This window comes from Pipra filicauda, unplaced genomic scaffold, assembly GCF_003945595.2.
Source record: "Pipra filicauda isolate LSUMZ 115617 unplaced genomic scaffold, ASM394559v2 scaffold58_size5111680_pilon, whole genome shotgun sequence".
NCBI classification, from domain to species: domain Eukaryota; kingdom Metazoa; phylum Chordata; class Aves; order Passeriformes; family Pipridae; genus Pipra; species Pipra filicauda.
The window spans coordinates 710,348-851,292 of NW_024104742.1; the positions used below are offsets into that span (position 1 = coordinate 710,348).

Genomic DNA, 140,945 nt, shown 5'->3' on the forward strand with positions numbered 1-140,945 from the left:
GGCCCTTGATTTTCTGAACCCTTCTAGAGATTTTCAGCATGAATGTCTGTGTGGCAAATGTAGAAATTAGGGCAGTTATGAGGCCACATATCCCAAATCGGACAGCTAGAGGCTGGATGGGGAAAGGCCACTGTAACGCTCCCTGCCCAGGAGCACAGAGTACAGGGTGCAAGGGCCAGGCACCCGCACCCCACATGCTCCTTGTGGGAGCCAGGCCCCGAGCCAGCCCCTCTCTCTGCTGTGTGAGGAGCTCCTTGCCCGATGCCCACCAGCATCAGCTTCACCTGGGCATCCTCAACCCCACCCCGCGGGGAGACCAGGGGAGTTTGCAAGGGGAGCCCGGAGCTCTTCTGTCTATGTGGCAAGGCTGGATGAGCCAAAGCTGCTTGTGCATGGGAGACGGGCCAGTCTTGTACAGGAGGAGGGATGCCTGTAGGGAGAAGGGATGCTTGCTTGAAGGAAAGTTGTACACAGGGGAAGAATAAGGGATGGTTGCGGGGCAGGAGGGATGCGTGCACGGGAGGTGGGATGCACGTAGGGCAGGAGGAGGGATGCACGCAGGACACGAGGGACGCAGGCAGAGGCAGGCAGGGGAAGGCAGGGCAGAGCAGCCCGGCGGCGGCGGGGACGGGGGCACGCCCTGGCTGGGTCCGCAGCTCCTCCCTCACCCTGAGTGACTCCGCGCTCGCCCATTCGCAGCGCGGGGACAACGTGATGTGCAGGCGGGCGGTCCAATCCGGCCGGGGCGGCGGGGTTGGGGCGCGCCGAGCGCGGGCAGCAGGGCTGGACTGGCACGGCGGGACGGCTCGGAACGGCACGGAGCGAGCGGTGAGTGCACTCGGGGCTCTTCCAGCGCGGCCACAACTTGGGGAAAGTTTGCCACCGCTCTCCCCGCCGCCTGGACGTGCCGCCCGCCCGAGCGGAGCATCCCGGCGGCGGCGGCGGCGGCGGGAGCGGGAGCGGAGGAGGCGCCGACCGGCCCGGGGGCTCCGCGGGGCCCGACCCGGCCCTCGCTGCCGCCCGGCCCCGGTCCCGACCAGCCGTGTCCCCGGCGGGGTCCCAGGGCGGCGGGGCGGGCGCGGAGCCCGGGAGTGTCGGTGCCCGCCGGGACGCGGAGGACGCGTCCGCCGGGCGCGCTCCTGCCGCCGCTTCCAGCCTCCCCGCGGCGGTGAAAAGGCACTTGTCTGATTCATCCCCCTGGAAAAGTTCACCCCGGGGCTGAGCCGGGGCGGGCCCAGCGCGGGGGATGCTCTGCCCGGGGCCGGGCCGTGGCTCCGCGCTGGGATGGAGCCCTGGCTCCTGCAAACTTGGGGCTTTGTGCGAGTTGGGGGAAGCAGAGCCCGGCCGAGGGGCGGGGAGGTGCCGCTTCCCGCTGCGGGTTCCCGCAGGGCTGCACTGGAAAGGGGTTCGGTTTGCGCTTAACTTTTATCTTTTGTTCAGGGTAGTATTCTCGAAGCAGAAAAAGTGAGGAAATGGGGGCGACTTCTCGTCTAATAGAAGCGGGGTGTAATAAATTGACCTCATGGGACAGCTGTATGAGTTTATTTTTATGCATCTCTAATTTGGACTGGGAGAGGAAGTGTCACCCTGCTCCCCCTAACAATGGCTTCTTGTTGGGAGCCTGAGGAGGGGAAGGGAAAGGGAAGAGCAGGGAATTTTTCAGGAGGTAAAGCTTCAGACTTCGTTTTCTTGGGAAAGGCTGGGGCACCCTGACGCTGGCTATAAGTATTCTGATGGATAGTATCAAATCCCAGCGCTCACCGAGGTAACAGACTCTGCAGTCATGACTATGCTACAGTTTTAAGTTTTTATCTAAGTAGGTCTGAGACATGTGCGTGGGAACTGACTTCCTTGGGACAGCCTGCATGTGTCTGCTCTGTAGGAGCATCTGTACCTTCAAGCAGGGCATCCCTTGTACTCATAGATTTCTTTTCAGGAGAGCTGCTGGTATAGCTCCGAGCAAATGCCATCAAATCAGCCTCTGAGGTTGTTATTGCTGTTACACAATTCCAGTGGAATGTGAGAGCTGGGCTTCCTGTTTTTGGTCAATCTGTAGAAGAGACTATAAAAGATAATAGATATGTCAGATAAATTGCTTTTACATGAAAACTGGTAGAGCCATTGTTCCACCAGTAACACTTGTGACTTCTCCAGTGAGCCTGGTAACCTGAGAAACTCCTTAATGCTGGGAGACTTGCTCAGAGTGACTTTAAAGACAACAGCTGGAACCTGGATATAAAGAGGGAATAGTTACGAAGATCAACATGTGTTAGTGCTGTGCATAATGATGTATAGAAATTCAATCTGTTTTGAAAAGAAGTCTTGTGCAAAGAGGAGCTGCTGGTAGTTTGTAAGTGGAGAACAGTGATTCAGGGGGATTAGTGGACACAGGGCAAGTCCCCTGAGTGCAATATTCTGCAGCTGATTTTTGCCCTGGGGGTGTTTGATGGCCTTATGTGTGGGGTGTGCGCACGTAGAGACTTTAAAATTCCAAATCTGCTGTTTTGCATCTCAGTAACTTAAAAAAAAAAAGCCATAAAATAATTTACTAAGAGAAATATTTTCGAAACACTACTGTTATCACAGCCTGTTAATCTTGCCAAAGGTTTAACAATTTGAGGATGTAGCTTGGTTGTAACCAAGCTCCTTTGAAGGAATTTTCTGCTTGTGAAAGATGAATTACTCATTCTTTGTCTGAGTTAAGAGATTGTAATGTGATTATTAAACTCAGTTACTCAGTGCTAGATATAAAGAATTATGTTCAACTGGGGTCTTTGTTCGCTTATCAAAGTTAATCTGATTAAGTTTCCCCTCCTATAAAATAGGCAAACATCTCCCCAGATTAAAGAATGCCCAAAACTCCAGAAACCTATTTACTAGTTTTTGTTAGATTAGCTTCACAGTGGACAGGGCTCTGGGGACTGATGACTTCATTAGGTATTTGGCTGATGGATGCTTGAAATTGCGATAAATGCAGAGGAGCCCCTTCCCCTGGGGCTCCCTTACTGACTTCTCTGTTCCGGGTTTCAATTGTTGTGAGATTAAGGTGGTGAGTGAAGGAGTTGCAGCCTTGTTAAATGGGTTTGCTGCTGAATCCACTCATGCGGGATCTTCTAGTAACTCTTTCCTGTGTTTACTTGGCTTTCTAGTGCAGCAACTTAACTGGCTTAGGAGAAGCAGAAAGACAACAGTTTTGACTTGAAGGAAGCAAAGGAAAATGCTGCTCAGTGATCGATCGGAAAGGATGTTAGGCACCCTGATTCAGTAGTTGTGCTTAAGCAGCTGCTGGTGATTTAAGTGATCTGTGTGCCTTGTGAATAGCTTTATAGGTAAACTGCATGCCTTTCGTGCAGTAAAACTGCAAATGCTCCACTTGGAGCATCAGTACAGGAGTTGAATTTTTGACAGTGTGTATAGTGTAGTGTATCAGGAGCCGAAAAATGCTTTTCTTTTAAGTGATTGGCAGTGAGTTTAGGGAGGGTGTGCCCACCACAGATATTGTAATCGATTTCCTTATCCAAGTAGGTGGTGTGATCAGTAGCTCATTCAGCACCTGAGGTTGTCTTGATGGTGATACTTAAGGTGGTGTTAATTTGTTTGGTGACGTGTCCCAACACACAGATAGTGTTCTTGGTAATCTATTTTACATAGTATTAAATAATAGGTGGTGAAACACAAAGGGACTGTGTTTTCAACAGAGTCAAAGGCCAAGTAAGTTCTGCTTTATATAAAAAATTTCTGTGTGGTATTTTTCTTCTTTGTATTTGGGTTTGTTTGTTTGTTTTTAAGTTACAATGTTTTGCATCTTTTCATGTCATTAAGTGCTGAGAGGCGTGGACTAGAATTCTCTGGGGACGCTTGTCCCTCTTTAGATACAGGCCTGTTAGCTTCATTTTTCTCGCACGTGAACTGCCTGTGGCAGAGGAGATGATGGAAAAGCAGCATCAACCCCGCTTGCATTATTCCAGCACAGGTTTTGTACAGATCCATCGGTGCCCTACAAAGCACAGTCCCAGCTCTCTAATGGTGTTCACAAGGGCAGCTCTTGACCTGCCACGCTGGGAGGCAGGTTAACCCTGTGCTGGGACGCTGGGATGTTTCTGATTGTGAAGAGAGTGGAAAGCAAATGTGAGGATGGAAGGAGGGAGATGCCACTGCTACAGTGTTGCTTTGCAGTTTGCCGAGGGTTGGACAGGTGAAATTCTGTGCGGCTACAACTTGGTTTTTATCTGTGCCACGTAGTAGCAATTTGCAGCAAAAGAAACATGATATAAAGGGTGGGTTTGTTCAGGCTTTGACTATTACCTTTGCTCCATGTATATTAAAGCAGTAATTCAGCATAAAAAAGCAAATTCTCGTCTCTTGGGGCCAGCTGTTTAAACATGACTGACAAGCTATCGAGCTGCATGGTGCAATAACAGATATTAATTTTTAACTTATTAGTTATTACTGAGAAGTTCTTTGGGAATAGCCACAACATGATGTGTTAATATGTATTAACTAGTTGCTGACCTTTGCATACTCAGTACTTTTTGAAATAAGTACTAGTGTGCATTAATTAATCTGTGTATCTTTTTGGACGTGTAGCTCATGGAGTAATTAAAATTGCTAATTACATCAAAAAAGCCACACATGAATTCAGAAACTCCTACCAACAGATGTGTGAAAAGTAGAATTAAATACTGAATTAAAAAAGTTTACCAAACAACCTTAATGACTATGCAGAGCATAACATTTCTGCATATCTTTTTCTTTTCAAACACATTGCAAAACCGAGACCAGCTCTTTCAACGAGGGTGATGCAAGGTTGAATTAAATTAGTATTTGTTGGGTTACTGCAATGAATATCACAACATCACCTATCCCTGGTCCCCAGACCCCTTGATAGGCATCTGTTGACATCTTTGCACATACATTCCTGTTGGCATTTTGGGAATTGGTTTATTGCACAAGCAGCAGTGGTTGTGTTTGTGGCAGAGCTCTGCCTGGAGCACTGCTGGTAGGGGAGGGCATAAAAAGGACCATTTCCCCTCTGATCGTCCCAGGGAGTTGCTCAGGCTCTAATGAAGAATCATCTATTCCTGCTTGCACCATTAAAGCCCTTTCCAGCTTGGAGGTGTACCTGCTACTCTTCTTGCTGGTAGATGAGTAGGTGGGAAGCGTGAGAGGTGAAGGCCATTGGGTGGTGGTCCAGCACCTGGGCTCTGGGTGCTGTGGCTGGGAGAAATGATGCTAACTGTCCATCATGGAGGTCCTGTGAGCTGCAGCAGCTGACAGTGACTGGGCAGCTGTAATCACTTTCAGCCATGTGACTGCTGGTCATGAATGAACTACTGTTGTGTCCCCTGCTCCATACACAGGGGTTTGGGTGTACTATCTCTCTTGGATTTACTGAATGGCAGGAAACTAAAAATAGGTATCTCCAACGTGGTCTGTGCTGAGAGTGGGTATGGGGTGAGTGGTGCTTAGACACAGCAGTATTTAGTACAGCTTCAGTCTTAGCAGCTGCCTGCTTTGTGCTCTTCAGTGCTGAAGCTGTAGGTGCTAGGTTGGTCTTGCCTGTCCATCCTTGCTAGTGTCTCCTGCCCTGGATGTTCTTCCTGCCTCTAGGTCAGGTTTCTCTGAAGTGGAGACTTGGATAACACCTCTCTGTCACATGCTGTAAGATTCAATTGGAGCACTGCAGCACAGTCTGTGAGAAGTCTCCTGGTTTGTGCAGATATTTCTCAAGTGAAGGGATGGGTTAGATGTAGATTTCCTCAGTTTTACCTGGGTGGTTTTGCCCACACTGTGCCATCAGCATGGATAAAGGGAATTCCAGCTGTCAGAAATCCTTCTGCCTTGTCTTTTTGTGCTGCAGTCCCCAGGCCCACCCCATCTCCTTTGGCACATGGCACCAGTACCCTGGGTGGGTGTGCTGCAGCACTGGGGATGTGCTGCATGGGGAGGGTGATGGAGGTCCACCCTTTTCACTGATGATCAAGGAGATGATTTGATTACAGCCAAAAGATGGGACTCGTGTGTTGGTGGCTGAAGAGCCCAACATGGGCAGCAGGTGCTGTGTTTGAGATTTTGGATATTTGGTTCCTGTGTGATTTGCCAGCCATGGCAAGAGCAACTGGTCTCCTCGTACAAGCTGAGCAAGAAAATGGGGTGAATCAATGGAGCTGGAACACAGAAGTCTCCACCTAATAGGGGTGGAGAGCGGGGTGGGAAGAGAGGACATGCCCATCTGCACTCTACTAGTACCACACTGTTTGATTTGGAGGTGGTGCCACTGGAGGTAATAGAGCTCTTCCCTGTGGTGGGCATGTGTGATGTCAGTGCTGCTGACCAACAGCTGCCCTGACAGCAGGACTGCCTATTTGCCCTGGTCCACCCTCTCCCAGCAGCTCTGTTCCCATCAGGGGTGTGGACCTCCCTGGACAGGGTGCTCAGCTGTGGTGGCCAGCAAGGCAAGACCACTCAGTCACTGTGGCATCTGCTGGTCTCTTGGGAGTCTATAACCTGTTGACTTTTTTCGGTAATAGATTAAAAATGCCAAGAATGATAAGCAAGTCCTGTCTGGCCTGCTTGGAGGAATTATGTCACGTGTGCTCCTCTAACAGCTAGGGTTTCACATCTGGGTTTTGTGGGTTAATGCCTGGGCTATTCAAAGCTTGTTTTGTCACTGGGTTGTGAATGGCATGATGATGAAGAGGCAGCTTCCCAGTCTGAAGGAGAGTTGTTATCAGCAGAGATGGAGCTATTGACAGTTATTCTTTCCCTTTTGTTTGTTTTGCCGGTTGATTCCTCTTAGTTTATCTCCACCTTTCAGCATCTGTGAGCCACGTGGCTGACCACTGCCCATGGAAATGGAGCATCCTTGGCAGGTGGGCTTGCCTTAGGTCCCCTTCCTTGTGTCCCCCTGTGCTGGCTGGTCCATACTGACACCCTGTGTTGTGGTGCAATGTGCACATTCCTGGGGGTGAATTGGCTCTTCCTGCAACATCCAGACATCACAGTCCCAAGGGCTGTGGTGGCCTGTGTACTACTAACATTTGGGAGTCAGTATGGAAGAAATAAAATAATTATTGATTTGACATGCTTCTGAGGATGTGGGGAGCTGGACAACTGTCTGAAATGGGAAGCTCTGGTTGGGACTGCTGCCGATTGCTCATGTCAATCCATATGGGCCATATGCTTCTAACCAGTCTCCTTGTCTCATTTCCTTCTCTGAAATGCTTACAGCTGTTTTTCCTGCCTCTTCAGTAGGTTTTTTGTTCCTGTAAAAAGAGTGACGGCTCACAGATGCTGCTGGAAGTCCCCACTGCATAGCTGGGAAGAGAGACTATTACTGTGATCTTCAAGGGAAGATAAAGTGTAGTGTCTCTGCAGGAGGCCCAATTACTGCTGTTTTGAAGTAAGCTTTTTTGTTTTTTCTTTTTAAAGCTGAAAATAGATTTCACTGTCTCATTCACTGTTTCCTCATCACATACTGCCCTTATTGATGGAAGTGAGAGAACAGGGAGTTGATGAGGTCACTTATAGGTAGAACAAGGAAGGATGAAGTGATATTGGCAGTGATCATGTGTGTTGAGGTGTTCAATAGTCAGTCTTGCTGCTATGCATCTAAAACCTGGGTCAAACTTTGGTGTTGCTTAGATGTTGGCTTTTTCTCTGAAGAAGTCTGTGGCTGAAATGATAGCAGTGCTTGAGGTTCATCGTTGCTGGTCCTCCAGTTATGTACCATCTCTTGTGTTCTCCCCTTTTTGCATTCTGCCAAGAGAAGTAATTGCAGACCTCTGTAGTTGGGTTAATGATCCAGCCCTGGTCAGGTGAAGAAGGAGCTCTATAGATGCTGATGCCTATGCAAGTGTTTCACGGTTTATGGATGGATGGGAAAGGGCCATCTGAAGACAATGAGAGAAGCTCTCTGTACTCACTTTTAGACAAATGACCTGTGTACTGCAAGGAAGGTAGGGTTAATGTGGCAAAGTAAATGGCTGTGTTGACTTGGCTTGAATGCCAAGTCAGGACAGTGCCTGTAGCAAATGAAACCTAGTTGTGTGTTTAGGTCTGAAGTCTATGTGATCTTGGGTTTGTTTAGATGCTGAGAGTACAAAAAAATCTCTGCTTTTAATGAGTTGGTTTCCTGCTGGCCATAAACCTAAACCTAAATAAACAAAACTTCTCTTATTTTCCAATCCTCTGATTTGACTTTTTTGCAGTCCCAACTGCACAAAACAACAAGGTGTCCCAACAGTTGTTTTATTGGTATTGGAGATAGGAAACCTGGTATAGGATCCCTGTGGTATGTCCATGGCTGGTGACTGTTTTCTTGCCTCATCTTCCCAAGGCTCTCATTGTTGTGCAAGGAGCCATGGATTGGCTTTTCCTTCTGCACAAAATATACCGGGGCTGTACTCTCCTCAGCCTATGTTGTAAATTATACTTTATAATCTACTGTAGGAAATGGAAAAGAAAGTAAATCTGATTTGTGTTCGTTTAGAACCCTGTTCTTTAGACCAAAATACACAGGATAAGTCTGGCCCTTCCCTCTATTCACTTTTCATAGCCTCCTTTGTTTTTAATTTATATATCTTCTTATTCTAAATTCCTCCCATCCCCAAAATAGAACAGACATCAGCCTGCAAGCAAAGATTGCCAGGCATTGGTCTTGTGGATTATAGTGGCTTTTTGGCCTGGTTGGAGACTGAGCCCCACCCTACGTAGGCTTGGATTAAAAATAGTCTTCCTTTTCATCAAGTTGAAAACTCTGCACAACACATCTATGTCTTGGTTTCTGGGGTATTGGCAACCATGGAAGCCCTTCAGCTATAAAATACCTCGGAAAATCTGTTTGCTGCTAATTCTTCCAAAAGTACAAAGGTGACTGGTGTTGGGAAGGTGTAGAGCCAGGTGTCTGACTGCCAGCCACATTGTTATCGTAGATGTTATTGTAGTTTTAGCCATGCTTCTTGAAGGACCTGAAAAAGTTGAAAACTGTAGACCACAGCCTATACATTAGGCTGCCACTTGTCTCTAATTAAGCACTGGGGGGAAGTCCAATGGCCAGGAGACTGCTCCTGCCCCACAACCTCTAGCTCAGTCCTGTCTGTTCAGACCTGAGCTGCACACTCCTTCCTCCTCTTATAAAACAGAAAAAACCATCAAGGGCAAGAGGTTGGCTGGTATCTGGTGTGGTGATCTCATTCCCCCACTGCCTATTGGAAAAGCTAAGCCTCAAACCCAAGCTTCTCAGGCAAGTCTGAGTGGTTGGCTGTGGGATAGCAGAGGGAAGATCCAAGTGTCTCCTTGCCCTGGGCATCTGTTCTCTACCTCATGAGCCTCAACTGTTGACTTCTTGTGTGTTTTAATTTGTTTTCCACTGTCTTTGGCCACGCTTGGTGAGGCAGTGAGTTGTTTTACAGGGTGGTAGCAAATGCCAGCCTCTTGCAGGCTCCTGCGTGCTCCGTGGGGGAAGGCAGGATGTGGCTGATCTGGGATGTGGAAGCAGGCGGTGCTGCCTAGCAATTCCTCCAGCTTAACCATAAGCCTTTATGGTTGTTTAGGGCAGGGGTGGGAGTAAATGAGCAGGGGAGTGTGATGGGAGGAGGGCAGGGAGACTCTGCCCATTGCCTGTTCATGGCTGTTTATGACTAGTGTGCTCTGTGGGCCTGGTTTACGTGACCTTGTCGATCAAAGGTCTCTCTGTAATGAGAGAAAATGCCTTTTTCTTTTCAGTTTTTGTAGACTCTGCCTTAGCCTGTTCTGTTTCTTGTTCTTTTATTCTAGACTAGATAGACTGTAAAAAAACCTTAAAAATGTGAAATATTGTGTCTCATAAAACCTTTGTAAACAGTCACGAAACTGGCTGTAGAAGGACACTAGAAGGATTTTATTTCTCCCAAAGCCTAGGGACGAGCTTTCAGCCTTTGTCTAACTCGATTGCATGTTTTTACTGTAATTGAGAGTCAAGGGGCTATTTGTTCATATGTCAGATTCTTAAAGTACAAAAACTGACTCCTGCAGTTATGTCTTTACTACAGACTTTTTTTTTTTCTAGAGGAAACTGAATTTTGTTTGAAAAAAATGTTTGAAAAAATTGTATCAATACAGAAACTTATACAAGGCAAAGTGAACTGCTGCCCACTGCAGGGTCAGGTCAAGACAATGAAAAACACCAACTTGGGAAAAAAACATAAAGAAGAAAAAACTCATGATCTGGTAGATGAGACAGGCTGAGTAACATCAGAAATACTGCTGGCTTGTATCAGTGTTTCCTATGTCAGCTGCTGAATGGGACTGTGGTTTGGGGAGATGCTGTGTGTTTTGGGGGGTGTCAGTGACTGCTGGAGTGGTCTCACCTCTGGCAGTAGGCAATCCTGCCCCTCTCCTGTGTCCTATTAGTGCAGCTTCTGCCAGAGTTTTGTGTGCTAGAACTGCTTCTGCTGCCTCGGTTCCAGATGAAATGGAGACTGTCTTGTTAGGGGGGGAAAAAAAAAAAGAATTGATTGCAGCATTCTAGGGACATCCCCTTGGATTGCTACTGAAATTGTTGTGTTTCTTGTGGTGGAGGAAAAGGAAGCTTAAGAAGAACCACCTCTGTTCTCCCATGTTTTTTTTCTCTTTCTTTCCTGAAGATCAACGTATGAAAAATATTTTGTCACTAGAAGGACATACAGGCACATTGAGTGCGTGTGATTCTGCACTCAGTTTATATCTGTGTGGCTTACTTTTTGCCAATATGTTAAGGATTAAATTAGGGCTCTCCAGAGCTGAATGCACAAGAAGTTTGAAATGCAAGTTGAAGACCTTGGATAACAGACACTTGTACCCTGTCTGGATTGGATGGAAGGTGATGTGCAGTGGGTTGTTACTGAAACAAGTTTGCACAGTCACCTGTGTACCATTTCCATGTTCTTCCCTGTCTGTTGTGTTATCTGAAAGTTATAGCTGAAGTCCTTCTTTTCTATATGCTCATTCCCTCAAAGAATCTTTGCAACTTGGCATCCCAGGAGCTGACTGGGTGAGTGAGATGGGATCCTGTTCTGCATGCTGGGAGTACCACATAACACTCTGCATTGTCAGTGCCAGAAATAGTGGTTGTGAGTGATGCAGTTCGTGTCAAGATGGAGTGGAGAGATGAGTAGTTTTGCTTTATGGGAGCATCCCACCTATGGTGGACCTATTAGCTTCCAACAGAAACTGGAGACTGGAGCACTTTGGGTTACCATGTTCATAGCAATGCATGTGTCTCTTCCTAAATTTGATCAGATTTGAGGTTTTTTTAATATTTGTATTGGTCTTTGCCTGAGTGATGTTGCTGGTGCATGTGGTACTGTCCCTGGTGGCAGAAGTCTATGTACCAGGACTTCTGCTCCATGGACTGTGCTCAAAATAACAGGGAAGGGGATTGCTGATCTGCCTCTTCCGCCGTCTCTCCAGAGCTACAAGGTAGAAGAGTGTCTTGCTCTCCTTTCACAAACAGAAGGACTGAACTTGCCGCCTTTGACTCTGCCCTGCTGGGAAGGATGGAAATGGTGAATGAGGTCCCATGTGTTTTCACAGTCTCTGTCCCTGTTTTCAGGGCAGAGCTCGGCACAGCCCCTCTCAGCAGAGGAACTGCTGGGCAAGCACCAAAGTTTTCAGAGTGCCCAGGACAGCGCTAACCAAGTGGAAACTTGAGTTCAAGCTACCAATCCCATTCATATTTTGTGAGGCAGTGCTTCAGCTGGGTCACCTACTAAATGGTGTCTGAAAGATTATAAATTCTGGGTCCTTGTTTATGCTGCCATTGCAATCTCGTGCTTCTTCCTGCTAATCAGCCAGGAAGGGTCTGTGGAGCGTTGTTTGGGTTTGGAGCAGGGCTGTGGTTTTGAGATTCCAGGATGCTGAGTCTTGTCCCAGGGACAGGCTTGGATGCTCTCCTGCCTTGGAGCCTGTGCAGCAGGACATTAATGAGCCGGCTGATACTCCAGCCCATCCCTGTTTTCCTTGGGTTAAAACAATATTTACCTTCTGCTCTAACTGTCAAGCAACTGCAGTGCTGCGGTGGTGTATATACACACATATATATTCTCCTATAAATCCTTTAGTTAAACATTTCCTTGACCCAGCATAGAATAAGGTGCTTGTCTCCAGCTGGTCACAGAAACAAAGGAAGTGAGTTCCAAAACAATATTGCAATTAAGCTGTTTCTTCCTGAATTTTGCACAAAATGTTTGGCCTCTGAGAATGCATTGTGAGGGCTTTATTTTAGGGAATACATAGGGTGTTGTAGGTACATATAAAAGTTTATGATTGCTATTCTGCAGGCATTCAGGGAGAAGGTTAGCCCCTGCTTTTAAGAACTGTTTCTGAGATAGCAACATTCTGAAGGTCAGTAGAGAACAAATGGAAATACATTTACAAAAGCATTCATTTTTCTCAGTGCTCCTGGAAGTAATAAGCAAGTTTCTGAATCCTCACTTAGGTAGAATTCACCTTTCTATTAGGAGAGAAGGGAAACTGGGCCTTCTGAAAACTGAAAACATTTTGAATAAGCAGCCTTAATATCTGACCTAAACTTTAGCCTGTTCCTTTCTGCACTGTTTGGCCAAGGTTGAGGCTAAGCTTTCCTTGGGGATATGGATGGGAGGTTCCAGTGCAATCATACCCCTGCCCTTCTGTTGCCCACTCCTCTGTAATGTTCTTGTTGATCTAATTTCCAGCTGGGCTCTTGCCACTGTTTTATATAAACCAAATGCTCAAGCAAAAGCAGCATAGTGAGACTTCTTGTTGAAAAGCTGAAAAACTTACACTGCTTCTGCCCAGCTAAGAAGCTCCTGGAAGTTACTGAAGCTGCGCTGGATGAATGGTTGTGGCAGTGCCCATCCTACTTTATTGATATCCATCACTAATGACAGCAACTTTTGTGTTTCCCTCGCTTCCTCCCCATTCTCTAAGTAGTATGTACCCTTTTTCTGCATTACATAGGGTTATTTTTGTTGGTCCCTTTGCTCCCTGTGTTCTGAAGGCCTATATAAAAAAGATTTGGGAAGCCATGAAATGGAGTAAGATTCTGCCCTGTATGAATGGCCTTGGAACCCCATGTTGTGCAAGAGCCTTTACAACCAGTACCAGTCAATGATTCACTTTAGCAATTAAGGCTTTGTGTGTTGGGTTGATATCAACTTGGCACATAGCTTTCTTTAGTGCATTGCCCTTTCACATGTAACTCTCACAGCTCATATTCTTGCTCAGCATTTGGACCTCTTTGGTGTAATAACATGGCCTTGCTTGGTCTTGGCTTTATGTAGGATTTGTAAATTTGTTTGTTTGTTTGCTTTTTTAAATTGTTAGGATGAGGGTTTTTCTTAATTCATAAAGCATTAAACTCAACAACAATAACATACTAGAGAATATAAGAAATCTGCCATCAAAGCAAAGACTGGCTTCACAGCATAGAGATCAGTCTGCTACTAGTAGCTGTTTTTTATGGTCTGGAAAATGTGAGACAGCTTACTAATTAACAGTGTAATGAGTTGTGTTTGGTGAAGATTGCACTCTAGGGACCTGAAGGCTATAGGTGACAACTTACAGTGTATATGTGAGTGGCTCTACCTCACCTTTCTACACGTTTGAAGAGTGCAGTAGTTGTGAGAGTCCCTGAAGTTGGCCTGTCCAGCAGGTCCATCCTAAAGGAGATTTTTGGTTGGGCTCTGAGACAAAAAGAGCAGTTGGAGGGAAGCCAACAAATGCACGAGCTAAATACCAGAGAAAGCTTCAAGGTCCCTTGAGATGAGATTCTGGACTAATTCAACACAGCTGAACTCGTAGGTCCCCTTGCACAACATGAAGGGCCACGTGCCTCTGGCAGGATGTCCAGACAAGATACCAGTCCCTCCTTGGAGATCCTCCCAGGCTGGGCTGGGAGTGTGGGCTGATGCCCAGGCTGGTCAGTGACTGCACCAGCAATGAAACCTTTCTGGTGGTGGGAGGTCACCTGCAGGTGGGTTGTGTGGGACTGAAGAGCCACCCAGTGGCAGTGTCCCACAGCCTCCCACTAGCCAGGAGTGGGTGCAGCAGATTGGTCTGGACAGTGGCCAGCAGTTGGCCAAATGTCTATTTGGTGGTCAGAGCAGGCTGTGACTGCAGTGGTATAACCTCTTATTGTGTATTGGTGGAGGATATTAAGTGGTTCCTGACCTCTGGTTCTGCATAATTGCCAGTCTTGCTACAGCCCATGGATTTATTTTTCAAACCACATCCTTTTTACTGTTGTAATCTTATTTTGAAGATTACACCAATTTTATTAGTAATTTAATAGGGTGCTTCTGTAGGCAAGTCATTGGTGATGTTTGGCATTAGAGAGAGCTCTTGAAGTTGAGTTTTTGAGTCAATGTGAGGTGCAGTGCTTGGCTTTGGCAACAGTATTTAAGTTTTAATATTTAGAAAGTGAGTCTTCTCAGGGGAAAAGTCTGGCTTAAGTAGCTGCAAACTTTGCAAAGCTGTTGCTGCTGCTCAGGCTGTAGAGAATTTATCACTGGCAGAAAATTAAAAGGCTTGTGAGAGACTTGCATGAAAATACAAACCTCTTCTGAACAAATCTGTACTCTGTCATTTACATTGTGCTACAATTTGCAGTTAAGATTGTACTAAGGTCTTTTGACATGCAGGAAAAAAAAAGGTTTTAAGAAGCATCAAAACCCAAAGAACTGTTCTCTATTCTGAGCTCCTCCAGTGTCTTATCCTTTGGCTCAGAGGAGATGTAGCAGAAAGGATGGGAAAGTGCCTCAGAACTGGTGGTGGCCTGCTCAAGCCTGAGACCTGCCTGCAGGACTGGCCAGAGCAAATCCCAAAGGCACTGCACACCCCTGCAATGTGCTGGCTTCTGCCCAGGGAAGTGTAGCACATCTGGCAACTGCTTTTCCAGTCAAAGAGCAGAAAGGGTTCCCACGTCATCTTTAGTTTCTCTCTCCCTTTACTAAAAAACCCCACCCAACACTAGACTCTCCAGGGCCCATGGTCTCAAGGGAATAACTTGTTCATTTTTTTTCCATGTATCCCTTCTCCACACCCACCTTTTTTGTCTTTTGAATTTAATAAAGTGGGTGACTCAGTACTAAATATAAAGCCTGCTTCCGGCATCATCTGCCTGTGGCTCATTTCCTGGAGCTGACATCAGTTGAAGCCTCCGATTTCCTTATGAAATAGCAAGACATGAAATATCCTTTGCACAGTGTTCTGGGCATATTTGTGGACTTCTCTGGTGACTGCATGGCTCCCTAATCTAAGCTGTGAATAACTAGCTGGTTAATTGTTAAGCTGAACGCTGGTGGAGCACAGGGTATAAATTGGGTAAGCCCTCAGATCTGTTTTGCACTGGAAAATCATACTGTAGTTTGCAGGCGTTTTTTAAATAAAGACTAACTTTCAGTCCCTCCTGCATATGCAAGGTTTTTATTAAATAAGCATGAGCCTGACTAATGTCTTGCTTTCTTCCAGATGACAGGCTCGCTGACAGAGCAGCTCAGGAAGCTTTTAGGGGGGAAATCTAGCAAAGATGGATCTGTTTTTTCTTTAAAAAGACTGATAAATTGAGGAGTTAAGGTCAAATGCTTGCTCCTCAGTTGTCACATCTTTGCACAGCTGTTTACATTGATGGAATGTATGCTGCCATTGGTTGCAACTGAGGGTGAAAGCAAGAAGTGCATAAACCCTCAATTTGTATCGAAAAGCACAGGGGAGAGTGCTTCTATCTGTCTGTGCATAATGTCATTAAAATCCTTATCTTTTAAAGAGAATGTGGACAGAACTGGAGGAGGGGAGCATCTGGTGCATAGTAAATGTCATTGATCCCAGTTCAAAATGGGATGGTGGCTGGGCACTCAGATTTGCTCTCTAAAGCCCTGGCTTGTAAAGCATGGTGGGTTTTTTCTAGTGAAGTAGACTATTTAGGTTAGCTGATTTCTATTTCAGCTCTTCATTCTTTAGTGCTTCTCCCCACTCTCTTTTTTTTTTCTTTTTTTTTTTTAAGGAGAGGGAATGCTCCTGAAAACGTTCAATGTGCAGCACCAGAGCAGGCAGAGGCAGGAAGCTGAGCCACCTTTGCTGCTCTTGGAGGCCCACTGAGGTCTGCTGATACTCTGTTAGCTCTGGGATCTCCTGAGGCTGCTGTGGCCCAGCCCCCTGGCCATAGAGATTGCTCTACCATTGAGATGCTGGAGGGGACCAACATGTCTTACACCCCCTTGGCTGGTTGACAGTAGAGCCGGCTGTACCCCAGCAAACAGCTATTTTAGGCAGAAGCTAGAAGTGCCCACAGGTAAAACCCATCCAAAAAATCACTAGGACTGATGTAGCATGCTCATCACCATGGGTTCATCAGCTATCTTGAACAGCTTCCAATATTAGCATGACATCTCTTGGCATTGCTAACTAGGTGTGGAAACTACTACTTCTGGAGTGGGCAGGAAAACCTGGTGTCCAGAAGCAGGTGGTTGTCCTCACCTGGGCAGTGGGACTCACTGCAGAGAGCAGTGGGCCTGCACAGCATAATGTAGCCAAAGGCCATCACATTGGATGAGCTCCCTCCCTCCCCCAGAACTTTGCCAGAGGGTCAGTTCTTGAGGGCTAGTGGTAAAAGGAGAGGGACAAGGTGATTCCTGGATTTACCCTCTCTTCTCTCTTGTCACCTGGAAGGCAGCAGCTGCTGCTCCCACAGCCATCATTGAGTAACTTCTGGAGGGCAAATATGTGTTAGTGGCCTCCCAGTGAAACTTGGCAGCTGGAACTGGGGAGGAGATGTGTCCCCTTGCGCAATGATGTGCTGAAGGAATCCTGTCGGTGCTGGAAGTTCTCCTTGTGCGTAAACCTACATGGCAATGTTCCTTCCATGCAGGGGAGCGGACATGTCACCTGAGCACCTCAGGCACCTTCTTCTTCCCTAAAAGGCTTCCTTGAAGAGGAAGGAAGAGGAAAATACAGTGGTATACTGGCTCTACCAAAAAAATTCCTATTTTGGAATACTGTGGGGAGTGGTGTGTGTGACCAGGCATGTTTGAGGAAGTGGGCTGGGAGTGCCCGGGGAACTGTGCGTTCGCTGCCTGCCATCGCCACACCCCGGCGTGGTGAGTCTCGGGGCATGACGCACAGATGAGTGGTGCTGGCACTGCCGAGGTGCTATTTTGGGTTTGAGCGTAATTGTAGGTTGGACCAACAGGACTGGATTTGGAGTATTCAGAGAGCTCTTAAAGCTCTGGAAAAACTGGCTATCGCTGATCCTTTGCAAATGTGGAAGATGGGTATTTCACGTGCACTGTGCGTGTGCATCGAACTTCTGGCGGTGGAGCCACTGAGGACCTGTGCTACCTGATGACAGTGGGTAGGAATGTCCTTTCCCTCTGAGAGGGAACAGTTATACCTGTTAGCCCTGTAGGCTGCTCTTTACGCTTATATGAGAAAAGAAAAGTGAGTAAGTGGAGTTCTGAAGACCCATGGGCTGGTGGCTTTCAGGCGTCTGCCTCTGCAGCGCGAATCCGTCACCTGCACATCTGCAGGTGCTGCTTTTCTATCCCAGCAACACAGATGCCAGAAGCAAGGAGAGGAAGCTTTTCTTTTCCCTCCCAAAAGCAGACATTGCTTGTGCAATGGCTCTGCCACTGATAAGAAGTCACAACCTAGCTTGGGAGCTGGGCTTTGGCATGCTCTCCCCAGGACCTGTCAAACCTCAAAGCCTCAGCACTTTCTAACCCTTACAGGATGAATTTACACTGTGCAATATGCTCACATGTAGAGTGGAAAGTGGAGGCACTAAACTTCATGAAATAAGTTTTTGTTGCATGTTTGCCCAGAGATTTCACAGGCTGGATTCAGTCACTGGTTTGGATCAGAGCAGCCGGTTGGGCTCCTTGCATCCAGGAGCTGATGTGATGCTGAAGCTGGTTGCTGATGCAAGTCAGAGCAGAGTCAAAGTCATTCTTCCCTAAACCCCATCTGATGTGCAGTCAGCCTGGCCTTCGTGGACTGCAGTAGTGTTTTTCAAGCCAACTTCTTTCCTTTTAAGTTGCAGCTGCAGTTCTGGGCATAAAAACTTCTATTTTGGTTTCCATGATGTTTGCCATCCTGAGGAAGCTGTCAGGCTGTGGGTTTGGGGTTAGGTTTTCTGTTTTGAGTTATTTCGGGGTGTGTTTTATACCTCTCTTGAAACTTTACAACTGGAAGCTAAATTTTCAGGTGATACCAAAGAAGTGGGACTGGGCGGTGACTCGCTTTCCTGGCTGAGGTAATTTAAAAAGAAACAACAAAAAAACCCCAGTGACACTATTGGCCAAGTATTTTTACCTTTTAGAACAGTCACGAGTTCTTCACATTCTTCACTAATTCAAATATTTTGTTTATTAGCAAATGACATCCTTTCCTTTTAGCTGAAACATTATGGACTTTAACAGGATCAGAAATTTCTGAAATATGTGATTACAGTTTGGAAAACTCACTTAACCTTTTTGATGACTGATTCTGTTCCTGTGCATTGCATTAGCAATGACACAGTACACAATGTTTCTGTTGCTTGTGTCTTCCTTGTTGGCAGCAGACGTCTGTCCATTTTCCATCTAGAGCAGACAGGGATTTATTGATGAGGTAATGCAATATTTTGTAGTATGGGCCAGCTCCAAACTCTGTATTTAACCACTTATTCAAACCAGCGTTGGGTTTTGTTTTGTTTGTTTGTTTTTGGTTTGGTTTGTGTTTGTTTTTTTTTTTAAGAAACTGTGGGGTGAAATAGCAGGCAGCATCCTCCTTTAGTACAGACTGAGGCCAAATAGGTCTGGATTCTCTCAGTGTTCTGTGAGCTTCTGGTTTTTTCAAAGACATCCATAAAATAAGTACATAAAGCAAAATACAGGTTCTGCATTGCTCTTGGGCTGGACATGCTGAGAAATAGCAAAGCAAAATGCATTTATTTTAAATAGTAAAGAGCAAAGAGAGGCACTTTTTTTTCCTTTTTAATTAAAAAAAAATAGTTTGCTTACCTAAAAGCTTTGTCTCTTACTGCCTTCTGTTTCCAAGTGCCGAGCAATAAAAGAACGAGCTGGTTGTTGGGGGAGAATCCCCGCTCCGTGCCCCGTGCTCATGGGATAATCGGGCCGTTCTAGCGCATCTCTGCGCGACATGACCGCATCCCTCCGCGGCTCTCGGGAAGCGACCTCCCATCGCTGGGCGGGGATGGTGGGAGGAATGTTGGCTGCCCAGCTCCGGGCTGGGGGCGTGGGAGACGCTTCAGCGCTCGGGCCGGGCAAGGGAGCGATTCGCCTTCCCTGATAGAGGAGGAGAGGTAAGGAATGGATGGGTGTCCCGGGCCGGGCTGGCGTTTAGGTGCTGCCTGGCTGTGCCGATGCAACGGCTGTCCTGCAACGACTTGATTTGCTTTTCTCAGCAAAACGTCTAGTGATTCCTCCTGCTGTAATATACAGAGGAAAATAGCTGTGGGCAGAACGAATTTCAGGTTTTAATGTGCTTAAATCTGGAATTTATCTGTGCACCTGACTGAGCGGGGTGTGCAAACAGCAGCAGCGAGGGTTTAATGTTCCAATCGAGGGCTGAGGGTGTGCCTTCCCAGAAATCTGTCTGGGACACAATCCTACTCCCTCTCAGTCTGTAGCAGGCTTTTACAAAGCAGAACTGCTTAAACTTGTATGTTAGAAGTGTTAGATATTTAAACATCTGCTTTGCAGAAAGTGTGAGGAGCTCTGAGTACTTTTGGGAAATGGCTATAGGCTGCTGGCTGTGACAGCTACTGAACTTTTTGGGGATATTTCATCTGGAGAAGCTGGGCTTTGCTATTCCAGTTGGAATGGCAGGAGGCATTATAGTCTGGCAGGATTTAGTTTCCAAACTGAGGAGTTTACCTTGCTTGCTGTGTTTTCTGGTCACAGCCAGCTATACTTGTTGCTGGAAGCCAGTGTAGACCCTCTCCAAATGCTTTATAGCAGTTGCTACTGGCTTAAAACACTTACATACCAGTACTTTTAAGTATTGAACTGAAATACTGAATTTTTTGTGCTGAAAAACTTAAGCTTAACATGTCTGCAAACCTGTAAAACACATCTAGTAAACCTTCTTCATGTCCTGATTTTGTTTATACTGAATGTGTTTCTCTGAGGTTTTGCTTAGTTATGTTTTATTAAACTGATACTACACTTGATCTTAGCCAAAAGGCCGAGAAGTGATATTTCACTCTTACTCTCATTTATTCTGCAAAGCATCTGTCTCTAAAGAATGATTTCCACAGCTGGAGGACTCTCACACCCTCCTGAAATTCAAAGTAGTGATGAGATTGCATGCTGTTTACAGTGCATAGTCTCTTTAACCACAATATCTGTCCTAGGGGTACGGGGCACTGGCTGAGCTGTGAAACTGAGGGAGGAGGAGGAGGCTAAGCAGCTTGAAGGGTCCTAAGGAGAAGTTAGTGCTCGGCTCTAGTAGTGCTGGATGCATCTTAGAAATCCTGCATAACCTTGAAACCTGCTAATTAGAGTGCATTTTGCAGAGGTTATTAATGCTTGTTCAAAATCCAAGAGTCACAAAGTAGAGCTTGCCTGATCCTGGACTAATGACTGCTCCCTATCGCTCCTCCCCATATTAAGTTAAATTATAGTGGAGTGTGGGGAACACCCTGCAGTAAGAGTAAATGTGATTTCCCTGTCATGGCAGCTTCCTGGGAGGCAAGGACAGCAGTTTTCCTTCTCTTCTAGCCATTGCACATTAATTTTTGAGATTAATGTTTTTGCTTTTATTAAGAGTAGATAGGATCTGTACTGTCTTCTCTGGAGTAAATAAGTGGTGAATTTATAGGGTTTTTTCTTACTTCTTAAAGCTGCTAGGAGAGCTATGCAGAGACACTAATTTATTGCAATCTAGTGTTGCTTTCTTCTTCTGAAACAAGTTATTTTGACTTCTTTCCCTTTTCCCCAAGTGCTTTCTAAACAAGATTACAGACAGCAGGGGAAGGATGGAAAAGAGTGGGTTTTTTATCAGTAGCTCTTTCTAGTAAGAGATAAGTTATTGAAATTCCTGGGGTTTAAGACACTTTTAAAACATAATTACAATGCTTAGGGTACGGTTTGTAGTTTCTAATCTTTTGTTTCTTTTTAAGAAAACATTTATTGACACATTTCTAAATGTTTATCATCTGGGCTGTAGTCTCTGCTGGGATTTCAACCCTGACTGTGCCATTGGCAGCTCTGTTTACCTTCAAACTGATAAAACAGTCTGCAAAACTGCTTGACCACAGCTGTACCTTCTGAAAGGTTGCACCAAACCCACCCTCACAAAATTAATTGCTGAAACTCCCTATTGTCCCGCTTGCCAGGGATCAGCACTATCATGCCGGGTGTTTGGCTTGCAGGAGCTTGTTTGCTGGCGTTGAATAAGCAGTGACTGTACTGTGATTTAATTTAGGGATCTGGTTGATTCCCCTACCTGGGCAGGAGGGAGGTTTGAGACTGAGTAATGCTTCTTGCTTTATCATGGCACACTGAATATCAGTCGCTTTACCCGCCAAGCAAAGGTGCCACCTGAGAGCAGAGCCTGGAGGTACTGGGTGGATGGAGGTGGGTCTGGGCTGTGTGGACTTTGAGGGGCTTTATCCACCTGCTGCGGACCAGGGCAAAGGCTGAGATCTGCAGCTCAGCCTTGTAAGGAACTGGGCTCCTTTGGGGCTCAGTATTGGGAAATCAAGAGACACATGCTTAAAGCACATTGAGGGTAACCTGCAGGTCTCAGCAAGCAGACCCAGTCACTTCTGGAGTAGAAAATTCACACTGATTCAGCCTTGTGATCCTCATCCCTCCTCACTTATGCTGGCAGGGAACCCACTGTCTTCCCCCCATTGCTCTGAGAGTCCCCTCATAAAATGAGGGATGCTGAGTTTTGCAATGGGTGGTGAGAGATGGGTCCTTTCTTGAAGATGTGTATGGTTAAGATACGCAGAAGGAAGTGTTTAATGCTGCTCATTATTTAGGGAACTATGCAAGAATAAGAATTGCTATCAGCATAAGAGTTTCCTGAGGTGCTAGCATGACTTTTCTGTGCCTGAGCCAGGAATTTAAATGAAGTCTTCTGAGTTTCAGTCCATTAGCTGACACCTGACCCTGACCCCTCTCTCTTTTACCTTCTTGCACTTAAGTTTAAACTATCCCTGAATGTTATTTGCTTTTGCAAGTTCCAGGCGTATGAGTGTACAGCTCTTCCTTTCTTGAGAAGTCTTGAAAGAATCGCCTGTTCCACATTGTACTAGCTAGGTAATGAGAATATTGCTATTCTGTTTCTACTGATATGAACAAACTATTGAAATTCAAAACTTAGTTAAACCAATCTGGTGCGTTATGATCTCAAATATTCTCTAATCCTGGAGTAGTTGCTTTGCTAAAACCACAAGTGTGCCAAAATGTAACATTTAGGAGGAGTATTTGTCAAAGAGGCTTTTAAGGACTGATTCATTGGTGCCTTGAGCAGTATTTTATCTGTTTCCACTGTGCCTTGCAGATTACAAGTACTCTCTAGATATATGTAATAGATTTGGAGCAACAAGGCAGTCTGTATGCTGTAGCTGCAAGTCTGCAGCATGATGGGTGTGTGTGAGTGTAGTTGGTCTCCTCTGTAAAAGTCAGCTCTGCCCCTGCTTTGACCCTCCACCCAATCCACTTGGCCTTGGACTTCCATGTCAGAAGCCTTCAAAGAGTGTAAGGTCTTCAGAAATCTTTCGGTGCTTCTCCCTTACATTTGAGTCCCAAACCAGTTTTATGTTTCTCTTGGTTCAGCCTCTTTCTAGTAGATGCTAGGACGTGAGAGTGACCAAGCATCCGTCTAGTCTACTCCAGGATAGCATCTCACTCCTCAGTGTGCATCAGAGACAGCTCTGGCTCATAGGGTGGGGATGTGTTGGAGGAGATTTCACTGAGGACTGGAGAAGCTTTTGTTCCTTCCATGGGCAACTGGAGTGCAAGCATTTGTGTTCCTCTGACTTGTGCTTCCCTTATAGTCTTTGGGCAGTTTGGTATCATGAGGCTGAGCATCCTCAGCTGCTTGCTCTCTGTTTCCTCTGTCTGTGACACAGAGAGGTTTGTGTACTTGAATCCCTACAAATTTCTGTTTCGTATCCCCAACTTTCAATATTCTGGATGCTGTTCTGGTCTTTTATCAAGAGGCTGATTCCTTTTTGATGCTGTGAGTGGATTTGATGCTGATTTTGGGTTTTCTCTGGATACTGGCTGCAACTTGGTTCTGGGTCAGGGTGCTGAACGTGCTGACCATTATCCAGGCCTGGTTGCACCCCAAAAAGCTTCTTTGACTGGGAAGTCAAAGGCATGTAAATTGGCTGATGGATCAGCAGTTGTTTTTACTAAGGATTTAAGATGGTTGAAGATGGGGAATCTGGTTCTGTCTTGAAGAGAAAACACTTCAACCAGCATGCAAAAGGGGAAGGATCAGGTTGTCCAGGCTGTCAATGAATGTTGGGGCAGCAATTAAAATCTAAGCAGAAGCCATAGGAATACTGGTTGGCTGCAGTTGTTGCCATACTGTTGGAGTAGCCCTGCCTCTGTACAGCCCAGATCCGTGCTGGGCATCTACTCAAGTGATGCTTAGAAAAATATCTGACATCGTTCTACACAGGTCTAGTGAGGAGACATTGACCTTCTAACCTGCACCTTCGAAGGAAGGTACCTGTTCAGAGATGGATACAATGGAGACGCCTCCAAATCCTGAGAGAAACTCTGTCAAGCTAAGTGCATGTGTCTCTGCTTCTGATGGATTTGGCAGATTTGTTCCCTGTAGCAGCAGTGAGTTGTGCAACAACTGGGGCAAAGCCTCACAGTCCACTCCCAGGCGAATGTAAACCTATCAGGGAGCCTGCCTCTCCCAGCATGACAGTTTTAGGAGTTTGAAAGAACACAGAGCAAAACCCTGCTTAACGGGATTTTTGTTGATTTAGAGGTGCCTCAAAAACAGCAGCTGGAGGTAATCTCTGTACGGGATTGGGCTGAAATGAGCTGTAAGGTGCCTGTGCAGTGGGAATCCCTATCTGCAGTCATGTGTCCTTTCCCTGTGATGCAACTGGTGGGCTACACAGCCAGCATGGGTCAGTCAAAGGGTGTATTGTGTGTAAAGTCAGAAGCTTGAGGGAGCTAGAGAACTAGGAGGTGCAAGGTAGTAAATTCAAATAGCCAGGAGAGGTTAAAGACATTCAGGATTAGAATAGAATTTGTGGATAGTTCGTCTTGACCTGCTGAGGTCAGTTTTTTGGTGCTTTGCATGGCTGAGAAAAGCTGGATTAAGAACGAAATAAAGCTGGGTTTTTTCAAGTGTTAGAGTGCAGTGGTGTTTGATAGTTAAAGCATTGCAGACCTTGAGAGCAGAGCTGTAGATTCATTACTGTTGAGCCTGATGTGCTTGAGGCTGGGAAAACTTCATTGAAGGGAAAAACAACAGGAGATGCAACAACTCAGCCAAATCTGGCACCACAAAGAAATACTTGCTCAAAGCTTTATGTGCCCCTTTCTTCCCGAGGCAGGGGAAACAGCTGAGTCCATAAGAACACCGCAGTGTTTGTGTTCATGCCAAGAGTGACACCAAGGTGATTTCTGGGGGACAGTATGGTGCAGTCTCTGTGGATGGGGTAGCATCTTCTAAATCAGTGCTCTTGTCAAGTTGACGCCTATCACCATGTGGAAACACAAAGTGTGGTTGAAGTCTGGTTTCAGTTATTGCCTCTGACCAGTGGCAATAATGAAACATAATTGCCTATTAGAAGTTTATGTGCTTCCAGCAGCCTGGTGTTTTCTAATAACCACACAAAGGGTGTGGGTGCTGTCATGTAGGAATTTGATGAGCCAAACACTGGAATGAGCATTTGATGAGCTCACAAACTGGTTATGAGCAGGAGAGGATGGATTACATGATAGGTTTTCATTTACAGGCCATCAATCCCTAAACTTCCCTGTCTCCTCCCAAAGCATTGGAAACTGTTTATCTCAGAGGATTCATCAGACCAGGTCTGTGCACCACAAGCTTTCATGTCCTCCTGTTGCTTTCAGGTTTTGAGATATTGTCTATAAAACCCCAAAGGCTTTGCTTGGACTGGACCAGAAAAAGGAGCTGGCAGAGCTGATGGGGTGAGGGTGTGTGTCTGTGCCCTCTCCTGCCTGTAAACATTTCCAAAGGCAGCATGAGCCTATACCTGTGCCTGTGGAGGAGGGTTCCTGCAGTGTCAGGAGATCACCGCAGCATCCTCTGCAGCTTCCCAGTCACCTGGCAAGGGATGCAAAGAAAACTTAGGCTTGCAGCCCTTGCCCAGTGACTGGCTTCCCTCACTGTTTGCCCTGAGGGTGGCTGCTCTGGACTGGCCCAGCAGCTCTGGAGCTTGCAGAGCCGTGCTGGGATGGTCCCAATGCTGTGACCTTGTGGAGGGAGTCTGTGGCATTGGGGGAGAGGCCCTTGCAGCAGAGAGGGCTAGGAAGGACTTTGTGGTGATTTACACATCTTTCAAAATGGACTGGGGAGGGTGAAGAGGAGACTGCAGATGGCCACCCCATTCTCTGATGCGGCTCTTGGTGGGGACCAGCCCTACCTGCAAAACAGGGAGGAAAAGGAGGATGGGGTGAGCCACAGGAAGCCTGGGGACTGAATCCTGTATCAGCTGAATCACCAGGATTCCCTCCCAATTGGCTGGGCAGCTGCATCAGTGCCCAAGCCCAGGGGCTCTGGCCCTTGCCGTGGGTTGTGGGGGGAACCTGAGTGCCTGACTGTCCTATTTGTTATTCCTAAAGCAAGACTGATATGTGCTGGGTTAGTGGTCGCAGATATGTGGGGTTTGGGTATTTTTAATTAGCTAATGCTGACTGACATGCCTTCTGACGTTGGAACCTTTGTCATGAAAAGGCAAGGAAACCACAGGTTCCTGAAATGGGGAATACATGTGGGGTGAGTCACTGCCCCAGACTTGGTCTAGCTCACTCAGGGTTTTTTTTTAATCAGATGGAAAAAGGACATATTAATACCTTTTTGTTGACACTTTAATGTGTCTCTGCATTTGCCTGTTTGAGTAAACAAGTTGATGTTGTTAATCAGTCATTTGTAGAGATGTTAATGCAGGGCAGGCCTGGGAGGGATGGAGCACTCAGTTTTCAGACTAACGCAGAGCTGCTAAGAGAGCAAATTCTTCCGTTTGGATCAGCAGCAAATTCCAGCTCTGTTTCTGTTGGAAGTGTTCAAGTGCCTGTCAGGAAATATTTGGTTGTCATGTGCTTTCTAATTTGAACTAATCCTCCAACTTTCAAAATGTACAAATATCTGAATGTCCCCCTTCCATCGGTTATCACTGATCCCCTGTGTAGGATGCAGTTCCCAGGCAAAAGTCTTGGGGACTTTTTTTTCCTGTGCTTGAGTGTTTTTAAGTTGCTGTCTGAGCAGTTAATCCACCCAAATATCCTGGTTAGCTTCTGGCACTTGTGCTGGAAGTGCTGAGGCCGCAGTGGAGGCATCCCTCCAGCAACAGCCCCTGCGATGCCGAGTCCCCAGGTGGTTTACAGCTGTCAAAACATGGGCTGGGACAGCTTTCCTTGACCTGCCCGTGTTGCAGCTCTGTCTGGAGAGCAAATAAACTAACCCCAATTTGGTGACTGCAGTGTGTTTAGAAGCTGTAAAATTTGTTTGCACAGAAACTTTATACAGCCCCTCTCGGGGAAGGGAGTTGATATTCCAAAACCTGAGACGTACTTTAAACAGCTCTGATCTGTATCACACGCAAAGTCCGCACTGTCTGCCAGCCACGCTCCTCTGGGTAGGTGCTTTTGTGCATCTGTGTGTTACAGAGCTGCCCTTGCTTTTCTTCTGTGGTGAGGGATGAAGGCAGAAGCAAAAGGGATCTGGATCAAGACTCTGTTCGTGTGTATTGACCCATGGACCACCAGCCACCAGACTAAAACGAGTGTGAGATCACTAGCTCACTTGTCTCCTCTTTTCTCCTTGTTCTCTCGTCCTCCCTCTAAAAGTCTCTGGCTGTCGTTGCAAGCCCTGGCAGAGGCTTTGCTCACAGCAGGAGTGTGACGTGGTGAGGCGTGAGCAGTGTGGTGTGTCCCACAGGGCTTCGAGTGAGGCAGCTGATGTGTGATCCCTATGCCACTGAGATAAAAGGGCTTTTTATGTTCCAGAAGACAAAGCCTCTTGTTTAAAAATGCAACTGAATGAAAAACATGATTCTGAATGCCCCAGGCTCAGCTATTAAAAACAAACAAACATAACCCCCCACACCACCAAAAAAAAAAAAAAAGAAAAGCTCCCCTGACCCCCAGTCCATTGTGCCAATGATGGTGTAATGACTCCATTGCAGAAAAGCTCTGTACAATTGCTTTGGGAGCTTGTAACTTTGTGGCCCACTAACTTTTTCATAGACTATTTTGTTATAACATTCTTTCCCCTTTCCAGGCAGCACTAACAAGGCCAGGTATCTGCTTTTTCTCTGTTGGTTCAAATTCCCCCTCCATCTTCTCAAGCAGAGAAACAGAAGGAAGAAGAATATGAAAACTGAGAGAACCTCTTTTATGGATTAACTGAGCTCAACAACCTAGGGACTGGAAAGGAAAAGAATTTTAAATGGAGACGTACACAAACAACTGCAGGGCATATCCAGAGTGCGATATTTCCCTGATAAAGTCAAACAGAGCAGCTTTTTTAAAAGCTCTCAACTTATGGTGGTGTTTCCTGCTTCTTTTGGTGTTAAAGATGTTAGAGATAGTCAGCAGCAAATTAAATTCCAATTAAGTGGTTAAATAATGATGCTTCGGGAAATCCCTTTTTAAGCGAAATGCTCATGGTTTGAAAATTAATTGGTGCATATTAGGATTAGGAAGAAGGCAGAATTTGTGGAGGAGAGTTGGCTGAATTTTCAGTCTGTAGCTCAACCTCTCCTACCTGGCAGCTCATGCCTCTGTAGCCAAAACCGGCTCCATTCTTGGTAGAGTTCCCCAAGTGTTTCTGCCAGTTGTGAAATCCACCTTCTGTATCGTGCAACAAGCCTACTCAGAGCTGATTTTCTTGCTGAGCAACTCCTTTATCCCCTGGAAATAGCAGCCAGGTTCTAGTGGCACTGAGGCTCAGGCTGCTGGGGCACTCGTGGGAGTGCTGCAGGGAAGGGGCTGCTCCAGGAATGGGAATAGGTCCCAGACTGGACATTGATGCAAGGACCTGCATGGTAGCTTTGCCTTGGTCAAGTAGCCTAACTTGTACTCTGTGAAATAGTATAAAAACTTACTGTGGTGCTTTTTTTCTGAACTCTGTCATTCTGATGCAGCTTTGCTGTGGTTCCTCCCCTGCCCTATTCTTTCATCTTGAGCCCAGTGATGAAGTTGGTTGTCTTGCTGTTGGTGCCTTTTACTACTGTTCAACATCTTGTTTTATTTGCTGGCAGCTCTGCAGATGCTAGGAGGCAGGATCTGCTGTGCTTTCCTTCATGTCTTTGTCCAGTGATGCAACTTCTTGTTGACTTTCTCTGCTGCTAGCACCTGTCTGAGCTGCTTTCCCAGACTGCCACACCTGCCCATTGCTCTCATCTCTAACAACTTCATTCTTTCCAGACTGAGTGAAGTGTTACAGAAAATGAATATTTACAGCTACAGGCAAACTTGTGTTCTTAAGCTAACCAGTGCTTGTGAAGGCAGCTGGGAGCCTCAGACAAAAAAGGGTTGCTAATCAGAGTATAGGCATTTGTGAAACTGAGCCTCTTGGTGCTTGAGCCTCGAGTCAGAGCCAGCCCGTTCAGGATCCTGCCTTCTGACAGTCTGTAAAATGTAATCCACCCCTCATCCTTTTGCTTACAAAGGAGGAGACAGCTGTGTCTGTTCCCATAGGCAGAGGAGGAACCTTTTATTTCACAACCTCAGGGATTGTAGCTAACAAGTAGGAGTTGGAAATCTTGGGACGCAAATCTCATTTGAAGTTGCATCTGAGCCTGCCGAAATCCCCATTTGTACAGACCCTGAGCTAGAACTAGCAGAGGTGCTAGAAAGTGCTTATCAGTGCCTGTCTTTTTGCTCACACACAGGGATTGCCCCTGTGTGCATTGATGCATCTATCACTGCTCTCTCACAGTTATATCAGCCAGAGCACCAACAGGGCATCTTATGTTCTGTCATGAATGTTGTGGGAAGGGGACATGGGCAGGTGACTGGTTTTCTCCCATCCCTATGGTGATACCTCCTGTCCAGGCTGGCTGGGTGGCACCTATTCAGTGCTTGGAAAGAAGGATGATAGCAGATGGGTGGAGGAACTCTATGCTTCATCCTCCCTGTTTCTTAAACACCAAGCAGATCTGATCAAAGCGGAGTTTCTGCGTACTTGGGGTTTCAGCGTGACTGATGCCTGCTGTTCTGTGCTTGCTCACAGTGCTCCTTGCTCAGGAGGTTGAGGGGATCAGTGGCTGTGCAAAACAGCTTGTTCTTTATGTGGTTTTTTTGGAGACTGACTCTGGGGAAACAGGCAGGTGTTTATTCAAACAGCTTTCTTGTAGAAAAGCAAACTCTTTCATTTTTGCAAACAGTATCAGGTATACTGCTTTGTGCCAAAATACCCTTTGCAGGTACTGCTCAGAATCTTTTTTATTTGGGTTTGATAGCTGTATGCTCTCAGGGGACAGACAGGCAAGCAGGGCATTCAGTATCTCTTGCATTAATATTTTAACTCTGGATTCTGATTTTGTGCAAAGTTGTGGAGAATCCCTGGAGATATGAGCTTTTCTGACCTACAGAATACACTGGCAGCAGGTACCTTAATGTGTGCAGAACAGCATAGCTGTAAAATAATACACAGAGCTAAATATTAACAAGGCTAATGGGATTTTTGACTTGTTAAGGAGTGTATTTCCCACCTCTGAGTTTCACACATCTGTTTTCTTAGTGGAAAGATAAATGTGGTTTCGAGAACTATAGTGACATTGGTACAGATTGTTGCTGTGCTGCTGTTTGAAACTGCATGTTACTGAATGCAGGCTGTTTTCACACACTGTTCTTTTTCTCTTTAGGTACTCCCTAAATTAATGAGATGGCCAACACCATGCAAATCTCCAAAGATGAGCTGGAGGAACTCAAGGAGGCTTTTGCCAAAGTTGGTAAGTCGCAGTGAGGAGGGCACCTTGCTCCTGACTGCTGTACATTTGAAGTGGATTTTTCCCACCCCTGTGAGCAGCAGTGGCAGCAGGATGTGGGCATTCTGCTGCTCTCCTGATCGTCTCAGTGCCAAGGAGTCCCTTGGCAGCCTTGTTGCTTCTGGCTTGTCACTTCTAGCCAAGGAGCACAAAAGCTGGGCCACAGGCAGTCTGACTGTCAGTGAGCACTGGCAGACAGCCTTGTGCTGTTGCTCTGGGGTGGGCTTTGTTGCTTCCTGATGGCAGAAAAAATATCCAAACAGGCATTGCATTGCTTTGGCCCAGACAGTATTTCAGGGCTTGCACAGTGCTTGGTTCTGGTGATGCTGGTTTCGGCAGATTGGCTGAGCCTTGCAGATGGTAAATGTAGGTGCTACATTTCGAGTTGGTGCAGGTGCATTTGAGGTGTTTGTAGGCAAAAGCCAGTTCGTGTCTGTTTACCTGGCCAGCATGGAGCAACTTGTGGTGATCGTAAATGCTTTGTGGCTGAGCACACCTGCATTGCCCTCTGGTGGCTCCGTCTCCGCTCTGGTGCTCACCTCCTTCACCCCTCTGTGCTCCAGGGGCTGCACAACCCCAGCTGCTCCACCTGCCTCGAGCTTTCCCCTTGCACTGGCATCGCAGAAGCCTCTGACAGGCTGCTTCAGGAAGCTGAAACAGGCAAAAAACATGACATCACGGAAAAAAAATCGTTTTCTGTTGGTTTATTTTCCTGATATGGCTTACTGGAAGATCAGAGAGATGGTAGGGAGGGGTGGGATGGGAGCTGGAGCACAGCCATGGGGACTGAGGTCAGCGTGTGCAGCTGGGGAACCACACCCGGGACTGGCACTGGCCGGGAGCGAGTTGATCAAGTGGTCAGAGACAGTGTTTTGTTTTCCTGACTGGACATGGGCATCTCTTGAGCACTGGTTATAAATACAAAATCATAGTTGCCTCTTATCTGTATCAGATGTTAACCACCCTCTAGAGCATGGTGGCTGTGAAAACTCTCACTTGCTCAAAATTTGCAATCTGCAGAGAGAAACGTGAATTTCAAAGGCAACTGATTCTCATGGAGCAGTATTCCCTGTTGGAACTTGAAACAAGTTGAATTTCAGGGAGTTCCCTCTCTGTCTTGCTCTTCCCGAGATTTTCCCAGCAGGTGGAATTGAGCTGCCACAGAGCAAAACAAGTGACCATAGTGTTTCTCTCTGCCTAATGTGTCTCTGAGCGCAGACCTCAATAAGGCTGGGTTGTAGGCAGCGTGTTCTGTCGTTGGATACATTTAAAATTATTAACCTCTCTGGAATGTGGTGGCTTTTTTTCATTAGTGTGAGGGAAATTATCGAGATTAGGTTGGCTGGCTGCCTTTGCACTGGAAACATGGAGAAACCCAATTCAAATGCTGGTTTGTTTTAGCAAACCAGCTCACCCTGCTCAGGTGGTGCATCCCTGTTTAGTTTTAAATTATAAAGGCAGTGTCAAAATTTAGATATTAATGAGAAATGTGATAATTAACCTGGACATACCCACAAGTGAGATGAGATCTACTAGTTCTTTTCATCTGCCTTCTATTTTGTGTGCTTTAGGCATGGTACAGCCCACAAACGTGTGGGACATACCTGTCAGGAGTGTCTTTAATGCTCTCACTCCCTTTATTCTTGCCTAAAGGAGCCATATTTGCTCTGGAATATAGAACTGGTTGCTATGACTTTCACTGTGAACTTCTAATGCCATCTCTAGTGAATGCGAAAAAAAGTTTGACTAAGACTGCTCTGTAAAACGAAGTCTGTTTTACATCTCCCAGCTACCTGGAAGACTTGGAATGCAGCTGAGAAGCATGGTTATAGCAAAACTCAGCTGGTTGGCTTCTAGGGTGTTGTAAAGGAGATGTGGGGAGGAGGGAACGTTCCACAGGGTGATTTCTCCTCACCAAGATGTGCCCTGCTCTGATACAGGGTTTCCTGGGGACCTGCTTAAACTCTAACATGGGGCAAATTACTGCTCTGGATGCGTAGGTTGATGGGACTCAAAAGGTGTGCGTTTGACCAGATTTTCTGTGTGCAGCTGAACTGGATCGGGGCATCTGGTGGTGCTGGAAAGCAGTGAGGTGTGTTGCTGTGTACTCTGTCACAGCTTGCCTTCCATGCCACTTGAAGGTATTCCCTCGCTCTCATGCAGCTGGTGTGCTGTTCTCTGACAGCCAGCAACAAGTATGAGTCCCATAGACACCTAGTGGTTACTAGAACAGTCCACAGACAAGAAAACACTGTTCAAGGTTATCACTAAAGTCAGCTACAGTGCAGACAAGCAGCTTCCAGCATCCTACAGCCTGGGATTTGTACTGGAAGTGATCCAAGGGGTAAACAGCAATGAGGAAAAAAAGCATTGTAATGTCTGAGAACAGTAATTAAGTGGGTCATTGGAACTGTCTAGGCTTTGAGTGACCCACAGCTTAGTGGGAGAAGCACAGGTTGCTCCAGATCTCAGCAGAGCTCTGAATTTGTTCTGCAAAACAGGGGTGTGTGTGTGAGTGTGTGTGTGTGTGTGTGTACTTGGTCAAAGAGTGGCATTTCAGAGGGGAGGCAGGGCAGAACAAAATCTGCAAACTTGTTCTATTTATTTGTCTTCCTTCTCCCTGCTTGTAAGATAAGCAGAGATAAGCATCTTTTCTGGAAACATGAAGTACTCAAAAATCATAACCCGGCCGAACACTTTGTTCAGTGCTGCAAGGTGGTAAAACAATGCTCCGAAATGTTCGCTCGAGGCAAATAAGGATCTGTGATCCTGCTAGTGTGTCCTGCTGAGCATTTATCCTTAAAAGGAAACTGTGTGGGTTACTTTCCCCTCTTGCATCCTGTTATTTAAGCTATTTTAAGTACTTGTCCTCGGGAGGAAGCTGAGCCAGAGCTTGAAGCAGCTTTTGGGATTCATTGCGGCTTTGCTGCGCCACCTGTGTCTGGGCAGAGCTGGTGTCGTGCGCCGCTGCCGTGACCTTTCCCAGGTTTAGCACGCTGGCCGTGCATGCATCTTTCAGTAGAAATAGGAAACTTCAGATGTGCTGTAGTTTCCTTTCCATCGGGCAGACTATAATGAATCCAGGCTGTAGCTTGTCTGTTAAAACAATTTCGCTTTCTTCCATTAGTAATTCTGGGCCAGCCGCCGGAGGATTTCATTTGGGATAGCTTCTATTTTGACAGCCTCTTCAGCTGTTGAATAGCACCTTGGATTTTGTTAGAGAAGGATTTTAGACCACCTTCTGTCTGAAGTCTGGGCCTGTTGCAGGACATCCAGCAAGGCACCATATGGTGGGCCTGCAGTGATGCTGGAAATAATTTTGGAACTTGCTGGTATTGCCGAGGTGAATTTTTTTTTTTTTCCTTTTTAAATTTTTTTTAAACTCTGCTTCTTTGTACATTTGATCGTGATTGCAGAAGGGAGACAGCAGGAATGGAAACAGCTGCCCTGTGGGATAGGGGTTTCAGGCCTATTTGTCACATCAGGCTTTTTGACATGTTAAGAACGGATCCATTTTCCACCACATAATCCATCACTAGTTAAGATTACTTGACTCTGCTACCAAGCCAAAACCACAAGCTAGCACATCTACCAGGCTTTAACTCTCAAATCTGCCCTTCTGTGGCCAAGAAGCTAAAACTTGAAATGAGAGCATCTTTACTGCAAAACTAGTACCTTGGTGTGGGGTCTTACAGTTCAACCAACAGACCTGACTTGCTTGTAAATCCCACTCCCAAGTATCCAGGACATAAGTGCCCTTTTAATCTATAAAGTAAATCAGTGATTAATTTTTTTCCAAGGATACAGTGGAAGAGTAACTCTTACAGGTGGGTGTTTTGGATATTGTTAAGATGGAAGAACTTAAGTCCTGAGTCCTGAGAACCAAAGGTTTTGAGTGACTCAAGTGGACTTCACACTTACATGCTGTTTGTCTGAGCCCAGTGCAGGTGTTGAGAGCCACTGCTGTGCAGTTCCTTCTGATGGGCACCATCTTTCCTGGTGCCATGCTCCTGACTTGTGGGAGCTCACATGTGAGTATGTGTTTCAGGTGGCTCTTCGTGTGGCAGAGCTGCTATTTTTTTTAATTTTTTTTTTCAGTGAGCAAAGGTGAATCTTCTTTGAAGTAGGCACACCTAGAGGACTGGGAAGATGTTGGTTGCAGGGGTGAATGAAACCCTCAAAATGGGCAGATGTTGATCCAGACTGGAGTAAATTCCTGATATCTGCCCTGCAGCCAGGTTTGATGCTTTCAGGCTGAAATTGAGGTCTGCTGAGCAAGTGTGGATGGACCAGATAGCCTGGGCTAACCCCTCAGTTACATTTCAGTCAGTGTTTTTAAGTTATGATTTCCTTTCTTCAAGTAAACCAGTACAAATGCCAGGCTGGGGATTAGCTCCTATAACTACATTGTACTCTTAAAATGGAGATTAGGAAATCCCTTCTTGACTGATTTTCCTCACTGGCTGTGAGGTAGGGAAAAGATGCATATTGCAGAGGTAGATTCAGTAATAAAAGTACTGTAATAGAAGAAGCTGTGATTTATCTAGAGGGGAAATAGTTTGCTCATGACATCGGAGGCTGGACTGTTAATAAAGCTTGCCTTTGTAAGCTTATATTATTTTGGAATAAAATTCTGAAATTGAGGGCCAGACAGCAGCCTGCTGGTATCATTAATCATTGCCCCAAACGACTTTATTTCACCAGCATTATTGTGAACACTGACATTTCATAAAGTAGTTTAATGTATTTATTAATCCACTGGGATTGATGCTCTTCTTTATTTTGAGATGTAGGAGGGGAGTACAGGTTTGCTCTAGTTGCTTTGGATGTGTGCCACTAAGCATCTGAATTTCACTTTCTTGCTAACTGATAAAAACAATTTTAAAATCTCATATTCCCCTATGGATCTGGAAAACGTGGAAGGTTGAAGTGCTGGTGTAGACATGCTGCTTGGTGGAACATTGCTGTGAAACAAAACCTAAAACCCACACTGACACCTCACTAGAAATAAATTGACCTTTACAATTTGGTAAAAACAAAAACAAACCACAAAACTGGACTTTAGAGCTATCCTGATTGTTTTCTTTTACTTTTGAAAGTATCTTCCTTTAAGCATAAATACTGACCTTAGTGGCTGTGGTGTGAGATTTCTTCTTGAACAAAGCCAAATGCTGAGGCTGGTGCAGCTCTTAACATCCTGCAACCTGCAGGGTGGGAGGATGTTTGGGCAACAGAAGCTGTTGCTTGAGTGGAATTTAATTCTGTGGCCTTAAGAAGAGCCTGCTGATGGATCCCTCTGGGTCTATGGGGCTGATGGGATTCATCCCATGGTGCTCAAAGAACTGTCTAATGTAATCATGAGACCTCTCTCAATGGTTTTTCAGTGGTCTTGGGAATCTGGAGAGGTCTCAGTTGACTGGAAGCTGGCAAGTATTGTCCCAGTTTTCAAGAAGGATGACCCTGTTAACTATAGGCCTGTCAGACTCACTTCACTGCCTCATAAAATTATGGAGAAGACTCCTCTGGATCTATTGAAAAACACCTGAACAACATTGCAGTCACTGCTCACAGCCAGCATGCTTCCACGAGCAGCTGAGGTCACTTGATTTGTTCAGCCTAGGGAAGAGGATACCGAGGGGTGATCAGGTACTGGAACAGGTTTCCCAGGGAAGTGATCATGGCATCAAGACTGCCGTAGTTCAAGTGTTTGAACAACCCTCTCAGGCACATGGTGGGATTCTTGGGGTTGTCCTGTGCAGAGCCAGAGTTGGACTCAATGATCCTTATGGGTCCTCCAACTGAGGATATTCTATGATTCTGTGAAATAGCATGAAAACTCTCTTGTGTGGGATATGGGCAGAACGGTGGCTGGGGGCAGCCAAGCAGGGCAGGATGCCTTCCAGCACGGTGGTTTTGGCAGTTGGTGGTGATGAGCTGCACTCAGCAGTGCACCATCACAGCCCCAGGAGCTCTGGAGGTGGGGGTGGGGGGAGAAGGTAACACAGCTGCTTAAATGGAGAAAAAGCTCTCATTTAGCCTTAAAGGGCTCAGCTGGTGTCTTCAATACAGGCACTGTGTTGACTTTGCAGAGCCTGTGGTTCAATGATGGTCATAGGAGACTGCCAGTCTTCACGTCCTCAGCCCATCCAGGTATTCCCCAGCAGCAGTAATCCAGGGTTAATATCTCCCCACAGGCCCAGGCCTGGGGAGGAGATAGCAACTGGGGCACTAAATCAGCTTCCCTGGGCTATCTGTAGCACCTGCCTACAGCCACGTTTTTAGCATTGCTAGTCAGCCAGTAACAGCTCAACTTGTCCTGAATTCCTGTCTCTCCAAAGATGGGGCCGGAGGGTCATGCTTATGTCTTGAGATGTGAACCTGGGCTGTCCAACAGCTTCGAATGCTGTATCTGATTGTGGACCTGACTCCTGAAGCCTCAGTACCAGCTGTACTGTGAGCCACACTGTCTGCTCATCCTGTTTAGCCTGAGGAAGGAGGCACCCAACTGCTGCCTGTCCATAGTGGCAGGAAAATCTCACTTGCCTGAAGAAAGGCTGGGGCTGCTGTGTGTTGTTGGTAGATGTGATGATGTCCCCAAAGGGGTTGGGATCTGTTAATGTGAAAAGCTCCAGTTTCACAATAGATTTTTGTTTTCTTCCTCAACCTAGTAGGTGACAATGTCTCACAAAGCATGGAATGCTCTGACTTGGTGATTGACTGTCAAAGCAAATGTCTTTGCAGACCATTCTTGGGCAGCAATAAAATATGTGGTTGCAATTTGCTGTCAGCGTTGAATGGAGAACATCAACATGATAAAAATGCAAATGTAGAGCTGACTTAGTGTTTTCTGTTCAGAAAATAAGTGCTGTGTTTCATTACCATCTATTTTTAACATGCAAAGGCAGGGGCAGTTAGATGCAGAAAGAGATGTTCTGGAGATGGTTTATGAAAATGCAGATGTTCTGTGATGAAACTTTTACACCAGACCTGGGCACATGTGCCAGGAGTCATTCTGGTCAGCCCTGCTTTGAAACTGCTGTTCCCCAGAGCCAGAGAGATCTCATGGCTTGGGCTGGGACCCCCTGATGATGAGCCGTGTGGATTTACTGTGTGCCTTTGGTTCCTGGTGTATTTGTGGTGGTGTCCATTGAATAGTGTACTCCTTGGTATTTGTGGTGTGGGTATCATGCTACCTGTCTATGCCCTGCGTGGATCTTGCTTTCCCAGTGTGCAGGTTGCTCTCCATTAAGCCCTTGGACATGGGGGCTTTGTTTCTGCCCCACCTTCTGGGGTTGGTCCCATCAGGTCACTGGCACGTTTCTAAAACCTTCTCCTGCCTCTTCTCTTCCTCAGACCTCAACAGCAACGGGTTCATCTGTGACTATGAGTTGCATGAACTCTTCAAGGAAGCCAACCTTCCTTTGCCTGGATACAAAGTGAGAGAGATCATCCAGAAGCTCATGATTGACGGCGACAAGAATAAAGACGGCAAGATTAGTTTTGAAGAATTTGTCTATGTAAGTGGTATTCCTGAATTTCCGGCAGCCTGGGGGGGACCTGTTTTAGACAAAGCTAAAGAAGACAGTAGAAGAGGCTGAACCTGACTTCTCAGACACTTATCCTAATCCTAGTTTTCTTTTGACAAACTGATCAATTTTGAGGGTTATCCATGTTAAAATCAGTTCTTTGTGCAGATCTCTGCACATGACCAGTTTTTTATACTATCGCTTCCAGCCTTCAGATGTGGACAGAGGGGAAATATGTTGTCTTTTAAACAAAAACAAACAAAAAGAATCCACATGGTTTTCCTATATGAAAGCTTCATTGGAGGCTAAAAGACTGTTTCCACATGAGGTGACAACTGGAAAAAAGACTTCCAATTCTCCAAGCTTATAGTATTGACTGGAAACTTCAGTTTTTCCAGGCACACAGATGAATGCTGTTTTTCCCAGTGTATCAGTATAATTTCCTTTATTTGACGGAACTACAAGTATTTGCTAAAGACTCGAGAGGGCATTTCAAGACACTTCTGGGGATTAGTCCTAGATGCTGATCCAGGAGAATTCAAATTTGTTGATTCAAAAGAGAAGAATGAGAGTTAGGAGACAGAAAAAGCTGGAGGATGGGCATATCCTTCAATCTTTTATTGCAGAAATCAGAATTTTTTAGTTTATTTTTAAAAAAGCACAACACTTCTGAGATACTGGTTCAATGTACATCTTTCAACCTTTTCATACTCTGATGGCTGAAAGCTGAAAAAAAATAAAAGTATGTGCAGTACATTGAGGGAGCTGTTTTCATGTCAATTAGTTTTCTTGATATTTCTTAATTTATCTTCACCTTCTGTTCCTTAATTGTTTTCAGACCCTCTGAACTTTTGAGTTCGGAGTCAGTTGGAGTAAGTTGGAGTTTGTTTGCAGTTTGTGAACACTTGCATGTTGGGTGCATGTTTCAGCTGTTGGTTTGAGCTGGTCCATAATTCTAACTTTGCACTGGGAAGGAAGAAATAAATCTCTTCTGTCACATTTGAATGGTACCAATGATCGAGTAAACACAAAATGTCTTACGGGCAACTTAAGGTGTACATTAGTGGCAATGTTAGTTGTGGGATTTTGACAAAATGAACTGTTGCTGTTTTCTAACTCTGAGCATTTTTGCTGGAGTTTATGTTGCAAAGGATGATGTGAACTGACTCAAGGTTGGGGCCAAGTGACTTAGTGGTACCTCAGCATTAAAGCACCTGTTTTCAAGAAGATATGAAATGCCAGTGATTAACCCAGGAAATTTTAAAATAAATAAATCTGAGTTAAAATTCTTGTGGTTAAAGCCAACAAACAGAAATCCCCCAGATTTTGGGCTCTTGAATCTTTGGTCAGCTTTACCTGATCAACTTCTGTGTGCCATTAGCAGATGGTGTAACTGTACTATATCATCATCTTGACTTGCCACCTTCCCTATGTTTAAGGGTCAGGGAAGGTAAGGAATGACAGCCACGAGGCTGGCCCTGTGGTGGCACCTACAGCCTGGTGTCCCCTCCTCTCTTTTTAATAGAAACACTTTGTTGTTCTGCTTTACAGTGCTGTTTCACTGCCTTTTTCTGGGCAGTGTTAAGAGAACGTTTATACATTTCATTTGTGTTTTCCACATGGTTGAAACTAATTGAGTTCAGTTTTGAGGGAGTTACAGTAGGCTTTCCAGCCATTGAATGTGTTTTTTACTAATAATTGCTCAGTTCTGTAGGACCTTGGGGCTTCTAATAGTAACACACAACCTGCACAAATGGCATGTGTAATCTTTCTGTCCTAAAGCATCTGAGGGTGTTTTGTCAGTTAGCCCAAGCCTGTTGAGGAAGAAGGGGGAATCCTTACTTGGAGCACTCATTGTTACACATCATTGCAGTTGACTATTACATGCTTAAAGAGAATTGTTTCTTGGGTTGTGGAGAAAGTATTTTGTGTGAACTCAAGTCACAGTCCCACGAGCATCTGGCTTTTGCAGAAAGGTTAAAATTGCACCACAGCTTTCTCAAATTTGGTCCTGTGGGAACTGCTGCATGCGTACCTTCTGTCAGACTGCAAAGGTTTCACATTTTATTTTTACAGTCTCTTGAAATCTACTTGTAAAGGTAAATATATGCAAAGTACTTCATGCCTAATGCTTCTGTTTCAATAGGCACTGGCAATGTGTGTTTGAGAGAGTGGGATGACTTTCTGTCCACTATCCATGTTAAATTTAATACCACTACACCCTTGCGGGGCCCTTCACATTTGCTGATTTTACTGTGAAGTTTGCTTTAAAGATGAGGGGAAATAGCTTCTTCTGTGGTCTTTTTGTTTTATGAAGAGGAGCTTTTCTTGTCTAACAGAGCGCTTTAAATTGTAGATTTTCCAAGAGGTGAAAAGCAGCGATATTGCTAAAACGTTCAGAAAAGCAATTAACAGGAAGGAAGGAATCTGTGCGATCGGGGGCACCTCAGAGCTCTCCAGCGAGGGGACACAACACTCCTACTCAGGTACTGCTCTGCCTTCCCGCTCTTCTCTTGGGTGAGTGGAGGCCCCATGCCAAAACCAGGCCATTTCTGCTGCTGTGCCCCGTGCTCTGCTCTTATTCTCTGAGAGCTGAGTGATCTTGCGTCAAGGTGAGAGCAGGATAGAATTTATATACTGCAAATTTAGCAGTATATAAATTAAATATGTGCTTATTTGTTTTGTTAACTGTGCTGGCTGACGAAGTCCTTGTGTCACACTTGAGTAAAATAGAGTTGTTGAGTAACATGTAAGTAACAGGAATATTCTGGTAATTGGAAGTGAGAGTCATCTTTCTTTAAACTTTTTGTGTGACTAATAAAATAGTGTGGTAATGATAGTGGGGCTGTTATTTCCCTGGGCTATTGTATGCTGATTCTTTTTGGAAAATCTTTGCTGTGTTATGAAAAGGCTTGTATTAAATTTACGATTGGTTATCTTAGAGGAAGAGAAATACGCCTTTGTAAACTGGATAAACAAAGCCTTGGAAAGTGATCCTGACTGTAGGCACGTTATTCCAATGAACCCAAATACAGATGACCTGTTCAAAGCTGTGGGAGATGGGATTGTGCTATGGTAAGTCATGATGGCTCCTGAATTTAAAAAAAAAAAAAATTAAAAAAAATTGAAAATCATCAAACCAACTTCCCAGAACCATAGCTGGGGAATTTTCATCCTGTTCCAGGCTGATTTTGTGACTAGTGTGTGTGCATAACACTTTGCACATATAAAAAGAGGCTCAGTCTCTTTCATTGCTATTGTGTGATGCTCCAGCTTTGGTGCCAGCAGCTGGTATTTTCTTCTAGTGTTTTTGTTTTGGCTTGAGTCTGAGTTTGCTGAAGGGGAAGAAGGGGCTTTGTGGGAGCAGAAGTCATCCTGTTACAAACTCAGCTTGGTGCTGTGTAGCTTGGGGGAGGGCATATATGATAAATAGCCCGTTCCCTTGGATGTTTAGACAGACAGTACCCTCTGTGGGAATGTTAGTGACCTTATGAATTAACCCAAAAATGGATTTCCTGGGAATCCTTGTGTTGGTTTTAAGGTGACTTATTTTGTTGTGTGCTGAAAACAGAAGGCATCCAGGGCTGCTAATACCAGCCACCTTCTATGTATAGTGTTTTTGCTGATTATGTTGGTTAGATTCATTTTTTTTTTTATTGTAAGTGTATTTATATAATGGAGATGTGGATCAGCCTGGAATTTCAGTAACTCTGTATCAATACACAAAATAATTTTAAGTGAGCTACTCATTGCCTTTAATTTCTTTTTTCCTTTAGCTTGTGATATATATTTTTCTTTTATTTATTTCCCAAGTTTCAAGTGGTTCAGGTCTTCAGGCAAAGGCTGAACTGAGTAAGAAATAGTTCATAATATAAAGTAAAAACTTTCCATATTTTCTGTTGATTAAAAATTCCTTGCGCTCACATGCTCCCCACTGAGCATCCCAACTGTTTGTGGTTTTTTGGGGCAGGTTTTCCTGCCAGCAGTAGTACACCTTTACAATGGGAGGAAGCATGTTGTCTTACTAGAATGTGCAGTGAATGTCAGCAGAGCAATGAGTCTTCACTAGTTCAGTGACTGCACTGTGAATAATTCATGTGCTCTTTTTGCTCCAGCAGCTGAGATCAGTAGTGGCCAGGAATATGTTTAAGGTTTCAGGCTTAGCTATTAGTTACAAATACATTCTCGATAATGTCAATATTAACTTCTGATTTACACAACCTTGATTTTATGGAAAAAAAATACACAAAACCAAACAGGCAAAAGGAAATGTGCTGTTGTGAGTCTTGTCACAGTGCATTGAGTTTTGTTCAGGTTAAATATTAAAAGTTGTTTAAGTGTAATTGTTTTTCCTCCTAACAGCAAAATGATCAATCTTTCTGTTCCGGATACGATTGATGAAAGAGCAATTAACAAGAAGAAACTCACACCATTCATAATTCAGGTATGATGCATTTCTATATTTTTTGCTGAAGTTCATATCCAGGTAGACTTAATGAATGCAGCATGGTGGCTCAAGGCATTGCTGTGGAACGCTGGAAGGGAGCAAGTTTTATAGCTTATGTTTAATTACTAAATGCAGTTTTGTACTGTGCATAATCCACAGTTCTGTGGGCACATGCAAAAGACAAAATGCTTAGTGACAAAATGGGTAATGTGGCTGAAATGCTGTGCACACCTGATATTGCTGTGGTGATTATATACAGCGCTGTCTTTTTGAAGCAATATGGTTATTGGTGTTGGGTGTCTGTGAATCATTTCATAGTAGGACAGGTTCTTTCTGGGAAGATGCCTCTGTGTGTGTGTGTGTGTGTGTGCAGGCGTATAAATTAGCACTTCTCTAGCCTTATTCTTGTTGATGCCATTAGATGCAACTAACTCAGATACTGAAACTAGATACCAGAGGCTGAAATTAAACCCTGGTGCCTAGTTCAGTTCTTATTGATTCAACCTGCTGCCACCATAGCTCCCTTTAAACTTCAGCCGCAGAGTGACTGGGAGCGTTTCCTCTGAGCTGCTGATTTTGGAGCAAGAACAGGGGGGAAATCTCCACTCTGCTGGTGCTGGATGAAAGGGAAATCAGCATCTCCTTGGACTGTGTCTCACTGGGCTGTACTGTTTGCAGGAGAACCTGAACTTGGCCTTGAATTCTGCATCCGCCATCGGCTGTCATGTTGTCAATATTGGTGCAGAGGACTTGAGGGAAGGGAAACCCCACCTGGTCCTTGGGCTTCTCTGGCAGATCATTAAGATTGGCTTGTTCGCTGACATCGAGCTCAGCAGAAATGAAGGTAAATTAAACTTTAAGTGATTTCTTCCAAAGCATGAACACCATGTTGCTAGGGCTGTCAACTCCAGCCCTGTGGTTGCCTCTTCCCCCCCTCTTCTCCGCTGGAAGGGGGTTCATCAGGGCATGTGCCAAGCTGACTGCTCTCCAGCCTGTTGTGGCTGTGAGCAGGTTCATGCAAGTGGGTTGTGCCGTCCTGGTAATGTGTGTCAGCCTTGGAGAACTGGCTGGACACCAGTCTGTAAGTCAAGATGCAGCTTGGCTTGAGCCTTGTGGTGAATGAGCACATTGCTTGGTGATGCCCCAGGCTGCTTCAGCCATGGGTATCTAATGGAGTTGGGAGGCAGCAAAAACTGATGCATCCTTTTAGCATTATAGACAACGGTGCATCTTCCTCTTAAAAAAAAAAGAGAGGGCTTCAGCTCTTCAGTAATGATTTGGTTCTCCTAAAATTCTCCTTGCTACCGTCAGTGGTGCAGCTGAGCTGTTACTTCATTCTTGTCAGTGGGAAAATGGTGCTTTTTCCCTTTGCTCACTTGGTCCTGCTGACAGACCTCAAAATTTAAAGTTTTCAAATCATTCAAAGAGCTTTGATATTCCTGCATGTGCTATCAGTGCACCCAGATGGAGGGAGGGGCTTCAGTGTCTTTTATTTAAACTTCCCCATCGTGAACTGGTGCCATTGTTTGGCTTAGATTGAAAATTCATGATGAGGGAAGCACCGGGTGCTTATCTTGGCTTTTCTGGCTTTTTTTAACAGTGCTTATGAAACTACTTGGAAGCATTTTTCATTGAGATAGAAGTACATTTACATTTAGCTTACTGTCGTCAGCTTAAAAGACTGCACATAAAATCCAGAGAATTTTGTTATACAAGAAAATGGAAAATACTTTTTACACACAGTTTTCTAGATCATTCACACTCCTCTCTGTGTAACAACCATCTCAGGAAAACTCCACTAATACCCAGAACATTTGGATGTAATCAGTAGTTGGTATTGTATCCCTCTGAAATACTGCTGCAGCTCTAATTCTGGCACGCAGGTTTGACTCTTGCCCTCACAAGCATTTTTCTTCCAGCACTGGCTGCCTTACTTCGTGATGGTGAAAATCTGGAGGATCTTATGAAACTATCCCCAGAAGAGCTGCTCCTAAGATGGGCCAACTACCACCTGGAAAACGCAGGCTGGCACAAAATCAATAACTTCAGCTCAGACATCAAGGTACCAAGAGTTCTCCTGACCTGCACATACCTGAGAAAAGACTGGGAGCCAGACAGGGCTGTTTTTTGCATGTGTAAATGAGGCCCTTCATCCTCAGACAGGACCTTTCTTAACCCTAGTACACTGGGTGGTCTTAACAGGGGGGTTATGGATGGTATATTTAAGGTATCTCAGTGCTGTTCTCTCTTGCCATGAGGATGAGCCCAGTGTTGAACTGTTTCCTCCAGTGCTGGTGGGGTTCTGCTACAAAGCTCTTGCATTTTTTTTAATCAAATACAAGACTGGTATTACTCATATTTTTTCTTATAGTTATTTTTCAGATGTGAGGGGGTGGCTCTCAGCACTAGTGAGAAATGGAGGGTGGTGACTCCTGGTCAGTGTGGGTTTTTTTGGACACTGGTTTCAGCAGGTTTCGGGTGCTTCTTCATGTGGCTAGCAGTTTTGAGGAGGAGAAAGGGGACTGGGGAAAAAAAAAAGATAATTGATGTGCATGGGGAGCAATGTGCACACATATGGTCATTTATTTCCAGCTTCAAAATTATTTCCAGCTTCAAAATTACTTCCAGTTTTGCTGATAGCTGTTGGCATCTCTGGCTGCCAGGATATGCTGAGGTCCTCCTTATTGCTGTGGACTAAAAGGAAATGTAGTTGATAAATAAGTACTGTAGTTATTTGCTCCTCCTGATTTCTGACCATCCCTGCCCTCTCTCCCTTGAGCTATCATAGCTAATGGGCAGGAGAAAAACATTCAGATATTTTTTATAATCAGCTTTTTGCCTGGAATTCGTTTTCACTGAGCTATTTTCATTGTTGCTGCAGTAGTAGGAATGGGTGCCTTGTTTAGGGGCTAGAGCTGCCTTGGTGCATGTGGGGGCCATGACTGTGAGCAGCATGGGGTCATTGTCTCCTCCAGCTGTTGGAGAGGTGGCTGTGGCACCGGAGTTTGCACAAAGGCAGTTTTCAAACAGTCAAAACCTGTAATTTTCATCTTATATATTTCTAACTTTTTCTCTTTCTGTTTCTTTTTCTGCTGCCTGGATTTCTACCATTGTGCTCTCTTTTAAGCTTACAGATTTTGGCAATTCAGTAAAGGTATATAAGCCAATTATGCACAGTGACTTGCTAAAGATGAGCCTGAAATGAATTGTTATGGTGCATTCAGTGCTGTGCAGAAGACCTGAATTTTCTTTTTCATCCATTTCAGGATTCTAGAGCTTATTTCCACCTCCTCAATCAAATTGCACCTAAAGGGCAGAAAGAAGGAGAACCCCAGATCGATATTAACATGTCAGGTTTCAATGTAAGTATTCAGGCTGTCCTGGCCTCATGCTGTAGAATCGTGAACTCCCTGTACCCTATCGTTGCCCCATGACATCTAGGTAACCTGGTATCTTAATTTCTAGAGCGTGTACAGTGTCAGTGGCCATGTGCACACCTCGGGTGTGTTTTCGATGAGTGGTTGTTGCCAGCCTGATCAGTACCTGCCAATTAACAGAGATGACTGGGAAATCATTTGTGGGTTTGCTCCATTTGGAAGCGTGCTGACTTCTGCTTTTGAACCACCAAGTTCTAAAAGAATAAAAATTGGAAAACATATAAGCTTGAAAGCACCATGCTAGGAAAAAAACCCAAGACAAACCAGGATGATTACATGCAGAGCAGCGGGGGTTACCATGCGTGCTTCATCTCTTCATTCGATTAGCGACTGATGCCTAACGAAGGCACGTGGAGTTGTGACATTGCTCCAGGTAGTGGTCAGGAGCTTCCCATCTGCTTTGTAGCCTGATCTCTTCCGTGACAGCTCTTGTCCGTTGCATCCCTGGCAGGAAAAGGATGACTTGCGGAGGGCAGAGTACATGCTTCAGCAGGCGGATCGGCTCGGCTGCCGGCAGTTCGTCACACCGGCTGATGTGGTCAGTGGCAACCCCAAACTGAACCTGGCCTTCGTTGCCAACCTGTTCAACAAGTACCCAGCACTTACCAAGCCTGAAAACCAGGACATCGACTGGACCCTACTGGAAGGTGATGGCCGTATCAGTCACAAAATTAGCAGGAAGGAAATATCTAAAGTAAACAGTTGTGTGTGTCACAGAAGGCTGTGCCCCGCAGAGGTATCTCCTTTGGAGTAACACCTATGATTTGAGGTTATTGGTGCTGCAGCGGTTGTTTACTCGTTTGGGGCAGATGAGAAGGGTACTTGACAGCCTGTTCAGCTACTCTGAAGCTGTAGGCACAATGCCAACAGTCCATCACTCTGTGTGCCAGGGAAGTCAGTTTTGGCATTTCCTGTGATGGGCAAGAGCACCTCAATAATGCAGTGAGGTGTTCATGGGAGCACTATTTGTTGGCACAATCAGGATTAGGGCTTTGGCTGCTTGGCTCCCGGACAGCAGTTAGCTAACACCCACGTGAAAGACATTCCTGATACTTTTTCTTGGAGAAAGTGCAAAAGACATGCTCTTCTGAGGCCTGGAGAAATCAAACTGCTGTCAAAGACTAGGTATCAGGGCCACCCTCTTCCTTTGAAAAAAATTGTAGTAGAAAATGTACTCTTTTTCTGCTTAAAAACCTACTGATGAGCTATGCTGCTCAAAGCTCCCTGCCTTGCAAGGTGTAAATCCCTTGCACAAGGTTGAGCTTGCAGAATTTGCATGAACCTGTTTTCTCTCATCTAGGAGAGACGCGTGAGGAACGGACCTTCCGTAACTGGATGAACTCCCTTGGTGTGAACCCCCATGTAAATCACCTCTATGGGTAAGCATTAGACTATTGAGAGAGACCAAGTAGGTCAGACTAAAGATGTGCCCACACCAGCATCCTATTGCCACAGTGCTGAGCAAAGACCTTAAGAAGGAAGGGAGTGGGAGATGCTCACTGCACTGTCCCTGCAATGTGCAGCTGGGGGATTTCTTAGCTGGCAGTTGGCTTTAAGGGCTGAAGACAGCGTGTTTATTTTCCCTTACCTTGTAAAATATTTACCCCAAGATCCCAATACATTTGGATCTGCTTAAGCAACTGTACTAGAGCAACTGAAACTAGATGCCCTGTCACCTAATTTTAGGTCATAACCAAGACATCATAGTTAGGAGACAAGATATTCTGGGTCTCTGTAGTCAGTGGAAAGAGGTGGCTACCTTTGGATTTTATGTAACAAAATTCTTCCCTGGATGTGTTGCTGATTACCATGCTAAAACCTGCTCTAGCTCAGCAGCCAGCTGATGTTAAGCATGGAGCATTTCTCCTGCCCTGAAAACTGCAAAATGTTTCAATTGTTTTTTTTTTTTTCCTTTTTATGGTTGTTGAAATTGCAACAACCTATGAAGAGTAGTAGTTATTCATGATGTGACAAAGTCAGAGTACACTTGAATCTTGAAACGTTAGACTTAATCAGTGTTTTCCACTTTAGTGATCTCCAAGATGCACTGGTAATACTACAATTATATGAAAAAATCAAAGTTCCTGTTGACTGGAATAAGGTTAACAAGCCTCCATACCCTAAACTTGGAGCAAATATGAAAAAGGTAAGCGTGTCAAAAGACCTCAAAAGAAGCCATGGACACTAAAAATTCCTGTTTGAGGTTTCCAGTCAAGTGAGTGTTTTTAAATGTTTTTCTATGTCAATTTTTGTTCTCTGTAGCTAGAAAACTGCAACTATGCTGTAGACTTGGGAAAGCATCCAGCTAAGTTCTCCCTGGTTGGCATTGGAGGACAGGATCTGAATGACGGAAACCCAACACTGACACTTGCCTTGGTCTGGCAGTTAATGAGAAGGTAGGACCCCTCTCAAATATGTCAACTTATGAATGGAGTACAGAATTTGGGAAGTTTTTTGCTGTGAGAGCACTGCAGCACTGAAATAGGTCACCCAGAACAATTGTAAAACCTCTGTCCTTTGAGGGAGTTCGAGACACAGCTGGACAGAATCGTGGCTGAGCTGATCCTGCTGCACGTGAGAGGCTGGAGCAGAGACCTCTGGGCAGCCCACTGGTGGACTTGTGATCATCCTGCCAACCAGGATCACCTCTCTCTCTTGCCTACTCGGGTCTGGTCCACATGCAGAAACCCTGAGCAGGAATATTACACAACTTTTATGTTCTAATTTTTAATTGGAAATTGAGAGGAAATCATTCTAGGGCTGCTTTATAACCCTCTTTTGCATTGGATTAGGAGAGGAGGGAGAGACTTAGTAACAGATAAAGTTGATCTTCCTTTTTCTTACCTGTTTCTGAAGAATTCCAAGATGATGCAAATATATATCTGCAAAAAAGCTTCATAATAGCTCCTTATTTGACATCAGAGGTCAGAATGCCAACTCGCTAGTTAATCACACCTTTTAGGTAATGTGTTACCCCTGGAGCAAATGGTCAGTGGAGAAACAGTTTAACAAGAGTTCTGAGCCCAGGCAATTTTGTGAGCTTGTATTAAAGATCATGAAAGGCTAGGAAGACCAAGTGCTTTAACAAAATTCACACTGCAGGTAAGATAGGTGGTTCTTCCTTTTTGCTAAAGGAGTTTGGGAAAAAAAAAAGTGCAAACAAAAAGCCCAGAGCTGAGACTATGTAAAGACTTCCCAAGCTACCATGAGCTCATGGTGCATCCTGACTGCACGATCAAGTGGGGCTTTGCTCTGGCTCTGTACCTAATCTTGTTCTCTCTGCTGGATCTCAGGTACACACTGAATGTCCTCGAGGACCTGGGTGATGGCCAGAAAGCCAACGATGACATTATAGTCAGCTGGGTAAACCAGACCCTGAAAGAAGCTGGCAAGTCCACCTCCATCCAGAACTTCAAGGTGCAGGTTCCCCTCTTGCATCCAAAAGGGGAGAAGTGCCCAAAAAGCATTTCCTTGTCTAGAAGGAGCAGCAGGGGCATCTTAGAAAGGAGTTTAAACAGGACAGGATTCAGTCTGTGCTGGGAATAGAGTGGCTTCAAGCTACCAGATGGAAGACTATTCCCCACAGTGGGGAACAGTGGCAGAGGAGGGTGGTTGGGGTCTGGGGCAGAAGATGGGTGCTGAGACACTGGCAAACAGGAATTGGAGCTGGTGAGTGCTCAGAGGTGAGCACTGTCCCTTGGACTGTGGTCAGCAGGGCAGACCTGCTGCCTCCACAGCAGTCACTACTTTGTAGTTTCAGAGCACTTGCAGTAAATTGGAGTAATAATCTTATATTATTGCTAAAGGAGAAGCAGCAGTTTGGTTTTCCCTGTGGTCCAAATGGGAATAATCACTAACACTGCTGCTTTGAAAAGGCTCGTTTAAAGCCTGTTTTGTTGCACATTCCAGAGCAGCTGAATTGAGGTGAGAAATATGCTTTAAGGATTAGACATTCATCTTTACTTCTCTGTCCCCGTGTTCTCTAGGACAAGACTATCAGCACAAGCTTGGCTGTTGTGGATTTAATTGATGCTATTCAGCCTGGTTGTATCAACTATGACCTTGTAAAGACTGGTCATCTATCGGAAGATGACAAACAAAATAATGCTAAGTAAGTCTGGTATCTCAAAAGCTGTTTTTCATTGAAAGAGTGCCCCTTCTATGTGCTGACCTCAAGCTGTAGGTATTCTCACCGCAGTTTATTGCTGTGGTTTTCAGTCTGTTTTAACACTGTACTCTTCAGACAGGCAGCATTTATTGAAACCCACTTGCTGTCCTTGCCTGTGACGCTGGAGGGAGCAGTTGACTGAATTCTGGCTTGTTGGGAGACAGGCAGAACAGCTCAGGCAGTTCTTAGCAATGATACTCTGTTTCTTACGTGCTTTTTCAGCCATATGAAGAGCTGGTGCCTCATTGGTTTGAAACTGAACCATTGTATGTCTCACGTCTTGTTGAATCATTGTAGGTTGTCAAGTTTAAAGTATGCCTATTAAAATATGCCTTTGAAATGTGTGTTCTGTGGCTGTTCCGCGGTGGCAGAACAGCAGTAAAGTTTCTGGCAGATAATAGTCTCACTTGGTTATTCATAAGGAGCAAACAGAAGGGGAAATGTAAACGTTACACGATTAATCCTTCATTGTATGTGCTATTATTCCTAATAGGTATTAATTAAGATTAATTTTTTTAACTGTTGGTAAAGGGGACTTGACATTCAAAGGTCAATTTGCACATTAAAACCACTTGACTACGGAAAAGGAAAACAGCAAAAGATCAGAAAAATTGTAAAACAAAAGGATGTGGTGTGATTGAACTGTTCCACGTCTTGAATCTTAATAAATAATAGGTGAAATTGTGTTGGATATGGCAGGAGCTGACTTGTCATTTATTGCTAGCAGTCTTGATGCTGACCCACTCATCTTTTCATGGTGAATAGGTATGCTGTGTCCATGGCAAGAAGAATTGGTGCCAGAGTTTATGCTCTTCCAGAAGATCTTGTGGAGGTGAAACCGAAGATGGTCATGACCGTGTTTGCCTGCTTGATGGGCAGAGGAATGAAGCGAGTATAAAAGAGTTGAAAAGAAAAAAAAAAAACAAAATGCAACAAAAACCCAACCTGCCACCCTGGGTGCATGAGTAGCAGATCGGCTGTGACCACGTTGAAACGCTGTTGGCCTGGAACTGTTGAGGTTCAAAGGACTTTGTTTTGCTTTGCAAGACAAACTCTTTATCAAAATTCTCAGGGAGAGGAGTTTTAACCAACAGACATGCTCTTTTCCCAAAGGAAAGTTTAACTTATCAAGAGCTCACAGAAATGCATTCATAGCAGACCTGCATCTTGCAATACTGCTCTGGAGCTGCTTTCACTCCATTATTTCTCAGTTACTTGATGCGTGGTTTTTTTACCCTGGAGGGCTATAAGGTGGTTGGTATGAGTTGTAATGGAAACAAATCTAATTTCTATCTGCAGTCCACTTTAATTTCTGTCATACGGTCCAAGCATATTCTAGGTTTGACCACATCCTTAACTTTGCACATAAAACTACAGTACAATTTGGGACCTGCAGGTCAGCTCACAATGCTAAATGAGAAATGTGTCATTAGGAAGATGATCTTCCTCTGGTATTCTTTGTACATGGTGCTTTTTTGTACATCTAACTATTTTGATTACTTTACAAATAAAGCATGGCAGTTTTTTCTCTTGCTGCTTATGAAAAGATTAAGATTTTTTTGTTTTGATTTGTTTTTTTCTTTTGTTTAAGGTTATACTATATATGATAATACCACCATCCTTGGACCTCTCACGGTAACATATGATATCATGTTGCTGATGGCACGGTTACACCTGAGAATGGAAGTGAATGCATTTTTGTATGCATCTTGGTTCAGTCCTGTGCACCTAGAAAATAATTTTTACAGAAATCTGCATGAAATCTATAACTTTTTTATTTAAAATGCTGTTGGATATAAAACCATACTACATTGTGGGGAGGTTTTGTGCAGGGAAGAGGCAAATGGTATAAACAGCAGGGTTCAATAAAGTGAGCAGCAAATGTGCTGGAACATAAAACTATTTTTACAGATAAATGGAAGCGTTTTCGCCAAAGAAGGAAGATGCTGTATCCATAGGATTTAATATTATCTTGCTTTGGCAAGCTGTTTGCTATATTTTGAGATCATATTGCTATTCCAAGCTATTCAAAGTGATGTAATATGGTGGCAAACCGTTAGTTGAAATAAAAACATTTAAATACACTCCTCTCTCCTTATTTACACTGACCCAACATGGCAGCCTGTCTTCACTTGCAGCTGGTGCTTCTGGGCTTCCATGTCACACACCAACTTTCCCCACTTTTAATGACCAGATGCAAATCTGCTATTAGGTGCTGGTTCTTCAAAGCATGTTGAGAGGTTGGTGCTGCCATTAAAAGCGAAGGAAGAACACGTTTGTTCTTCTCTATCATAACGCTTTGTGGACTTCAGAGATGAAAGTTTATAAGGCAGCTAATTGAGTGAAAGGGATTTAACTTTTCTATGTGTAGGAGATGAAAAAAGGGCAGGTGAGAGGAAAGAATTTGGCAGGGAGCTGGGAATGTCAGCAAACTGCCACAGTGATTTACTGCATGAAGCCTCATGCACAGCCATTTGGAAACTTTCCACTGGTACAATTTTTTCATAAGAAAATATGTTAACAACGCTTCCACAGGAAATTGCATGTTTTCGCTGAAGATGGAGTGATATACAGTAAGTAGAGTCACATCCCTCCTGCTGAAACAGTAGGTGATTTATAGCACTGTGTGGGGGTATGGTGTAACCAAGGGTAAAATTCTTAGAGTTCGGAAGTGGCCACGTGCACCTCTCCTGTCTCGCCTCTTTGGCTCCTGGTACTGGGTTACAGGGGGAGAAATGGAAACTCTGACAATTAGAGAATGGGAGAGCATCTCCTCCTTGTGCTGGATGTATTTAAGAAATAGGCTCACTCAAAGAGAAGTATTGGGTCAGAGTGAAGGTCTTCTGCAGAGCAGACAGGACAAACCCCAGTGTTTTTGCACCAGTAAAGCCTCTAACAAACAAGATTTCAAATAGTTTGTGTTGTTAATCACACCTAAAATTTCCAACAGAAACCAGAGATACAGGTTTTTTTCTTCCTGAAAGTATTTTTGTTTTTTCATATTAAATTATTTGTTTATATTTATTGAATTACTCATTTCTGTTTATTCAAGTCTGGTTTTGTTTCCAAGTTTTTTTAGCAGCGTCAGCTTTGTTCATAAAATTTTTTTTTAAGCAGTCAAGCTTGCTGCCGCCTTTGTGGATATATGTTGTCCTTAATCTCAAGGTTCTCCTTCAAATGTCTTTCCAAGCCAAAACTGCATTTTTAGGGCCTGTGTTTTGTGGTGTAAGTTTTTCTTCTATTCCTTGCAAGTTTCATTTTTTGTGGATTAAAAGTATAGCTATGTGTTCTTCCCAAGCATACTGTGTACAACTTGTTAAATATTTCTATTGCTGTTTCATTATAGCACAGAAGAAGCAATTTAGTTGTGCTTCTGTTCAGTGTTTAATGAAGTGGTGGTGTAAAAGTGTAAGGAATATTTTTTGTAAGCATTCAGAGGAGACAAGGCTCTCCTCCTTATAAATTTTTCACCAATTTATATTATTCAGTGGAAAAAATCTAATCTTTTAGGGACTTAAAAAAATTGCTGAGGTGGACTTCGCTTGCTTGTTTTTTGCTTCTGCCTTTTTCTATTGCAGCTTGATGGCAGAGGGGAATGCCAAAGCAAGAAACAAACTGGACTTTTTCCTTCACTGCTTTCCAAAGTATGTGAAGCTGAGGAAAGTGAGGATGGTGAAACAGCACCAAAAAAAAGTAAGCAAAAATTTATTGACCATTGAATACTTTGCAGAAACCTAATCACAGTCTGATAATGAGGAGGATGCAGCATGTGTGGTTCTGTTGTACAGCCCCAGTTTGTCCCTTCACTAGAGCAACAGCAAAGGTTGGCTTTAGTCTACACTCCATGGCAGGTTTCCCATGTCAAAATGTGCTGGGGTTTGTGTTTTCAGCCCTAAACAAAGGTTTATTTCTCTTACCTCTTACGAGCTTAGAATAATTCCTCTAAGGGCAGGGGCAAATGTGGTGAGTCTGCCACACATTCTGTTGCTTCCTTCTGTGAGCACTCAGTAAACACTGGGCATGTTTTATGGCAAATGCTTATACAGTGATAGTTGCTGAAAATAATATCTAGGTGTTATTGTTTTTAAAAGTCAGGTGAGAAATAATAATAGGCAAGAAACTTCTCTGAAAAAGCATCTCAGAGAAAAAGGCAAAAAGCTGTAAAGAGCGAAGTTCCTCAGACCTGGCTGTGCTGCCACCAGCCCTCATGGCTGATGGCAAGGTCAGAGCAAGGGACACAGCCGTGGGTGATGGGGGCTCTGCTCACTGCAGCTTTAGGAATTACTCAATTCCTGAAGTCTCCCAACAGTGGAAAACAGAGACACTGTGAGGCATAAATGCTGTCTGTGCAGGTCGTGTCCTCTGTGTGCTGGCAACCAAAGCCTAGGGAAGACCATGCTAGTTCTGCAGGACAGGTCTCCATGGACAGACTTACTCTACTTGTGATGCAATTTAATCTCTGCAGGAAATCCAGCTCTGCTGTTGACTGTACCTGGTCCCTGAAGGATGGGATTTGCCATCAGTATTACTATGAGCACCAGACTCCTTGGACGAGCACTGACAAATGGTGCTGCTGGTTCTGGAGGTCATGGGGCTGCTTCTGTGACTTGGCAATGGGAATTGCTTCCTGCAGGGCAGAGGGGTTTCGCAGTCAGGGGTTTAGCCCAACGAGATGTTCTGTCTGGCCAGGAACACATTGCAAGTCACAATCTTGCAAAGGAAAAAGCATCCAAAAATACGTAATATTTCTGGATGTGACTGCATCAGTGGACAAGTGTCCCATGTCACCAGCACAAGCCCCTGCCCTGAACTTGCCAATGTGAGCTTTTACATTGAATTCTGATGTTGGCATTTCAGATTTGAGCATTGCCCATGAGTGAAAGCATTTACTCCTATGTAATAAAATCCCTTTATTTCTGTATAAAATCCACCTGTAATAAAAACCATCCTTCACAAGCAAATAGTAAGAAAATAAATAAGTAGCCTCCACCTTATAATTTAAACATCATTAAAATGTGGCTACCAAGATGTCCTACCCCCTTGCACTGTACCACGTGTTCCAGGCAAATGTCAGCAGGATGACCTTGCTGGGGAGAGTGGGGGGCTCTGGAGCCACACTGGTACCAGCCTCCCTGCACTTGTCCTCACTTGCCAGCTCGAGGGACACCGTGCAGTCCATCAGGTCCCCTGGGCGGGGGTCATTGAGCACCGTTGTGTTGTGAGGGCCCAGGAAGGCGCAGTCCAGCCCTTCGATCACAGCCCTGCGCGTCACCATCCACTGCCAGAACCAGAGCATCCTGCAGTCACAATTCCAGGGGTTGTGGGATAAAAACACATACTTCAGCTTTGTCAGTCCAGAGAACAAGCGGATGGGGAGGGAACTGAGGTTGTTTTTGCTTAGGTGAACAAAGTGCAGCTTATGTAAGTATGAAAAAGCAGAGTCTGAGATCGAGGAGATCTGGTTGTTGTTCAAGTACAAGTTTCTCAAGTTGAGCAGATGTCTGAAGGTGCAGTCCACAGCAGTGATTTTGTTGGCTTCGAGGTGCATGGTCTTGAGCTGGATCAACCCTTCAAAAAGCTGATTAGGCAAATCAGTGATGAAGTTGTGTCCTAAATTTAACATGCCCAATCTGAGGAGCTTTGTGAAAGCGCCATTTTGAATGATCCATATCCGATTCTTCCTGAGGTTCAGATCGTACAGCATTTCCAGGTCCTTCAGGGAATCTCTGCCGATGGCTTCTATGTGATTGCCCTCCAGGGACAGCCTCGTGAGGCTGGAGAGGTTGCTAAAGGCTTGTGGGACATACCGCATGTTATTGGAGGCTAAATCGAGGCTTTCCAAAGAAGGCAAGTGTGAAAATAGAAGCGGGTGGATTTCGAAGATATTGCAGTGGGACAAATCCAGGCTGATGAGGTTTAATAGTCCTCTGAAAGTGTTTGCATGCAGGTAGGTGAGGCGTGAGTTTCTGCTGAGGTGCAGCTCTCGCAGCTTGTTGAGAGCGTGGAAGGTTCCTGGGGTCAGGAAAGTTAGATTGTTCCCATCTAGCCACAGGCTGTGAAGGAAAGTCAGGTTTCTGAAGGTGTTGGTGTTGAGAGTCCGTAAATAATTACTGGAGAGGTTTAGAGAGATGGTGGATGCTGCTACTTCTCCAGGGAGGGCTTTCAGTCCAGCTCTGATACAGAGGACAGTGTCTTCAGTTGTACACTTGCACATGCTTGGGCATGAATCAGAGATATTCTGACTCAGACCAGCCTTTGCTGCACAGGTAAATACAAATATAACAAGAAAGGACATGACCAGCCACACATCAGCCACTGCATCTAGTACCTGATGGAGAGAAGAGAAGGAGGCAAGAAAAAGAGCGTGTACCTTTTGGGCAGGTGAACCGCAGGCACTGCAGGGTCGGCTGGGCTGTGCACAGTGAAAATAAATTAGCTGGTTCTTCCTGCTGCAGACTGGGGGTGGGAAGTGTATATGGGGGGGGGGGACAGTGGTGGTGGGGGAGTGGATTAAGTGTTTAGGCACATAAAAGCCGATTAAGTGCCGCCCTGCTGAGAAGTAGGGAGATTTTTCAACCCAGCATTGTGCTCTGACAGTGGTTTTTCCCACCTCCTGCCCACTGCAAACAGCCGCAGGTAACAGACTTCCCTTGGGATCTGTCTGGGAGAGGCTCCTGCTCATGGGTTATCACCGTTCTCAGTCTGCTTGACAGTTTGTGCAAAAAAACTCTGTTTTGGGGGCAGTTTTTGTACTTTCCTCCAGTTAGAGCTTCAGCAAAGGCAGCTGAAGGTGGCTCTGCCATCTGGGTGTGAGGTGAGGGCTCTCACCCTAGTGTGGCTGCACACACTGGCAGATGCCTTGGGCTCATGCCTAGGGAAGTGGAGTTGTCACTGAGCCCTGAGCACAGCCCTGGTGATGGCTATGATTCCTCTACAGTAAAATGGGAGACTGTCAGGAGCTCTGCAAGCCTCCCTGCCAGCTGAGAATGTGCAGGGGAGTGCTGTGTCCTGGCAGAGCCTTTTCTTGAGATAAGCCCTGAGCCCTCTATAAGTGGTAAAAAATTATACCCATGTCAAAACACAGAGCACCCCAAGGGCACTCTGACCTTCCCAGGGCACTGCCTGTCTCCAGCAGGTCTGAAGATGCCACTGAGCAGCTGGAGCTGGGCTTGGGTCCCTTAAAACCTGTGTCCTTGACCCTGCTGGATCAAGGAAATTTTTATTGGATATTTTTTATCCAATATCCACAGGCAAAGGAAAATGCAGTTGAGGGGCTGATTGATGCCCCCAGAAGCCAGGAATCAGCAATCTGCAGACTGATCATTTTGCTTACCGTGCCAAGAGGACTAGACCCAGGGCTTGCAGCTGATGTGTCAGCAGGGCAGGCAGTTGCTGCTCATGTTTTTTATCACTCTTTTAATTTTTGTTTTCCACCTCACTTCCCTCTGCTAGAGTTCTCTTGTTTTTGATGTGTTTCAAGCACCTTCTGTCAGCCCCCTGCCTTCCAGTCCATTTCCCTCCTCCTACTTTCTTGGTTCATCTCTTTTCTTTTTTCATGTTTTACAAATTCGGGTTTCCTTTCCCTATCCTGCTCTGCCAACTCTGTCCAGACAGTGGCTAGAAACCCAAATATATTGTATGCCCAACAGTAAGTGTGAACTGGACAAATTTGCAGCTCTGTTGTTTTCTCAGCAGAGGCAGATTAGGTTTCCTGTGCTAGTTAAATTACTGTATTGGCTTCAGCTAGTTCTGTTTTCTTCTTCATTTTTTCAAGCAACAGTCCCCTGAAGACCAGCTTCTCCCTGGAAGGTTGACTAGGATGGTCATGTTGTGTAATGGAGACCATCTTCCAGCTGTAAACAACATCATTCATTTAGTTAGACAGGTTTTGATGCAGTCTTATCAGGGGCCAAAAGCTGGTTTTCACTGAGAGCAGCAGTGATGGCACCATGCCAAGGGGCTTGTCCTGGGAGCCCCAGAGGAAGGTGGAAATGTGTGCTGTTCACCCCATCCAGCTGCTCACATCTGGAGTCATGCCAAAGGTTTTGGTGGGTGAATCTTTGTTTTCTGTGTTCCTGGCTCAGCTGGGACTGCTCCTTGGAGAACATCACTTAGGAGGGGTGTCCCACTGCTGGGATCTCCACAGCCTCTCTTACCTCCTGCTGCAGCACAGCTGTGAATATCCATTGCTCCATGACTTTGCCAGTGCAACCCTGTGAAGGAGAGAGGTTTCTGCTGGTCTCTGTGCAGGACAAGTGAGCTGCTCTCTGCTAGGCTAGCTGAAGTTTGGTAGCTCAGGCTGAAGAAGATGGATCTCTTGCTCTGGTGTCATTTTTATTCTACATAGACTTTTATTTCTGATTGTAATTCCAGCAGTGTTGCCGTGTTCCAGCCCTTTTTTTAGCCTAGAGCTCTCTCTAACTCTCCTTGATTTCATAATAGAAATTTTCAGAGGCTAAAAGCATGCAACTCTTGGAGCTCATTATTGCCAGATGCTGCTTAACTGGACTAAAACATTGTGGTGGAACAGGACCACACAGCTCCAGAATGTTTCCTTGCTTCGGAGCCTGTAGGGCCAAGGAAGCCCGTAAGTATTACAGTGACCAGATTTTTACACCTTGTCACAGCTTTGGCACTTCCAGTTGCTCCCTATAAAGATTCTACAATGCACAGGATGGTGGCAACTGCCTTGCCAGGGTTTTGGCTGTGGCTGCCACCTGGACCACATTTACTGATGGCAGCTCTGGTTGCAGCTGCCCTTGGGGTGGAAGTCAGGCAGTGATGTGCCATCGCTCAACACTGTGGAGAGCTAAACCTTTGCTGGGGGCTGAGCTGATCCAAGACAGTGGCCACAGGAATGTCCTGTGTGTGCTGTAGTGTCCAGTGCTCTTTTGCAAGAAGCCTCAGCATTGCCTGGCCAGCTGCAGCTCCTGAGCATCTCCACTGCAATCATTGCCACGTTAAGATGCTGCAGAGATAAGGTAAGGACATGGTCCTTGAGAACAGGCATGTGATTTTTTTTCACTAGCTACCTTTTAACAAACACTTTCCACTATGGTCCATTCAGTCATGAGCATCCTGCTCTTGGGTTGTTTTGTCCAGGCTCAGCTCTCTGTGCTCCACGTGCAGGGATTTTGGTTGTCGCAGTCCATCTGCTTGGAGGGTTTTCTGGAGTGCATCATGTGTTTTGGCTGAGGTGGCTCATTATTCTGGCTTCAATGGAAAAGCTGAACCACTGAAGGTTTCTGTTAAAATGTATTCCACCCACTGCATGACCACGGTTGTGTTTTTGTCTTTCTTTCAGTTACTGATTTATCTGACATCTGGGATTTATAGCCCAGCACACCCACTTCAGAAATTGTTTGTAGCTGATGTCAAGAGCCCTGCCTAATACTGTAGATTTTAAGGGTCTGTATTCTCCTTAGGAGACTGAGGTTTGATACGAGTGTTCCAAACATCTACTTTGGGATGGTCTTGCTGGTCTAATGAGTTAAAGGAGCAAGGTTTGCTTTCTTTAAACTTTCTTTTGGGCAAAGATTGAGTGAGCAGAATCACTTAATAGCTTTTTCGGTTAACAGATTGATTAAATAAGGTGGAATACCCAAGTGGCAGGAATATTCTGACTCTGCCAAAGCTTTATCTATCTGGTGAACTCTCACATGTATCTCAGCATTCTTGGAACATAGGAGAAATTTCCAACAAAAACACTTAAAAAGTGAGAAAGTTGTTTGCAGTGAGTATAGTTCAAAATAGCAAAGGAAGGAAGATTTTTATTTGTAAAATGTCTCTGGAAAGAGACCCCTGAGTACTCTTTAACTCTATAAAACTGGCCATGGAGCCTTAACTCTTCTTAAATATCACTTTGAGACACTAAAAAGAAATGTGAAGCAGGCTCCCACATCCTTTAAATGCCAGGCTATGTACAGTTATATTAATACTAATAAAGTAGAAGTCAGACAGGAGGGAGCTCTCTTCCACAAGCTGTGGGCATCAGTGTCTTGACTTCTGCTGCTTATCACAGCAGCTGATCTGGGAGAAGTGAGCAGGGGAAAATGACCTGTGATGAAAAATTGTTCTTTATGAAAGCTGACTGTGGGTTCCTCTTGCAACCCAGCTGAGCAGATCTCGGTTGCTAGAATGCTGTGTTTGGGACATAGCAGCATCAGTGGCATTTAGGCTCTGTGCCTGTTGTGGGCAAGTGCTGGTGTCTGGTGGTTTATCTGTGTCTGGGGCCATGTCTGGGTGCTGTGCAGCACTGAGGAATGGAGTTTTGACCCAGTCCTGCTGCCTTCAGCAGATCCAGGTATGATGCAGTGCTCCCCTGAGAGTGGGCAGTGGTGCCAGGGTACGTGTGCACTCGCTGCCTTTAATAGCAACGGGTGCGGCTTGTTTTCAAAGTCACTTATGTCCTTGTTTTCTTTACTACTTTTAGTAACTTGTAAAATGCTTACAGCCAATTATTTGAACAAACAATGTCATGGAGGATAATCTGAGTCTTGGCAGCACTATTGGCTGGACACAAACATCCCATAAAATAAATGCTCTGGAAAAGTTTTCTGCATGCTGGAGGTAGAAGGGGTATCCCTCTTTCCTTCCAACTCCCTCTGTCACAATATAGATGTTGAACTGCCTCAGAAATGACCTCTTTCAGCACAGAAGGTTCATTCAATGGAACCAGAGCTCTCTGACCCCATACTCTGATGTGTCCTGCCAGGGTGACCCTTGTCTTCACTGCTGTGCTGCTGTGAAGTGAAAAAGCAAGGCTTTCCCCAGGCCTGCTCAGTGATTCCACATGAAATCATGGAGCTAAAATGGAACACTGACCAAGGTTTTCCCTTTGAAAATGCTAGTAGTTCTCCCTCTTGGCCAAAACACTGGGTTTGCAGACACCCACTGCCAGAACTGATTATGCTTCAGAGGCACATGAAACAATGTTAAGACCCAGCATACTGAGGCAAGAACCATGGATGCTGGATGGGAACAGGACTCATTACCTCGGCCTTAGATCTTCAACTGGTTGCTGCTCACAGTTTCTCTTTTCCCTGAGTCCCCAGAGAGGACAGGAGCTTTCTCTGCAGGAGTGCTCAGGGGCTGTGGAAGGACCAGGTATTTGCAGGACTGAGCAATTAATCTCTAAGGAAACCCTTAAACAAACAAATGTGGGAAGGAGGAATGCATGTAAAAGTTTATGGGGTGCTGGGGAAACCCAGCTGGAATGGTTTTGGTGAGTGTGTCCAAAAGGCCTGTCATTTAGCATGAAGCAAACACACCACCCGGAGGGATGGAAATCATCACTGCCCCAGCAGTGTGTGGGTGCTGGATCCCCAACTTCTACCCTCAGCCCTGGGACCAGGGAGTCAGAACATCCTGCTGTAAATCAGCACTAAAGGGGACAGAGCCACGGTGACCTATGTTGGGTTATGCATCCTGGGTAGCAGGATGCTTTCTTCAAAAGGAAATAATCAAGCCCATGGATACAGTATGCATCTGGACACCACACTGTCTTGAGGATTTGGCAGGCTGTCAGGGTCTAACCTTAAGAGGTGGCTGTGACAGACTGCTGGCAGTGTCAGATATGCTGCCTGTTCGGAATATTCCATCCCTGACAGCAGCACTTCCCTGCAAAATCCAAGACCTAGGACTTGGAGTGCATGGATTTTTAATTTTTTTTTAACTTATTTGCACAGTTGATCAGAAGTTGCTTTTTGTGTGGCAGTGGCTTGTGAAGATGGTGGTTTTAGTTTGGGTTTTTTTGGTTTGGTTTGGGTTTTTTTAAACACTTCTAGTGACCTCTTTAGCTGCACAGACTTGAGGATAAAAAGACAAACTTGAGTGCTGAATGTGACCATATAGCAAGTTTCTTGCTCCTTTTGAACTATGAGGTTTTTTTCTTGGTATAAAAGACAAACTTAAAATCTTTCCCCAAATCCACCCCCCAGAAAGACCCACCTTCTCCCCATTTAAACAGGCCTTGTGGTGAAAACTCCCAGCTTTTGTAACTTTGCAGCCAGATGAGCAGTAAACAGGCTCTGCCCTGTGCTGAGCTGTGTCCTGGGCTCTGCTGCAGCAGATCCATGTGCTAGGTTTACCAGCCTGGCTGTGGAAACAATGCATGGACAAACATATCCCACAAGCTCAGGGGGCATTAGCTCAGCTGCAGCCCTACATGGCATGGGGTTGGCTTGTGCATGGAAAACTTTGTGTTCCAGTGATGCTCAGAAAAAGTGAGAGGGAGAAAGAAATGGTGGAGGAAATAGAAAAGAGAGGGCTTTGTACATTGGTGAAATGGAGTTATGGAGTGAGAACTTGGGATCAGATAAGGAGTCAGATGCACTGGCAAGGGGAAGAATGGGAGCAGGATTTGTCAAAGGACAGCCCGAGGTATGGCCCCCATTGCATGGGGTGCCTTGGGGCCATTTCTTCTGTACTAAAAGGAATGAACCCAACACAAAATCTCCGACAGTTTTGTAAGTAGAACAGGATAGACACAGAAAGTATCTGGGAGGATCAAAAGTGCATCTGGAAAGGAAAACTTCATATTTAAATCTAAACAGTTTGTGTTTGTTATTTTTGCAAAATAAACATTTTAGTGCATTTGACATTTTCCCCCCACTTGCAAAGCACACTGGGTGTTTGGTGAGGGACAGAGCAAGATCTTTGTGTGCAAAGCAGCTAACAGCAAGGATTCCTGGTGGAGGGTGTCCACTTTCTCTCTCTGTGTGTTCATATTATGGTCAGCTCTGCCAGGACTAACAGCCTGTTTCACTCTCAAATGTGTTAGCAAGTGCTGAGAGTCCATGGGCTGCATGGGAATCCCCCTGCCTTCAGAGATACATGAATCCTTGCGTGGAGGCTCCCATGTGTTGCGTGTGCACGTGGAGGGCAGAAAGGGGTTGCATGTGGGTGTATCCCCCTGGCCCAAGAGCTGCTGTAGAAGACTGCAGGGATATTTACATGAATTTCCTTTTTTTTCTTGCTCGATTTCTTCCCTTTTCTTTTTTTTTTTTCTGGCTGTCTTGTTCCTCTCTCCTGATTTACCGCAAACGCTCACGTGGCCTTGGAAAGGGGGGTTCTCAAACTGCTTTGCTTCCAAAAGGAAAAGAAGCTGGCTGGCATTCATATTTCACTTCTTGAGTTATGTAGGTTAAAGTCTCCCAGTGGGAAAACGGAAGATATGAGAGAGCAGATTGCTGGTGGCGACACTTGCTGGGAGGAAAACGGAAAAAAGGAGCACAGAACTCTAGAGCTACGTCCAGACGAATGTGAGGTCTGAGAGGTATGTGTTCTGTCTGCTGTTAGAACATAATTTCTGTTGATTTGATTCAGTTTGTGATAGAATGTCTCATTGTGTGTGAAGTAATAGTAGGAAGGCGCAGCTTGGAGGAGCTGATTCTAAGGCACCAGTTGTTCATGTGCAGAGGGGGGAGCGTGTTTGTCAATGAAACCTTGTTCTCAGTAGTGTAGCTACAACTGATTATGGTGTGATCCCTCTGCTAGGAGTAAGTGAGATATGTAATGCTCTGTGACGAGTTCTGAGATTTCAGCTTCTGTAGCTTAAAGTGAGGGGTTCAGGACAAAAGGGTGAAATGGGACTCCAGACCCTCTCCTGAATATTTGTGTTCCCAAATGAAAAGCTTTCATTGGGTTTAAGATCTGTTGATTACACAACATGGGCTTGTGAATCACTATTTGTGATTTTAAATACTGGCACTGTGCAGAAATTCCCCTACTGAATTTTCATTGTTGAGACAACATATTTAAAATTAAATTTTTGTCAGTATATCCAAAGTAGCATATTTCATATTTTGCATTGTGCAAATGATAAGCTACGGTACACTAAATTGTTAATACAGAAAAATGTGTTTCAACTGATCTGTTGTCTTCTGTTAAATGAGAGATCATTACCCAATTCTGCTGTCTTGGTCAAAATTTCTGTTGTTTTTAGGGCTCCTTGTGAATTCTTTAACACCTGACTGATTGCACAAGGACTTAATTAAAAATGAATTGTTCCTGTTATGCAAAATAAAATATTTGGGTATGATATCTTCTTTATTTGCGTATAAAGTTATTTGCTTATGAAGTCTTGAACTTTGAAAAGTGCTCTGCTCAGAGTGCAGACACAAGCTGTTGAACTGGAACAAAGGCAGACCTGTCAATCAACTCTCCTATTTTAGCTGTTTTGTAGTTATATTTTTCCCTTCTGAAACCCAGTCCTGATCTTTCTAAATGGATGGCACATACTACTGTTAAATCCGATGCCTGCAAGAACTGAGTTTATTGCTTGTGTCTATACTTCTTTTACTGTTCTGATTAAAGCTGTCATGAGGGCAGGAGATAGAGATTTGCTTTGAGAAGATTTTGACAAATGATATTTTGCAAAGACTTTTCAGTGTCTTTGTATCCAGCCCTGTGAACTAAAAAAAAAAAAAAAGTCATAGCTTGCTTTCCTAATAGCCTTGTTAAAAGGCTGCTTTCATGCCTGTGAAGTCCCAGGAGACCCTCAGGTGTGAAGTGCCTGATCTCCACTGGTGACTGCTGCCTTTTAACATTATTTTAACTCCTCAAGAGTGCTGGAAATAGCATGAGAAAGCTGAGAAAAGGATCACGAGGAGCTTCAGTGCGCCCTTTGGGTCACAGAAGTTCCCTAAGTGTCTCCAGCTCCTGAGTCCATAATCTTTCTGCTCTGCTGGCCCCAGAAAGCACCATCTGTAATCACAGATAAAACCCAGCTGCTTGCTTCTTTGCCAGGCTAATTAAGAAGTGCTGTGACCTCCCTAGGGCTAATTGTGTCCTGTCAGTGGGATGAAGGTAAGGAGTTCAGCAGGGTTGCCTGCTATTTCAGCACACAGCTTCCTGACATAACTTCAAATGGTTTATCTTTTATTGTGACTGCGTGATTTCAGAGCTAAGACAGCTGCAGAGTGCATGTCTAACACACGGTTTCTGATCCGCAGGTGAGAGATGTGATAGAAAATTGCTGCTAGCACATGAATTTCCTGCAGAACGTCCCTTTCCACCAGCACCAGCATGCAGAACAACTACTCCCTGGCTGTCACCACCAGAGAAACTCTTCAAGCCCTCTCTACAGCACTGACAAACTCGTCGGCTGTGTTACTCTCGCCCCCTCCCTGCCCTCTTACCTCTTCAGATTATCAGTTTTCACTGATTCCAGCACTCTTCTCTGTGGTTTTTGTTGTGGGATTGATTGGCAACAGTGTGGTGGTTGGGGTGCTTTGTCGTCACACTAGTTCCAAAACAGTTGCTAATATTTACATTTTCAACCTGGCCATGGCAGATCTGCTGTGCCTTGCTACCCTTCCCTTCTGGGCCACCTACTATGCCCAGGGATACAACTGGCTCTTTGGGTCTCTCATGTGCAAGATATCCAGTTCTGTCCTGTGCTTGAACATGTTTGCAAGTATTTTTTTCATTACGTGCATGAGTGTGGACCGGTACCACGCCATTGTCCATCCTATTCACTCCCAAAGAAGGACTCTACAACAAGCTTATTTTGTAGCATCGGTTGTGTGGGGCCTTGCCTGTTTGTCCTCCCTCCCAACTTTTTATTTCCGAGACACTTACTACATCGAAAGCTTGGGGGTCAAGGCTTGCATTATGGCCTTTCCTTATGAGAATTATGCAAAATGGTCTGTGGCAACAGCCTTCCTGAAAAATGCCCTCGGCTTCTTCATCCCCTTGACAGTGATCACCACCTGCTACATCTGGATCAGGAGGCACTTGCTTAAAGCACGGGAGTTTCGGAAAAGAAAGCAGAAGAGGGACAAAGTGCTAAAGCTGGTTGCTGCTGTTGTTGTGGCCTTCTTAATTTCCTGGCTTCCATTCCACATTTTAACCTTTTTGAATGCCTTGGCTCATATGAACATCATTAACAGCTGTGACGTGATAGGGATCATTGACACGGCACTGCCCTTTGGCATCTGCATGGCATTTGCCAACAGCTGCATCAACCCTTTGCTGTACTGCTTCATTGGGAACCAGTTCCAGCAGAAGCTCCATCGCTTGTTTAAGAGACGAGTTTATCAGTTCAACAGCCATCGAGAAAGCTCCTCTTCAAGGAAGGGCAGCTGCTTCAGAGAAACTGAGACTGCCATGGGCAGGGAAAGAGAACCTGAGTCCTTCCTGTAGGCTCTGGGGCATGATGTAGGACAATGTCAGTGCAGCTGGTTGTCCCTGCAGTGATGACATTCCTCTCCCCTCTTCCCTTTGTTTTGGGCCCATTCATTTACCAGCTGCTTGAAGGAGAATCTGTTTTTATCATACATGAGGATTTATTCCTCCTTTCTGCAATGAGCACTCAACTTTTACATAGAAGAAAAGTTCAGACAAATAAATATATTGATGGTATTTTAAATATCATCTTTTTGCGTGGCTGGGAACAGGCAAGTGTTAAGTGTGACACTAAAAGACTAAATATACCAAAGGACTGTTGCACGACAGCTACAACTGCGTAGGTGCTGAGTATTATACCCTAAGCTGATTTTCTAAAAGAGATTCTCACTAGAGAATGTGTAAATAAAGAAGTTCAGATATTTCTGTATCAATCAGTAAGAAAATATTTTGACGTATTTTGTACATTTTAATTTTTTTTAAATATATGGCTACAGATGTCATATGTAAAATGCATCAAATATGCCTCCTGTTTGCTTCGGACTGGGATCCTGAGAACATGTGGAGACATGGCTCTGCCAACTTCTGGAGGCAAGAGAGTATTCCTGAGGGAAAATAAAACCTCATGCATGTTTTTATATCTTTCTCATAGCAGGTAACATGTCTGTAGCCCAGCTGGTCTTTTGCTTTGGTCCAGTGTGGTCACTTTGACAGTAAAGCTGCAGGAACCGAACATGCAATGTCCCACTGTTAAGTGGGAATGCCAAGCCCAAGGCACTGTCCAGTAGCCTTTAGGGAAAGGACTTGCTGATTGTCTGGACATTTTGCATTTAAAATGTCAATTATTACTGTAATTTTGGGGTACTGTGTGACTCTGGCTAAGTGACTCTGCCTTGACACCCAGAAGTAAACCCCTGGTGTGACTCCTAAGCCTTATCCACATGTCAGTATGGGGGTTTACCTGTTTCTAACTAAAACAAAGAGTGAGAGGCAAAAAAAGGTGTTTGGCAAACATTGATTCTATTTTGAGGTTGCTTTTGATGTTTCTTTGACATTTGCTTTTGCTGGAGAGATACTGGTCCTCTTGGACCCTTCAGAAAGGATCAACTTTTATGGGCTCAATCTAAAAGAGGGATCTGTTAGCACATTGCTCTGTTGCCTGAAGGTTGTTCTCAGGCTGAGTGACCAAAAGATTTTTGTCTTCAGGGAATTGTTTTTGAGAGTAATTCTTGAGGCTTCCATTAGCACTTTGGGGTCAGAAATTATGCCTGGTTCTTGGGGTAACCAGGAGTCTGGCCTCCCTGGAAGTCCCAGCACTGGCTGTGCCTGGAAGCCATGGGAACCTGGTGCAGGAGCTGTATAGGGGTAAGTTTCTTCACTGGATTATACAAGAAATGTACCAGTCTCAGAGTGATGTGAGATGAAAATTTTATGCAGAATTTGGCAAAACGGGGCCTGAACACAAATAAGCCCTTCTTCCTGTCCTGGTCTGGTGTTCTGGAATGGGATATGTGGTTTGGAGAGATGCTTGTCCCTGAAAGTGAAAGAGCTACTAATACAGCTCCCCTGGAATGTTTTTGTTGAAAATGTTCCGAGGAGCTAATAGTGTCTGGGGTGTTGGATATTTCTGGAAGGACAATCTGTTAATTGCTTAGCAATAAGGGCAGCAACACAGTGATGCCACAGCAACACAAACCAGCGCACTAAGAAAATTACCAGGTGTTCAAAGCGCAGGCTCAGAGGAGTAATAAGAGGTTGGGGAGACTTTTTGCCTTTGCTGCAATACAGGTCAGCAATGAACAAAAGTGGGACATTAATTGACATCTCTGGAGTCTCAAAACAAAAGCTAATCTGCACCACCTGAGCCCAGTGGTACCTGTGCTTCAGCTGTACCTGTCCCGGGAGTAGGCACAGACTGCACGTTCTCTATATGCCAGGTTGGACCTGCTAAAAAAGAACAGTGTTTAACAAGGATTGTGCCTTTTGTGTGCAGACTTATGCTGATAGGGAAATACTATGGTGATCTGAAGTCCAGTTGCATTTACACCTGTGAGGGGCTAGAGAAAACAAGGACAAAACTTTCCCAAGGAGATAGCAGCGATGCAGCATCTCCCTCTGTTGTGGGACAAACTTCTGTTTGTCTGCTGGAGGGTAGAGATTGATAACCACTGAGAGGGGCTGAGGCAGCTGCACACAATGTTACTTTCTGAGAAAAAGGGAAACAAAAAAAGAGTATTGAGTGTGTGGCAAAACTGAGAGGGGAGGAAAATTCCTTCTTTCAAAATGCAGTTTCAAAAGAAGTCTACCCTGAAGGTCGTATTCTGCAAGAGTGACAAACCGAGTGACCCCAGTGTGACATTTTTGTTTACCAGATCTGCCTTGTGCCTCTAATAGGTCATGAATTTGAGTAGTGTGGTTAAACAAACATCCAAAAAACTCTGTCTCGAGAGGAACCTCATATGGAAGCAGAGGAAGTGCTGTATCAAGGGTTTTGCTTTTATTTTTAGAGCAAACTGATTAATGCTGAGCTCTAAGAATTTCTTCTGTCATATTCAAGTTTCTCATGAGATTTTTGAGGACTTTTAACAAAAAATGTATGTGTGGGAGGGGCTTCACAGTTTCCACATGTTGTGGTTTTTTTTTTCAAGATTTTCAGCAAAAGAATGTGAACAAAAATTTAAGTAGATTTCTTTTCCTTGCAAATTTGAAGCTACTTTTTTTCCTTTCAGGAGAATATTTTGCTGATATTTGCAAATGATTTTAGTTGTTGTGCAGTGCTGCAGCCTCTCTGTGTCAGACCCCAATTCCACCTCCCACCCTGGTCCTTTGCAAGCCTTGTATGCCCTGAGGCACCTCTAGAAAATGCAGACCCCTGTCCAATGCAGGAGCCCTGCAGCCCTTTCGTGGGGTGAGCAAGCCTGGGAGTCCTGCTCGGGCCAGCCTGGCCATCCCCCAGCACCCACCCTGACTTTGGGACACTGGAGCAATTCACACAGTTTTGGCAGGGATTTTGCAAGTGTGTGTGGTTGCTTAGTGTTGCTCACTCTGCAAGTACAGAGATATGAATTTATGAGCAACAACTGGGTTTTGACTCTGTTCTGCCATGGTGCAGCAGAGTGGAAATCCCCCAGTGCAAGGTGTGTGTTGTGATCTACCACGAGGAAATGCTGATGAGTTTGGAGTAAAAGCTGACAGTGGTAGCAGGGGAATTCCCCTTTGGAGAGGAGAATGTCCTGGAGCATTTCTGAGCCTGTCCCCCTGAAGAAGGATGGAAGAGATGGTTTCCTACAGGGGTCACTCCGTGTCTGATGTATTTGCACAGCAAAACCTGTTTGTGCCTTCCTTTTTTAGCTCTAGCTGATTACTCTCAGCTTAAATGATTGCAGAAAGCATCTCAGTACAAACTGAGCATCCTGTGTGTGTCCCTGAGCCGGCTTGACTATACAACTTCAATATATGCAGCAGAGAAAGGCATTTATTATCATGAGCTAGTGCTGGGTGGTGAGCTAAATGCTTTGTTTATGTAAGATATACAATAAGAAATGTTTGGTACAGCATGTTCTCCCTGAGAATTCAACACCGCCTGAATCTTGTGTTGGCATCCACTCAGCACGCTTGTCCCCACTCCTGGCAGATGCAGAGCAGGAATATCATCTTGCCACTCTGCAGACGACTGCCACAACTCGGCTTCCCTTCACAACACGTCCCCTTGTCCTGGCTGAAGGGCAAGAAGGTGCCATGGAGCAAGTGAACTGCTCACATTTCCCTATGAAAACGAAGCCTTTTGGATACACTGAGCGGTCCCGGCAGGAATGCAGGAAACCTGAAGTGTGGGGGTTGAAGTGGTCTGGTAGCCTTTCTTCCATGCTGGCAGACTTGTTGCTCTGGTCTCAAATCTGCTTCCCATGGAGGAAAATGACCAGTGTTGTTGGGAAGGGCTGCTCTGTTCAGCAAGGTCCTGGGATGTGCCTTCTTCATGCCTGCCTGCTGTGGGATCCAGCTGTGTGCAACAGAGGGTGGCTTGTTCCTCTGGCCCATGGGCTCTGCCAGGAAGGGTTTGTGAGTGTCCTATGGCTTTGTCTTACCAGATACCTGTCTACAGAAGGAGCCCAGGGCTGCTGTCTTTGACATCACATATCCTCTGGTTTCGGTATAGTGGTCAGCCCGTCATCATGACCGTGGCAGAGCATCCAGGGAGGTACCTGGCTGAGAGGCAATGCTCCATCATGTGTGCCAGGTTTCATTGGAATCAAAATGGGAAAGAAAAAAACAAACAGGCAAAATTTGAAATTTGTTTGTTAAAAACAGTGGGAGTCTGTCTTTAAAGGGAAGTAATGCCTAACCCTGTGAGACACCCAGCTGCTTTGCACAGGCCTGGCTAAAATGTGTCTGGACTTTGGTCCTGGAATTGAAGAGTCTAGGGACAGGGAGCAAGCCAGCCTCTTTCATTACCTCTTTCAAATGTTTACTTTCCACTTCATCTTCAGCTGAGACAGAGCCTGGATTTGACACTGTAAGCTCTGGATAGAACTCTGTTAATCCCCAGAGCACTTCACAGGGACAGAGCAGAGTGATATGGAAGTGGATGAGGGTCATGATATTAATATCCCTGCCATGAGGTACATCTCTACTTGCCCCCCTCCCCTGCTGACACCCAGTAGCTCTTTAGTCTTAACAAATACCAAATCACAAAGCTCCATTCCATTCCTGTAAAACAAGCAGTTATGGGAAGCCAGGATCCACTGTGATTTTTGGCTTTTAGAATTGTAAATTTAAACACTTTATTGTTTTTACAGCAAATAAGAAAATTAACAACAGTGCAAATGTGACTTATCCAACACGACAGACAGCTGAAATGAAACACAGAACGAGGCTGTCTCTAGAAATCACACTCACCTTGTAACAAATGTAAGAAGCATTTCTAGCAAGAAGGGAAATGGTATAATCATTAAATGCATTTAGACAGAGATGTATTGGATATATGAGATATAGTTACTCTTGAACAATGTGTGGGAGAGCTTAATGCAATGAAATGGAAAGATGTCACATTCATATAATATATCCACAAGGAAGTAGAAGTAGTATATTATTATTACTGTTTAAACTTGAGTTTAACTGTGTCTTCTGCTTTCCCTAGGGATGCCTCAGAGGTTGTTCTCTGAAGTTACCTGCCCACACATATTGCAGTTCATTCATCATGGAGGAAGCACATGCACATAGAGGTGTTGGCTGTGCTGGAAGCGTGGGGCTGAACTCTGAAATAACTTGTCTGTGCCCTAAACGTGCCCCTTTGTGCTTTGCTGCCAGCTGGCACTGTGGGCAGCTGGTGTGTGAGCCCCGAGGCTGGGCAGTGGGGAGGTGTCAGCTGCAACCCTCCCAGCCCCAGGCACCCCAGAATGCCCTGCCAGCCAGGGTGCAGTGCCATACAGCACACAGCCTCCTTCAAAAGCACAGCAAAACATCTGCACTGGCAGTTAGGACAGCATCCAAACATGAGCTCTTTCGCAATGACAGGAAAGTGAAAATTATGAATACAGTGTGTGCTAGGCATGCAGCTGTGTCATGACAGGGTAGAAAATATATAGCAACTAGCCCTGTCTCTGGAGAAAATGAAGCACTCCAAGAGGTGATGTTTATGTGACATACAGCTGTTTAGGCCTCCCCTTGCAGGGGAGCATGGTAAGTTTTCTCAATAGATGCTGAGTGGCATTACTTTGTGTTTTTTGGCTTGCTCTGGTGAGTCCTTTAAGGAGTTTTACAAGTAATGAAATAGATCCCATGACACTCAAGTGCTACCATCTTACGCTGCCAACACCTTCACTGATTGCAGTGAGGTTTATTCCAAGGGAAGGACAGTGCAATCTCTCTATGCAAATCTCTACTGTCACGAACTCCAGGGTTATAGAGCATTATGAATCCCTTTTTATCATAAAGTGTTGAATGTCCTTGTTTTTCTGTATTAACTGTCTCCTTTCAGATAAGTATAGCATGTAGAATTTGTTCTTCAAAGTGCCTGTGCTTCTTTGCAAGAAGATTGTTCCATGTGCAATTCAATAAGCAGTAAAAATGTTTGACAAAGGTCCACCTCAGAATGTGCTTTTATACCCAGATAGATTTTGTGGTGTAACAAACACGTTTAATAGTGAAAATATTTTTTTTTTCAAATCTGTCCTAATAGACTGCTGTAGTTTGGTATATTTGGACTTTTATTAGGGAAATAACACAAACTAAGGGAGTTGTTTTTAAGGACAAGTCTAAGAAAAAAAAGCTTAATGGTATGACACAATATATGCTGTATTAACTGGGGAGAGCCCTGTGGACATCACTGGCTCTCAGCCTGGGATCTGGCAGTCTTTCATCTGATTTAATTTTGACCTTCATTTCCTGTAGGAATGCTAAGGGATTTTTCTTTCATCCACTGGAACACCCAGAAAAGAAATTACCCATCAGTCAGGAATGTTTATTCCTTCAGCTCTGAGTCCAACGTGAATCAAACTATGACACAACTGGCTGCTTTTCTATCTACTTTTATGATGAGATTTGATACTTTGCAGGTAACTCACCCTAGGATTAAGGGAAACACAAACAGGTAATGAAAACAGAAAGTTGTTAATGTTGGGCTACCCTGTAGCTAATTGAGCTGAAGGAGTACCCAGAGCAGTCTTCGTGCTGAAGGTAGGAGCAGATTTTATCCATACCATACGCAAGCTAGGTGGGAAATTATGTACTTGCTGCCTGCTAAGGCAGCACTTGAGTTAAGCAAGACATACCATCAAAAAAAATCCACCATTTAAAAAATGTTGGAGGTTCATGTGGGACAAACAGGGTGGATTCAGTACAAGGGTCTGTTGAAAGCCTCTGAATAATTACTGAGGAATGCTCGCAGGTTTTCCACGGGCAGGTGACAGTGCTGAGGACTCGTTCTGCTGCGTTGCGACACCGGCAACACGAGGCCCAGTGACCTGAGCTGGATGCGGTTGGAGATACATGAAGAATTGAGAGGCTGATCCCAGAGCTCCCTCCTGCTGTGGATCCTGTCATCAATCTTTGTTGTGTTCGTGATGCCACCTGTGCCTGTCCCATAATCTTTGTCATACCATTACCACAGGTACGCAGTGATGTTCAGACCAGCTGAACTCATGATAGAGCAATGCTGGCAGTTGACACCTACAGCTGTTGTACAGAGCATTTCCTTTGCCCTTGCTCCCTTTCTGTCTCCAAGTTCTTATAGACCCAATAATTAAGGAGACTAAATGAAGGAAGTCTGTCTTCAGCTTTATGGGGGTCTTAAACCCTCCCTGTTACTGGTTCAAAAGGAACATTGGAGCTAAGTCAGAGCTACAGCAACACAACAGGGCTAAGGGACAGATGGTCACATGTTCTCCTTCATAAGGTAACCAAAAGAAGTCACTAACAACTTTGCTTTTCCACAGAACTTGACAAAGGAGCGGCCTTTTGTAGATCATCCTTGTGCTATTTCTAATTTACTGGCTCTACAGGCTCCGTCATTCTCTGCCTGGCATGAAGCATTTACCTGCTCTGTAAACAAATTCATCCCATTTCTACTGATGGAGGAAGTTGCTGTTCAGCCACACCATGGCAAAACATGCTTTACTTCCTCATGTGATTTCACCTAATCTCACATACTGCTCTAAGGGTTGAATGTGCTCTCAGGCATTTGTTTAGCACAAAGCTTATCCTACAGAAGTCCAGTGATTTTGCAATAAAGTGATTGTGCTTTCAGTTGTTGGGAAATTCTGAAAGGCTAATTAAGAACTCCTTTCCTGAGGCCATTTTGCCAGAGTGCTGTCTTGCTGAAGGCAATGCTCACTTCCTGGTTAGCCTCTTCAAGGAATCTAAATGTTCCAATTAAACTATTATGTGCTGATCTCTGCATTAGAAACCTCAATCCCATTAGATTTTTTACCATCTATGAAAGCCTCTCAAATGCTCTGTGATTCATCACAGTTTTCTGCTTTTGCAGGCCACTTGGCAGAAAGAGGATACACTATTAGAGTGCATGAACTTAATTCAAGTGGGGGAGGTGAAGCTCTGATTGCTATTTCAGATTTCACCTGGGAAAACCTAAGCCAAGTAGAGAAGAGTATCTATTTTATCTTCAGATCCTCTTCTCCTCTGTATGCTTTTGCATTTATGAGTTAGATAAAGGGACATTGTGGGTTTGGGGTTTTTTTCAGGAATAAAATACTATGGATACCTCCTTGGAGGTTGTTGTGTGGACAAAACATTCTCAAGACTCAGGCTTCAAGCCAAGTTACAGATACTGAGTTCTGTATTCTGAGCTACAGTGAATGCATTCCAGTTAGGAAACAGTGAGCTGTGAGTTTTGCAATATTCATCTTAAAACCTTACTGAACAAAGTTCTTTAGATTTGCTTAACGATTTTTTTTTCTGTGAGTCCTTGGTGATATAATGACATGTCAGACCTTCTCTGAAAGAAGAAAGAGGCCACCTAGTGTCGAATTACAGGCTGCTGTAGAAAACTGCTTGGAAGTTACGAAAATATAACTTCGGTGCAACAATAATACTAATTGTGGGAGTTTAAATAAAAAACAAACAAACAACCCCGCCCCCCAAAAGAAATAGCGTTAGACATTGAAAATCAGATCTCGATTAGCCATGCTTTAAGAACTTCAGCATGTCTATTTTGCAGTTTATCTACTGCTTGTTACAAAAAATTAGTGAGATTTGGCAGCCGTTAAGTTACTGAAAGTTCAGTGCAGCACTCAGAAGACAGTTCCACTCTGGTAACTATACTGACATATTTGTGAAAACCCCACTGCCCCACAGAATGGACAGTTGAGTGAGGGGTGAGAGGTAAAGGAACAGATGTTCATGGTGCCAGACCAGCTGCCAGGATGCTTCAGAAAATCCCTGTGGGCTGCAGAGATACCTCAGGATACACCTCAGGATCCCTGGCTTTCATTATATTCAGTGGTGAAAAAGTTGCCCCAGCAGATTATTTCATGTTTTATAAGTCTGAATTGCCTGCTGGTATTGCTCCTCCTTCTACATTGACTTTTAAGAGATCATGGAGCTACTGGTATGTTTGGAGGAGGGTCTAAACTGATGTTTTTTTCACCTAAGCTCTCTTTGTTGTCTTCTGGAGATACTTGGCTTTTCATGCATTCTCTGCAGAAGGAAATGGGTCTCCTGTGTGCTTAATCTCACTTGGATGACTAAAGTAGATGGCATGAATAATCCCCCAAGGCATGTATTAAGCATCTCTGTTAAATACTGGTCTTGCATGCTCTGGCATTCAATCAGGCTTCCACTGACACCCTTGCTTTCAAACGGAATCTACTCCATAGAGTGCAGGGTAATTTGAATACATACAACTGTAGGGAAATGCCTGTATTCACCTGGAAGGAGTCTGTCTACATAATGTGAAACAATTTCCTTGGGAGAAAAAAAGCATTTTTCCATATCCCCTTCTGAGCCATGGTGTTGTCCAAAAAGATGGCTGAAACAAAGATCTTAAATTTTAGATTTGTCATATTTTGATGCTTAGTTTCTCTTGTTAGTCACTGACAGCTGGAACCTTCTCAAAGTTCAGAACTCTCCAAATTAGACCTCAAGTATCTTCTTTGCAACATCCAGAAATGGAGGTACCCCAAATCAATGTCTCTGTGAACTTGTACTAATTTCATTTCATTCAAGCAGTATCATGAAAGTGCTTCTTCCCTTACAAATATTCACTATGCAGATCAGTGCTTTAGTAATTTCTGCAAGCATAGGGAGTGCTAACATGGGACTGTTAGTGCATGTCCTGGTGGCATGGAATTCTAGTAAGGTCAGTTTAATTTGTTATGTTGCTATAATAAGAATTACTATAAGCTATAATAAGAAGTTCTGGTGTCATCATCATCATGGCTGGGCTTTGCGAAGGAAGATTTGAGAAGGCTTTATCCACATTTGTTACAGGCACGTTGGTGACTTATGAGGCCAATACGTGACAGACATATCCGATTGCAAAAGGCACAACAGAAGGACTCCTTAGATGGTGTATTCTGCAAGACATGGTTCTTTCTGCAAAAAGTTCTGGTGTACAAGACTTCTAAAAAAAAAAATCTACAAAGAAGTAAAGGGTAAAACCAAAGATAAGGTAGAATTCCATGTAAGATTACATATTGATGAGATCAGCTTTGTTCTGTATTTGAGGCATTTTGCTGCGGGCATAAATTGTTGTTTACCAGATTAGATGGGAAGAGCAAAATAATAGCAAAAATAATAATAATAATTCTTTTAAGTTGCATAACTTCTGAGAAAAAACTATATTTAGAGGACTGGATGTGACAAACTCCATAGATATGAATATTACTTTATACCTACATTAATTATTTATTATGTTTGGAGAATGTTTGTGGCAGTTTCATGTGGCAATTCCAGCCCTTTTACATATTTCAGTAGAAGCTCTAGCTCAGTGTGGCATCTACGTAGGTAATAAACAAATTTCAGATCAAAACAGTTAGGTTACAGAAAATAAAAAACAAAGTTAGTCAAAACTTAGTAAGAACAGAAGTCCTCAGAGCTTGGTTTTAATGTCTCCCAGTTATTTGTCCTGTGTTGATGTGCTCTTGGATACGTGCTCTGCTCATGAAGAGGACAGTTCACATAGGCTAGTGGGAGCTTATGTTTTTCACAATGTCTGCCTAATATTTGAAATTCCAAGATTTTAAGACAAGAGGGATATTTATAATGTTTAGAATTGCCTACTCTTATCTCCTGCACAGCCCTACTTCAGTCAGGTTGTGTTTTTCTAGCTATTTGGATATATGAATCCTAAAAAAAGTCTTATGAAAGTGCAAGTCCAAGAGAATGCTACTAGGCAGTTTTTTTATAATTGTTCTTCGTAGACCATTCAAAGTAGTCCATTGGTCTGCAGGGATCAAGGACAAGAGATTGCAAACCACAGAGCTGTGTTTTCCAACAGAGTGGAAAACCATGACATATGTGGTGGAACATGATTTGAACATGCTGAAAACAAATGTGCATGTGACAAAGTGTACACAGGCAAACTCACATGCTCTTAAGTCAAAAGATGTCATAGGCACTAACGCTGATTCTCTTACATCTGCAGAGCAGTGCCTCCACCCATGAGCCGCTGATGTCAGCGTTACTTACAGACGAGTTGGGTTGACCATGGAGAAGAAAAACATGCATGGAGATCATTAAAATGTCTCAGAAAATATTTCAGGTAAATACACCATCGTTTGCTGATGATGATCTTTAGCTGTTAGGAAATCTTGTTGGTGCTTCATCAGCTTTGGAGGCAGCAGCAAACCGTATCTTCATGTCCCCTTCCAAAACACAGTCCAGGAATAGTGCACTGTAATTAAAGTCTACAAATGGTGTATTTGACAGTGTGTTCACTGCAATGAGCAGTCCCTCCTCTGGGGGCCTTCTGGGCTGCAACTAAACCATAGAGTCCTCTTTTCCATACGTACTGTCACAAGAAGCAAGTTTGCAATGTCTTTCTCTGGTACCTTTACAAGAGCTGTTCCCTCTCCTATCTGAAGCAAAGTGATTACTTGAGTAAATAAATACCACCTGGTAGATTTATCAGCAGCTCTAACTTTTGCCCGCAGAATCCTCCAGTGTTTTCTGTCTTGTGCAATTGAGGAAATATTCATAAACCCTTAAGATACAAGAACTGAAGGAATGCTCTAGAGCTTTTCTGATAAGCCTCAAAATTTCCTGGTAGTACTAATGTCTTAACTTTCCAAACCTGAAGAAATAATACAGATAAAAATGGCACGCAGAAGGAACACACACAGACAAAAAATGGCATGTTTCAGCCAAGAGAGAACATTCTTCTGTAAGATTCTCTTTAACACCATACTATCAGATTTTTTGCCATTTCCAACAAAAAGTAAAGTTAGTATTGAGAAATCTGATGTTGCCCATTGGTCTCATACACTGCAATAACTCCTGAGGAAAGAGAGAAGCATCCAAAGCTTCTTTGCATTCCCTTTTCTTCCCTTTGCTTTTGTGCAGCCTACCAAAGCTGTCTTTTAAAAGCTGCCAGATCAGCATTTCAGATCCAAACCTAACTGTCCTTGCCTTGAGTGGGGTTGGAGTCAATCATCTTTGTTATTAATGATCTAAGTGGTTCTTCTTAACTTTTTTTAAGCTTACCTGTTCTGTTTTGCAAATCTCTGGCCACCTCTATTCGAGCACCTTCCTGTTTGGTTCACAGTAATTACAGAGCTTTAGTATTGCATTCCTCAGAGCTGAAGTTAGATTTTTGTGTCTGATTTTACCTGTCTTTCCTCTCCTGTGCCATGTTTACTTTCCTTGTCCTGACCTTCCTTGGTTTCAGTAGAACCAGTTAAGCTTTATTTTTGTTTTCTTTCTGGTAGAAAACATGTTTTGTTGAGTGACTTTAATTCTTAATGCAGCAAGTTGCATATGGTCTGATCCAAGAGTTGGTTGAATTTCTTCCAAATTTGTTAACCTTGTCTTCTTCCTTCCCTCAAACAACACCACACAGATGATCAGAGTAGTGCTGGGATAGTCCTGGCATATGTAACTGTTACATAATTTAATACAGGAGTCCTGCCTGTACCTCATCAAATAAACAAGCATATTGCTTCCTTCAGCTGTTGGAGTTTGGTGCTTGATTTACAAAGTAGGACGCTATGGCTTCTTTCTTTCCTTCAGCTTCTTCCTCCATTTCAGCTTCAGAAAGTGAAGTTTCTTGCAGTTGGAATGCTTGGTAATACCAGTAAAGCCCGTTAGTGTTCTTTGAGAAGAAAGGGTGTGGTGGGCTATTAAGGCACCTTTGACCTCCAGCATCAAACCCTCCTTCTCCATCTTCCAGCATGTAGAGAAAAAGCTTATAACAGCGCTTGCTCCAGGAAGGGAATCTATTCCAAAACACTGGCAATTGGAATTTTCTTACTTTTTAGCAAATACATTTTTTTGCTGCACTAAGAAAAATCAAAGGAAAATGCTAAATCAACTATCCAGTAATTACTGCTCGTACATTTGTCCCAGGCTCTGTACCGGAGAAGAAGACATCTCCCCAAATATCTTTCTTTAGTTACTCCTAATTGTCTTTCTGTGTTTTTTTTTTTCAATTACTGCCTTTTGTAGGAAACCTAGTTGTGTTTGTCCAAGATTTTTGATCTAATAGCTTTCTGAGGGTCAGCTCTTTTTTTTTCATAGGCTCCTAAACTTCTGTGAGTCATAAAAAACAATTATTTGTGTAGGTGTAAGTAACTCTGTGAACGTCCCTCTGGGTTTCTGCAGAAAAACTACCCTCAAAAATGCCATGAAAAATCTGTGAAGTACTTCCTGATGAACTAGTCAAGTATTATGTCAGTGTAATCCTCTAACCTTTTTGCTGCAGGGCTTAATCCTCCAAACAGGTTAGGGTAATTCTCAGCAATGTGCCTTGGGACCTAATCCAACACAGGCAGTGACAGCGCTTCCTCTTCTTTCTCCCACCAGGCAGCAGGTCAGAGGTTTTGCTGTTACTTGTTTTTCCAATGGGACAGAAACTTGCTGGGAGCACCTGTGGGGGAAAAAAAGGCTACTCCTGTATTTACCTTTGAATGGCAGGAGGGAGAGGAACTGCTCAGTGTTTGTTTTTAATCTGGCAGCACTCCCATTCCTGGTTTCCTTCCAATTTCTTGGAAGCTTGGTCTCATACAATCACAAAACTCTCCCCTGCTGAGCAACAGTTTTGTTCTTTCTCTGGAACATGACTACCTTGGGAATGTCCAACTGGAGCACAGAATTACCACAAGGCAAGGGATTGCAAATCCAACATCTCTCTCAGGCTGTTCAGTGCCAAGATCTGCCCGGAGTGTTTGAAGGGGATGACCCTCTGCAGTCCATACCTTGCTGCTGCATTGTGCTCAGCTGGCAGGTCTCCAGCACCAGTTCAGAACTGTGTTCACCAGCCCTCATGCAGGGAAATCAGGGCCCATTCTGGTCAGATTGAGTATGATTCCTAGACTAGCCCCAGGTGAGTGGGAACACTTCTTCCCAACTATAGCTATGTGCAAGTCAAAGCAGCTCTCAGGGATGCTTATCAGTTGATCAGTCTGAGAAACCTTTAAGGGAAGGACTTTCCTACACAGGAGTAAAGTTGTCTGTGTTCTTCTCACTGGGACATTACAGTGGGGAGGTGACTATGCCTTGGTACTTTTGGAACACTCTGTGTCAAACTGTACCAATATCATAAGACATAACATTAGATGCAGCCCGTGTGGGTGGGTTCCAGTCTAGTGGAGGCAGGTTGTAGGATTTTAACTTTCCTGACATGCAGGGCAATAGGGAAATCCTGAGAAAGGGTGAATATGTTGGTATAGGGGCCTGGGAAGGAGGAGGAAGTTTCAGTCTTGCCCTTACTTTCTGCTACTGCAGAAACACCTCTATCTTTTGGTGAAGTCCTCCTCACCTTCCTCCACCCTTTCAGTGAGGTCAGTGCAGCTGAGGAATGTGTACATGAGTTTTGGGAGAGAGAAAAACACTCCTCTCCCACACGCAAGTATAGTCCTTAGAGCCTACACTGTCCTAAGACTTAATTGCACCTGGTGGTATCATGATAATTTGATGAAAGATTAAACAGAATCTTCTGCTGCTGGTACTCTTCCCCAGTCTGTCTGGGTCTGCTATCAGCTTCTGAGAGGCTGCCAGAAGTTCAGCTTTGCTGTCTTCCAGGGCTTTAGGGTCCATTGTCATTCCCCTAGTATGCGGTCTTGATATTTTTCCCACCAGTGTGATCCTCGAGCGGGCATTAGGGAGCAAGCTGGCAGCTGGTCAAGCTTTGCTTTCAGACAGTGTTCTGCAAACCTGTCCCAGTGTCCCACAGCTGATTGGGTATCTGCTCCCAAATTCCAAATTCCAGGACAGGTTGGCTGGTGGGTGAGATGAGGAGGGAGGTTAAGGAGATGAAGGTGAACCTCTGCCTCTTTCCTCACGACACTCAGCTTCTGAAGGGATGTAATGAGGGCTCTGGGCTCTGCCTGTGTTGAGGCACATCAGCTGTCTGTACTGAGGAACACACACATCTGCACACACAGCTTTTTGGAATAATCACACATAATCTTTAATCCTGCACCAGTCCTATTGACAAATCAAACAGGTTCAAGGTCCTGAGTTGCTCTGCGCTACCAAATGCCACGCAAGGATAATCTTAGGCTAGATATGTAGCTTAGTAGTTCTCCCAGTTCCATATAGGAGGAAACAGAAAGATGAAATTGTCCTCTCAAGCCATGTGTCTGCATTCCAGACATATCCCAGCCTCCCACAGGCTCCCTGACAGCTGTGGGTGAGAAAGAAGATAGAAGTTGGTCAGCAGTGAGTCTGTGTCAGACTCAGGATGGATGTTTGTAGTTTCCAGTTCCTTGTTCTGTCTGGCAAGATACATGGTGTCTGATCTAAAATTTGTAAGAATGTACTATGAGCCATGAGAAAGTGAAACAATGCTAGTAATTCCATTGATCTCACTTGCTTTTACATTGTGATATAAAAAGGAAAATTTGTCTGACTCTAAGTTCTGGGAATTCTTTTCTTTGGAATTATTATGAAAAGCTGACTTTTTAAATTTACTATAATTAATTTTTTCTGATACATTTTACTTCAAAGCAACCTAATTACAGTAATTTTTTTTTCTAGATCAAGGTGTTTCATGACTATCACTGCAGCAGATGTTAAAAAAAAGATTTTTAATTCTATTGGACTGAAAACATTAAAATTTAATTCTTTTCAGTTAAAACAAAATATTTCTGTACATAACAGATACAAAACTAGTACTGCCAGAGACCCATTACACAATTCTACCAAGTTACTGCTCTTTTGGAGAATTCTTCTGTGGGTGCATTTTCAGCTAGATCTAACAACAATTGAAAGAGTGAGATTGGTGGGCTTTTCCCATCATCCCTAAGACTCTGTGGCAAATATTTTATGTAGGAACTTAGAATTAGGATCTTCTGTTAATGAGAAGTGCCTCAGCTTTTCATAGCGATGTGGTAGAAACAAACTAAAATTATGAAACAAGTAGAACATTCAGTTCGGAGGATCTAGTTTGACAACTGCCAATTATTTTCAGAGTAATTTCTGAGTTCATCCTTGAAACCACCCGGGCATGGCATTAATGAGAGCTGTCTGTCCCTCTTACTGGAAGGGCAGGTGATTGGTTTCTCTACAACACTGTGCTCTGCAATTGCCTTGGATGCAGTCATGTGCCTGTAGGGCAAGAGAGACTGTTTGGGTATTCCCCATGGGAATGCTCAGACTGTCTTTTCCTGGAGGTGATGAAATCCTGATCCTGCAGTGCCAGTTCTGTTTGCAGCTTTCTGATGTGTGTTTTTGTTTGCCTTTCCCTGGCCTTTAAATAATTTCTGCTGAATCAGAACAGGTTATTACTACACTGGGGAATTCCAGTTCTCAAGAGAATAAATGATTCTGACCTGACAGTTATTTCTAATCTTTTACTTGTTTCTTTCCTAGAATCCCTCGCTTTCATCTCTCCTCAACCTTACATTCAGATAACGTGATAATCTGTGATAACCTTTAGAAGTATTTCCTTGCCAAAAGTCAAAACAAATTCTCCCCACCAATCCAGTATCAAATTGTTTTAGTAATGCAGCACTGTAAATAGTAGTGATTATCAGTTTTGTTTAAGCTGCTTTCTGCATACAACTGCCTACATGGCTTTGTACAAAATTCTTCATAGAATTTGATTCTCTACCAGATTTCAAATCTAATTGACCTATTCTATGGAAGGACATGGCGTTTTAACTAAGACAGATTGAATCACAGTCCTAAGCTCTGGGTTGCAGTTTTACAAGAGCTCCGAATTTGTCTGGTGGCTCCAATTTTGAACTTGACCTTGTTTCCTAGTTGTTGTTCAGATAAACTGGCCTTCCTGTGACATTTCAGCTCATCAGAGAGTAAGGGAGCTTATAATGTTTGTTCTGTGTGCAGTCCCAAGAACAGTTTTTGGAGCCCTGACAGCCATCCTAATGAATCTGGATGTTTGTTGGAGGGCTCTCAAGTTGGAAAGAGAGCATTGAACATAAGCAATCCTAAATTCTGTACACAGGAAAATTTGGAACACTGAAAGGTTTATTTTTTGAGTACCGAATGTCTTCACAGCATAAAAATCCTCATGTGAAGAGCAAGTACTCATTGGCAAAGTACACTTCAGTCTGAGAACTGGGCAGAGGTCACTGTAATGAGCAACCAAAAGATCTGTATGCATGTAAGACCTAGGCAGAAGTGTAGACTTTGCATCACAGGATGAAAGGTTTTTCATTAGTGTTTTGCAAAATATATAAAATTTTTCACAGATTGTAACTTGTTGCTTGAACAGATTTTTCATTGTGTAGTGTGAATGTCCACTCCCATTTCCTACTTCATCTTCCTGTGCCTTCAAAGTGAAATATCATTTAAAAGTTTTACTAAATCTTAAGAATTTTCATCTGTCTTACGTTTAATAAGTTTTACAAATAATATGAAACAGTACTTTTGCATTAGAACAAGGGGCTCAGAGGTGACCTCATCACCGTCTATAACTACCTGAAGGGAAGTTCTAGCCAGGTGGGGGTTGGTCTCTTCTCTCAGGCACTCAGCAATAGGACAAGGGGGCACGGGCTTAAGCTCTGCCAGGGGAAATTTAAGTTGGATATCAGGAGAAAATTCTTTACAGAGAGAGTAATCAGGCATTGGAATGGGCTGCCCAGAGAGGTGGTGGATTCACCATCCCTGGAGATTTTTAAACGCAGATTGGACATGGCACTGAGTGCCATGATCTAGTAAATGGACTGGATTTGGACCAAGGGTTGGACTCGATGATCTCGGAGGTCTTTTCCAACCCAATCGATTCTATGATTCTATGATTAAAATTGAAGTTACTAGGACCAGTTGGAGCCTTTATCCATTAAGGTGATCATGCTGCATAGTTAGTTTTGTCTGGCTAATTTGGCTGACCTCCATGTACCTCATGATATGGTCAGGGACTTCTGTCCCAGAGGTTTCTGTCTTATTGTGTTGCTCTCAAAGATTGTCCTAGTCAGAAAGCCTAGATCTTGAGAATCATATGGAATAAAATTTGGGAGGGTAATAATTAACAATGAACTTAATGACTCACTAAGCTTGATGGCAATGAAGACTCTGATTAAGAACACTGTTGTACCTTATACAACACATTTCTTTTTGTTTACACAGTCTACTTTTTAACAGTGTGTGCGTGTCCGTGATGTCGCAGAATTTCCTTGGTACTTCAACACACTATCTTTGTATTGACATTGTCATTTGAGTTCATGTAAGGCCATTCCTCCTGTATGTGCATACAGCATCAACCAAATCAATGTCAGAAGCAGAAATGGAACTTAAAGATCAAACTCCTGTAATTGATGTTGCTACATTTAGTAAGACAAGACTGAGGTGCATGCCAACCTTGACCTGAATGCCACGGTGATGGTGATGAAAGAAGGCACAAGAATGGGTGCCACTCCCACATGAGCTGACTGAGTGCTGTCAGATGGTCCTACAGCCTCTATATTTCTGTAGTGAATCTGCTCTTGCTCTCCATATTTCTTTAGGATCCCAAACACAAAGATATTTTTCTTCTTTACAAGAATGCTTTTTGTTTCATTAACTGCAGTGTCACCACAGAGCTGTCAGAGAATGCAGGAATTGATGTGCATTATATATGCACCAGCATTTTCTAAAAAATATGCAATAAGCATGGCAAAACATTGCTGTACTTTCAAAGTCCTTATATCTTTAGATGAAAATTGGGCTGCAGTTCTTGTGAGAGAAACTTACTTTTCACAAGTTCAGGGAGTTTGTTTGGTTTTTGTTTGTTTGTTTGTTTGTTTGAGTGAAAAGCATCTTCTGTTGGCTGGTTTAAGAACTCAGCAAGAGCTCAGAGTAAGGTGCTTTAGCAGTTGTACAGTACCTTCCTTTTTAAAAGTGTTTTACAATACTAAGTATCTCCTTTAGATTTTATTCCCCTTCTCCCAGTTGAACCACCACTCTGACTCAGTATCTGTTCTGCCTCAAATCAGTTTTCTTGTGTGGGTCTGTTTCTCAGCATGTGTCTGTCTTTAATCAGTGTGCCCAGCAAGTTTTCAGGGACTGAGGTTCATGGGCTGAGTCTTTGTGACCACCATTATCACTCTAATCAAATAGCAACAAATAAAATGGTGAAATCCTACCCATACTTCTTGAGAGTTGGAGTTATCTAAATATAAATCTAAATATAGGTTAACTAAATATAAGTCTTCTAATAACCTGCATGAATTAGTGGCAAATAGATGGGCAGGGAAAAGCATATGTGAAGAATAGAATGGAGAGGGATGTCACAGGAGGGAGCTACTGCAGGAGAGGGTCCTGTGTGTAATTTTCCCCAGGAATCGCAGGAATTTGCTGCTTCTGAAAGAGTAATAAGTGAGCCTTGCATTGCTCCAGCATGGGAAGTGTGGCTTGGATCTCTCATCTTAGTATGTGTATCTGTTACCTAACATTATTCTGATTTTGATACTTTGGAAGATGATGATTCACACTTCAAAGGTTCTTGCTTCTCTGTTAGTCATGACCTTGTGGTCCCTTTTCCCTCCAGGTATCCCTGCCATGGCCATGTGCTCTGTCTGGTGTGAGCAGCATTTTGCTACACACACTCCCACTGCCACTATGATATAATTGAGGTTTATAGGTCAGTGTTTAGGACAATGCAGAAACACAATCACAGAAAGTTTTTATCTATGCAAATAAAGGGATCTACAGGGAAAAGGATGAATGCTTCATGGGCAAGATAACAGAACGTTTGATATTAAATTATTTCCTCTACCAGGTGCCAACTCCTTGGCACTCTCAGACTGCAGCTGCTATCCAGTCCAACTGCCAAGGTGTCCAAGTCCAGGTACCTGTAAACAAGAACTGGTAGCTCCAGTGGTGTATGTACTCCAAACCATATGACTTCCAAGATCCTTTATGTTCAGTATGATTTTAGGCATGTTATTTTTCAATACACAGCCTTTCTCTAGCATCAGTAGTTAATACTGTAGACCAGTTACTTACAAAAAGAAATAGATTTTAATTGTGGTAAATCCTAGGGACAGATCAGGTTGTGGCGAGGGCAGAAAGAGAAGGAGGTGGTGTGCACAGCTTTTGCTTTCCCTATTAATCTGGGTTTATCTCAACCCATGAGTTTTCTACCTTTTACCCTCCCAATTCTCTTCCTGATCCCGCTGGTGGGGGAGTGAGTGAGTGGCTGTGTGGGGCTTGGCTGATGCCTGGGGTTAAACCACGACACACTCAGAGCTACAGGAGAGGCTTAAGCAGACAACACTGAAGGTCCAAGGGCTGCCTCTTGTGCCAGGGATGGGGACAGAGGCAGCCTTCCTAAGGCTTGCTTGTGATTTCACTGGAAGCGAGATGTACAATAAAACCCTGCAGTTGGCAACACAGCACATTCCTCCTTCCTGAGCTTGAGTACTTCCACTCCTTGGGTGTTGGACTCAATCTTGTTTCAGATTTTTGCTTCAAAGGCTATGCTATGCTTGTGTGTTTCACAACTGACCTGTTCCCCACACCTTTTCAAGGTGACATTGTTACCTACTTTCTTGAACTTTTCACTGGTTGGCCTTTAATCTGTGACTGCTGCAGGTGGAAAATGCACTAATCCATTTATGGGTCTTCCTGCTCCCAAGTCTGTGGGAGGAGAGGGTTTGATAAAGGCTTTCAGTAAATTCCTTTTGGATAAAACAGAGAAGGGAAGGTTATCTTGGGTCATCTTTGTATCTAAACTCCAGCCCCTTCTATGTAAATAAGTTATCTTCCTCAATGCCAGTAACTTTAAGGAAAGTTTAAAAAATAAACCTCACACCTTTGAAACAAAGCAGCCAGAAAACAGAAACAGAGCCAAACCATTGACAGTATCTGGGAGTTGCCTCTTTACACAGCTCCATGACAGGTATCAAAGCCTCCTACATGACACCTGTCACGGCTTCACAGCATGGTGTGTGTTTCTGGGATCCTCTGAGCAAAGTGTGCAAAGCATCCCGCAGACAGTGCGCTGCATTTAATGCCTGTCGGGGGGGGTCCCTCTTGTTACACGGGTTGGTGAGCGTGCAAAAATAGAGCTTGTGGCATCTTGAAATGGGCATTGCTAACCAGGCATCCCCGCTCCTCAGCCCTTTCATTTTCTAAGTACTTTGACTGGTGAGAATGGCAGTGTGTGAGGAGGCAATGGCCACAGCTGGAGGGCAGCCGGGAGCACAGGAGAGTTTCAGAGTTTCAGAGGAGAGGCATGGCTGAGAAGGCAGGGAGTGCATTTGGGACACTGGATACCACCATTCTCCTGCCATCTCCTCCCAGCTGACAGCACGAAGCTGGGAGTAGTGTTAAGGCCTCATTGCCCCAAAAAAGCTGCAGCTTTGGAGGATCGTGTTCACTGATACTGTCACTCATGTTATCCTTCTGGATAAACTGTCCAGCAGACAAGTCCATCCAACTGACAGATGATGGTGTAGTTTAACTAATAATTAAAACAAGTCTGATATTTCCTTTCTGGTCTAAATAGTCTAATGCATAGAAAGCACAGTAGGCACAGAAATACTAAATTATTTGAGATTTTTAAAAACAGAAACTAAAGAATAGAATTTAATAGGAAAAACTAAAATACTAATAGAAGGAAATTGATGATAATTTCTCATTTTTAATAAATACATACAAGAATAAAATCATCACATTCTCTTACAAAAGCTATATGCACCCTTTGTCTACTAGCTTAGGCAAATTATGAGTTTGTTGCTATCCAACTTCTATCTTACCTCTGAAAAAAAAGAGCGAAAAGTTTATTTTAGAAGATTTTCTTCACTGAGTGAGACTCTGCCTCTTATTGTATCAAAATGTTTTGTTATAAAAAGAGCTGAAGGGGCACAGGAAGAATAAAATACATAATAAAAGGTGTTTTGCTGTGCATTGCTCCACATGATTTTCAGGCTCTATTGACATTTTGTCCAGATGCTGGCTTTGTTCACAGACAACCAAACTGGTGTACATGGGATTTTGTTCCCATATGGGAATGTTGCTATTAAACAAAGAGCTTTATTCTCAACTAACTCTGAAAAAGCCCCTTGCTGGATCAAAGAGCTATTGTTCACAATACTGAAGGGCTGCCCTTGTGCAGGTCCTTCCTTGGCAGAGGGCAACCTCATCAAGCTCCATCACAAGGTGTTTCAAATTGCCTGTCCAACAAGGTCCCAAATCGTTGCTGAGGTTTGAAAACTTGACCAAGGAGGAAGAGACTGGTCCCGTCATCAGGAAAACCAGCCCTGTGGGTTTTGGTCCTGTTAACACATCTTGGTTTCTTCAGCAACTGTGAACACGAGTGAGCCTTCTGTAGAAAATGGTTGTCATGGGGTTTCTGGAGGAGGAAGAAGTAAGTATTTTTAGAAACAGCTTGGAGGTCATCTGAGTGCCTTTGACCAGTGTGACCAACACAGGCTCCAAGGCTCATCTCAACTTTGCATGTACACAGGCTAAGCTTGGCATCTCATCAGAGGGGTTGGGAATGGAGATAGTGTTAGTAAACAAACAAGTTGTGCTTGTTATCCTTCTCCCACAATCAAGCTTGAACTTTGTCTCTTTCTCACCATCCTGCTGTGAAATTGGAATTTCTGTTGTGATTACATGTGGCTTAGGTTTTTGTGTATGTTGGTTAAAGTGTATCTGGATTATAATCAGTTGGTCCAGACTGGAAAAAAACAAGAGCAGATGCAAAGGAATTGCTTGAAGAGAAAATGAAATAGCCAACACACACGCAGAGCATACCTTATCATCTGCAAATTCTTCCTCATTCACAACACAAAATAAGTGTGGCCAAAAAAACCTTAGAGGCCGTCAGATTTCAATAATGGTGAGAAACTCGATATTGTGATCTCATAAAAAAGATTTTGAAATATATTCAAATCTGTTGTGGATAGATACAGCTAATTGACTCAGAGAGTTGCAGAGAGACAACTGAAGGTTTTGGATGACATCACAGTGTTATTATTTCATTATTGTAAGGTTTCATGGTGTCATCACAACATTTGTGTATGTGATGAATCCACCATATTGTTAAGGCATAGGATGCACAACAGTGACTCTGGAGCTAATAGCAGCTGTGATTACTTGTTTGGATGGCCCTTGTCAAGTCCTCAGTTTCCCATGTCATCTCAAATGTCATCTCAGCAGAAAGTGAAGGGGATAAAATGCTTCAGGTCTTTATTGGGTTTGTTGTTTTTTGTTTTTTTTTTTCTCAGAAGAAAAGTTTCTTTTCTTTTCCTGGCATTACTCTGGCAAGAATTTGTGTTTCATAGGGCATGAGGAGATGACCTATGTACTGCTCTCTATCTGCTGAGCCTGTGAAGTGCCATTATATATCCAAACTGCATCTCTGGGCTTCAGAAAGATCAGTGTCTTTTTTTCTGCATTTTCCTGTTGAATTTCTTCTCTATGACTGTCTAAACCTCGTTTTATTTTTTCCCATAACTTTAAATGATTTAGGGTGTTAGAAGTTTTTAGTTGCTCTAGTTCACTATGGTTTCTTTCCCTCATCTCCAGCAGGCTTTTGCTTTTGTATTCATTTTCTAGGCACAGAAATTTTATTTTAAATTTCTCTCTTTCAGGAATCTCATTTGTATTACTACTTGTGTTCATTAAAGTAGATTCAGGACTTTCAGCAGAAATGTTTGTCATGACAACATTATAGGCCACCTCTGACTGCAGCTGTTCAATCTGAGATGGGGATAAGCTGTTTCTCTTGGCTGTCTTCTGAAGGTAAAAACTGTTTGAGCAAAAGGGCCATATGGAGTAAAGCCTGAGTCCTTGCTTCAGCCTAGATTTCCATCCTCTTCATTTCACATGAAAAAAGAAAAAACTTGTTCTCCTTATAGGCAGGATGCTGGACTAGAGCTACTTTCCAGCCTGAGTTGTTCTGTTATTGAGCCCATTGTCATACAAATGCTCAAGTTAAGTTGAAAGAAAAAAAAGTCAATTACAAAAAAATTTAAAAGATATTTTGAAAAGAAAAGTTAAAAAATTATGTTACAGTATTTTCCCCTTTTTATATTTCTTCAATGTCTGAGCTTTTTTGTTGAATTTGAGATGAGTTAGTCCTTTGGAAATCAGTCCTAATCAATTTGCTATTTAACAAAGACATGTATCTCACCTCCACTGACTTCCTTCTAGAGTCTTTTCTCTTTATAAAACAGACTAATATTATCTAATCTTCTGCAAATATAGTTGTGCTTGTTTTGTCTTCAGTGGGAAACTACCTTCAAACATTAACCAAAGAAACGTCTTAATAAATAAATATAATAAACTGATAAAAACTTTAGAATTACTGGGTCTACTCTATCACTCTGCTAGGATCAACAGCTTCTCAAATGACTGGAGAATGTGCCTATTCTGTTTGGGTTTTCATGTAAACATGATGCTTAGGTTGTCTTCAAAGGTTGCATTCTTGTCCTCCCCGCTCTTTGTCTCTGCCTGTGGTTACCCATGTTCAAAAAGCTTACTCCTGGAAGAAGTGCAGAGAAGGGATGCCAGAATGACTAGAGGAACTGAAATGTGACTAAAGGAATTTGGTTTATTTACCTTGGAAATACCAAAGAGTGAGGGGAGATATAATAAATCTCAACAGAAAAGGGCAAAAGGAAAGATGGGAGGAAAGCAGAGAAGGGAGTGGAACTGCAAAGGAGGAAAAGAAAGCTAATTAAGCACAAATACAGTTGTTAAAAAAGGTACATTTGATCTTCAGAGGTGTCAGATTGCGGAAATGCTCTATCTGGTGTAGCAGGCAGAAAACCTTAACTGGTTAAATTGAGGATTGATTATTTTGAGAGGGGAATAGAATGACACTACTGTCCATAATACACTGGATTGCACAATCTAGATCTGCCCTTCCTGCAACTCACACTTTGTGCCTCCTGACACCACAGTAACCCTTCCTACTAAAGAAGCCAACCAGGATAAACCCTGGTAGATCATCCATTCTAACAGATCTTTATAGAAATATTTACTTTTATTTCCCTGACCCTGTAATAGGAATGCTTGATACCCTTTTTCAGTAAAGAAGAAGATCCAGGTGCCAAGTCAGCAAATATCCATACTTTTTTGGAGCAAAGCTAGCAAGTTACCTATTTGCAGTCTGTTTTACCATTTCTGACCTTAGTGTGCCTGTGAATCCCCTGACCTTGTTTGAGTGCCACGTGGTGATTGTATTCTTGTGTTTGCAATCTTTATCTAAGTGAAAGGCCTAAAATAGATGCCATGTCATTAAATATTGTGCTTGAAATATTCAAACTAGTGGAGATGTTATCTGGCCTTGATTTAGGCAAATAAGGAAGGACCTGACCTCGATCTTTATATAAACATCCAGCAGCATAGCAGTAAATCTGTTTGCCAGCGTGGCAGATGGAACTCCTCTCTAGGGTTCTGTTTCCTCTCCACCATCCACCCCCACTTCATCAGCCAACACATTCGCATAGAGAAAGCATATTCATTGTCAAGTGAGCCAGTGAACGCCAGAAAGCCTTAGGAAATAGTCAAGATAAACATACCAGGATTTCTGATTGAATTGGTATCACCAACACTCTTCTAGTCTTTGATGGGAAAATGTTTCTTTTACAGCACCATCAACACCCTTGTAATCTTGTTGAGGTTAACAAATGAAACATTTATTTATCTAGTGTCTCAGCCAATTACTTCACAGAATAAGCCACGAGTGCATGTCATTTGAATACAAAGGAAAAAACGTGATTGTCTTTGCACCAGTTGAGCAGGCGGATAAACACAGCCCTCTTTGTTTGGCTTTACTTTCTACCACGATGTTTCCTCCCCCACTTAAACATTCACTTGGCTAGGAAGGACACTGGTAAAAGACATTTGGACACAAAACTGTGTAATTTAGCCTGTAAAGCCACATTGTACTTGGGTAAAAGCCAAGAAATGGGAAGCACTGAAACATCTGAAAGACAGACAGTATTAACCCCTTGCTGGAAGGATTCATGTCCATGTGTTCCTTCTACTACCAGTGCCTCAGTTAATGTCAGTGTCATCTTAATGCTACAGACAAACCTTCCTCAGTGTCCCAGTAAAAGAAGGCAGCCATGACTTACCACCCAGGAAGATTCAGGTAACATCTTGTTTGACTTCCACACACGTGTATCGGAATAGAGGTGACCAAGTTACATGCTGAAAAATTCCTTCAAAATGGAAGGACATTCCAACATGAAAGTTCATTTTCCGGGGAGCAAATTAAAAAATAACAACAGCAAAAGAACCTCTTATTCCAAAGCTGAAGCAATTTTTCATGTAACTAACAAAATCTGCCTCACAGGGGTGTTTCCTAACCACAGAATCTTGTATAAGCAAGACTGGCATGTCTTCCCAAAACTGGATTTGCTGGCACCACAAGCACCACAGGAAATAATGCTGTAAGGTTACCTTTTGGTTAATATCTACCACTAGGATGTCCTAAATGAAATGTTACCTTGAAACATCTGTTGAAGGAAGTGACATGTTTAGTTAATGAAATTCTGCAAAGCAATGGTCTATAAATGTACAATCTTACAGCTTGGACATGAATTATCAATTTTTAAATTAAAATTAAAGCTCAAAAATAATCGTTTTGAATGAATCTAATTTCTACATGCTGCAGCAGCTCTGGAGTGTTTGTACTAAGTCTTAGAACATCAACTTGAATGTGCTTGGCATGGGATGGAATAATGGATGGAAAGTTCCTGGGATATTTTCCAGATCTCCTGGTACTGCACTGTGCGGTTGGGAAAATTTTCATGTTACGTGATGTCAGTAGGACAGGATCTGCACTGATTACATCATCTAATCACATTACTTGATTAGATTCTTTAATCAAGGTGGGTCCTTTCCATTCAATAGCCTGAAAATATAACATGTTTTAACCGCATACCTCAGGCTGCTATAATAGGACAAATATTCCCATGTATGCTGATGTGAGAGGTATGGCTACAAAGTGTGTATCTGGACAGGCAAACAAATACAATCTCTGAGCACATTTCTTGGGTTTGAAGAAGCTGTTCTATGTAAACTCTGGGGCTTGTTATTATTTTTAACTTCCTACTGGCCACCATGACTCAGCAATAAATTTGTAGAGCCTCTTTACATGGTTTATGCTTTGTGCTGCATGGAACAGTCCTGGAGAGTTCCCCATCACAGGCAGAAAGTCTGGTTCTCTCCTTCACCTTTTACAACTGCTTGTAAAAAAAAAAAAAAAACAAACAGAAAGAAGATGAGCCTTTGGGGATAAGAAGATGAACATTGTAAAGACATCACAGCCAGACTGTCACTATAAACTGGAGCTTTCCTCACAGCAGAAGTGGATCAGTATTTGCTGTGCATCACAATTTATACGGTAACTTTCCAAGGATTGCTCATTCCACTTTTTTTAGTAGTCGCTGCTGCTGTGACGTGTCCTGGTGTTCCCTGCCAGGTGCATAAACGCAGGTTCTTGTGTCTTGCTTCATCTCTCGGAAAGGACGTCAGTGCAGTTCCTTACTTTGCCTTCCTGCATTCCTGTTAAAACTTTACTCCCTTGTTTGCCAGTCATGGAGAAGTTTGTAATGAAGAGCGCAGGAGATTATGGGATTGCCAGACCAAGATTATGCAAAGAAAAAAAGTTTGCGAAGCTTTACAATCCATAGGTGTCCGGATGAGTGCCAGAGGTTGGTATGCCAGGTGATGTTGGTAATTGCCTCAGCTTGAAAGAAAAAACCTTGTCTTCACAACACTTTTTTCACTTGAACATTAAAACTAGATACAGAAAATACAGGTTCTTTGAGAATAAAAAAGTAACAGTGTAAAACTCAACACATTATTCTTCAGCTTTGAGGGAAGTGGAGTGTATTTTTATTTTATACCATGGAGTAAAACACTTGTAGAAGTGGGCATTCGTTGCACTGCTGAGTAGCTGCAACCTGTTGGAAGCAGGTTGTTTCCACTGGGCATACTAACACCTTTAGCAATTCAGCAGAGCAGAAAGTGACAGCATTCTTGTAAACTTTTCCCAAAATTTGGGAAGCATAGATGTACATTTTCCTGCTAATGTGGCAGAACTGTCTTTCAATCTCTTCTTATACCTGCACTAAAAAAAGAAAAAAACCCTAACCTTCTCTGTTCATTGTGTATGACAGTTGCCATGGAGGGAGAAGAGATAAAACTGTTCTATCTGGAGCCCTGATCCCACATATATCATGGACACTAAAATGCTGAAATGAGATGTAAATTAGTTGAGCTGCCAGGAAAGACACATTTTTACTCCACATAACTAATAGAAAAGTATCCTGTGAGAAATTCCTTTCAGAGGTACATCTGCATGGAAACATCTCATCAGGACTGTACTCGGTCCCTTAACTTTCTGTACTGAGATTCCTTGAAATCTGATAGAAACTTTGGCCCTTCCCCCCAAAAAATTACCACTGCAGAGTGGCAATTAGGTGGAACTGTAATCCAAAACTGTAATCCTAGAAGCCTCGTGCTAAGATGCTGCCTAACCCTGACATGTTCAAAAACTATGGACCCTGAGTTTAGGCACAGGAAGTCAAGCAGCCAGGAGGATCCTGGGGTTCCTCAGTGTTGGCAATTCTAAATGGCTTGATTAAAATCAAAGTTTCATTAGAAAAAGGCATCTCCTTGGCTGTTGGGCCAGGTGCTCTGAGAGTGTGCTAAGAGGATGCACTTCCAAGCAGGTGTCGCCACTGTTGCCTTGTTAATGGCAGGGCCATGGGAAGCAGGGAGTTGCCTTCACACCCCTTCCACTCAGCCAAGGCTCTGGCCTTTTCACTGGGGTTTTGGGGTCAGATATGGCTGTTCCTGAGACTGCAGTAGAAGAGGAAGGGCTGTGCCGTGGGGATGGGCTGCTCAGAAGAGCCTGAGCTAGAGGGAGAGAGCCTGGGGGCCTGGAAAGGAATGTCAGGAGAGTGACCAGGTTTGTGGCAAGCAGGGTGAGTGTTGTGGGTATTAAAATAACTCATGGTGTTTCTAGTTAAAGCTTTTTTCCAGTCAATTATGGATTATCTGGTGGTGGTCAGCTTTCTTCCCTGCTGAAGGGGAATACAAATGCTCTCCCTGATTTTAGAGGGGAGGAGGTCCTGTGGTGGGGATAAAGGAAATTATGGAGTTTGGTGCTCTTGTCCACTGCAGTTCACGTGTTTTCTACTGAGCAGGTGCTGTATAAAATACATGAGCAATCCTACTTCTGCTATCCTCCTTGTAAAAAAGACCAATTTCTCTTAGAAGGGATTTCTAAGTCTAGTGATGGAAAGAATTGTAGAAAAACTAGATAGAAGGAATAATACTAATACCTCTAGCATTAAAAATCTTTTTAAGGCCTTTTTTTTTATTATTCTGAAGATGTTCAGCTAAATAATTGTTCTAGTGTCCCTGTAAATCCTGCTTTTTCGTTTTAAACTTAGAATTGTGTTATTACAACAGGTGATTTTATGATGTTACTACTTGTTATGAGGGTGTTTGTTTCTTACGTGAGAAGCCCCACTTACTCGGATGAGCCATTTCTGAGAGTAATTGCTAACCTGCAGGAACAGGTATCGCACAGTGTTGATGGAGGTATTTCCATTTCAAAGATATCAAGAACAGCTAACAACCTGGCTTTTGTCCTTTTGTGAAGGAGGACAATCACAAAGATAATACTCTTGGTGATCACATATCAGGACTGCATGTTAATATGTAAAATTACCTCAAGGAAAGATGGACTGAGCTGAAAGGTCTTCTTTTTGCTATGTAGTAGTCAATACCTGTATTTCAAAGACTTACTGTTAGTCAAAAGCTTCTCAAGACTATGCATTTATGTTATCTTCTGTGAAAAGCTGTTTTTTTGTGTAACTAGCAAGAAGGTATAGAACTGGGAGGGCTGGGGAAGAAAACTGAAACCACCTGCCAGCATCTCCTAGCTTTGCTGAACTCCAGAAATATTGGTACTTGATACTGGGGAAGAATTTAAAAATTTAACTGTTAATGAGATTGATGAACTCAGTATAGCATATCTGAAAATAAGTATTATACTCACTCCTAGGCTTTATTTTGCTCAATTAAAAATGACTCCTTAGTTTCTACTGGCCCCACCTCTGAAATATTTCCCAATAGGCAAGTCATTATATTCTGACACCTGTGTTCTCCCCGATCATTAAGTTTTGATAATTGCACGCTCCCAGCTTTTTGTTTTCCCCTACTTTATCTCTTCCCTTATATTTGTTGTATCGGTTGTTACGTCTTCCATGATACAATACGGGATGGTTTTGCATTTACACAGTGTTGCAGTTGCTCAAAGACAAGTTGAACGTGTTTAGAGCATGCCTCTAGGACAGTCAGGGAAGAGGCAGGTGGAGTGAGACTTGGATATTTTTTTGGCACAAGGCTGCATGATTCAGGGAAAACTGAGATGCTCTGTACCACAAGCGGAAGCAAAACTAGGGGAACTGAGAGCCGTGGGCCACAAATGCAGTTGTTCTTTGCACTTTGGTAACTCCAATTCAAGTCAGTATTTCAGCTGAGATTTTCAGAGGGTTCTGCAGTTGATACACACACCTAGCCTCTATGCAATCCTACTTTGAACATCTTAGTCCCTTTCTGGTTTCTTTGTTCCTTATTCTAGAGGGAGCTCTGTGACTGAGAACTATCATATATTCCTGTATGGCAACTTTAGTAATCTCTGACAGATTGATGAGCTCTCAGGGACTGGAGAGAGACAGTGTTACAAGAAAGGCCATGTTGTCCTGGGAAGAGTTTTGGTCTGAGAGAGTGAAGTGTTTGAGGAGCACATTCCATCTAACAATTCTCGAAGAGGCTTGAGTCTCCTCTCAGGTTCTTTTCAATTAAAACTTAAAAATAATAAAATCAACTAGAATGGAGATCAATTTACCATAGATACAAAACTGTCAATCTTGCCAAGAGTCTTGAAAACACCTTGGTAAGTTTTGTGGATGGAGACTTGTGGCTTCCTCTTGAGTGGCTGGGACAGCAAAATCTTCTTCCAGGCTCAGTGTAGTAGAAGAGCAGTCCTGTAGAACTTTCAGTGTTACTGATATATTTGAGTGAGTTTATTTCTGCCTAATAATTTTTTCCCACATGCATATGTAAAAATTCCCCATCACTAACTTGATTAGTGTGTATTATATTAACAATTTTCAGGTTGCAACCTGTTAAAAATGCCTGAAGGCAAATTTGCTTTCCATATAGTTTCAAGTCTCCACCCATCCTAGGAGCACGACTTTGAAGGTTTAAGCATTTGCATTTATAGCACTTTTGCGACTGTTCTGTTTCAAGGGGGTAAATGAGTGAGCAAGCTTTCAGCTACGTCTTTCAGCTACGTCTTTTGACTCATGATAACAGACTGTCCATAGAGGCAAGTAGGACTGACCTCGCTGTACTTCTCACCTCTGAGATGGCTGCAGAGAAGAATCCAAAAGTACTGAAGTGGGGGGAAAATCTAATAAAGCACCGGTCCTTGAGATTAGGCCAATACAGGTCTTTAGTATGATTGCATAATGCATAATAGAGTGTATTATTTAGTATTATGTTAGTGAACCAAACCTATTGCACATTACTGAAAACTTTCAATGTCGCCTAAGTTTCTGAATGAAACTTTTTTAGAATTTCCTTTTAATAAAAACGAACTCGTGGGCTGAGATCCAAATTGAGTAGATGAGCGTGTCCTGATGGCCTGTTGAACAGCAGCAATGAACATCCTGGTTATGCAGAAAAGCACAAAACTGATAAAGAACTAAAACAGATCAAGGAAGGATATATAATATCTCATCTCCTTTTCCCATGAGCAAAAATTCACCCCTTACCCTGAGGGGATCAGCAGAGTTGGAAGCACAATCTGCTTCATACCTCAGTTGTCAAAGTTGCACAAACTGTTGGATGGAGACCATTAGAACTAGGCAAGCCAGTCCTGGCATGAGGCCTCATCAGTAAGTAATTTCCACACTCTTTGTGTTTTGCTGTAAACCCTGACAGTGTGCTTCCACAAGTGCCACAGATGGCCACTGCAGAAAACATTGCCTTTGTCTCTGTAATTTGTCTGTTTCCTTGACAATACCATCATTGCCTCTCTGTCTTCTAAGCAGGAGGGCCACTTCTTGCTTCTAGGTACACTTACATCTTGCTTACAGCTGGCTCACAGTGAAAAAAGACGTTTCTTACCAGATGGAGAATGATGCCTCGCTTTCAGGGTTTACTAGACCAATGATTGATTTTTTTTTTACATTAGTGGCAAAGGTTTGGCCTAAATCACCTGTAGTTCAGTTCACCACCAAAGACATTGTCTCATTCATTATGACTTTGCCTTTAAATCAAGGTTGATGCTTTCTTAAGCATAAAGTATTAATTTAAATGTTAACTGTAGGGCTTGATCCTGTTCACCTGTAGAGGAGAGGATAATTCCTGCTCCATTTATAACAGTCCTGTCTGGCTTTCTGAACCTCCCTCCTACAGAGTACAATGTTGCTGTGGAATTGTGGATGAGAGTAATTATATGCTGTTGACAGATGGTTAGATGGTTAAAGTCATCTTCCTAAGATCCTGAAGACCAACATGGTAGGATGATTTTGGCTTCTTTGGTTTGTTGGGTTTCTTTGGTTGGTTTTCTGGTGGGATTTTTTTGTTGTTATTGTTTGAGGGGGCTTTTTTGGTATTCAGGTTGTTTAGTGTTTTATTTTCTCCTAGTTGCTGTGTTTACTGCCATTTGGTTACCTGATGTTTGTCTGTAGCTGCAGGGAAGCTGCTGTTCTGATGCTGGAATAAAATGCGAGGCGGTTGTTTCAGTAAATACAGTGTAGTCCCTCACTGCCATCTTTGGCTTTGAGGGAAGGTACCAACACCCTTGTCATGACCATCTAATGCACACTGGCACATACCTTGTCATTCTGAGGTGTGGAGCAGGTAACACCGTGCTGGGTACCATGGAGCAGGTGTCATGGAGCTGCCCTCACAGGCGTTCCACAATGGCAGATGTGGGCCATTTCATTCCTGTGGCAGGGATCTACACAGATTAAATGTAGTGATCAGCAGGCAGTCAAACCCAGCTTTGTCAGCTTTTCATGTAGCATCCTTGTGTGCTGCTGGTGGGTCTGACTGTTAGCCTTGCAGAACACCAATAATTATTCCTGCACTTTGGCTTTTGCTTATTTTGGGGCCTCAGCTAGGGCAGGTGCTATTTTTAACTATATGATTCTCTTCTGGTAGATGGACACTTCTACATGCAGCTGCCACTGTGGCTTGATCTTCTCTGGCTGAAAGAAAACCTGATTTGTTTGGAGATTCATTACTGTTTTCCAAGAGTTGTGCACATCAGAGATGACAAGGCTGCAGGCATCTCTTGTATTCATTCTTGCTCCTCTTTTGGATCGTTTTATCCTAGAGAGAGCTGCCTCTCTTGTAGACACACCAGCAACTTCCTTTTATCACTGATGCCAAGATTAGTGCCTTCTAAATCCATTGCTACTACTTGCAAAGTGGGTTTTCTGGTCTCCTGCCAGTCGGGAATGGCAGAGGTAAAGGAGCCCCAACTTTGTCTGCTGAATCAGTTTTGGATTTGTGGGCCAGGTGCCGATATTAGTATCGCAGAAGTTATAGGTTAAGAACAGAATTTACTCATCGTATTCTTAAATAAGCACATCAAACACATCTACTGCATCACCAGAGCTGTTTGTGTCAGCTAATGGCAATATCCAACATCTGATAATAGCACTAGTGCAACCAAATGGAAAACACAGGTATCTCGCTGCTCCTAGGAAATATATCAAACTTGTTTGCTGTGTTGTCAGCTTGTAAAGATTATCATTAGTGTTAATTTTTCTCCTTTTTTAATTTTTTTCCCCTCCCCATTAGATTAACAGAATTTTCAGTAAGTGGAATTGATAGTAATCCAGGACTGCTTTCCAAATGAAAAATATGACCTTAGTTAGGCTGCTGGTCAGGAGACAGGATATCTTGTCCACAGCAGAGCCAAGCTGGCTCTGATTTGCTGGTTGATGTTTCTGTATTTCTAACTGAGACATTCCACATGTACCTGGCTGGTGGGTTGCTTGGTCAGTGGGTGGCTATGCCAGCTGTGAGGAGCTAGCCTTCAGGGATCAATCTGATGAACTCAGCCTCCAGTGAATGCAAAAGGAACTGCTGTGCTGTTCAGCCGCATAGCTATCAGAGGCAAAACACAACCCTGCTTCAGGCACAGTCCTCTCTGCCATGATACTCATCTCTCCGCTGCTCAACCCCAGAATTATCACCATGCTATGATTTTTACTTTTTCCCCTAGAGAAAATGCATTACAAATGAAACTTTCACATGGTCAGAAACAGAACGTATCAGAGAAGTGGTACCTCCAGTATAGTTTTACTTGTAGTCATCTTCAGTTCCATAGAGAGAATGACACAGCCAGTGACTATGCAGCATTACCACATTCACTTAATCCTAGTATGGAAGGAGAGGCTGCGGCTAACAGGTTGTTTTAAATGTCATTTCATTTCTAAACAAGATGATAACCAGTTCTGAATTATGAGTTTGGAAGAGAACCTGGAGCTCTTGTTAGGCCCAGCATTGTTTACAGGTAAGTTGTTTTTTTTTTTCCCCTTGGGGAGATAGTGACCCACAGATACTGGAGTTACACAGAACCTAAAATAAAATCATGTTATCTCACTTTATTTCAAATTCTTAACTCTGATCAGGATTGTCAAAAAGGTGCCTTTGGTTTATATACAGTTCAGACGGGGTTTGGAAGAATATGGACTGATTTCTCAGTGTATCCTTGGTCCGGGTGGGTTTTGTATCATTCCATGAAGAACTAGCCTGAAGGTCTCTATTTGATGTTGTGTCTTGGTCACTTGAATGCTGAATTCACAGGCAACCTGTAAAGGAGTGTTTTGTTTAATTTTTATGTATCGTTTTCTCCCAAAGCCTGTGTCCTGTCAGGACGTTACACCTGTACGTGCTTTTTGTTCCAAAGCCAAGATTATTCTGGTTTCTTTCCAGCATCTAAAATAGAAGTCTTCTAGAGAACCTGCTGCATAGGGTGATAAAATATCCCGCCTTCAGATGATATCCCACACACTTCTCGCTCCTGGTATACCTTTTAGTTGTGGCTAGATTGAGAGATGTTGGGTAACACTTTGCTCAACAAAAAGCCCAAATAATTGAGGACAGAAAGTGTGTTTGTCACGGTGTGGATCTGAAAGAGCCATGGAAAAGACAATTTAGAAATAGAGGATTTCTTAATAGCAATTAAGTGACCAGTCAATCGACGTCTTCTTGTGCCTGTACATGGAGTGTGCTTTGAGCAGTATCCTCCTGCGTGACCTTATGGAACGCTTGGGATGTCACTGTGACATCCCTTCCCCTTAAGGGTGAGATGTCACAGTCACTTTGGTGGGTGAAGCAGGGGAGTTTGGAAAAGGTCCTTAAGTACTTTCTGCTCAAATTCCTCCAATGGAGATGGCTTTGCTTTTATGACCTGCCCTCTGTGCCTGTCATGTGTACCTGAGAGGTGTGTTTAGAGGCTGAAATTTCTGTTTAACCCCCTTGTGCCCTGCATCTTCTGAGCCTGCACTCCAGCACGGAGCAGGCTAAGAAAGAATGAGAGAGAGGCAGGCGGGGTGGAGCAGGGTCTCTGGGTGAGTGACCGTAGGTGAGGCAGACAGGCAGTGGCTCTGTGGGGAGGCGCAGGGACATACCGATGTCAGATGGGCACATGGTCCTCAGGAGGCGGTCAGTGCATGATGGGGAGCTGGCAGCCTGTAGGTAGAAGACAAGGGGGTGGGTGTGCAGGTAGAGGAGGGAGAAGGGCAAGGAGTAGGGGGCATGCTAGAAGGGAAGGTGAGTGACAGAGAGGCAAGCAGGAAGGCGTGTAAGGACGGCTGAAGAGCCCAGACTGGGGGAGCGAGCCCAGGCGGGTTCTTGGGCAGGGGAAGTGGGTAAGGCGAGGAGCGGAGGGTGTGTGGAGAGCAGGGGGTGTTTAGGAGGGGAAGTGGGCAGGTGGCCGGGCAGGGTTCGGCAGGTGAGTGTCCCGAGGAAGTGGGCGCGGGGCCGGAGGAGGGTCAGCGGGCGGGGTGCGGCGGGGAAGCGGGCACGGGGCTGGGCGTGAGGCGGGAGCCGAGGGGCTGCCCCGCGGCCCGGGCGGGGCCGCCTCCCGCCCCCGGGGCAGCCCGGGGGCCGCGGTTCCCGGCAGGGCGGCGAGGGGCGGGCGGGAGCCGGCCCCGATAAAGGGCCGGGCGGCGGCCGGCGCAGGCAGAGCGGAGCGGCGGCGGCAGAGATGGGGATGCTCAGCCTGCCCGGCTTTCTGTCCTGCGGGAAGAAGAAGGTGAGAGGCGAGGGGTGGCTGGTCGGAGGCACCCAGGCAGGTGTGGGAGAATGCAGACAGGTGTGGGTGCACCTGAGCAGGTGGAGTATGGAGGCTGCAGGTACGTTGGCAGCTATGGGAGTGCTGGCAGGTATGAAGTTGTCTGGGCAGGTGAGATCTAGATAGATGTGGGAATATAGGGCACAGTGGTAGGTAATGTGAGATGAGCTAGGATGAGCACCTAGGAGTTTGTGAAATGTGCTGGGACAGGAGTTTTTTAAAGTGGATATACAAGTATGTACTGTTGTGAACATCTGAACAGATATGTGGGCATCTGGCCCTGTGGTGGTGGAACAGAGTATTCTAACTCCCTGGAGATGCTGCCCCTACGAGCATCCAGCAAGGAGTATTAAGGTAGGAGGACTAGGGCAAAACTCACCATGAAGGTTTTTGGGCTCTCAGGTGGGACCCTCACTCACAGGTCTATGCTGACCTGCCAGGGATTGGCTGGACTGGCAGCCCACCTGGCTCTGCCCTCCCTGTCTAGCTGCCCTGGACAGCCAAGGTGCTGCTCTGGACAGAGAAATGTGGATACAATTGTCCTGCTTGCCCGTGGGGTGATCACAAACCTTCCGTCTTCTCTTCCAAGGACTTCAGTTTGTCACATGGAAAAGATTCCCGCTCCAGTGATGGAAGTGATGGTGATGAGAACAAGGAGCGTGGCAACTGGTCAAGCAAAGGCGACTACCTGCTCTCCATGGTGGGCTATGCCGTGGGCCTGGGCAACGTCTGGCGCTTTCCCTACCTCACCTACCAGAACGGCGGAGGTACTTGTGCTGAATGGCAATGTCGGGTGGGCACACCTTGCTGTCCCCAGGGGAGAGGAGGACAAGCTCCAAGGGCCAGCCCTGAGGCTGGAAACGTTTCTCAAAGCTGGATGTGAGAATCACCCTGGGAACTGGGATAGTGTCTGCTATTGGAAAGGGAAAAGGAGCAAGAGACATCTATGGTTTTTTTGGGCACCAGCTGAGGAGGGAAATAGTATTTAGTTTTAACTGCTTGTTTCCACCTGAGAGTTCCAGAACTCTTCTGATTTACTCACAACCAATATGGACCTTTTTGTCAATGTGCCAATATCCTCTGCTTACCTAAATAGCTATTCACCCTCCCCAGTGCTTACCTCCCTGGTATATTATAGAGAACAGTTGAATCCTTTCTGCACCTTTGTTTTACCATGCAAACAAGCTAAGCCAGAATTATTATCTAAGCTCAATAATTATCCCAATCAGAAGTATGAGACAGAGAGAGCCTCTATCTTCTTACAAAATGAAATAGTGGCAAAACCAAATGGAGGCACTGGCTTCCCTGGCTGATATTCCAGAGCTTTATCTACTTGCTAGGCTACCACTGGTAATTAAAGAGAGCATAAATGCTAAGTAACTGCACAGAACTTACTTGTGTGTACCTATTTGCTCTGTTTAACAGTTGTTGAAGTCAAATTCTGGACTGTAAACAGCACAGCCCATAGAGCTGTGCTTGTGGAACAAAAAGAGGCAGTCTTAGAACAGAAGTTTTATTGGAGTGAGCTTGGCCAGGTTGCATTTTGTTGAAGAAAATTGTGAAAACAAAATAAGTTGTGACATCAACCTTGTACTAGATCTTTTTCCTTATCTGCTGCAGCAGAAAACTTTGCATTTGAAGCATATTTGTGCTGCTGCTTGCATCCTTCTCTGTGCTCCTTGCCCGTGATTGATAAAGACAACTATTACATCCTTGTTTTGAAACACAGGAGTAATCCAGTTAGTTCTGTGGGACGGTTTACTTCCCGAAATTACATCAGGTATTTGCAGTTCCTTGCAGAACTGGGTCCTTGGCTGCTTTAAATTCACTGAGAGTGACCAGGACAGATTTCTGCAGGGATATCGGGTTTTGTTTATGCAACTTGTGCTCTCACTTTTCCCATCTTCTGTGAAAATACAAAGAAGTGCCAGTCCTTTTCACAGAACAGGACGCTCAATGATATCAGGTTAACCTGCACTTCAAAATGGACTTGAACAAGAGCCACACTGGGATCTGAACAAGTGACACACTGAGATGCTGTTTGACACAGGACTCGGCCAACCATAGAAAATAACTTTCATGCTTTGATGTCCAGTAGCGGCTCGAACAGGGCAGTTGCAAATCACAGCTAAGTACATAAAGGAATGGTTCTCTTCCTTTTTAAAAGCTGGAAGAGTAAATAGAAATAGAGAAGGCTGATAGTGCCTACAGCTGAACAGTGTTCCTGTTTGTATAAGAGTGCTATGTCTTCAGTAGTTTTTGTAAAATTCTTTTATTTCTATAAGAGAAACCTTCCTTTTTAAATCATCAGTTCTGACTATCTGTGTCTCTTCATTGCAGGTAGTACTCAGTCTTGTAGAAAACACGATTTAGAAACAAATCTCTCTATCCTGAAAAAAAAACCCTATAGGTTTTTTGAGGAGGCGAAAAAGGGGTGATAAAACTGTGGTGAATACTGAAAAATTGTTTTCTCTGTTTGTGTGATTGTGTTTTTTCCCCTTCTCTCCCCTCAGGTGCTTTTCTGATCCCCTACACCCTGATGTTGGCATTAGCTGGCTTGCCCCTATTTTTCATGGAATGTTCCCTTGGGCAGTTTGCCAGTCAAGGGCCCATTTACGTCTGGAGAATACTACCATTGTTTCAAGGTTGGTTTTGTTATGCTTCCTTAGCTAATTTTTATTCTAGTAATAAGCTGATGTGAATTAATGATTTCCTTACAAAGTTACTAATTCTGAGATGCCGATTTTCATGTACCGACTATTCCCAGTGTTACAAGGTCACTGTTATGTTCCCAGGTACATAATTCCTTATTATTCAGTTGATAACCAGATGCTGATTAAAGATTTCCCTGAAAAGGTTGTAATTTGTGAGAGGTTTTATCAATTATTCTCCTGGTGTTAAGCAGCACGTCACCCTCAGTGCAGCCAGAAGAAGATGACCCTGTTTGCCATCTGAGGGAAAACCTCAGTAAAACAACTGGTACTGTGTGCAACAGATCGAAAATAATTTTTAGGAGTTGAATTTATCACTGTTTTTTTTATGCTTCGTGTCCAGTGTAGCTTTCAAGGCAGTTCTGTGTTGGATGGACTAATTCTGTGTTTGGCTGCCGGTGTTGGCACAGGCACGTCGGCCTGGTCTGTATGCAATGCTGTGCACATAGTCATCCAGCAACTGCCTTGGGAGTCATCTGCTGGTGTGATTAAATAGCCTAGACTCTGGCTTTGTAAGGTGAAGTGCCCCTTGAGATAAGAGAAAGCCTTGCAGTCTGTAGTGGTAGTTTGCCTGTCTCTGAGAGGGTTTGCATTTCACAGGGAAATTTCTTTGGAAACAACTAACCATGTGCTTTACTCACTCCTATCCATCCCAGTCCTGTACCACGGGTGTAAAGGACTATGCAACTGGTCTTGTTTATCCTCTTTATCTACCAGATGAATTAGTGTAGGAACAAGGAAGTTTCTTTCTGATGCAATAAGATTTTTGCTTATTACCTTCCATAGAAACTGGTTGCCACAACGTTTATTCTTTTGGTCAGTCTGTGTTCTGCAGCACAAGCAACCTTTCATGAGAGCAGTGTGTTTAAGGCAAAAGTTTTTAAAACAAGTCTTTTTTATGTCTGTAAAGATAAAAACTTAAATATAGTGTCTAAGATGATTGGAACAGTTTGTCAGGCTTTCCCAAACTAGCAGAACAAAACTCATTTTAGCAAAGGGAGAGAACAGTAGTATTAGCACAGATTTACTGTTCTGTGTTGCTGCTCATTCATTGTCAAAAGCCTTTATTACAGTAGAATCTTCAAAATGGCTTGGTAGTCCCAGTACCGTTTCTTTTATTTCACTAAGCTTCTCTCTGAACTGAGAGAGAACAAAATACTGAATTTCTCCTTTAGACTTGGACTTAGCAACTAGTCCAATTTTTCTATGGGCTTGATTCAAATTCTCTGTCAAAGCCATTTTTGAGATGGTCAATTTGGATCCTATCCATCATTTTATGGCTTTACCCTTTCGCTGTTTACTCTTAAAAGTAATTTAAAAACCAAACAAAAAAATACTCTCAGCTTTTACCCAGGTAGCCTTTTAAAAGTCAAGTAAAGACCATTTGATTTGGGGTTGTTAATTTGGGTTTGTTTGTTTTTGTTATTTTAAACCTGGGTTTGAGGTACTTAAGACATTAAACCTTTCTCTTTCCTAGGAGTGGGGTTCACTATGGTCATCATCTCAGCATTTGTGGCAGTCTACTACAACGTTATCATTGCTTATGCAATCTACTACTTATTTGCCTCATTTCAAAAAGTGCTACCATGGTCAGAATGCTTTTCCTGGGCAGATGAATTCTGCAGCAAGACACAAATAGGTATCGTACTCAACAGATAAAATTTAATATTACTGTTTTGGGAAATTGTACTGTTTTCTGGGAGAAATTATAGAAGCAAGACAGCTAACCATGGCTTGAAAAGTCCTTCCTGGATTTGGTCTCTCAACACACAGCAGTGATGCTGATCTTCTTCCCTGACGCCAGTTGTGGGTACATGGGAAATCTACAGAGAACTGGGCTGAAACCACCTGGTTGGGTCCTTTTTTCTCCTTTTAAACCTCAGTTTATTTCTAGTACATACTGCATTTCCATTTCATCAGGCTTTATGACAAACAAATACCTTCCTTCCATGAGACAAGTGTTACTGCTGTAGTTTCTATCGGGTTTTTTCTCGTTGCCCTTTGCCTCCCCTGTGGCTATGGTAATCCTGAGCACCAGTGAGGCACTGGTTTCACACTTCATTAAGTCTTTAGAACATATCTCCACGCTATTGTTCTTGATGTTTGGCAGCAGATGTAGGGCTAAACGCTTGTTATCTCACCAGTTTCTGTATCAGACCAGTTTAAGGCAAAAGGTGAAGTTGGTGAGGTAATTAGTAGTTAGCAGCTGGAAATGTCTTGCCCGGTAACCTCTGAGATTATTAAAATAACAAGGACAGGATCAGGATAGATTATATTGTTTACAGCATTTATGTATATGTAACTCAGCCATATATCTGAAAATCTCTTATAAGATTCGTAGGTTTCATAAAATGAAGTTAAGGTTCTTAATGTAACAAAAAGTTGATGCTTGCTTAACAAAAAATATTTCAGTATAAAATTTGTGGTGGAGAAATATAAAATTGAATTGAAGAAGCTGTCCTGAAATAGAGTTCAACAAGACTTTTCCAGTAAATGCTGATACGAATGCTGATAAAATGTTCATTAGTGTATGTGCTGGCAAAAAATTCCCCGAGCCAAACAGTGCCCATTCCTCTCACATCCTTCCAGGGAAAATAATTTAAGAGCTCTAATAAGCTCTCTGTGGCAATAAGATGAAGTTGCTAGCAGATGATCTGTGTGTAATCTTGGTTTGAGACAAGGGTTTTCATAAAGTAACCAAGGCTACAGTCTTAACTATCCTCAGTTCTGATTTTTGCAAGTACTCTTGAGGATAAGTGAAATGTGGTGAGCACACCAGATTCTTGGTGGTTTTGATTTTCAGTCAAGTAACAAAGTCACAGCAGCAAATGATAGTTCAGGTTTGTTTTTAAATGTGGTTAGTAGGCAAACTGAAGCTGTAACTTTAGAAAATGTATTTGTTATAATAGTCATCACAGTGTTAGTGATTCCTTTTTCTTGCTTTCAGTAAATGACTGCAATACAACCTTACATGGAGAAATCATTCATGCAAACTACACGTTTGTCACAAGCAACAATCTCACGTGTATAAACGGCACCATAAACTACAAACCAGTGCAATTTCCTAGTGAGCAATACTGGAAGTAAGTAAATGTTTTAAAGAAATTGTTAAAAAACTTTATTATGCATTGTGGCTTTGGATGTACCTTTTATTTTTGTCTTATTTTGGTGCCCAGAAAAAAATCTACTCAAGGGTTGTGGGCATGTAAATTGGTAGAGAGGAGATTTAAAACTTAATTGATAAATCTGGCCCTTATAAAAAAAATATATGTAGAAAGAGAAGCAAGTGAGTCAAGCTGTTGCAAACTGAAAAATATTCCAGTTTAAAGAAGTCCTTTCCCCTGGAGTCCTGGTAGGGACTACTTAGCATCTTTATATATAGCATATACTTTTTTTTCCTAGGAGTTACGGTGCAAAATATACTCACCTTATTCTGAATCTGGGCCTGTTGTGAAATTGCCAGTTCTTTAGCCCCATGGTTTCAATTTGTCTCATGTTCCCTGGGTTCCTGGAAACTGATTCCTACGGGCTCTTCTTTTGCTGTCAGAAGAGCTGTTAACACAGAAGAGCTGAGGTGGGCCTTATGAGTGATGCATGGAGAGCTAAGAGCTGGTAAAGGGGAAAAACACAGTTAAATATTCAGTTTTTCAATGCCAATCATGCAGTTCTAGCTGCACACTCCTGAAAAAGGATGCAGAGTCTTGTAACACCAGCAGACACCAGCACCAGCTCACCTTCTTCCAAGAAGTAGCTGAAAAGGAGGGGTGTGTGCTGCTGTCACCCTCTTCTCATGGGAGCACTCTGTGCTTTCAGTAAAGTGGCTCTTCAGCGCTCGAGTGGGCTGGATGAGACCGGCAACATCGTGTGGTACCTGGCTCTCTGCCTCCTCCTGGCCTGGATGATTGTTGCAGCTGCACTGTTTAAAGGAATAAAATCTTCTGGAAAGGTATGTTAGGAAGAGCAAGGAGCAGACTTTTTGCCTGATCCTGCCCTTCCAATGTCAGTTGGACTCAGGGAAGGTAGGATGCAGTCCTAACCCACCACCCTCTGCTGGACTCAGCTTTTCTCCTGCTCCTTGACTTCATAACTGTTACATAAAATATGAGTAAGGTACTGATTACACGGCCATTACTTAACACATGGGCCTCAGCTCCGGCAGGGCTGCCCTGTATTTTGGGATGTCGCTGTCATGCCAGTGATTCCAGCTGAGTTTTGGCAGTCACCTGGGCTGTGTGAAGGATGTGTGCATGTGACGGCACACGTGGGCACACGCCCTGGGAACACCTGGTGATTATTTGCACCTCTGGTGTAGTTGAGATGTTTGGACAATACAGGTCAGGTCCTGCTAACACATGTGCATCCTGCCAGATTGTGAAACGTTGTTTGTTCTCAAAAACTGAAGCTGTTTTTAGGGACCAGGTTCATTGATGTTTGTTTTCAGACTCTGGCTCTGCTGAGTTCCCATCCCCACATGCTGGAGCATGGCTGCCTGGTCTTTTCCTTGGGCTAGGTTTACTTCAGGCAGGCTGAATTTCATTCTTCCCTGCCTGAGGCCCTTTTCCTGGTTTACTTCCTTCCTTCCCACACGTTTTTCTCACCTCCATGTTGCATCTCCCTCATCTACTTCTTCATTCTCAATTGACTTCATTCTTTCTTTCACCTTTTCTGCACTGACCTTTTTTTTGTTTTCTTCTGTCATTGTGCCTTTCCATGGTTCCTTGCTGCCTGCCTTTCTCTCCTCAGGCTGATGTTTCCTCCTGTCTTTCTTTATATTTGGAGCTTTCTACCCTCTGTCTCAGGACTTTGGGGTGGAGTCTCTTTTGGCCACATGGCTCCTCTTAATCTCACACTCTTTGGGTGCCTAGTTGGCTATTCCTCTTGTCACTTCTCCTCTGGCACAAAAGTAAGCCTCTCTGGGGAACAAGCTAAGACTCAGAAGAATCTAGATGGGCAGGAGCAAGGCAAAGATGAAAAGCAGAAAGAATTGTCTGTTCTAGGCAAACATGAAGGAGGTCTTCAGAAATGGCAGACTCATCACATGATGGTGCAATGCTATAGCTTGGTGTAACCAGCAGTACCGGGTCAATTATCTATCTGCGTAACACTGAAACTAAGACTCAAGAAACAAGAGTATTGTTGAATATAGCCTGTGTGACAATAGCCCTGCTGCTGGCCTGGATCCCATCACTCTAGACAAACAACAGAATAGATTCTGTGTCTGAAAGAACCCGAAAGTACTTTGTTCTCAGTTAAGAAAGCATCCAGAGGGGTTAAATTTTTTTTTTTTTTTTTTTTTTTGGATGAGGGAGAGACAGGGGAGTAGGTTTTAGTCTCATCAGGAGATAATTCCACACTGCTCACCTGATTTTAACTAGCTTTCAGTTTGCTCTTGCTGGAAGCATTACTTAGCAAGAGACCTCTGGGGTAGTTGAGTCCAGACTTTGCTACAGCAGTAAATCATGTCAGAAAAACACATTTCTGAAACTGGTTAAGTGCTATCTGAAAAGTGGATATGTGGCTTGGGCCTTCTGCTTCTGCTGGAATGCAGCTCAAGAACCGGCTAAGCCAGATGGTTTGGTGGTTGGCATGTGTTCACTTCCGTGGTTGCCTGTTTTTCTTTTGTACCAGCAGACCTTAGCTTAAAGCCTCTCCATTCCTCCTCCACAGAGGTCTATGCATCCCCTCATTCCTAAGGTGTGTCCCTGCCCATCTTTCTGCAGGTCGTCTACTTTACTGCACTCTTCCCATATGTCATCCTGCTCATCTTGCTGGTGAGAGGTGCCACTCTGGAAGGTGCTATGGATGGCATTCAATACTACATTGGGAGACAGTCTAACTTCACCAAGCTGATGGAGGCAGAGGTGAGAGGCAGCGTCAGCCCCAGAAGTGTGACACACTTCCGTGGTTCTGTGGGCTTGCTGCTTGCAGAGCAACTTTTTTTATCCAGTCAGGTGCTTCTTCGTGTCCTGCCCTGTATTTTGTATAGGATAAGGAGTCCAAGCTCCTCTATTCTAACTACTCTCAATTTAAAAAATAGTCACCCTCTGCCCCCTCCCTGCTGCACCAGACAGTGACAACAACTGTGCTATTGCCTCTCATCAGCTCTTGGCAGTCATGCTGGAGTTTCATATCAGCAAGGCCTGCTGAGAAAGTCCTTGCTGATAATTTTAAGGGACTTTATCAGAAGGCTGAAGGAATCCCTGAGTTTGAAATTCAGGCTGTGCCTTGCCCAAGAAATTAGCTTGGGTAACTAGGTGCACCAGGAAGGGTACCTTGTGCAATGAAAGCCTGGACTTCTTTTGTTCTGGCTTATGCCAATATTTATTATTTCAGTTTTATCAAAAGCAGGTGCTAAGTGTGGTGTTTATTTGTGGTATTTATTTGTGGCTTGACGCTCACTAAGGGGCTGCAGCAGAGGCAGAAGTGGTTTGTTTGGGTCACGGTGGAGGAACATGAGTGGGAGAGTACAGGGAAGTTCTCACTCCTGCAGGGCAGTTTTCCTTATTTGTTGGCACTGTGACAGGATTCATATCTCAACAACCCACAAGATGTGAACAAATTGAATCTCTTCTTTAGCGTTAGCCAGCCCAATAAGATTTAAGTATTTGGCAACGTACTTGGGATGTGACCTTTGGAGACGAGAAGGTATTGTTTGTGCTTGAGACTGCAAGGTCACCAGCATACTATATCCCGCATTCCCTAAAATTCATATGAAATAGAATTAGATATTCAGGCTAAATGAAAAAAAAATACCCTTGAGCTTCAACAGAGGGCAGACTTAAATGTTTATGGTAAGTACACTTCACTATGGAATAATTCTCCTGTTCTTATTTTTGGTAGGTTTGGAAAGATGCAGCCACCCAGATATTTTACTCCCTGTCTGTGGCATGGGGCGGGCTTGTTGCGTTGTCTTCGTACAATAGGTTCAACAACAACTGCTACTCGGATGCCATTACAGTTTGTGTAGTCAACTGCGTCACCAGCGTATTTGCTGGGTTTGCAGTGTTCTCCATCTTGGGACACATGGCATTCGTGTCTCACAGACCCGTCTCCGAGGTCGTGAACTCAGGTAGGCTGACTGTCACACTGCTGGTATTGGGACTTGCACTGACCAAGGCATGACAATAACATCCTTCTTTCCACTACTTTCCAGGATTTAATCTTGCATTTGTAGCCTACCCAGAGGCCCTCTCCAAGTTACCAGTTTCTCCTCTGTGGTCCTTCTTGTTTTTCTTCATGCTGCTGCTCTTGGGCCTTGACTCCCAGTTTGCCAGCATAGGTGAGTGGTGTTTTAAGTGACTCATGGCTTTTCAAATGACCATTGCCTTTTTTAATTATGCTGCTCAAACTCCCCACTTCTTCCTTTGCAGAAACACTTACAACCACCATTCAAGATTTTTTTCCCAGAGTGATGAAAAAATTAAGAGTCCCTGTAACCATGGGCCTGTGCACAGTGCTCTTTTTTCTTGGGCTTATCTGTGTTACTGAGGTAAGACATTAAATTATTTTTTGGTAGTGAGTTTAGTTATGCTGCAAGTGATGAACTCAAATCAAAATACCCTTTCCAACTGTTCCTGCCTGCGTGGGTCAATCTTGGAGACTCAAATTCTGCTGGTGTGCCTGGGCGCACAAATAAGGAATTTCCAGAGGGAAGCTTTAAGAACCTAAGGTTTTCTGTGATTATTGAACTGAGACATGCTTTTAAATAGAAGGCCTTTACAGAGCCCGTGAACCATCAGCCTGATTTATCGTTCCTCAGTTCAGGAGTTTGTGTAATCACAGGTATATGCACACAGCGTGTCCGCAGCACTGTGGGTACTGCTGATAAATGTCAATGGGATCTTTTTGTTCAGAACTGACTACCAACCAGGACAGAAATTGAGAAATAGCCTATTCATGTCATAAAAGCCCATTAGCTCACAAGCATCTGTAGATTGCATGGTTACTTCTCCTGTGTGTGTGTACATATATAAATACACATACGGAAAAAGAATTTTAAGTATAGTGTGTAAAATTTCTTGAGGTAATTGCTTTTAAGGCTACAAGGGTTCACTGTAATTATTCCATCTAGAAATGCAGATTTATGTGTGTAATTAGACTGACAATGTGAAGAAGATAATTGTGGTAAATAGTCACTTGTATGGTCAAGCCAAGTATGTAAGTCAAAGAACCTGGTGGCAGGGAAGCTTGCAAGGGACTTAGTACTCAAGAGTGTGAAATGACTTAAAGCTTGTTTCCTTTGCTGTGATCCTGTTATTGCACACTGGTGTTTAAAGCTGTGTTTAACCCCCATGGAGAACTTGTGCATGTGGGAATATAGAAGCCCCTCAGAACTGATAACTGGTACAGGTATTGCTGTGACTCAGTATTAAAACTTCAGCCCCAGCTTTATTACTGTCAGCTCCAAGTTTAAATCTTGCTTTCAGCTCTTTACATATACTCTGCATATATATATGTCTTGGTTTTGGTATTGTGTCAGATGTGCTTTTCAACTTTACATAGAAGTATTCAAACAAAATAATATTCACAAATATGTATTTAACCTGAAGTACTGGGAATTTAAAAAACTCAGAGTGGTGATCAGTTAAACTACCTTGAACAAATACAACTTAATTTATTTGCACAAATGTGTTACTATTCAAATTTTAACCTCTAATGTTTGTTTTACAGGCAGGAATTTACTGGGTTAACCTAATAGATCATTTTTGTGCTGGATGGGGAATCCTTTTTTCAGCTGTCCTGGAGGTAGCAGGCGTCGTCTACATTTATGGTAAATTATTTGCATTGAAAATCCGTAATTTGTCTAAGCAATCCCAGGCACAGTGTATATCATAGAACCACAACATGGCTTGGGTTGGAAGGGACCTTAAAGATCATCTTGTTCCAATCCCCCTGCCACAGGCAGGGACACCTTCAACTAGACCAGGTTGTTCAAAACTCCATCCAACCTGGCCTTGAACAGTGCCAGGAATAATAAATGGTAATTACTGCAATAAAGAATTTATAACTTCCAGAAAAGCTTTAATAATTACCACAGAACTGGAGAAACTGTCCTTGATCATTGTCTTTTTTCTTGTGAGTAACCACACATGCAAGGGAGGCACCTGCTTTACAATGTGCCCTATGATTTTCTTTCAACAGGAGGAAACAGGTTCATTCAAGACATTGAAATGATGATTGGACACAGGAGCCGTTTTTTCTGGCTCTGGTGGAGAATGTGCTGGTTTTTCGTTACTCCTGCACTATTAATGGTGAGTGCAGATGACTGGATTGTGTTAGTGTGACAGGACTTGGTAATTTGATATTGAAGAGGTTTCCATGTGAAGATTCAGGGCTGAATGCCCAGGCTCTGTGTATAAAGACAGGGTATGGCCATGTCAGTGAAGGAAATACTGTCTCTGCTTTCTGATACGTTCCCCCCCCTTGGATCCTCTCTTAGGAGAGGTTGGAGATTTAGATCAGTTGTTAGTGAGCTGGATCTACACTCCCAAGGACTAAGAGAGCAACCAGATCATTTGTCTTGGCAGATAGATTATCTTAATTTTAGACTGAGAAAACGTTTTGAAAACTTGGATTTTTCCCTTTTGAGGGAAGTCCTATTTTTGGAATGGATTCCTGGCTTGGCTCTTTGGATGTCCAGTTGTTCTCCTGTCTGACTGAGACTTGTTTATGTCCTGTCTCATGTCTCAGTTTTTCATTACTGTTGTACTTCTAATTGTGGTGTAGATGGTGGATTATGTTAGTGTAGTGGTGGATTATGTTATGTTATGTTAGATGGTGGATTATGTTATGTTAGAGAATTTATTAATATCCCAAATCCAGGAAGAGTGGTAAGTTACTCTGGCCAGCACATTACCTTTAATATGTCCAGACAACAATTTAGAAAATGCTGCTTAAAAATATCTAATTTCTGCAGCAATATTTGCCAACTTCTAATCTTAGATTCTTTCCTGTATTCCCAGAAATAACTGAACATGGGAACACACAAAACACATAGAGAAAGGTACTGGGCTCATCCGACAGCAGATGTATTATCTAATGCAGGATTTCAAGAGAACCCAGAGATGAAGTTGTGTTTAAACACAGATGTACTTAGTGTTAGGGTGTACATCAGTGTCATTGTTCAGTCCTGCCCTTCGGTCTTGCTGTTTGGCTGTGACTGAACACCAAATCCTGCACAACCGTTCTCACACTGGGGAAGCAAAATTGAACTATGCATGACTTGTAGACAGTACTTTTGTTGAATCAACTTAGATCCGAAGATTGCAAGTTCAGGGTTTCTGGAAATCTGCTTTTCTCTCTCATTCTTTTCATCATTTTTTATAGGCTATTTTGCTCTGGTCTTTGGCCACATTTTCACCTCCTTCTTATGGCTCGGTGCAATATCCAACCTGGGGAAGTGCTGTTGGCTGGTGCATGATCATCTTCTGCGTCATCTGGATTCCCATTGTTGCTATTGTAAAAATAGTTAAAGCTGAAGGAACCCTTTTTGAGGTAAGGGTGCAAAAAGATCTTTCGTAGCCTCAAATCTTAAATTCTTTGGCATTATCAGGACTACCTGCACTTTTTTTCTCAAACACGTTTGATGTATCCGTTAATTGGATTTTTAGACCAGAACACATCTCTGGTAGTTGCATCAGAGGCAAATTTAAAGTGTTCTGATAAGAAGATAAAGTCTGATTTCCGGGAGTGCACACACACGTTCAAGAGTGATTTTTATGGGCTCTGTGTTATTTCAGCTGCTTTAAATTCTTTGGAGAATTTTTATTGCTTTATATCCCTATATAATTCACTGGAATTTTACATCCCATTCCTCACAGAAACAAGCAAGTGCCAGGTCTGAGGTATGCTGCACTTGCCAAGCTTTGCCAAACAGTCCTGTTGGTCACACTTTCTCTGTTTTTTCACTTCAGTATCCAGAATCCACTGACCCCAAAGATATTTGGAAGGATTCTAAACAACTTTAGTGATTTGCCATTTGTTGAGTTACAGCTTTGCTGAATTTTAATAGTAGCCTGGACTAAAGTTGTGCTTGGTTTTACTTTCCAGCGCATTGCGAGCTGCTGCCAGCCTGCAGCAAACTGGGGCCCCTACCTGGAACGCCACCGAGGAGAACGATACAGTCATATGGTAGATCCCAAAAAGGAAAAGGAACACGAGATTCCTACTGTGTTCGGCCTCATATACGCACAATAATAAGATAGCTGTGTGGATGACAATTTTTTAACAAATATGCGTGTTTTGTCTTTTAATATTAGAAAGGGACAATGCAAAGAAAAAAAAAATTAATAAAAAGAAAAAAGCAAATCAACCCCCTGCCCTTCAAAATCCAGTCCCCAAACGAAAGCTAGCCATATTATTTATTTTTAGGGCTTTAGTTGTTGGGGAAGAACAGGTAAATTATGCACTGAGATCTCACCAGGTATCTAGGTTGAGAGGGCAGGATAATACATTGCAGGCTCCCCAGGCTGCTGGACTGGGCAGGCTTAACCCCACCCAACTGGTATCCAGCTGGACTGCAGATACAGGTGTGGAAGTGAGTAAAGACACATTCAGGTACTCCTCAGCTACAGGAATTTGAGCCCAAAGGTGCTGTGCATGTGTGCCCTGATGCACAGTTACTGCCTTCTGCTTTGCTCTGCCATCCACAGTGGTGTGTGGTCAGCAGAGGTGAACTGGTGTGCTGCTGCCTGGCACTGAAGCTCAGGGAACAGAAATAATTTTTCTCTAAGCCTTGCTCAGTGTGCTGTGGGGCTGCTCTGGATTTGATGTTGAGAGTACTATGTGTGTCTCTGTGTGTGTGTGTGTATGTATTGTCTAAAGAAATATAAATATTGAGCGGCAAAAAATTTCCACCACAGGAAATAAGACTTCAACATAGTGAAAAGCAGGCTGCTTTCTGTCTCTCATTATTTCCCTTGGGATCCCCAAAGAGCCATCTTTTGTGTCATACCCTGTGCTTAGCATTCATTTGTCTGTAAAAAAAAATTCTGTGTTTTCATATTCTGTCACTAGGATCACTAGAATGAAAGAGTAACCATTGAGTTCTGGTGTGTCTGCTCCCCTACTCTCACCAAAGCTTTACCTATCAGTTTGTTTTCTGCATCTTTCACTCAGATTTGGGGTTTCCCTTCCAAAGGAGACCCAAAGTGCTTTTTTAAGGATTCAAACAGTGTTATCAGTGTTGTGGTAGGGACAAAAGAAGCAGAACTTTACTTACAGTGAAGGTTATAACTGCATTTTAGTGCTATTACTCCAGAATTTGCTAAAATCATGAGATTAATAAAAAGTTATGAAGTTTCTAATGCAGTTAGGAAGGCAGACTTGGGCATCTATCTAGGCAGGAGGGTGCTGGGTTAAGAGAACCTGATTTCACTTGTAATACAAGTGAATTCCTGATAAAGGGAAAAAACCCCCTACGGATAGACTAAATACATTTGGTGTGCTGAGGAACATCTCTCTTACTGTGATAATGGTTCCTTGGGAACAATGCAGCAGGGTATGTAGCTGTCACTTCCTCTCTTTGTCACTTTTTCTGGACATGAAGGAGTGTGAATAGTGGCTTGTTGCCCAAGTTGCATTACCTTGGTGTACGTTTTATACTGGTACTTTTTGTGATAAATCAACACTTTATGGCAAATAAAATGTGATTTCCTGTTTTTAATCATTTTGGAGCTGGCAAATAAAATGTGATTTTCTGTTTTTAATGAGTTTGGACCCGGATACTTCTAGCATTTTGTGTGGAGTTGGTGGGGAGCCATTGGGAGGAAGGGAACTGCCATGAGTGCTTCTGTGATCCTAAGCCTTTGAGAGCTTGAACTGGAAAGATTCAATCTTCGGGAAGTCTTTTCTTATAGAAGTGCAGTAGTCCTGTTTTGGAGTGGGCTAAGAAAATACAGAAGGTAATTGAGTGGGAATTTTTAAAAAGGACTGTGGGATTAGTGCCATGGGAGTAGAAGCTGGTGAAGAGGACCCTTTTCCTGCACTCCAGCTGCTCTAGGGTCACAGTTTAGCCACAAACCAGTAGAAAAGGGTGTTGTCACTAGCCTGGAGAGGCTGGGAGCAGGAGGGAGGCTGCAAAGCTGTAGTTCTCATCCTCCAATGCACCATCCACTGTTGCTGATGCAGTGAGAACAGTTCATACCTGGGAAGGGACAGACTCAGGGAAGGAGAGGGAAGTTAGTTAAATAATGAGTGAGAGCACTGAGGTGGTGGGGAAGCAGACTGAATAAATCGTCCTGAGAAAGAATTCAGGAAAGTTTTTGCAAAAGAGGTGCTGAAAGCTAATACCAGCCATCTACTGCCCTGCAAGAAGCCCCTGTTGCTGCACGCAGGGCTCCCATGAGGCTGTTTCTGCTCTGGACTTGTCTCATGGGCTTCTAGAAGCTGTTTTCCTGATGCTGCCCTACCAAAACCTCCCAGAGGAGAGACAGATGGCAATTTCTCAAAGGCCAGAGCTCCCGTTTTGGTGCTTCCTCCTTCCTCCGAGGTAAGAAAATACCCCAGTTCTGAAGGCAAGGTTCACTCTCCTGGCAGAGCTGGGATCCTTCTCTGTGTGTGCATATCTGACATGTTCCTGATTATATCCAGCTTCTGTTGCTCTCTTTGTGTGAGCTGATTCACTCCTTATGTTGCTGATTGCTGGCATCTGCTGAAGAGTCTCAGTATTTCAGTCCTGGCATTAGTGTTCTTCACCCATCATGGCTCTGACCCAGCAGATAGGATTGTTCAGTAGCCCCTGATGGTTACAGAAGTGGTGTCCCTCGGTGCTTCTGTGGACCCAGCAGACCTGGCTATTCCTCACCCACCCAGACTGGCAGTACCCAACATTCTCGTGTTTGTTGGATTGAAACATCAGCAGTGTCACCCAGTGCAGCATTCCTGCTAAGGGAGGGTACTCTGTGCCGAGCAGGTGATTGAAATGCCTGGAATTTGTTTTTTATTACTTTGAGAGAAAAAAAGCAAATGGTTCCACTTTGGATCCAGCTAAGCAGGAATGAAAGGAAAACTCATGGAAAGAGAATAGTAGAAGTGCGGGAGTAGTACGTTTGCTTTGGATTGACTCAAAATGCAAGTCAGTTTTCAGTCAGGAATGAGCACACACACGTTTGCAGTTAAAATAAGGCACATCTATAGCATGGAAGCGCTTAAGAACAGATATTTCAACTGGCGATTTTATATGTACGTAAAGCGATTAGTTAGGGGCCAGGACTGAGAAAGCAAATTGAAAACCCCGGAGTTGTTCCCCTTGCAGAGAGCGTTTATAGGCATGAAGTGAAATGGGAAAAAAAAAAAAAAAGGTATTTAATTTCACGTGTCCCCCGTCGCCTCGGTGCCGGGGCTGCGCGGCGGGCGCTGCCCAGCAGAGAGCAGCGTGTGCCCGTGGCTGCGGCTCCGCTCCCGGCGCGGCGGCTGCGAGCGGCCGGGAGACCCCCCCGCCCCTCTCCTCGCTGCTCCGGGGATGCACCGTAAAGCAGCGGGGTCGCTGGCGTTCGATCCTGCCCTGCTGGCAGCTGTTGAACGGTGTGAGCTTTAAGTCAGACTGGCCGCATGGGAAGGTCCCGGTTATGCAGTTCCAAATATGTGATGAAGAAAGCTGGAGCGCTCGTTGGAGGCCCGCGGGGCTCCAAGCCAAGCGTTCAGGTACGAATAGAGCTGCCTTGTTAAAGCCACTCTGGCCTCTGGAGGCTGGAAGTGACCATAGGTTATCTTGGCAGGCCAGTTGTCCCAGCAGGTGGACTTTTCCAGCCTCAATCACAGTTTTGTGACAATTTGTACACCTCCACTCTCAAGTCCCCAGAGTTCAGCTGAGACTCAACTTACTTTGTGACCTTGCTCTGGACTCGCTCCATCAGGTCCAGGTCCTTCTTGTGTTGGTGACCCCAGAGCTGGATGCAGAACTCCATGTGGGGTCCCACCAGAGTAAAGTAGAGAGACAGACTCCCCTGCTGGTCATGCAGCCTGGGATACATTTGGCATTCTGGGCTGCGAGTGCACATTGCTGGCTTATGTCCAGCTTTTCATACACCAGCACTCCCAGGTCCTTCTCCTCAGGGCTGCTCTCAATTCAATCTCTACCACGCTCTGTAGGCTTCCTTTTTGTGTTTGAGTTTGTCCAGGAGCCCCTTGTTCATCCACAAAGGCCTCCTGGTGTTAATGTTAGTAACATACTACTAGCATGAAGACAGGTAGAATTTCCCTAGGAGTTATGTGGCCAGAACGATTAAACTCAAGCAAATGACCCCCAGGAATTTTGGTCTTTAGTTTTACTTTGCTTAATATTGTTCAATCACTTCAAAAACAAAGGAGGAAACTCCAAGTAAGAGCCAAAAGGACCAAACACTGGTCATATGCACAGGACAGATTGGGAAGGCAGACAGCAACATGGGAAGGAGTGATATAGTGGCGTTACTGATGTAGCTGATCAGATAAAGGAGAATGCTTAGGGGGAAATCTAGAAATATGTAGATTACTGTGAATTAATAACAGTCATTTGACAAATACTAAAATAATGAGAGAAATTTGCCATATTCCACCTGTTCAGATAGAGCTACTGGGCTGTGAAATGACAGATCATATTAAAGCACCAGGCAAAAAGGCTTAATGAGAGATTTTGATTGCTGAGATATCAGCCAAACTCTGGAGTTGGTGACCTGGTTGAAGCTAGTGGGAGGGTGAGTTGCTGGAGGGATCCTGGGTTCAGCTGGAGGGTCTGAGGCTGGATAGTCCTGAGTGCACTGCTTCTTTTGTGATCTTAGAAAGGATGATTTGGGATTGATGTTTCCAATGAAATCAGTTTGGAAGGACCGTTTTGAAAATTTTCATCTAGGAAACTAGGTAGCAATTAGACATGGAATTAATTTCAGGGGTTTTTTCAACAAAACCATTAAAAATATTCCAATGAGCATTTCTGTGTAGGCCAAAAATGTTTCTGACACGCCTTGGCCAGCCTATCCCCCTTAGGTGGGGACACAAGAGTCTGGGTTTATAGTGTGGAGCTCATGGGCCAGGCAACATCCAGCCTTGTTTCTATCACCTCCTTTCCAGGCTGGACAGAGCTTGTGGCTGTGCAGTGCCTGTGGCCAGCATCAGGCTTTGACTGGGTGAGAGCTGACCATGCTGCTGTGGGAGAACAGAAATCATGTAGCTGAAATCCAAACCCTGTGGTTGATTGTAGACCCCTGCCCTGAGTTGCCAGAGAGTCAGTTTGTTGTCACCAGATGAGACCCATCTGCTTGTGCTGGGATGATGCTCCAGCCACTGAGGTGTCGGAAAACTGTACATTCAACTTTGGAGGTGTAGACTTTTATTAAATCCAGGATTTACAAAATAAGATCAAAAGTAATGAGAGTTAAGAGGGAAAGACAATCAAGGAGAAATGTCAGTAAACTGGGAACTAGCAGAACTAAAAGACACAGCCCTTGGTAAAGAAGCATCTCCATCTGAGAGCTGTACTGCTCTGGAGCTCTACAAATGCTAACAGGTAAGTGCTGGGATTTGCACTTTCACCAGCCACAGTACTTTCTGAAGACCTGGGCTGGCCAGCAGCATTGTCTCACAGAAGGAGGTTTGATAGATGCTTTTCTGCACCCCAAACCCATACAGAACTGACTACTGCTATACTTTATCTACTACATGTATTTTTCCAACTTCAAAGCTTCTACTTTTATGAAATATGATTGCATGTTCATTTTCTTTTTCATTTCACCTTCCTGAGGGCCACTGATAGTGCTTAAAATGTGCCTCCCCTCTGTCTGTATCTGTGTGTTTATGACAGATAGATGGATTTTTACCAGTGTGGATGAAAGAGGCAAACCAGCCTTGTTCTCTGTGCTTTCTCTAACAGGCTGGGCTGCAGGCATCAGATCCCCAAATCCCTGCCCGGTGCACTAGTGTGCAAATCACTGCAGCAGCAGGGTTTGCTCTGCTCTTGCTGACTCCCAGTTCTGACACAGTATTTCCGCTCTCCTGGCATTAGAAATTATTTTTTTTTCTTTGTTAGGTTTTAGTTTTATAAAGAATCTATTAGCCATTTTCTTCTTTTTTGCCAAGACGCCATCTTCAATGTAGAGAATGAGAAATGTCTACATTTAAACTCTGTTGCAGCAACAAGGTTATACTGACTCCAGTTACCAGCAGCAGCATCGCTTAATGGCTCCAGTCCACGCACAGACGTTGGATCTGGTTGCAACACTAGAGTCACCTTTTCATTCTGGAAGTGATGAATGCTTTAGGCATAGTAGGCAGGAAAATAGAACCTGTCACCAGAAGACAGATGAGGGCAGCATTTCCCTGTAATGTCAGGACACGTGTGTTCCTCTCTAAATAGGTTTTCATCTTATGTTAGCTCTTACTGTCTAAGCTCCTTCCAGAGCAGCCTTGCCAAATGTTCTGGTTCTTCATATGAAATTCATATAAAATTCATATAAAATTTGTGAGCCATGTTGCTTGTGACACATGCAGAAAGTATAGAAAAAGCAGAGGTAGTCTTCACAACTCTGGAACTTGTTTATGTTCAAGAGGTTTGATCCCCTTTTCTGATGGTTTCTTTAGCATTGCTTTTTGTTTGTTTGTGTATTGGGTTTTTTGTTGTGTGTGGTTTTTTTTTTTTTAATAATTTTCTACATTGAGTGGTATATTTCCTGTTTCCCTAACTTTCAAAGGAAGGAATAGCTACAGTAGGCAACGTTGATGAAACAATAGTGCCACAGAAGTGGGCAAAGGTCCTGCTACTGTGTTTTTACGTGTTGATGCTGTTGCCTCTTTCTCTGTTGATATGTTCCTTGTGTCATGACCAGGCTGAGGATGATATTTAACTGTCAGGACTGGGAAGTCTCCAGCTGATCCTGTTGGTCCTGAAAGGCTTTTCCTAAAGAGCTGACTCTGGTCAGCTCACAGACCCTGTTATCCTTGGGATGTTCAGAGTTCAATTTGCTCTTTCAGGCCAAAAAGAAGCCACGCCATTCCCACAGCCGAGGTGACTCTGTAAGACCAAGCCAACCATGGTTAAAACCCCTCTCTCTTCTCACTGCAGTGCTGCAATGGATAAGTTCATATTTTATTTTTTGGGCTTTCAGCTGACAGTTGGATCCTCCAGTCCTGCTTAGCATGCGGCAGCACCGAGCCGGCACTCCTCCCGCTCGTCCGAGTGCGAAGATTCATTAGCCTGCATTTATCACCTCTTGCCAGGGAAATGGTGAATAATGAGGGCTGGTTCAGGTAATGAAATGATCTCCCTCTCACATCTGATTACATTGCTGCTTATTATTTCCTCGGTGTGTAATTTTGCTTCCCTGGAAACTTGTTTTGTAAACATTAATGACTGTGCAGCTCTGGCCCGAAGTTAAACCAGCCCAGCAGTGCTGCAGGAGCCTGGAGACCTGTGTGGCCTTGCTATTGGTGTTACTCCCTGTGCTTCATTAGCTAATAGGAGGGTGGAGACAGCCTCTGCTCCAGTGCTGGAAGGTACAAGGCACAGCACCAGAAAAGGTGCAGCCCTTTGCATCCTCAGAAGCAGCTTATACCTTTTGTACAGGTACCAGTGCTGTGATTTAGCCTAACTGCCCTTCTTCTCTGTCCTTGAGTTTCTCAGAGAGATATGTACCATGATGCCTCTCCATTTGTAATTTGTTAGCCAAGAAAAAGACATATTCCTCTCATTTCTTCCTTTATTTCTTTTCTTCTTGATTAACTTTCTTAAACAGCACTGCAGGCTACTCCAGATGTTTTATATGAGAACACTAAAATTGTTTTCTCTCTACTGGAATGACTTTTTTGGTACATTTTGGAATCACATCTGCTTTTTCCATGTCAACATCCATTTGGCAGCATGGGGTCATGCTAAATTAACCAAATGCAGCCAGAAATCCTCATCCTTAGCCTCAAAGAATTGACCTTGCACTGTGTGCTCTTTATCCCATTTATATAACATAAGCCCTTATCGTCCAGTTTTTCTAGACAGTCTTCTCACTGACCTCTGTGTGACCTCAGTGACACCATCCCCACTTTAGCTACTTCCTTCTCCAAATTATCTTTTTTTGAAGAATCCCCAGTTCTCCAAGGATGGCATTTGTACCTGTGAGAGATGTTTTACTGAAGACTAAGCAAATCAGAGCTGCCCACCTAATGTGGTTAGCACTCTGGAAACATCTCCTATATCTATGATAAGCTCTGTTCTTGAACAAATTCCTCCTTCAGTAACACAACTCACTGCAGTGGCTTTTTGTATGTGTTTCCATGACATACATAGTCCAGAAAATCCAGGACAGCTTTGTGTTACTGTTGAAGTTCTGTGTATGTGCGATGTAATTTATTTTTACGAGCTCCTGGGCCCCCTGTAATTATTATATATCTTCTCAAGATGAGTCTCTCATTTCTGTTCTCCTCATTATTGCTTTACCATGCTGCATTGGAGCGCCAGTGGCTGCCTGGGACTCCCTTGTGTAAGGCACTGCACAAGCAAGGAGCAGAGGAGTCACCAGCCCAAGCTGGACAGCAGCACATGTGAGCCAGTCCCTAAGAGTGCCGGCCAGTAGCCAGTGGTTTGAACAAGGCAACAACACTGTTTCACCAACCCTCCTACGCAGAGACTTGTCTGACAGATTTTCACTCTCCTGCCCTCTCCACGCTGCACTTGGGGGGCTATGCAGAGCTGTTATGGTTACTGTGGTGTGCATTGGTGGGCCAGAGTACGCCCAGGGTAGTGCCTCCCCCTCTGTTACCCAGGATACATTTGCTCCTGTATTGATTGCATACACATTCAGCTGGTCACTAAAAGCAAAATTTGACCCCACAATGCGGGGGGTCCCAGTGAAATCAGCCAGTTTATTGGCCTAATCAATGGTATATGACTTCTCTGCAGGAGCTGAAAAAAAATCTAAGTCATCTTCATATTAAAACAAGTGTGGGGAAAAGACATTTCCACGAAGAATGCTTCAATCTTTTAAAATTAGGTTTCTTTTTTCCCTAAACTATTGACTAATGGACCGAAAATTTTCTAAGCGTGTCTTTTTTTGAAGACAATGCCATTTTTCTCAGGAAAGAAAATCATTAAGTGACAAGTGAACGACGAGTCTCTCCTTGTCAGTGTGTTTCTCTGGCTCAGCTGGGGAAACAGGTGTGGAAAACGTTTAAATTAAATGGTTCTCCAAACTCTGAGTCAAAACGTAAATTGTTAGGATTCTGATGGCTTTGTTTTCTTCAGGGTTTCACACATTTTTGCTCTAGAGTCCAATTGTGTGTTATTCCAGAAATCAGTGACCTGGTGCTAAGCTCTTCCGTGCATTAATTTCCCTGCAATTTCATCACAACAGCCTGAACATTTTGGACAATTTCCCGTGGGTCCTGGAGTTTTTGCTGCTCACGTCTGACTGCTCCCCCATGGTGAAGCTGCACTTGAGCAGCCTCTCCATGTTTTAGCCCATCTATAGGCAGATGCTACCTGTGCCAAATCACCCCATGCTGGAGTTGACGTGCCACCTCATCACCTCTGTATGATCATCCCAAACCCTGGGAAAGGTCAAACTGGAGCTTTGCCAGAGCAATGACTAACTTTTGTTTTGCTGCCATGAGCTTTGCCCTTCTGACACAAGCTGTTATAAACCCTGCACTTTGTACCCAGGGCACATCAGACCAATCCCAAGTCCCTTTTAAGTATTTGCTTGAAGAGATTGGTGACTCCAGGTGCAGCTCACAAGCTCCACTGAATTTGGCTCCTATTAAGACAATTCATAAGTGCATTCCCGTGTCCAGCAAATATTCTATTGCATCTTATCTAAAAACACAGAACTGATGGAAGGGAGCAAAGCAAGTGTGGCTTATGGATCCTCCTGGCTACAGCAGTGTCCCTTGTTTGTAGGCATTTCCATCCAGAGAGGTAGGAGTGGGTTCTCCTGCTGTTCCAGAGTTGAACATACTTTAAGCAGCCAAAAAAACAGGCTGTTAATTGGGGTTTAAATTTCTTACGGATAAATGTGTTTAGTGGCAGAGAAGATGAATCTACTCAGATAAGGATAATTTGGAGATCCTGATCCTTGTAACCTTGGGCACTGCTACTCAGAGCCAACGCACTCAGGGCCAAATCCTTCTCATTTTTGAATTAGTGGCAGACATAGAAAACAGTTCAAATCTTTTTTACTTGGGGGAACTGAATGCTCCTGTTGTAGAAAATACCAAGTGTGTTACATCAATTACCTTTCCCTCTTAAAAGACTGATGCCAAAAGGCTCATATGGTCCAAATTAGGCAAGATTTACCAGAGACAGTGGAGTTGTGGGTGTGGTTTTGTTTGGTTGATGGCTTTTTTATTTTTAATAGTGTGGCTTAGTGTCTTATGTATGGTTTCTAAGTAAGTTTTTTCAAATTATAGTGATACTATCAAATTTGGAGGAATAGGGACAATACTGCCATGAAGTGTAGGATCTTTCAGTACCTGGATAGAGGAATATTGATTTCATTTCTTTAAAAAAGCAAAGCTGAAGTTTAGCACAGAAAGAGAGGAAGGACTCTTTCATTTTGTTTTATTGACAACAGTCAAGATTATAAAAAATATTAATCCTAGTGTTCTGAATTACTTAAAGCCTCATGCTGGTGCTTGTGTTCAGAACTCTTTACAAACCCTCTGAGTTTGGTTTTGTTATAAGATACTGTAACTGTTCCCTTGATTTTACTTGGTTGTCATGAGAAATAGTGAGAAACAGTTAAGGAGCTTTTAGTTTCTTGAGATTTGCATTTGACTTTCCTTAGGGTAGACTGTTTTTGATATGGGGAGGATGTGTCTCACCTTCTGGAGAGAACTGAAGCCCTGAGAGTGCTGCTCCCTGAGGACCCTGAAGAGGAGGGACAGCTCTGGGCCTGGGAGTCCGCAGGTACGTCAGATATTTCGAAGAAATTCATTGCTCTTACTGTGTTAAATTGTGCTGCTGGAGAATACACAGTTGCCTGGAAAAATATTTCCTGACTCACTTAGAATTTCATGAGACACAAGCCCATCCAGGATTGCTGTTTTTCTTGTCTAGGAACCAAGACAGAGCTCTGCTGCATATTTAATTAGATAGGGGCAAGGCAAAGAATTTTAAGATAAGATTATCTTATGTTCCTCATCACAGCCCTCATGTAAAAGTTTTCATGGCATGCAAAACAGAGTCTGATGGTAAGACATCTGTTTTTGAGGCCAGTGAAAACAGCTTTGCAGAGTAATACTTTTTTTCATTGAATACTCCTATGACTTCTTTTCTGTGTATGAGTATAAAAATTTATTGTGCATTATTATGAAAATGAACCAGGAGTTGTAAAGATATGAGTGGGAATATGGGGCTTCTGGAACAATAAACACTTTCATTCCTGTTGCTGCTGAAAGCAGAAAAAGAAGAACAAGTGAAGAGAACCTGCGCTTCTCATTGCTGCAATAAGCTGACAATAATCAGAATTAAGGGACTGGGAATAACAGTATAAAGTCAGTCAGAAGCCAGAGCAATGGAGTTTTACAGCAAACAATTGAGTTTATATTGCAGCCTCTCAGTTCCAGTTCTGCAAAGGTTTTCGAGTACAATTAGGAACTGTTGCTAGTCTTGCTCTGGAGTCAGCTGCAAGAGTTCGTGGTGGCAGAAGGGGTGTGAAGAGGATGCAGAACCAGGATGGAGTCCTGTGTGGTTTTCTGTTTAGTTTTAAATCTTCAGTGTTGGCGCCAGTGTGCAACAAGCATTGCAGCTACATATCACTCGCACACAGAAAACAGAAATGTCACAAATCTGCACCACCACCACAGCAGCAGACCATCCTCTGCTCTGTCTGAGCTACTCTGTGCCTGTGTAACTCAAAACCCTTCAGATCTGTGCTCTCCCCTTGCAGGAAGGGTCAGAGGAAGCCTGGGGGATGTCTGTACAGCTAGTCAGTGTTGTCTATACTGTCCAGGGCTTGCTGAGGAGCTGGGGTCCTGCTCCCCTCCTGGCAGAAGGATATGGAAGGCAGAGGAGATGGTGCTTTAAACCCAGTTTCACTAACTCTGCATCTTTGAACAAGTTGTTACTGCTGTTCAACAAACTCCCTATCTGTGAGCTTAATGGTTATGAAATACTGATATTGCACTCTGGTCATGAATCACTGATGGCTATCAAGAGATGGCTTGGTGTGGGGAGTGACTGGAAGAGCCTCCTGGGGATGTTTTGTAACCTAGACAGGGGGGATGTGCATGCACTGGGCTAAGCACAAAACTTCTCTAAAGAGGACTAAGTCCATCAGGCTGTACACAAGGCTACCTTGGTCCAAGAGAATTCTGCATCTCTGTGCTATTTAGGAGGGGATTTAAGGTGCTCTGGGCCAGAGAGAGATCCACAGTCTACATGGGAAAGGAATTCCTAACTTGGAGGTGTCTATAGCTTTCATACACTGCAGTAAAACTCACCCTGGCAATAAGCATTCAGGGTGCCAGAAAAACAGGTAAAATTCAGGAACAAGTAACTGCCTTTGTGGTTTCATGAGGATCTCTGTGTCTCTGCACTTCCAAATGCTGGCATAATAAATCCTGAAGTGCCTTTTTGCTCACAGCAGACATGATTAATACAGCTGTTAGCTGGTGTGTCTGCTAGAAGAAACAATTGGCAACCCCTGGGTGAATAAGCACCAGAGGCCTGAAAAACCCACAATTCTCTCCACTTTTGAGAAACTAAGACATAAAAAAAAATGTTCTTATTTTCCTCTTCAAATCCATAATCAGACATGACGTAAAGACAGTCACTTCTGCAATAAGTAAGTATTTTGGAGAGTGCCTGTTAAAGTGAAAATGCTCTAATGTTCTGCACAGCTGGAGCCCCTGTGGGGTGCAACATAAACATCATGGCAGCATGTCCCATCCGCTGCCCTACAGCCCCTTCTGCCCACTCATCTTGGGGACTGAGGGATGTCCAGATGTACAATATCCCTTTTCCACTTAGTAGCTCTTCTGCAAGGTGAGAAGGGGGGCTGTGGGGGTGCTCAGGGGTGCTGAGCCCTGTAAACTTCAGGCTATAAATGCATCTTTCCTCCTCCTCGCATCCATTTTCCCCCAGGAAAACCCTGAGCAGGACACAAATATCCTCCATGATTTCACCAGTTTTCCCTTCTGCTTCTTCCAGCATAATCACATCCACTGATTTCTGCTTGTTTACAGGTTTTGTTTGCAGCTGGAAGCTCAAACCACTATTTATTTTCTGTATGGGTTCCTAATCTGGAAATGGATCTAATTTGCTTTACCAAATTACAAGTGAATTAAGCTAAACAAAATGTGTTATATCTGGATACATTGTGGAGCTTTCATAACAGAGGAAAAAACATGTTTTTCATTGCTCTGGGTTTCTTCTTTCCTCAGCATCAATAAGTTTGTGTTCTCAAAAAATATAAAATGTCTCTATAAATGGTAGAGTTTTTCCTTGGGGCCAGGAGCTGAGAAGCTGGAACTGCATCTGTTTCACATCTTTCATCCTCTCAGCCCTTAAAGAGTATCCTTGCTAACATCCCAACAGTTCCTCCCCTTGCTCTTAGACACACTTTGATTATCTGCAATATTGCATTTGATAGTATTACTAAATAGTTCTTAAAAATTTACCTTTTGGCAACTGCTTCTTCCCTTTCAAATGGATTTTTTTTCCCTACCTGTAAATCAGCTTTAGAGCATTATATATTTAATGAGAGCAAATACCCCACTGCTCTGAGCGAGACAAATATTTTGCATTTCCATTTCCTGACCCATCAGCGAGAATTTTGTGCAAAATGCAGTAGAAATGTCAGAGTGATAAAATAGCATTGGTTTTGGTTCATTCTCAGGTTAGAACAGCTGATGTTATGGAAAACATCCAGTGCTATCCAGACCTTGTGGAGGGCAAATACTTTATAGGTACTGCTACATTTCAATGACAATTTTACTGACTGACAAGTACTACAACACCTGAGGTTTTAGTTACAATTTCTTAGTTTACTCTTTTAAATCTGAAATATATCTGAAATATATTTCTTTGCTAGGAGTTTGCAGTTTGGATGCTAGATGGGCTCCCCATAATGCATTTATGGACACAAACACCAGGTTTAGTTTCCTGCCACTAAACCACATTTGTTCTGAGATGGGGTAAACACTGTTCCTCTTCAGAAAGTCTGTTTAAAGCAACTGATTTGCAAGATTATTTTTTTAGCTGAGAACAATTAAGAACTCTAAAAGCTTAACCAGCTGTGATAATTAACAGTCACTAAGCCCATCTTTGGGGAAATACAGCACGCTATTTTAGTCCTTCCATAGTAAGGACTGAGAAAATAATGTAAATGAGCACTGCTTTCCTGAGCAGCTCCTTGGGATGTAGAGCCCGGGGCAGAGTCTGGGCTGGGCGTGAGCTGCCACAGAGGTGATTTCTGCTCGCCTATCTCCGAAGGTGTGTCATTTTAGTAAACACAGGTGATAAATTTAACTTTGTCGTCGTGACATAAGCAAAGCCTGTTGTCAGTCAGGGTGGAAGTGCACGCTACTCCCTTCTTACAGGAGGGGATAGTTTTGCATTAATAACTCCTAGAGGCAGCCTCCTGGGCTCCTGTCGGGCCCCCTGCATGGCCAGGCTGCTGGGGCTGTGGTGGTCCAGTGCTGCTCGGGGCAGGATGCTGGGGAGGCCGGTGGGGCACAGCCCTGGGCTGTGGCACCGGGTGGCTCGGCCGGTCCTGTGCCCCGCCAGGGCTGTCGGCAACAAAGCGAGGGACGCTCAGCACGTGGCTTTGCGGGCGGCTGATCCAGGTGGGTAAAAAGCCTTTGGTCACTGTTTCGTGCTGCAGCATGGAGGAAGAGGGTATTTGGAGGAAAGGGTGAGAAAATGACCCTCATTCTCGACTGTGGCTGAACTACCGCAGGGCTGCATCTCCTGGGGTTACAGGCGCTCCCGGGACATTGAGCACACTCAGAGCTCTGACCAGCACAGTGCACAGGGATAAATTTTTTGTGTTAAATAGTCCTTCTCCTATGGTAGCAAATACAAACCGACGCTTCATGTCAGGGAACATGTTAGTTAAAACAGATAAACAAATATTCGTCCTCCTACCCAGCTGCCCGGTTTCCAGAGGAGGACCAGTGCAAGTCCCTGCGTGTGCAGGGCTGGTGCAAGTGGCAGACTTGCACCCTTCAGCTCCCCTCCATGATCCCTGCCGAGTTGTAGCCACACCTGTGTGTGCTTGTGCCAGGCAGTGCCCTGGATTATGTGGCAGAGAGCAGACATTGGCCGCTCCCAGATGGACAAGCTTCCTGGTACAGAGATGGTTTCTCTTTTTAACCTGTACCACCACTTCCTTGGCTGTGCCTTTGTAGACCTCTCACCCTGTCAAGGCTGGGCTGCATGGGGCTGTCTGTGCTTCCATGGGATGGCTGAGGGTCTCCTGCATGGGGCATTACCCTTGTCTTCCTTGTGATGAAGCCTGTCCTTTTAGCAATCCAACATACTGCTTGCTGCAGATCTGACTCTGGCACTTACTGGTCTCACTGGCACTCTGTAAGACAAATAGGAGAAGCAGGAGATTAAATTTACCCGGAGGTCTGGGAGCCAAGATTTACAACTGGGATTTTCCAGCCATTCACAAAGTCCTGGCATCCATGAGCAGGTCTGGGGCCAAGGCACTTAATGTAATTTCACCATCTCAACACAGGCAGGAAGAGATGCTCCCCATGCCCTGTTCTGTAGTGATAGTGATTTTCTTTAAGCCAATCCAGCAACAAGCAGGGAGTGCAGAACACTGAAACCAGGGACATCTTCATGTCCATCCTTTCTGCATGCTCTGAGCATTTCTCAACCCAAGTCCCACATTTGCAAGCACAGGGCACTGTAGCATAGCATCTTGGGTGCACCTACCCCGGTGTAGGTGCTGGGTGAGCAGTCTCAGCTACCTTGTAAAGACCACTTGTGCAAGTGTACAATGCAAAAGGCAGGATTTGAGATAGCCATTGCTATTTTTGCAGGGTCTCCCTGCTGCTGTCCTTGTTGTGGCCTGTCATTGGGCTTGTTTCCATCAAGAGAAGCCAGAGTCCTTTTCTCATTGTGCTGTGGGTGACAACATGCTAATGGCATCACCGTGGTAGCCTGATGGGGTGTAATGTATCATCATTAGAGTACAGTAATGTGTTACCCAGCTTGCATGAGAATGACTGCCAGCCTCCCACCAGGCTGTATTTTAGCAGACTTCATCTCTCCATCGGTGATTTTAGGAGGAGAAGCTGTTTTGGAGTTACTTGTGCTGCCGACAGTTTGCTCAACTCACTAGTTGGGCCATTTAAAAGCAAGATGCTGGCAGGGTGAGAGGATGCTGCAGGCTTAGGGAACCTCAGCCCCGCATCCTTTACCCTCTCAATCAGGAAGCTTAGGAGAGATTTTTACTTTAAGACCTACCAAAACTAAAGGAAAAAAAGGCCAAATGAAATAAGCTGCAAATGTAACAAAGCTCACACCATCTGCTGAGTCTTTTTGACTTTAGAAAGTGCATTTGACTCTCAGAGAATAGAAAAGTGTAATTTTGAACCTTCAATCCTTTTCCCCCTGTAACAACAGCTTTTCCCCTCTTCCCTTCTTGAAGCTTGACTTGTTTTCTTTTATAAAATCTTTTATAGGTAAAGAAGCTTTCAGAAATGACAGAAGGCCTACAAATTTTGATAAAAAGGTGTTGGTATGGGCAGGACGCTTTAAAAAGGAGGAGGACATTCCCAAGCACATATCGTAAGTGGACCAGTCAGAATGATACTTTTGTCTGTGAACACACAGATTGACACCCCAGTCTGCATTACCCAGAGTTGTGCTCACATGGTGAGAGTTAGTGCTCCCCCATGCTGATGGGGATTGCTGTTACTGGTGTCCAAATTGTAGCCCCAATTGTAATTCTTGGGAACATGAGCTTTTTGCCATTATAGGTGAAGTAAATTGGATTCATTTGTTTTAGATATCATACATTTCAGACTAAGTTGTAGTGTCTTTTACAAGACAAGTGGCTTTGTAACTCACGAGTCACTACGGTAAGATATCATCCACTTTGGATTTTGCATGCTTTGCTAGGTTTTATTGATTAGCAATATTGCTGCATAAATTTTAATAATAAATTGGGGCTACACACAGCCTTGGTGACAGGCATCTACAATGAGTTCCTCATGTCTGGCCTGTGGTTTCACCTTCTTGTTAAGGTATTTTGTTAAAGAATTGTCACTCAGTTTTGGAGTCCTAAGCTTCTGACTTGTGACATCCTGGGGGCTCTTCCACCCATCCTTCCCCTCTCAGGTGTAAGCACTCTCATATGCAATAAAAGAAGACAGGAGAGCAGGATTTGTTATTCCTGTTCTTACAGATGGCTATTGAAAGCAGCAATACCCCACCTGCGTGGGAGGGTGGCTAAACCTTTTCCCCGTAGGCTAATTTTTTCAGTCCTCCTCTAAGCAGCTGCAGAAAGAGAAGGCAGAAACCCATTGCACATTGACACGCAGTTGCTGTAAGACTTGAGGATTCATTACTCAGCTCCCCATGATCTCATTTCACACACGCTGCTGCAGGATGGAAACTCTGCTCTGTCCTCGGCAGGTCTGATGTCCTCGACGCAGCAAGGAACGTTGTCAGGATAAAGGTTTGCTACATCATGATTGCACTGACTGTGCTGGGCTGTTTGACCATGGTCATCACAGGCAAAGAAGTGAGTATTGTTTCTGGGTGAACTGATTTTCTTAATGTGTGGTCTATGTACGCTTTTTGTAAATAAGCCCCTGGGTGACAGATTGTAAGTACACATAAGCAATATTTGCACAGGACCTGTGTCTCTCCTTCTCTAGGGGAGAGATTGCCATGGGGAAGCACAATTTGCTGATTAACATGTTCCTTCTGACCCACTTTGTCATAAACCTGTTCAGTGCAACACTCTGTGTTACAGTATCTCAGCAAGAGGCCAGTCCAAAGGTGATGGAGTAGTTCAGACAGTGCCAATGGTACCTGGTCCTGTCCTGCATCCATCGACCACGAGGCTCTTGTGGTCCTGCCTGCCTAGCCTGCATGTCACCATGGCCACCAAGAGCTGTGACACTTCTTTCCATCCCATTGCTGGGGAAGGAGGGTCTCCAGTTTGACTTGCATGTCCCAGTGCACCTGTAAACAACTTAAAGTGTAACTCTCCTGCTAATCAGAGCTGCAAACGCTGAAAATGTGGTATGACAAGGAAACACATTAACTTCTGTTACTGCAAAATATCAAAAAGGACAGTGGGATGTCAAGGGAAGTGGTGCAAATGTGGGGAAATGTAGTGGTGGCAACTATGTGCATGCAATGATTTTCACCAATTCTTTTCAAGGCTGCAAAAAAGGATCAGACGCTGCTGAGGGTGAACATAGAAAAGAAGGCCAAATGGAGGGCTGAAGCAGAGAAAGATCAGGAGGCAGCTGTTGGGAAGCCACAATGATTTGGGACAGATTTATTTTAACAGCAGGAGATAAGTGATTTGCACATGTGGCATATGGACCTGTCTTCATTTAACTCTTTAGAGATTTTTCACTGAAATTCTCTCAAGGCAAAGACTTTACTTCCCAGAAGCTGCTCCATATGAACTGAGAAACCTCTATGGAAACTCCAACAGCTGCTTTTTGTGGTCTCTGGTCTTTGGCACAAGGTTGAGCTGAAATATAAAACTGTCTTCTGAGCTGGAAAGTGTGGGAAGGACAAATTCAGGACTCCCCATCTCTGGATCAACTTTTCATGGTGCTGCTGGTGCTCAGCATTGCTGTGGGGTCATCTCCTTGCAGTCAGGAAGGATGTGGCCCTACATCAGGGAGCATCCTGTTCTGTGCAACGCCTCCAGGGCAAACAGCCTTGGCCAGAGAGAACCAGGGCAGGGGGAAAAGCAGTCTGAAATATGTTTTGCAACCTCAGAGAGGTCAGTTATCTCTGTCTCTCAATTACCTTCGAGCCTGCTGCCATCACTGTCCCTTTTCCCTTCTGCCAGCCCCTCATGGGATGCCATGGTCAGAGGACAGGGATGACATGGGCATGAAGAGGGGCTGGGAATATGGAAGAGTGTGAACAGACCCTGATGACTGATTTGGGCCAAAAGGGGCTTTGGTGGTGTGGAGTGGTTGCTGTGGGGCAGCCCAAGGAACCATGCCTCATGCAGGGAGCCTGGTCTGGAGGCACCTCTTGTCCTGTAGCACCTCACTGGTTTTCCTTCTTCATCTTCTGCTTTTAGTCATTGTCATGAAAGTTGTCTAGCACTTGCTCAGCTGTGATTTTAGTCCGGAGTAATTGTTAATACATGGTTTGCTAAAATTGGATTCTTTTTAATCATCATAGTTCATTAACTCATAATAAAACAGCTGTCCAATTACATCTAAAACAAAAGCATCCCTTCACAGCTTCATTAAGAACGTCACCAAACTCTCTGGGATGATGTTTAACAGATGGGAGAAATCCTAATGAAATAGTGAAAGTTACATATTCACAAAGTGACTTAACTTCAAGACAGGCCCCAGTTCACACCTGTGGGTGCTGATGTTCTGAGCCCCCTCATGACATTCATAACCCCTCGAGACCTGAAACACTGGCTGGTAGAGCTGGGTGTGCTGCATGGGGTCCCAAGGGACACAGCATGACAAAACCCAGCCACTGCACCCTGGCTGCAAGAGGAGATGCTGTAACCACGGCTCAGCCTTTGTGCAGTGTCCTGAGCATCACACTGAACCCTGGCCTTCCCAAGGTTTATTACTTGGACCAGTTGCACTTGCGCTCCAGGGGAGTCTGGAAGCTCCTGCTCAGGTCTCTGAAGTTTATTGTGTCAAAAATCATGTCCACTTATTGCTGGAGTGCCACTGCATGAACAACCTGCTGGCAAAGATGGGCTGGGGCACCAGCAAGAGGGCAGCAGTTGTTGGGCTCTGGGACTCCATCTGCTGTGCCTGTGGTCATTGTGCAGCTTTTTCCCTCTGATGCCTCTTAGGAGCATTTATCTCCATGCTGCACACCCATTTAGGGTGAGGGGGATGTTAGCTCTGTCACACACACAGCTCCATGTTTGCAGTCCTTGTTTCCAACTCACAGCCCCCCTCCCCCCCCCCATGCAGTACAGTTCACCAAGAGTGATGTCTGTCCCTGTAGTATTCCTCATGAAGCACATCTCAGGGAAGTGAAAATAATGGTCTAGAACAAGCACAGAGTGAAAAAGTCTCTGCTGAGAAGGCATTTTTGCTTCACAGGTAATATGGGCTCTTTCATTTTACATGACCTGGTTTTCTTGGCTAGTGCAATAAACCGCATGAATTACCTCAAAGTTAGTGTTCATTTGGGGATAACCTAAAAGAGCTCTGCTCAGTCTCTTAGATGATTTTTTTCATTCTTAAATGGCTTTTCTGTGCCCTTTTTCAGAAGGCACGTGTGGCACTTATAGGAACCATTTTGATGCTTGTAAACAAATCCACATCCATGTTCTGAGCTGCTCTGACTTAAGCGGGAAAGAAGATGACCATAGCCATATCTAAAGAACAAGAAAATTAATTGTGACTTGTTCCTCTCTCTGCTCTGCACTCCCCTCTGTCTGGGAATAAACCCTGCTTCAGGTGTGAGCTATTATCAAATCCTCTTAAACAGCCGCAGTCTCTGTCGACAGTGCATAAAGCTGCTGCATTACACATCATCATTAAGAAAAAGGGAAAATCAATTCTTCCTCCCTGAGCCACTGGTAATGCACCACTTATGAGCCATCAGATGACCCAGGTGCTTCTGGACTCTCACAAAGAGCTATGACTATTATGTAGCGAAAAAATCTTTATCAGTCCTGGCTACATGATTATTCATGTTAATATCATAATATTCCCCAGAAAATCAATTGGACTGATTGCTGGCTTGTACTCAGTCAGTGGTGGGGGCTGCTGGTTTAGCACATCCTCAGCTGGAGTCATCCCCTTTATGAAGTGGAGATGCCTCTCCAGCACTGGGACTTATCACTGCTTGTTAAAATCTGTTTCCATCTGTGTCTGTGAAGTCCTTTGACTCTTCTCTTGAAAAGCCTCTAATTAACACAGATTCCTGAAGGTATAATTGGCTGATCCTCATCACCTTACAGTTGTGAGTTTCTTTATTTCTCCTCCCATCTATATTGCTTCAGTGTCACACCTGATCCCCCAGGCATTTAAAAAGGGGATGGGAGTGGTTGTTGGGTAGGAGTTATTTTTGCCTTCTAATAACATGCTTTGCATTTTCCCAACCTGGCCCTGAGGACAGTGTGAGGTGCTGGCTCCTTCCTAAGGCAGGGGATGGAGTAGAGAGTGAGCCAGTTTGCTGTGGTGCTCAGAGAGACCAAGGGTGAGTCCTTTCTACTCTCCCCTCCTCATTTGCTTCTCTGTACTGGGAGCAAAGGATGCTTTTTCCCTTGCAGGATTTTTGCTTTTTTAGTGAACTCTTGTATGGCAATGGTTAACAATGTGCTAGTGGTTGATGCCATAGAGATTTGTGTTACAATAACAGTTATTGGGGAAGTTTTTCCCTAGTAGCTGGAGTTGATCTAATTCTGCTTCCATTAAAATTGGTGCTGAAGTTCCTCCCGGCTGTGGATTAAAGTTATCATAGACTGTTTTTTGAAGTTTCAGTGATTTCCAGAGACTCAGCTTCCCCAGGGAGCCCCACTGCTGCAGGACAGAGCTGAGTGCACTGAGCTTTCTCCTCCAATGTGATGAGATCAGGCTTATGCGGGAGGCTCTTCATCATGAGCATCCCAGTGTGCCAGAGAAAAGGTGTGAGATGGGAAAGTTTGAGCTCAGGAGATCTCAGTCCCTTCCTTATTCATTTTCCCTCTCTTTTTGACCTGCTCAGGGGATTTCTAGTGACACTTGATTTCTTTCTGTCTATGTGCTATGCACAGCTCTTCTCCTGGGTTTCAGCAAGACTGATATGTTGCTACACTTGTGAAGGAATTTTTCCCTGCACAGAGATGAAATCTTGCCATTCATAAGGACCTAATTTTAAAGACTTCCTGTTCTTTCAGTGTTAGTCTCCCACCAAGCTGAGAAACTGCTGCTTATTTTAAGTCTGAATGCACCCAGCTTCAGCTTCCAGGCATTGAACATTGTCTTCAATATGGAATATAAAATATCCCATCTCAGCTCTTTCCTGTCTGTAGCTAGTCACCCCTCAGCTGTTTGCAGTTGGATTGCTGCTATGTTCAAAAGACCTGTAGTTTCTAACCATTACTTTGTGGGTTTCACTGCCTTACTGGCCAGTTTTTAGTGCTTTTATTCCTGTATCAAGTGATTTACTACATTAGTAGCCTCTTCATAAACAATCCAAATAGATTTTTTGTTTGTTTGTTTTAGCACAGAATCGATAATCTAGTACTCTTGCAGAAAGAAAGGATGTAAAAGCTTTCCAGACTTTACTGGCTGCCTTGGAAAATGAAAAAGCACAATGGCTATGCATCAGAAATGATTTTTCCTCTGTCTGTGCCCAAGGCACCAGTACCTGCAACATGGCCAGCTAGTGCCTGTAAATCTGCTTTTTTTCCTGGGACTGCCAAGGGTCCGATCAAAAGAGTTTCAAGGCTGAAGATCTCTGGGTGAGCTGCAATGATGGTTTAGATCTGCAAAAGGGCTTGCTGCCTCTTACCAAAAAGATATTTCCGCACCTCAGAGCAGCACTGTGCTTTCTCCCTTGCTCAGCATCGTTGCAGCAAGTGCTGGCTGCTGCTGGTCCACAGGGACTGGAGTCCTCATGACCATCATGATTTCAGAGATGGCTTAAACACCACTATCCTGTTTGGATTTGGCATGAAGTCATCTTAGCCTAGCAGGAAAACAAGGCCAATGTTCAATAATTTAAATTAATGAATGGATCATTTATTAATACATTGAGGTAACATTAGAGCAATTTTCCACGGTTAAGTAGTTTGATGGTCATTAGTGCTGTATGATGCAAAACCTCTGTGACAGTCACATGATGAGTAAGTAGCTCCTGAAATACTCTGAAAGGACCTGAGTATTTAATTTCTCTGCTCTGTGAAGGATCTGAACACAAACTTCAACACTGCATTAGTCTAGCTGGCTCCACACCTTCTCTGGGCATGTGACAGCTTTCAGTGTGGAAATCTAAACCTGGCACCTGACTCCTCCTCTGCAGCACTGTGTTCCTCAGTGAAGGGACCAAAACCTTGAACTATTTGGGCAGAGACTGCTGTTTGCTGGGTGTGAGAGGGCTTACCACAGGGAGGAAATCAGTCTGGAACAGGGTTTCATAGGAAAGAGTTGGGCTCACCTATGTCTTATGTATGTTCTGCAGCATGAGCGGAGTTATCAGAAACCACTGGTGAAACTAGAACAGCAAATGGAGGAATTTTCATGCTGGTCTGTAATAACCATCTCACAGAGGACATATCGTCCTGAGAAGTTTCTAAATGAAATGAGAACCAAAATAGCCCAATGAATTACAGTTATTCCTAATGATTCGTTTTTCTCTTTAGGCAGAATATGTGAATGCAAACATAGTTCACATGGAGCACTATGAATTGCACCCCCTTACACTGAACTCCTCGTTCCTCACAAGCAATTTTATCATTGTCTAAGCATTGTCCCGCAACAAATTTCTACCAGCAGGGCTATAATCTGTACCAAGGACATCCATTAGGGCTGTAAAGACGTCATTAAAGCAATGCTGCTTCAGGGGAGTGGAACAATCAATGGTTTCAGATTGTACTAAGGGGCTAGAGAAAACCTTGAAAGGCAGGCAGTTAAATATCCCAGCATCTCAGTGCTCTAAGCCCCAGGAGAGGGCAATTTTACTTGACAAGCAAACATTAATGCAAAGTAACAATACAACTATTGCCTGTTGCTCTCTCCCACTCATTTCTTTTTTCTTCTCCTGGGAGCCCTCGTGCGGGTGGCACAGGGGTTGCTGTGAGCTGGGGTCTCTTGGGCACTCATTGCTCTGGCACGAGCCCATGCACGGGCAGTGGGATGTTGTGGGGCTGCCAAGTGCACAGTGAAACTGCAGAAATGGGCAAGGAGCTGCCTGTGCAGCTGCAGTATCCAGTGTGCCAACTTCTACAGCCTCTCTGTAGCCATTCCTGTTTAGAGTTGGAGGGCTTTTTAATCTAGTTGCCTCTCGTTGCCTTTGCTGAATGCACCATGAGGGATTTTGAGTTTATTTCAGGTGAAACCCGGGTGTCTGTGCTCTTCCATGGGTGACAGCTGGATGTTCCTCCTGCTGCTGGGAGGACACAGGTGTCCTGCCAAGGTGGGCTCTGGGAACCACTGAGGAAACTGCACAGGGTGAGGAGCAGAGCCAGCAGCTGCTCAGATGGCACTTTGCATACAGCTCCCCAAAGGCAGCTGATTCCCTTCCAGTGTCCTTTGCTCCGGGCCAAACTCTGACCTGGCTCCTGGGTACTCTGCAGCAGATGATGCCATCCTCCCAAAAGCCAGGCTGTGAGAACCCAGCTGCTCTGGGGGTCCCAGGGCAGCGTCAGCTCAGCCTGTACAGGTGAGATCTGCAGTCCCATGACCTGGGGCTTTCATCTGCCCATGGAGTGACAGGGCTGGGAACAGAGGGCCTGGCTATGGGGAAAGCGGAGTGGTGCATCTGCTCTGCTGTCACATCCTTCCTCTGCTCAACCCACCAGCAGAGGCAGTCTCTGTGGTTCGTCACCCTCCAGACTTCCCACAACACATGGGGTCTGCAATGTTCATCAGGTGGGACACTGGCCTTCTTAAAAGAAGTTCTTAATGTATAGGAACTACCTAGGGCTGCTCTTCTTTGGAAAAACTAGGACAGAGCAACTTGAGCCCAAATATCTTGTTTTGCTTCAATTAGCCAGAGAGAAATAATAATAATCATAATTAAAAACAACAACAACAAAAAAACCCTGGCAAAAGTGTGGCTGCACATGAGCCCGAGTCACCCATCTCTAGATCCACTTTCTGTGTGCAAAGCTGTGCACCAGCCTGGAAAATG

At 44.0% G+C, this 140,945-nt stretch overlaps 5 protein-coding genes, 2 long non-coding RNA genes and 1 other non-coding gene across 14 annotated transcripts; 4 read left to right on the plus strand and 4 right to left on the minus strand.

The window, feature by feature from the left end:
* Window positions 1–773: 773 nt before the first annotated feature.
* Window positions 774–51,825, plus strand: PLS3 (plastin 3). 4 transcript variants are annotated; one of them, XM_039387810.1, is made up of 18 exons: window positions 774–828; window positions 7,252–7,402; window positions 30,041–30,127; window positions 37,517–37,680; window positions 40,046–40,175; window positions 40,632–40,764; window positions 42,052–42,133; window positions 42,815–42,980; window positions 44,056–44,198; window positions 45,264–45,290; window positions 45,403–45,498; window positions 46,025–46,220; window positions 46,874–46,952; window positions 47,605–47,719; window positions 47,836–47,969; window positions 48,867–48,990; window positions 49,560–49,684; window positions 50,507–51,825. In XM_039387810.1, the coding sequence occupies exons 3-18, from the start codon at window positions 30,061–30,063 to the stop codon at window positions 50,637–50,639; spliced, it is 1,914 nt and encodes a 637-aa protein (XP_039243744.1). In that variant the 5' UTR covers window positions 774–828; window positions 7,252–7,402; window positions 30,041–30,060; the 3' UTR covers window positions 50,640–51,825. The 4 variants fall into 4 exon arrangements, with proteins under 4 accessions (XP_039243744.1, XP_027602358.1, XP_039243745.1 ...); XM_039387811.1 differs by lacking the exon at window positions 774–828 and adding an exon at window positions 6,821–6,872; XM_027746557.2 differs by lacking the exon at window positions 45,264–45,290.
* Window positions 18,744–19,150, minus strand: LOC120324561. The gene is made up of 2 exons (XR_005565957.1): window positions 18,999–19,150; window positions 18,744–18,899 (listed from the first exon to the last, which is right to left on the minus strand). It is a non-coding gene; the product is annotated as an uncharacterized LOC120324561 (long non-coding RNA).
* On the minus strand, window positions 20,033–20,196 carry LOC114001438. Its single transcript, XR_005565976.1, has one exon. It is a non-coding gene; the product is annotated as a U2 spliceosomal RNA (small nuclear RNA).
* A 2,948-nt stretch (window positions 51,826–54,773) lies between the features above and the next one.
* LOC114001430 (nyctalopin-like) lies at window positions 54,774–56,036 on the minus strand. The gene has a single exon (XM_027746568.1). It carries the CDS (start codon window positions 56,034–56,036, stop codon window positions 54,774–54,776), a length of 1,263 nt encoding a protein of 420 aa, XP_027602369.1.
* Window positions 56,037–62,949: 6,913 nt separating this feature from the next.
* On the plus strand, window positions 62,950–65,899 carry AGTR2 (angiotensin II receptor type 2). Of its 3 annotated transcripts, none has more exons than XM_027746577.2 (2): window positions 62,950–63,017; window positions 64,696–65,899. In XM_027746577.2, exon 2 carries the CDS (start codon window positions 64,769–64,771, stop codon window positions 65,885–65,887), a length of 1,119 nt encoding a protein of 372 aa, XP_027602378.1. In that variant the 5' UTR covers window positions 62,950–63,017; window positions 64,696–64,768; the 3' UTR covers window positions 65,888–65,899. The 3 variants fall into 3 exon arrangements, with proteins under 3 accessions (XP_027602378.1, XP_027602380.1, XP_027602379.1); XM_027746579.2 differs by lacking the exon at window positions 62,950–63,017 and adding an exon at window positions 63,197–63,240; XM_027746578.2 differs by lacking the exon at window positions 62,950–63,017 and adding an exon at window positions 64,511–64,549.
* A 34,677-nt stretch (window positions 65,900–100,576) lies between these two features.
* Window positions 100,577–101,177, minus strand: LOC114001434. Of its 2 annotated transcripts, none has more exons than XR_003545561.2 (2): window positions 101,025–101,177; window positions 100,577–100,803 (listed from the first exon to the last, which is right to left on the minus strand). It is a non-coding gene; the product is annotated as an uncharacterized LOC114001434 (long non-coding RNA). The 2 variants fall into 2 exon arrangements; XR_005565952.1 differs by having other exon boundaries at window positions 100,956–101,177.
* Window positions 101,178–101,591: 414 nt separating this feature from the next.
* On the plus strand, window positions 101,592–116,232 carry SLC6A14 (solute carrier family 6 member 14). Its single transcript, XM_027746573.2, has 15 exons — window positions 101,592–101,659; window positions 102,553–102,644; window positions 102,880–103,057; window positions 104,804–104,935; window positions 106,479–106,640; window positions 107,949–108,084; window positions 108,815–108,947; window positions 110,722–110,862; window positions 111,842–112,070; window positions 112,155–112,280; window positions 112,372–112,490; window positions 113,672–113,771; window positions 114,143–114,252; window positions 115,328–115,495; window positions 116,051–116,232. The coding sequence occupies exons 1-15, from the start codon at window positions 101,635–101,637 to the stop codon at window positions 116,195–116,197; spliced, it is 1,998 nt and encodes a 665-aa protein (XP_027602374.1). The 5' UTR covers window positions 101,592–101,634; the 3' UTR covers window positions 116,198–116,232.
* Window positions 116,233–130,566: 14,334 nt separating this feature from the next.
* LOC114001431 (protein FAM162B-like) lies at window positions 130,567–134,439 on the plus strand. Its single transcript, XM_039387772.1, has 4 exons — window positions 130,567–130,747; window positions 132,602–132,707; window positions 133,557–133,665; window positions 134,314–134,439. The coding sequence occupies exons 1-4, from the start codon at window positions 130,567–130,569 to the stop codon at window positions 134,419–134,421; spliced, it is 504 nt and encodes a 167-aa protein (XP_039243706.1). The 3' UTR covers window positions 134,422–134,439.
* The last annotated feature ends 6,506 nt before the right edge of the window (window positions 134,440–140,945 follow it).

What these genes read in the sequence shown, in the direction of transcription:
- PLS3 (XM_039387810.1), top strand. Translation starts at nt 30,061, where the DNA reads ATGGCCAACACCATGCAAATCTCCAAAGATGAGCTGGAGGAACTCAAG. An exon ending in CGAGCTCAGCAGAAATGAAG is followed by an intron (nt 42,981 to 44,055) that starts GTAAATTAAACT and finishes TTTTTCTTCCAG; the next exon opens with CACTGGCTGCCTTACTTCGT. An exon ending in CATGTAAATCACCTCTATGG is followed by an intron (nt 46,953 to 47,604) that starts GTAAGCATTAGA and finishes TTTCCACTTTAG; the next exon opens with TGATCTCCAAGATGCACTGG.
- LOC114001430 (XM_027746568.1), bottom strand. Translation starts at nt 56,036, where the DNA reads ATGTCCTTTCTTGTTATATTTGTATTTACCTGTGCAGCAAAGGCTGGT.
- AGTR2 (XM_027746577.2), top strand. Translation starts at nt 64,769, where the DNA reads ATGCAGAACAACTACTCCCTGGCTGTCACCACCAGAGAAACTCTTCAA.
- SLC6A14 (XM_027746573.2), top strand. Translation starts at nt 101,635, where the DNA reads ATGGGCACATGGTCCTCAGGAGGCG. An exon ending in ATCCAGCAAGGAGTATTAAG is followed by an intron (nt 102,645 to 102,879) that starts GTAGGAGGACTA and finishes TTCTCTTCCAAG; the next exon opens with GACTTCAGTTTGTCACATGG. An exon ending in AATACTACCATTGTTTCAAG is followed by an intron (nt 104,936 to 106,478) that starts GTTGGTTTTGTT and finishes TCTCTTTCCTAG; the next exon opens with GAGTGGGGTTCACTATGGTC.
- LOC114001431 (XM_039387772.1), top strand. Translation starts at nt 130,567, where the DNA reads ATGGCCAGGCTGCTGGGGCTGTGGTGGTCCAGTGCTGCTCGGGGCAGG. An exon ending in TTTGCGGGCGGCTGATCCAG is followed by an intron (nt 130,748 to 132,601) that starts GTGGGTAAAAAG and finishes AATCTTTTATAG; the next exon opens with GTAAAGAAGCTTTCAGAAAT. An exon ending in TGGTCATCACAGGCAAAGAA is followed by an intron (nt 133,666 to 134,313) that starts GTGAGTATTGTT and finishes ATTCTTTTCAAG; the next exon opens with GCTGCAAAAAAGGATCAGAC.